The 121755-nt window shown below is 48.7% G+C and overlaps 6 protein-coding genes across 14 annotated transcripts; 5 read left to right on the forward strand and 1 right to left on the reverse strand.

Annotated features, from left to right (window-relative positions):
• Positions 1-15046: 15046 nt before the first annotated feature.
• On the forward strand, positions 15047-25151 carry LOC145503719 (keratin, type II cytoskeletal 75). Its single transcript, XM_081483846.1, has 9 exons — positions 15047-15602; positions 16138-16352; positions 17274-17334; positions 17686-17781; positions 18580-18744; positions 20690-20815; positions 20956-21176; positions 22570-22604; positions 24475-25151. The coding sequence occupies exons 1-9, from the start codon at positions 15117-15119 to the stop codon at positions 24699-24701; spliced, it is 1632 nt and encodes a 543-aa protein (XP_081339972.1). The 5' UTR covers positions 15047-15116; the 3' UTR covers positions 24702-25151.
• Positions 25152-26830: 1679 nt separating this feature from the next.
• On the forward strand, positions 26831-38622 carry LOC145503721 (keratin, type II cytoskeletal 75-like). The gene is made up of 9 exons (XM_081483849.1): positions 26831-27313; positions 29089-29297; positions 31658-31718; positions 32552-32647; positions 34871-35035; positions 35811-35936; positions 36390-36610; positions 37212-37246; positions 38420-38622. The coding sequence occupies exons 1-9, from the start codon at positions 26834-26836 to the stop codon at positions 38620-38622; spliced, it is 1596 nt and encodes a 531-aa protein (XP_081339975.1). The 5' UTR covers positions 26831-26833.
• A 2209-nt stretch (positions 38623-40831) lies between these two features.
• Positions 40832-56202, forward strand: KRT82 (keratin 82). The gene is made up of 10 exons (XM_081483847.1): positions 40832-40860; positions 42923-43357; positions 45013-45221; positions 47792-47852; positions 48435-48530; positions 48897-49061; positions 51581-51706; positions 53487-53707; positions 53917-53948; positions 54895-56202. The coding sequence occupies exons 2-10, from the start codon at positions 42953-42955 to the stop codon at positions 55122-55124; spliced, it is 1545 nt and encodes a 514-aa protein (XP_081339973.1). The 5' UTR covers positions 40832-40860; positions 42923-42952; the 3' UTR covers positions 55125-56202.
• Positions 56203-61905: 5703 nt separating this feature from the next.
• KRT84 (keratin 84) lies at positions 61906-72016 on the forward strand. 5 transcript variants are annotated; one of them, XR_014051683.1, is made up of 11 exons: positions 61906-63055; positions 63762-64363; positions 65561-65769; positions 66373-66433; positions 66900-66995; positions 67919-68083; positions 68192-68317; positions 68818-69038; positions 69466-69497; positions 70850-71269; positions 71473-72016. XR_014051683.1 is itself a non-coding variant. In XM_081483842.1 (10 exons), the coding sequence occupies exons 1-10, from the start codon at positions 62637-62639 to the stop codon at positions 71200-71202; spliced, it is 1911 nt and encodes a 636-aa protein (XP_081339968.1). In that variant the 5' UTR covers positions 61906-62636; the 3' UTR covers positions 71203-72016. The 5 variants fall into 5 exon arrangements, 2 of the variants coding, with proteins under 2 accessions (XP_081339968.1, XP_081339969.1); XR_014051682.1 differs by having other exon boundaries at positions 61906-62682; positions 70850-71300; XR_014051681.1 differs by having other exon boundaries at positions 61906-62682.
• Positions 72017-82447: 10431 nt separating this feature from the next.
• LOC145503715 (keratin, type II microfibrillar, component 5) lies at positions 82448-91741 on the forward strand. 5 transcript variants are annotated; one of them, XM_081483836.1, is made up of 11 exons: positions 82468-82854; positions 83670-83814; positions 84175-84721; positions 86445-86653; positions 87223-87283; positions 87427-87522; positions 88167-88331; positions 88594-88719; positions 89109-89329; positions 90065-90096; positions 90735-91741. In XM_081483836.1, the coding sequence occupies exons 1-11, from the start codon at positions 82764-82766 to the stop codon at positions 90926-90928; spliced, it is 1887 nt and encodes a 628-aa protein (XP_081339962.1). In that variant the 5' UTR covers positions 82468-82763; the 3' UTR covers positions 90929-91741. The 5 variants fall into 5 exon arrangements, with proteins under 5 accessions (XP_081339965.1, XP_081339962.1, XP_081339966.1 ...); XM_081483839.1 differs by lacking the exons at positions 83670-83814; positions 84175-84721 and adding an exon at positions 83292-83344 and having other exon boundaries at positions 82448-82854; XM_081483840.1 differs by lacking the exons at positions 83670-83814; positions 84175-84721 and adding an exon at positions 83316-83344 and having other exon boundaries at positions 82472-82854.
• A 5559-nt stretch (positions 91742-97300) lies between these two features.
• LOC145544403 (keratin, type II cuticular Hb5-like) lies at positions 97301-114225 on the reverse strand. The gene is made up of 9 exons (XM_081587293.1): positions 113803-114225; positions 111124-111332; positions 109396-109456; positions 108361-108456; positions 107281-107445; positions 106921-107046; positions 101096-101316; positions 98162-98193; positions 97301-97452 (listed from the first exon to the last, which is right to left on the reverse strand). The coding sequence occupies exons 1-9, from the start codon at positions 114223-114225 to the stop codon at positions 97301-97303; spliced, it is 1485 nt and encodes a 494-aa protein (XP_081443419.1).
• Between the last annotated feature and the right edge of the window lie 7530 nt (positions 114226-121755).

Consider the following 121755-nt stretch of genomic DNA (forward strand, 5'->3'; position numbering starts at 1 on the left):
AAGTTATGACCAAACTAGACAGCATATGAAAAAGCAGAGACATTACTTTGCCAACAAAGGTCCGTCCAGTCAAGGCTAGGGTTTTTCCAGTGGTCATGTATGGATGTGAGAGTTGGACGATAAAGAAAGCTGAGTGCCGCAGAATTGATGCTTTTGAACTGTGGTGTTGGAGAAGATTCTTGAGAGTCCCTTGGACTGCAAGGAGATCCAACCAGTCCATCCTAAAGGAGATCAATCCTGGGCGTTCATTGGAAGGACTGATGTTGAAGCTGAAACTCCAATACTTTGGCCACTTGATGCGAAGAGCTGACTCATTTGAAAAGACCCTAATGCTGGGAAGGATTGGGGGCAGGAGGAGAAGGGGACGACAGAGGATGAGATGGCCGGATGGCATCACCGACTCGATGGACATGAGTTTGGGTGGACTCAGGGAGTTGGTGATGGACAGGGAAGCCTGGCATGCTGTGGTTCATGGGGTCGCAAAGAGTCAGACACGACTGAGCGACTGAACTGAACTGAACTGTATAGCACAGGGAACTATATTCAATATCCTATGATAAGCCATAATGGCAAAGAATATGAAAAAGAATGTATATGTATACATATAAAGCTGAGTCACTGCTGTATAGCAGTAATTAACATAACATTGTAATTTAACTATACTTCAATAAAAAATAAGTTTTAAAATGGAGTCTTTGAAAATATATTAGGAAAGAAAATGAAGCTCGGTTCCTGGAAACTGGATCAGCATGATCTGATAACTGAGGTGTTTGTTTTTCCATCTCCATCACTTGGTCCCCATATGATCTCTGAGACTCTCTCAGAGATACCCTTCACAGCCCCCACCCACCACTGGGGAACCTCTGCACTGATCCAATAGAACAGAGGATAGTTGGTAGGAAGGTGAAATGTTTGATCCCTCTCTGTGATAACACCAACTTTTGCCATAAAGCTATCACTTTGTTACAACATCTGAGATGTATAAGTCAAGCTGATGGGTACAGAAAAGGAATATTCCAGATCTTGGTGGATGGGCTTAAAACCATGTGGTGCTTAATGAGTTGGAATGGATTTCCTTTTACCCAAAGATATTTGGGATCCACTGAGCTCGATAAAGGACAGAAATGGTATGGACCTAACAGAAGCAGAAGATATTAAGAAGAGGTGACAAGAATACACAGAAGAAATGTACAAAAAAGATCTTCACGACCCAGATAATCACAATGGTGTTATCACTCACCTAGAGCCAGACATCCTAGAATGTGAAGCCAAGTGGGCCTTAGAAAGCATCACTACGAACAAAGCTAGTGGAGGTGATGGAATTCCAGCTGAGCTATTTCAAATCCTCAAAGGTGATGCTGTGAAAGTGCTGCACTCAATATGCCAGCAAATTTGGAAAACTCAGCAGTAGCCACAGGACTGGAAAAGGTCAGTTTTCATTCCAATCCCAAAGAAAGGCAATGCCAAAGAATGCTCAAACTACCGCACAATTGCACTCATCTCACATGCTAGTAAAGTAATGCTCAAAATTCTCACATGCTAGTAAAGTAATGCTCAAAATTCTCCAAGCCAGGCTTCAGCAATACGTGAACCGTGAACTTCCAGATGTTCAAGCTGGTTTTAGAAAAGGCAGAGGAACCACAGATCAAATTGCCAATATCTGCTGGACCATCAAAAAAGCAAGAGAGTTCCAGAAAAACATCTATTTCTGCTTTATGGACTATGCCAAAGCCTTTGACTGTGTGAATCACAATAAACTGTGGAAAATTCTGAAAGAGATGGGAATACCAGACCACCTGACCTGCCTCTTGAGAAACCTGTATAGAGGTCAGGAAGCAATAGTTAGAACTGGACATGGAACAACAGACTGGTTCCAAATAGGAAAAGGAGTACGTCAAGGCTGTATATTGTCACCCTACTTATTTAACTTATATGCAGAGTACATCATGAGAAACGCTGGGCTGGAAGAAACACAAGCTGGAATCAAGATTGCCGGGAGAAGTATCAATAACCTCAGATATGCAGATGACACCACCCTTACAGCAGAAAGTGAAGAAGAACTAAAGAGCCTCTTGATGAAAGTGAAAGAGGAGAGTGAAAAAGTTGGCTTAAAGCTCAACGTTCAGAAAACTAAGATCATGGTATCTGGTCCTATCACTTCATGGGAAATAGATGGGGAAACAGTGGAAACAGTGTCAGATTTTATTTTTTGGGGTTCCAACATCACTGCTGATGGTGATTGCAGCCATGAAATTTAAAGACGCTTACTCCTTGGAAGGAAGGTTATGGCCAACCTAGATAGCACATTTAAAAGCAGAGACATTACTTTGCCAACAAAAGTCCATCTAGTCAAGGCTATGGTTTTTCCAGTGGTCATGTATGGATGTGAGAGTTGGACGGTGAAGAAAGCTGAGCACCGCAGAATTGATGCTTTTGAACTGTGGTGTTGGAGAAGACTCTTGAGAGTCCCTTGGACTGCAAGGAGATCCAACCAGTCCATCCTAAAGGAGATCAGTCCTGGGTGTTCATTGGAAGGACTAATGTTGAAGCTGAAACTCCAATATTTTGGCCACCTCATGCGAAGAGTTGACTCATTGGAAAAGACCCTAATGCTGGGTAGGATTGGGGGCAGGAGGAGAAGGGGATGACAGAGGATGAGATGGTTGAATGGCATCACTGACTCGATGGACATGGGTTTGGGTAGACTCCGGGAGTTGGTGATGGACAGAGAGGCCTGGCATGCTGCAATTCATGGGGTCGCAAAGAGTCGGACATGACTGAGCAACTGAACTGAACTGAACTGAAGAACTTTCAACACATGCTGATTAAAATTCATAAAACTGTACACTTCAAAACGGTGCATTTGATTGTCTATAAATTGTATCTCCATAATGTTGAAATAAAATGATGTTATCAAAAAAGTCAATGAAATAAATTAATAAAACCTCCAAACAGTATCGTTTAGAGACTGCTTTGAAATGCTATTGGCAAAAAAAAAAGAAAAAAGAGATTGAAAAATGGTCCAAGTTGACGTATAACATTCAGATTAGCATGAAGGTGGTTCTGGTTGGGAACGTTTTCCTTTTGTGACAGCATATCCAAAAACTATTTTCACTGTAAAATTCTATACAAGCAAGATTGATGTTAGAGGTTTATTCAAATCTTCCCAGATATCTGTGCCAAGGTTATGATTTTTTACTTTTAGAAACAGACTTTTAGGCCAAGTTTACACAAGCTGCTGCTACTGCTACTGCTAAATCGCTTCAGTCGTGTCCGACTCTGCGCGACCCCATAGACGGCAGCCCACCAGGCTCCGCCGTCTCCAGGATTCTCCAGGCAAGAACACTGGAGTGGGTTGCCATTTCCTTCTCCAGTGCATGAAAGGTGCACACAAGCTAGAATTTGGCTAATCAGGCTTCTCAGCCAGGTCCTATCTGTATGCAAAAGAATGAAAAGTAAAGGAAAATTCCCTAAGAACAACAAGAGCCAATTCTGTTATAATAATTTTGCTACTTTGAAGCCACGGCAGAGACCCTCTGCCCTCGGTCATGGATCGAGCGGCAATCTAGTCTTGTTCTGTGGTTGTCTACAGGTGGGCAAGGGTCTTTCAGCTAAGCAGGTCACTAGGCAGAAACTTTGGAGCTACGGGAGACTTCTTGTCAACTGCAAATTGGCACTTGCCATGGGCACTTGCCATCTACCTCTGCAAGGATTAAGTCGTGTGCTTTTGACCTTCAACACTCCCTGAAAAGAGCTTAGGGTGGAGAGCAGAAACAAGGTACCCTGTGCTTGGGGAGAAACTGGCAGGGCACGTCTTCAGAGAGTTAGATATTTTCAGGAGCTGATTTTATGAGCCCAATTATTGTATCTCCTTATATCTAGAAAAGCACTAAAATCCTTCACAGTGATGACTGTTTCCCATGATGAGCAGAAAGCTTCATGAGACTAGCAGAAAACTTCTGGAAAAATATGTGCTTGATTGCATGTATTATTCCCCCTTGACCAAAATCACATATATACTGACCTTCCACCCTGCTTCTTTGGAACAGTTTCTCAGCTGAGGTGCTGTCTCTCGGGCTGTAGTCCTCATTTTGCCCCCAAATAAAACTTAACTCACAGCTCACATTGTGCAATTTTTTTAAATTGACACTTCTGAGGATTAGTGACCTCTCTATCGTGCCACAATGCAGCTGTAGGGTTTGAGTCAAGGGAGTGATGGAAGCAGAGGATAGGAACTGCCAAGCAGCATAAAATCCCAAAAGCTGGTGGAGAAACTTATTAATGAGCCAGGCACAGACTCTGCTTCCCCTCCCCACGTGGCGCTCTCCATGATAACAGCTAACTTACAGGCCCTCCTCACCACCCTGGAATGAGGGTCAGGTATGTCCCCAGTTCTGTGGAAGCCAGCTACATACTAGCAGCTTGACACTGGGGGTAGGCATCACTATCCCCGTCAGCTGTGAATAGGGCCACTAGACAAAACAGAGGCTGCCTGGTGAAACCTGAATTTCACACAAACAACAAAAATATTTTAGCATAAGTTTGTCCCCAGTGGGGCTTCCCGGATGGCGCTAGTGGTAAAGAACCTGCCTGCCAATGCAGGAGATGTAAGAGACAGGTTCAATCCCTAGGTCAGGGAGATTCCCTGGAGGAGAGTATGGCAATCCACTCCAGTATTCTTGCCTGGAGAATCCCATGGACAGAGGAGACTGGCAGGCTACAGTCCATAGGGTCGCAGAGTCATACACAACTGAAGCAACTTAGCACACACCCACACATGTCCCCAATATTGTAGAGAATTTACCTATACTAAAAAAAATGATTTGCTGTTTCTCTGAGCTTAAAATTGAACTGCATATCTTATATTTTTATTTATTAAATAGGGCAATCCTACCTGTGAACTACAGACATATTGAACCACAGATAAGGGCACAGGTGGTTGAGCTGCTGCTCCAAATTCCCATTGGGAAGGGACAGACAATAGGTAAAGACCAAACTCCCACACAGATCAGTTCAAACAGCCTTGGGCTTTCCTGGGTTTCTCACAGTTATATGTCACCATTGGTGATCCCTAGTATCAGGGCTTCCATTTGTTTCTATAATTGCTCAGACTTGATCCCGGAGGATGGAAACAGCAGTACAGCTGTTTGGCCATTTTAGCCAGAACTTTAGCCATAGAGTTTTCTAAAGGATGTTGTGCTTATTTACTATGTATGTGATTTATTAAATGATGTTAATTCAGATAAAGGGTGAAAGCAAACATGTAAGTCAAACTATTAATAGTGATAGATTCCAATGAGTGGAAATTTGAGTAAATGTTCTTTTCCTTTTTGTACTTTCTTGCTACATTATAATATATAGATATATATATGCTCCTTTACCACATTGAAATACTACTTTTATTACGTGTTGAATTCATACTTTTTCTGTACTGTCCCATTTACCTCTTTGTGCAATCACACCATTGTCATTACTAAGTCTTTCTATTCCACGATGGCTTCTGATACAGCGATTTCTACTCATTGCTTCCTTTCACTGTTCTTCTTGTGATTATTGTGTGTTTTGTTTTGTGGTTGCTGTTGCTAATAAGTTTCCCTAGGGATTTTACAGTTTCTAACAATGCACTTACGTGCGTGCGTGCTTGAATCCAAGTACATGTTGGATTCAACTGAATTATGTGCCTTCTCTTGGAAAAAAAAACCTTTTCACCTGGCAGAGCCAGAACTACACCCATAAACACACACATACACTCACACAACACAGGAATTAAAAGGCAAAGGTTGTGCATACAAAGTATGAATGTACATGAACAATGGCACGTCCAACTTCAGAGAGGCTGCGCGAGTGTCAATTCCTTTCACAGCTGTGAATTAGAACCTCTTCTTTTCTGTAGTGTTTTCTAATCACTGGAAGGTAGTGAATGAGAGTTACTAATTCCTGTACCCAACCACCTTGTTAAACTTTTTCCCAGTTCTAATGATGAAGTGCAAGAAAGAGACAGAGCCAGGATCCAAGAACTGACCTGCCTCTTTTCATAATCTGTGCCCTTCCCCAGTGCTAGGGTGGTGCAGTCTCGCCCATGGACTCTGGCTGCATCAGTCCTCTCTCTGGCCGTGGGGAGAGGTGCAGGTGTGGACCAGGAAGGACCAACTGGTCCTTCCCACAGTTCCAGCCCCTCCTGGCTTTGCTTGCTATCTGGTAGAGATGCCATTGCTTAGTTGGGGTGCTAAGAGCAGACCCAGGATTGGGCTCTTCACCTCAATGGGATGTCTGCTGGATCATGACATCAGCTGGTGACATACCCCGCCCCAACAGCAAAAACCAAGCTGTATTGCCCTTGGGCCTGAGACTGCCAGCCCACACTGGCAAGATGAGGAATGACTGCTTTTGCCCAAGCTGGCACAATGCCCTGCTCTCTCCTCCCCTGGATCTGAACTCCATCCAAGCTTTATTTTGTCTTTCCTTCTCCTGAGAGCCTTACCAGTTTCTGCAGCCTATTTTCTCCACTTTGACTTCTCATTTATTCCTCAGTGATGGGGGAGTGATGAGTGCAGTGTGACTATCTTTAGCCTGTATTACTCTTATTTAAAAACATGTTTTCGAAACCTCATTATTTGCTCATATATGCTCTGTGTCACTCAGCAACCCAGCAAAGTCACTCAGCAATACAGTGTAAGGTTACCTGTGGTCGAGCTAGCTTCTTGACACTGCAGATAATTTAAAGGCAGGAAAGTGCATTGTTAGACTTCTCTAGTGGCTCAGTGGTAAAGAATTCACCTGCAATGCAAGAGCCCCAGGAGAATGGGTTCTATCCCTGGGTTGAGAAGATCCCTGAAGGAGGGCATGGCAACCCCCTCCTGTATTCTCGCCTGGAGAATCCCATGGACAGAGGAGCCTAGTGAGCTACAGTTCATGGGGTTGCAAAGAGTCGGACACAACTGAAGTGACTTAGCACACATATGCAAGTACATTATAAGCACATGTTGGATTCAACTGAATTATGTGCCTACTCTTGAAAAAAACTCTCTCATCTGGCAGAGCCAGAACTATACCCATAAACACACATATCCACTATACAACATGTGAACTAAAAGGCAAAAGTGGTGAATGCAAAATATGAAGGTACATGAACAGTGGCAGGTCCAACTTCAGAGAGGCTGCATAAGTGTCAATTCCTTCAAGTGAAGGGCAAGTTTTTTAAAATATGGGTGAGCTACATTTTAGAACTAAATCCATAAAATGCCACAGTATCTAAACAACCTTATCAAGGTGAAGCATATAGGTGCTAAAGTCAAAGAGACTAATGTCCAGAAAAACAAAATGAGCAAACAAAAAGAGCTCCATTTATTATAGAATCACACCCTCTCAATCATTCCTGAAACAATCTCCAGAAATCTCACGATTTCTCCGGAGAGAGGATTTCTGTGTTTACCATTAGATCACAGAAGCCCTTTGATACTGAGCTGAATTCCTCTTGTTGAGTTGAAGTGTATTCCCTGGTGGCTACAACAAAGTCCAAGAAGCAGACTGGCCTCCTCACATCCTGTGTTTCCCTCTCCTCACACCTCCTATTTCCCAACTCTTTCGTCATGTGCATTAGTCTCTGGGCTCACTCCAGGTTGGCCAACTCTTGCTTAACAAACCAGTGCTCGGGGCAAATGGAAAGCACTTTGAAGCCTTCCTTTAAAAGGAATGAGTGTCTTTCATTGGCCTGATGGGAGCGTGTTCAGAATATCCCCCGGGGAGAATCACAGAGGGTGCCGGGGCATCTGCCAGTGGGGTCACACACCATTTTAGCCCTTTTCCAGGAAGGGAGATGAGAGCGATGTTCTGGCCACTCAGTGAAACTTGTATCACAAATATGGTGCTGGTCTGTTCTGTGAAAACTATTTCATCCCATCATTTTCCAGAAAAACATGTAGTTTTGCAGTGTGCTTTTTCCTAGAAGCCCTCCTGGGTGGTTGCGTATCAACCAATCACACTTCAGGTGTACACAGGGAGAGCCGACCAGTTGGAGGTGTCTTCTGCTGAGTCCTTCGAAAAGAAAACTTGATTTGCAGTACCAAATTACAGGTCTTATATTTCATCCCTTTTGTGTCTGGGCTTTCGGAAATTTACCCTCTTAAGGCAGAGCATGGAGAGCTACCTGTTCCCCTGTTACCTGGAGGCAATCGCTCCTAGCTTAATGGCTCTAGGTTTCCCAATGCCATCCTCATCATCAGCGTGTACTCACTCAGTGCCAGCAAGTCAGTTGGGTATCAGAGAGTCCAGAATGAGGCAGAGACTCCAAGGCTCAGGCTGGATGTCCACGTGCCCAGCCCTCCAGGGGATGATGGAAAACACAGCCCCGCATCCAGAAGCTCCTGCCCATGGAAATACCCAGGTAAATAATGTGACACCGAGATGTCTCAGACAGGAACACAGCTTTACAGATCAGGTGGGTGTGCATTCAGCAGATCGTTGCAATCCCATCTCGAGGATCCACGGATGGATTCACTCTACAATTTCTTAGTGAGAAGTGTTAGGTCAAGCCAGCTCCCCCAGCCTACCCTCCCATGCTTAGGAGGCTCCTCTGCATCCCTCAGCATCCATCCTGTCTTCAATCATGCTGCTCAGAATTTCTTCTTTTTAAATTCTATGTGCCACTTTGTATGATTTTTATTGTTTCATATACATACACCAATTTTATCTTCCTCATAGCCCAGCAAGCACCTGGGGGCAGGAATCATGCAGAACTTCTTATTCAGCTTGGATCAGGGTGGCATGGGCACAAACCCTATGCTAAGGGACAGGGGACAAGAGTGACAGCTCCAGATTTACTCTCAGCTTCCCATGGGATGTTGGGCCCCACTCTCCTCATCCATAAAATAGGGACCTCTGTAACCATACCTTGTGAAGTTTTCTGGATCCCAGGCAAACATCAAGGGCCTGGGGTCTATATCCCAGGGACCTGATTTGGCCTCCTAGACACCTGGCAGGTCTGTCAGAGCTCCCCCAGACATGTCCTGTGCCTACTCCTATCCATATGGTGACACTATAATAATGGTCTGTCCCCTGGATGCAGTGTTAGTGATGAGACCCTCTTCACTCTCATATCCCAGTGCTGAGTACATTGTAAATTCCACAAAAATTTGTTGAATGAATAAATAAATGAACAACTACACCTTGTCTGATGGCTCACTTCAGAATAACTAGGGCTGAGAGGATGAGGCTAGAAAGCAGGAAGGAGGAGAGCGTTTCTGTGATGTTCAAGTTCACAAGACACTGAGGTGGTACTGAACTCAGTGCGGGGGTAAGGCTGACACTTTCTGCTATTGCTTCCCAGCTAGTGACACACACACCCACCCTCGACAGCAAGCCCCAAGCCCAGTAATGACGCAAAGGAGTGGTGTAAAGAGTCTCCCTCGGTGCTCAAGTATTGTCTAGCCCACCCAGCTTGTGCCCACAGGCCATGGCAACGAGCCATGATTCCCTCACCGGAGTTCCTGGGTAGTGTGCTCCTCTCTTCACCGACAGCCCAGGAAAAGCCACAGGGGTTCTTCTCCCCCACTTTCCTCTCACAACAGCGTCCTTGTTTGGCAGCTCCTCCTCAGCACCAACCAGAGAGACTTGGTGAAGGGCCCCCTCCTGGGGACAAGGGCGGACATTAGCGTGGTCGGGGCAGATGGCCAAGACACATTGGAATCCTTCCAGAGGCTTCCTATAGGTTTGCACTGCAAGAGCCCTTGAGACACGGGCATCGTACCACCCCCTTCCTCCAGGAAGAACCCCCACTGTGTGGCCCAGGCAACAGGGAGCTTCTCTCACAGGCACTGTGATATGAAGGAGGCTCAGGCCAAATGTGGCATCAGAAGGGAGCGGGAGCTCTGGCTGGTCTACCAGATGGCTGTGTGACCTTTGATGGTTCCTGCCCTTGGTTTCCTCCTTTCTAAGTCTTCTGCAACTCTAAACGTTGCCTCTGTTGCTTTGCTTCACCTCTTGATCCTGACACACTCAGTATACACTACATTCACGTGTAGATCATTGTTTTGTGGATGTTCTTAAGACGTGAGTGTCTTTGTGTCCATCTGTGCCTTGTACGGGCACATCTGTTGGGTGTGTCTGAAGCACTTGATCATGGAAGGAAGGGGCTGCTCCATCTTACCTCTGTTCAGCACAAGTTTGAATAGGAAGAGCACCTTAATTCGCTGCTAAAATTGGTGAAGGGACCTTGAGGGCCACCTGCTTACTTACACTAGACTCTACCTGCCCATCAAATCTGGGCTTGAGTGAAAGCCTGGTTATGTGGGCAGTGGAGGGGAGCAGATCAGGTGAGGTCTGGCTGTGCACAAGTACATGTTTCAAGCCCTGAATCTTGGTAGTTTCTTGAAGTCAACTGGCAAATTTCATCCTTGCATTGTTTTCACAAAATGTAAGAGCAAAGGTGCCATGCACTGGAGGGTTTGACACCTGTAAAGGGAAGCTGGGTGGTGCCTGTTGGAGATGCCAAAGGCAGAGGAAGTCAGATGCACAGGCAAGGACAGTCAAGGTTGAAGAGTGTTTCCATTGGGATGTCTCAGGTACCATCCAACAGAATTATCTTCCCAACTCTCAGTCCCAGGAGACACTGTGCCCAAGGACCCTGGGCTCTAAGCATCAGGCAGCCTGCTCTAGAGAATAGCCCAGTCCCCTCTGCCCCCTCCAGCCTGCCCTCCTCTGGCTCTGGCCTGGCCGGAAACCCAAGCTCTTTGCCGTGTTCTCTACTCCCATAGCATTGGGAGGCATGCCTCCATGCCTTCCTCCCCTGCTCCACCAACCTCAAGCCCTATTGCCACTACAGGTCAGTCTCCTTGAAATCTACCACAGCCAAGAGTGACAGCGTCCCTCTGAGGATAGGAGAGACCACCCTGAGCAGAGGTGCAGGAATCAGGGAGTAGAGTTTGCCACTCCCAGCCTCAGGCACCAGAGCCCCTACCATATCTTTTGAATCCACCACTCCCCAAACCTCAAGAGAACTCCTCCCAGACAAACCCAACAACACAGGGTTAGAGAGATTCAGAAGTTTCAGAGAACAGAAAGGAATGTGTTCCTTAAAGCTCTTTTTTTAAACTAGACAACCTACATCCAGTGAACTGCAGTCAAAATTCCCTGTAGGGGGCTAGGAGATAGGGCAGGGGAAGCGGACACACCCAGCCCTCTAGAGACCACCAGAAGCCAAAGCAAGTGAAAAACATGCCAACGTGTAAGCCAAGCACAGGCACAGGCCTGCTCTGGGAACAGGTGTGAAGGGGCAGTCCTTGGGCGCAGTTTACTAGGAAGTCTTCTTGGGGGAAGGTTCAAAGCAGAATTATAAAGGAGGTTAAAAATCAAAACAAAAAACCTCATTGGCAGGAAGGAAAGCAGAGGTGTTCGTAGTCTCTAAGTTCTGAAGTTTACACAGGCTGTTGTGGGGCCGGGGTGTCCTAGGCATTCATATAGACATCGTCCATCAGAGTAAAGGTCACAGTGAAGGTCAGAGGTTACAGGAGAGGGAATGAGAAGGGAGAGGGGTAAGACTTATCCATTTCCATTTACTTCACCAAAGTCAGCATCTAAGACAAACTAGCTTTGGAAACAATGGTCCAGGTGGGAGAATTAGAGAGAGAAAGGAGGGAAGGAAGGAAGTGGGCAACCCCAAACAAGAGGTGACGGCCGAGGGAAACAAGATTGGAAATGGGATGAATCGCAACACCTGGAATAGGCTCCCAGGAGAGGGTTTGGCGGGTAAAGGCATGACCCAGGAGGGCAGGCAGCCTGGAGCAGCTTCCAGATGGGAAGCTCAATGGGCAAGGGCTGTGGTGACCCTATTCTCATGGATGGGTCAGTGAGGGCCCTCCCAGCCTTGACCCTTTACCAGCTTTTGTTCCATGGAAAACTCTGAAGAGCTTACTCAGCATGGCTCAGAAAACAAGTATCCCTTCTTTTGGGAGAAAGATTATCATGCCATGAGTACAGAAAACAAAGACAATTTTTCTTTCCACCACAGACACATGCACCACCCCAGCTGGGACCTGGACACTTTGGCAACCAAGCGAGAAAACTCCTGCGCTCCTCCTGGCCTGTATCAACAAAAGCTATGATTCACAGTTTCCCCGTGGAAACTGAGACTCTCAAACACTCTCTCGACAGAGGAGAGGCCCACTCTCTGGCCTCAGCTCCAATAAGGAAATAGCACAGAGAACAGAGAACCACAGCCCCAAGTGCCAAGTTGCCGTTCCAGGCTGGTGAGCATCTGCCAACCCACTGGCTGCACCTCTGAAAGGACCCCTGTGTGGAGAGACCACAGAATGTGGCTCTGCTTCTCTCTAGCTAGACAATGCTGATCTCTTTCATTTACCACATGGGGACTTGGTTTCTCATGCACAAAACACAGACAGAATACATTTCAGCTCCTCTCTCCCTCTCCCATCCTTTAAAGCCACTGCAAGAGGCAAGAAGTCAGCAAGACAAAAGAATATCTAACAATTTCTGTCTGACTCCACCTCCACCGTCCATGGGGATATGAGATGCAGAAGAAAGGGAACCAGGAGACTTCTTATCAATTGAGACTGATGGAGGTTGGAGACACAGTCAATAAGACCAGCGGGGATGCTATAAACTCCCCCCTTCTAACTGCTTTTGCAGTTATAAAACTGAATCACTTTGCTGTACATCTGAAACACTGTAAATCAACTATACTCCAATTTTTAAGGCATGAAAAAAAACTACTTTTACTGCGTCCCATAGGGTTTGAATCACCTTATTTTCATTTTTATTCAACTCTCGGAATTTTTTGATTTCCTCTTTAATTTTTTCCATGATCCATTGATTGCTTATTATTTAGTAGCATATTGTTTAGCCTCCACACGTTTATGTTCATAGCACTATTTCCAAATGCCAAAATATGACAGCAATCTAAGTGCACATCAACAGATTAATGAATAAAGAAGATGTGGAAGATAAAGAACATATATATACAATGGAATACTACTCAGCCATAAAGAAAAACAAAATTCTGCCATTTGCAGCAATGTTTATGGACTTGGAGGACATTATGCTAAAGTGAAATAAGTCAGACAGAGAAAGACAAATACCATATGATACCACTTGTATGTGGAATATAAAAAACACAACAAACTAGTGGCTATAAGAAAGAAGAAACAGACTCACACATATAGAAAACAAACCGGTGATTACCAGTGGGAAGGGGCAATATAGCTGTTGGGAAGTGGGAGGTACAAACTATTGAGTGTAAGATATGCTACAAGGAAGTGTTGTACAACGTGAGAAATATAGCCAATATTTTCTCATAACTGCAAATGCAAGGTAACCTTTTCAGTTCAGTCTCTCAGTCGTGTCCGACTCTTTCTGACCCCATGAATCGCAGCACGCCAGGCCTCCCTCTCCATCACCAACTCCCGGAGTCCACCCAAACCCATGTCCATCGAGTCGGTGATGCCATCCAGCCATCTCATCCTCTGTCGTCCCCTTCTCCTCCTGCCCTCAATCCTTCCCAGCATTAGGGTCTTTTCCAATGAGTCAACTCTTCGTATGAGGTGGCCAAAGTATTGGAGTTTCAGTTTCAACATCAGTCCTTCCTATGAACACCCAGGACTGATCTCCTTTAGGATGGACTGGTTGGATCTCCTTGCAGTCCAAGGGACTCTCAAGAGTCTTCTCCAACACCACAGTTCAAAAGCATCAATTCTTCGGCACTCAGTTTTCTTCACTGTCCAACTCTCACATCCATACATGACTACTGGAAAAGTAACCTTTTAAAATTGTATAAAAGTTTTAAATTTAAAAAAAATGTTAAGACTAACGGGGGAAAATAAACAAGCCCTCTATCTAGTGTAGTCATGGGACTTTCTGATGAAGGACTAAAGGGTCAGGATCCTTGGCCACCAACAGGAGGACTGGCTGGTCAAGGAGACTTCTGGGATAAGACGGCTTCAAACAGAGACAAGAGGCAGTGTTTTATGGAGCATCACAATTTCATAAGTTCCTCAATGTGTCTCGATTTAGTCTTCCCAAAAGGACCATAAGCCTGTTAATAAAGAAAAAAGAATGTGTATTGTGTTGCTTTCAAATCCTGAGTACTTGCCTCATGGGTACCTTGCTGGCATTTCCTTCACACACACATGATTATATCAGGAGAGAAGACTCTGTTGAGTTGGCTCAGCATCTGCATGTCCTTGGCATTGCAAAATCCATTTTCCCGTGAACAGTCATCACAAGCCCCACTTTACAGACACTCAAATTGAGGCCTGGAGATGTTTCATGACTGGCCCCCCGTCTCACCTTTAGGAAGTGGCAGGGCTGGGATTCAAACCCATCTTTCTCGCAGCTTCTCTCCACGTATGCAGAGGACCTGACCTTGATGGTCATGTTACACTGGAGTGGACAGGACATACGTGCTCACACGAACACACACACTCATGCCCCAGAACATCGGTGTGACCTGCACAATACAGATGGCAGCTTCAGAGTAAAACAAAGGGGCCATCAAAATGGGGTGGATGCCTGAGAAAGATGGGTGGAGAGCAGGATTTTCAAGATCTGGAGGGACAGCTTAGGCCAGGGTTGGGGTAGGGAGTAGGGGCTTTGGGGGATAATTGCTGAGAAAGAGTTTAGAAGTAAGATGCACACCTAAGGGGTAGGAAGGAACAGGAAACAGTGAACCACAGTCACTGGAGCTGACACAAGATGTTTGCACAGGAGGGAGTTGGTCCCAGGCCTAAGAGAGCTGTTTGGAAATGAGGCAGTGTTTTCTGAGTCCATTTTAAAATGCATGATTAGGACATGACTGAAGGCAATTAACATGCTTCTCATTCGTCTGCTGATCAAGTTGCAACTGGAAAGGAGTTTCCATGTGGGGGAGGGATGCCAGGGAACAAGCGCGTGGCTTTTACGCCTTTTTCGGAGGGGAGCTGAGTGTGGGCTCAGGGTTGGTGGATGCCGAGAAAATGCCATCAGAGGCCTGCAGGAGCGTGCCCTGCCCCCCTCCCGGAGCCCATAAAAGCCCAAGGGGCCGGGGCACCCCAGACACCCTGTCTTCTCCATCCCCCTCCACACGTACCCACAGCAGGAGCGCTCCTCACCAGCCTCTCCTAGACACCATGTCCAGACAGTCCACTATCACCTTCCAGACCAGCAGCCGCAGGGGTTTCAGCACAGCCTCAGCCACCACCCCAGCCACCGGCCGCTCTCGCTTCAGCTCCGTCTCCGTGACCCACTCCCCAGGGGGCAGTGGAGGACTGGGAAGGATCAGCGGCTTCGGCAGCCGTAGCCTCTACAACCTGGGGGGAACCAAGCGGGTCTCCATCAGTGGGTGTGGCAGCAACTTCCGAAGTGGCTTTGGTGGCAGGGCAAGCAGCGGGTTTGGGGTCAGCAATGGATTCGGCTATGGGGGTGGAATTGGAGGGGGCCACAGGGGCTGCAGCTTCTCCGTCTGTCCCCCTGGAGGCATCCAAGAGGTCACCGTCAACCAGAGTCTCCTGACTCCCCTCAACCTGCAAATCGACCCCAACATCCAACGGGTGCGGAAAGAGGAGAGGGAGCAGATCAAGACCCTCAACAACAAGTTCGCCTCCTTCATTGACAAGGTGAGCTGGGAGCTGCATCTGGTCCACGGGGTTGGGTGCCAGGAACTCTTGGGGAGGCCCCAGTCCAGAGAGCAGCCATTGCCCAACAGCCTCCCTGTGGGAAAGCACATTCACTCAGCAAGCATCCCCCAGGGGCAGAAGTATTTGCAGGTGGGGCCAGCTTGCCCCACAGACTTGTGGGTATTTCCCTTCATTCTCCTTGGGAGCCATGCTGGCTAGTTCAGCCAACACAGAGGGAAATGTGAAGTTCTTAAGTTCCCTGAGAAAACCAACCTAACCCAGAGCAGGGGTGGTAGAGACACTTTTAAGAATGGTGGCTCCCCATCAAGGAGCCACTACCCTAGTTCTGTGGAGCCCCAGAGAATGTCAGGGTAACTTGATGGGCTTTTCCATCTCGACAGGAGTTGTCAGTTACATCATTGGCAGACAGGTATCAGGTGAAAAGTACTTTTCCTCTCTTCTATATTCGTTGGGGTGGTGTCTGGCTCTGCCTCCCCAGTTTCTCCAGAATTTATTCTCTTCTTCTCCCATCCAGGTGCGGTTCTTGGAGCAGCAGAACAAGGTCCTGGAGACCAAATGGAGCCTCCTGCAGGAGCAGGGTACCAAGACTGTGAGGCAGAGCTTGGAGCCCTTCTTCGAAGCCTACATCACTGACCTCCGGCGGCAGCTGGACAGCATCACCACCGAGCGAGGCAGGCTGGATGCTGAACTGAGAACCATGCAGGATGTCGTGGAGGATTTCAAAGTCAGGTGAGAGTGAGAGACCCTTCTGATTACACGCAGTCATCCCCAAACTCCTCTTTATGAGGGCCAGAGGAGAGCAAAGGAGCAGATGCCCGTGTCAGAGACGTTTGGACTTGCAGTCATCATCTCATGAGAAGAAGATAGCAAGGTGTGGGGTAACAAAGGGACTCTCATCTCATGCATCACTACAAACAAGAAGCCTACACTTATCTGTGTCCATGACTGCAAAGGGACATCTGTGTCATCTAACAAAACATTCTAGCTCTGAAAGCAATGTGCTATTTTACAATCAGTTTATTATTTAACTACACTGGACGTGGGCTCTATTATTGAGATGCCTGCATTGCCAAGGTGTACCTTAGAGTATGAACCAGGCAATCCGATCCTCCTGAGGGAGTCAGTTTTGACTTGCCATCACCCAGGCTGCAGTAGGTGAGGTATCCAACAGAAAAGATGGTCCTCACCAACCCTTTAGGTGGCTCACCCTTGGTTTCTGTTTTAAAGGAACACCTACTTACTAAAAAAACACGCTATTTAAATGGCTACCCTGAGGTTCAGTGAAAATACATCAAAATCAACCGAAACAGTGTCCTGAACAAAATTCATCCCACAGTTCCAGCAGGCACTTAAGACAGCAAAAATTTTTTAAAGATTGGAATTGTGCATCTCTAAGAGGATGGAGTTGCATAAATATGTTTTACTATCCCTGTCAGCCCCATGCCTACCTTCCAGTCTTACAAAAGCAAAAAAAGGAAAAAGAAACTGGCAGAAGAAATTATTCTCCTTTTATAGGAGGAGAAATAGAGGTTAAGTGAATCACCTGAAGTCACACAGAGGTCTCTTGCTACACAAGTTGTCCACCTCAGCCTGAGAAGAGTTCAATCAAACCCTTACTCACCGCTCGCCCCCTCTCCTCTGTGCTTACAGGTATGAGGACGAAATTAACAAGCGCACGGCTGCTGAGAATGAGTTTGTGGCTCTAAAGAAGGTGGGTGGAAATGTCTCTCAAAGGAGAAGATTCAAAACCGAATCTGGGAATGTGGGGTGACAGACCCTTGGGCCACCCAAGAAAAGTGACTTCAGCCCTTAGAATATCTAAAGAGCTCAGACCTGCCAAAATTCTCCCTCCGTGTTTATGGCCCCAATGACCTTGCTTGTTTTCTGTTAGCCCAGGAGACTCAAGCCACAATTCACAGCAATTACCCAGCCCCAGCCCCAAACCCCAGATACAGAGTTTGCTAAAATCCAAACTAGAAGGGCCAGGGAGTCTACCCAGCTTCTTGTGGGCTTGTTGCCTGGGGCCAGGGTCTCAGAGGAGCATCTTGTGCTGTTTTTTCAGGATGTGGACGCTGCCTACTTGAACAAGGTGGACCTAGAGGCCAAGGCCAACTCTCTGACTGATGAGATCAACTTCCTCCAGATGCTCTTTGAGGCAGTAAGATCCTACACATGTGTTTGTCCCTCCTATGTCTAAAGCCTGACAAGAAAAGGATGTTGCAGAGTATTATCTATATAGTGTCTCTCCCTGGGATGGAGGGTTGGAGAGGTCATGGAGATTGGGAAGAATTGCTTGAAATCCTGCCGCACTTAACCCCACCCCAGCTCTGAGTCTTCTCCCTGCAATCCCATGGCTGAGCAAGGAGCAAATGTTGATTCCTTAACTCCCATGTCACCAGGTAACATTCCCAAGGAATCAAGACCCATCTCTCTCTTCCCCGTCTCAGAGAAGTTCAGAAGGCAAGCTGCCCCTCAGCCCATTGGTCAGGGTGCTTTCTGGCCCCTAAAGATGCCTCTTTCTGGGCATCTCCACTCTGATGCAGACACCTGGGCCTGTGGAAGGGGACAGAGGGGTAGAGAGCAATGAAGTCACACTGTGTTGGGGGGAAGGGTCCTAAAAATCACCCCATCCTGAAGAAAACTTTAATGCTGGCATGTGAATCACATACGTCATATTCAACATGATCTAATTTGGATTCAGAGAACACTTGCTCATCCTTCATATTCAGGGAAAAAACACAGAGGGGAGCCTTGAGAATGAATGCTGGGGACACACTCCCATTCCACTGATCTATGACCCAGAAACTCCTCAGGGATCAGCTGGCATAGCAAGAGCTGGGCACTCCCTGCTGGAGATGCCAAAGAAGGATTCCTGACTTAGATGGGTGGTCAATTGTGTAATTTCAAGACCCTTTCTTTTTTTGCGGCGGTGACGCTGAGTTAACTGGCTCTGCAGGAATTGTGTCAGATGCAGACGCGGGTCAGCGACACGTCCGTGGTCCTGTCCATGGACAACAACCGCAGACTGGACCTGGATAGCATCATTGCTGAGGTCAAAGCTCAGTACGAGGAGATCGCCAACCGCAGCCGGGCGGAGGCTGAGTCCTGGTATCAGACCAAGGTGAGCATGGGCACCTCCGTGATAGGCTGCGGGTCTAGTGTTCTCTGAAGCCTTAGATCATTGTTTAACTACTTACCACAAGCCTCAGGAGTCATGTGAGCATTCCCGTTTCTTTCAACTTGGCAGAAGTGTCTTGGAGGCTATGAAAACTTAGCTTGAAATGCATGTGGAAATCCCAATACACACATACACTGATAAGTGGTCAGGCAATGCTGGGTGCTCAGAAGGACAGACACAGTCCCCCCACCACTTACCAACTGACAGGGGGCTGGATGAGACTCAAACAACCAAGAAATGCTCATAAAACTGTTTCCAAAGGGCTTGTTTATTTACAGAGCTCCTACTGTATGCCAAGCAGGATTACCAAGTTGTAAATGAACAAACTACAAAAGGAATCCAAGGTCTGGGAGGCCATGAGATGAATGAACAGTCATAGAAGGGGAAAAGCATTAATAAAACACTTCCAAGAAGAGGTGGGCTTTAGTCTGTTTTGGAAGTGGCGAGGGACAAAAGATTGCCAAGGAGCAGGGAGGGCTTGAAAGGCTGAGCAAGCAGTCCTGTGGGGCTGGGAGGCAGAAATGAGCACTTTGCCAAACAAGAGAGCTTGCCTTGGGAAGAGGGAGGTTGGCATGACGGCAGAGAACTATTGTCCAAAGGTGCAGATGGCCAGAAGGTTTGGTTTTGGAGGGATGTAGCACCCTGAATGGTCCAACCCACGAGATTAGTTATCAGCCAAATGCGGATGCTTTACCAGGGCAGCTGCTCTCCTACAAGCTGGCTGTCATCCCTTGCCTTGGTCTTTGCACTGCCTTAGTCCCTGCCGCTGCAAGTGGTAGAAAAGAAGCAGGTGTCAGGTGCCAGGGGTACAAGGGTGGAGGTAGCTCCTTGGTAGTGAGTGGAGGTGGGATGCACTTAACTCCAAGTGGGGTGGTTGCAATGTGTGGTGTTGGCGAAGAATGTTGTTGCCTTTAACCATGTGTATCCAGAAACAAAGAAGCTGAACCATTCAGCGCTTTCTAAATTGCACAGATCTTCGCTCAGGCAGGGGCTCTTCTTCCACTGGGCAAGGTGTGAGTTTCCTCCAGTCTGCTGGAGGACACAGGGTACGTTTATTTCTCCTAAATGATGGTGTCCTAGACCCATATCATTAGACAGAGAGCCACTTGCGATGAAGGATTCTGTTACTAAGTCTTCAGAATGGGGTCCTCTATAGCCTGAGCTCCTTCCAATGGTGTTTCTCTGCAGTGCCTCCATTTCCCCAGCACTGGCATCAGGAGGGCCACCAAACTTCATGGTCACAGTTGGTCTTTGACGTATGCCCCATGACCAAGAACTCCCCAAGGACAGTGCCAAATCATCTCTCACTCCTCGTGCTCTGCATGCTCTGGGGGCTTCATGTACAGGCTGTTTCTCTTGTCTGGAATATTCTCCCCTGAGCTGGTCAAATCCTTCCCAGCCTTCAGTGCCCAGCTTGAATATCTCCATCTCTAGAGGGACTTTCCTGCCCATTCCCCACTCCATCCCTCACTTCTATATCTAAGTCAGATTCCTTTATCACAGCCCCATAGGACTCAGTTTACTTCCTAAGGGACACTCATCTCAATTTGAAGCTATAAATTCAATAATAAGCAGGCTGGTAAGGAAAGGAAAAAACCATCAGCCTTAATGATAACTGCTGGTATCAAATGCCAGGTGGTTCAATTATTTTCCATCTCAAAAAACAAACAAACAAACAACGGTAGGCAGGAGTCTGATGCTCTTCATGATATTCCCAGAGCCCAGGACATGCCTGGTGAGTAGATGTGGTCAAGAAACAAGCAAGGGGATGGGTGAATGATGAGTGCATGGATGGGGTTGCTCAGAGCACCAAGGGCCAGGCTGGGCATGCAGGTAGTGCCCAGGCCAGAGTTTGATGTGTTGACTGACTCTGCTCTGGTTCTGTCAGTATGAGGAGCTCCAGGTCACAGCTGGCCAGCACGGCGATGATCTCCGCAACACCAAACAAGAGATCTCTGAGACGAATCGGATGATCCAGAGGCTGAGAGCCGAGATTGACAACGTCAAGAAGCAGGTACATCTGGCAGGACCCAGAGCTCCCCACACACTTATGTCTTCCGGGTCATTCTGTCTCACTTACAGGACTCCTACCCAAGAAGCACCAGATTTCCAGGGGTTATCAGTAAGGTTCATGGCTTCCTCCTTTCCTTACAGTGTGCCAGCCTGCAAACAGCCATCGCCGATGCAGAACAGCGTGGGGAGCTGGCCCTCAAGGATGCACGGGCCAAGCTGGTGGACCTGGAGGAGGCCCTGCAAAAGTCCAAGCAGGACATGGCCCGGCTGCTGCGTGAGTACCAAGAGCTCATGAACATCAAACTGGCCCTGGACGTGGAGATTGCCACCTACAGGAAGCTGCTGGAGGGCGAGGAGTGCAGGTGAGGGCAGATCACCCATCCCAGCAGCCTGGGCATTCCTAGGGGCTCAGGTTGGACATGACTGAAAGGACTTAGCACGCAGGCATGCACACATGTTGATACAGGCCCTTCCTTGCCTGGAAAAGGGAGCAAAATGTTGGTAGAACTGGACTCTGACAAAGAATACAGGTGCAGTTTCTTTCCAGGGAAATCATAATCAGCAATCCCAAATTTGAGGTGCAACTGCTTTTAGCACCCCGTAGAAATCTAGAAGCTGATTTGATCTAAGTAAAATCAAATCAAAGGAGAAATTTGGGTCTAGATATGCAGTATGAAAGACTCTGAATTGAGAATAAATTGTCCTAGGATTTGGGCCAACAGGTCTACCACTAACTAGCTACATAAGCTTAGGAATTTCAGCATCCTCCTCCCACCAACGCTCCCCACCTCAGCTTTCTATGTCTTTAGTGATGGAATAAAGAGGCCAGGTCACATGATCCCCAAAGCCCAGTGGGGGCTTTGTACTCTGCCAGTTACCAGTTGTGTGACCAGCTGTGATTTCTCCAGTCCTCATCTGTAAAATGGGACAACCAGAGTTTCTATCTTCTATGTTATTAAGAGGGCTAAAGTGAGGGACTACCAGTATAGCTCTCAGAACAATGGATGGGACACAGCAAATGGTTAGCTCCCTCTCATTTTAATGGCCAAAGATGTGGGCTTTGGAGTCAAATTAATCTGACCTCAAATACAGCTTTGTGATCACAAGCAAGTTAGTTAACCTCTCTGATCTTCAATTTCCCCATCTGTAAAACCGAGATTGTAATACCTACTTAGGGGTTGTTGAGAGAATTATGTGGCATAATGTGGGTAATAGGTAGGTAGCCCTTTTCAAGGGCTAGGTCTGCATTTATAATGAATGCCACTTCTGTCCTCAAGATGCTAAAGCAAAACTGCTCTAGTTGCTACAACAAGGGTAGACCGATGATTGCTATTGTTACATTTATGACTCAGACTCCTCTCCACACTTGTAATAACCTCGGTACCTGACAATAGGCCATTGTTGAAAGAGCGATTTTCTTGTTCTATGATAGCCCTGCCTTTCCAGCTGACACTAGCATATGATTCGCTTTAATTTTAATTTTCTTAAGGTGTTTATCTTGTTTACACCAAAAATTCTGAGATTACAGATTTGACTCCTATGAACCCCAAGTCTGCATTATTTCATTCGTCAGATTATTATTATTATTTGTAATACTACTGGTATTTAAATGATTTCAACCTCCATTACTTTTGCAATAAAAATAATTGAAGGCTTTCTCAGTGAATTTAAAACAATTGTACAAATGTCATTTCAAATGACCACAAACTGCTGGATACCACAGTAACCTTCCTTCTCTCCCCTCCTCCCCATCAGGCTGAGTGGAGAGGGCATTTCTCCAGTTAATATCTGTGAGTATGACATCCTCTCTTGTCATCTGAAGTGTATGTGGCTGGGGACTGGGGAGAAGGTGGGCATGCCAGAGGGTGCCAGGGATGTATGGGGCATTGGAGGGGATCCCACCGATGGGAGGTCGATTTTGAGAAGGTTTGAGATTCTGAGTTTCTATTAGGAGAGACCTTAAAGTCACTGACCTTACCTCTTTGCAAGTGAGAGGGCACCACAAGGGGAGTAATGGGAAGTTTGCTCTCATCCTTCTACATGGATTGCAGGATCCTCAGGCCACACCTTCCCCTACTAAAACTGGATCACACTAGAGAGATCCTGTCTGCTCTCAAGCATTGGAGAGAACCTTCATGCTTGGCACTAGGGCATTGCCAGTTAGGCAGCCTCTTCCAGAAGAGTCTGGGCCAGAACAATCTGGGAGAAACCCCACTGCTCGGCTTAACTCTATAGAATATAACACAGAAAGCTATCGAGGGTTTCAAGGCAGTGAGAGTTCCAAGAGACCTGGCAGTTGGGTGCCACTCCCCACAACAAGAGAGGCATTCATTAGCAAGCTTGCACAGCCTGCACCGGTAAGCACAGAAGTCACCATTTACAGAGCTCAGTGCTGGCATCGTGAGGCCAAGAGATGATTCTTAAAACTTACACTCTGCAAGTGAGTTCAGTTTTCTTGACGTGAGAGTCACCTTAACGATTGATGATATTAACCAATGACTCAATAAGGTAGATCCCTCTGAACCACCCAGAGGTCCTCCTTCCCTAAAGTCCTTGTCCAGTGGCTCCAGAGACCCTCAAAGCTAATTTGGGGACTGGATGGCATAAAGTTTCCTTTCTTGAAAGCACCTAAAGTCTGTGCTTATTTCCTAAGGTTGCCATAACATAGTACCACAAACTGGGTGGCGAAAAACAACTGAAATGTGCTATCTCATGGTTCTGGAGGCTAGAGATTACAAACGGAGATGTCAGCAGGACCATGTGTCCCTAAAACCTGTAGGGAGGACCCTCCTTGCCTCTTCCTGGTTTCCGGTGGTGGCTGTCCAGCCTTGGTGTTCCTTGCTTCACTCCAGCCTCTGTCCCTATGATCGTGTGGCCATTTCCCTGTGTGTCTGTCTTCACTTGGACATCTTCCTTCTTCTTAAAAGGACACTAGTCATAATGGACTAGGGCCCACCTTAATGATTTTATCTTAACCTGATTACATCCACAAGGTCCTATTTCCAAGTAAAGACACTTTATAGGTATTCAACACATTTTGGAGAGCATACAATTCATCCCATAACAGAGTCTATATTTTATTTCAGCTTTCCTTCAGAAGAGCCCAAAGTAAGGTACTAGATGTTTAAGATGATGGGTGGTTTGAAAGTTAGGGAGAGAGCAGTTTGGGAGGAGAAAAGGGACAGAGTTAGCCAGCCAATGGGTCATCTGTCACTTGGTCTATCGAGAATACTCCAGCCCTGCCTTGGGATTCAGAGAGTGTGGACTGGAGGACACAAAGGGAAATGTATCCACACCCAGCTGTGAGCTTCCAGAAGGAAGGGAGACACCAGGGCCAGAGGGAGGTGGGGACAGAACAGCAGGGAAATCAAAGGGAAGGCAGGTGGGTACGAGAGCTTCCCAGAGGACGGGCATCCCAGTAAGTTCTGGAAGGAGAAGAGAGGCACCAAGTAGCAGAGGAGAGGCAGGAAGCCATTCGGACTGGGAGGACACCTGATGCTGGGGTGCAGATAAAACTAGACTGAGACACAGGACAGTGACCTCACCTAGTGGGCAGGAGGCAAACTACCCATCCCCACCCCATGGATTTCGAGGTCCATGATGCCCCAGGTGTCTTCTCTCCTGCTCTTGGTTCTGACCACGTCTCCTCTCTTCCGGCAGCTGTGGTCACCTCCACCATCTCCAGTGGTTACGGAGGTAGCAGCGGTATTGGCAGTGGAAGCCTGGGCCTCGGTGGGGGCAGCGGCTACTCCTTCACAACCAGTGGTGGGCACAGCCTGGGCGGCTCCAGCATCAGCAACAGCAGCAGCCGGGGCCTCGGGGGCAGTGGCTCCAGCGTCAAGTTTGTCTCCACCACGTCCTCCAGCCGGAAGAGCTACAAGCACTAAATGCAGTCACCCTGCTCCCTCACCCCTACCCTGAAGCCAGCTCCGCCGGCTCACCTGGCCTGTCTGTGCTTGTCCCTGCTCACCTAAGTGCTTTTCCTTGTCTCCCCTCCTCGAGGTCCACCTGTGCTGCCAGGAGGCCTGGCATCCTGGCTAAACCCCATTCCCCAGCCTAAGCCAGCCTCTGCCCTCCCTCAGTCCCCAGACTTCTCCTAGTACCCTCTCTGTGCCAAATCCCGCTCTCTTTCAAAATTCACTGTCAGATAGTCTTTCAGAGACTCCCCATCAGCTCTGCCTCCCTCCTCCCTTCCTCCAGATGCAGTCTGTATCTCCCAGGCCATCTCAGTGTCAGCCCACCTGTCTCACGGTGCTTACGAGCTGCCTGCTAGACGAGAGGGAAGCCTCTCTCTCTTTCCTCCCAGGATCGTGTCTATTAAATGCATGTATAATGTGTCTGGTGTCCAGCCCTCTGTTTGGAATGGTGATGGAGCACAGAGTGATCCTTCTCCCTGTCCAAACCTCCTCTCAGCATGGGGTCCTGGCACAGGGCGGGCTCAGCACATCTGACCTCCCTCCCTTTCCCTCAGAGCTAAGAAGACTGGGCTGAGAAGATGGGAGGGGCAAGAGGGCCAAGCACTGGCCAGATGCCCTCCCTCCCTCCTTCTGCCCACTTCCCCCCTCCTCCTGTCATGGTGCCTTCTTTGAGAAGCCCAAGCCTCTGGGTGGAAGCTCTGCTCAGACTCCCTACTCTGTATGTCATGCAGGGCGATGCCCTCCCCTCCCGAGACCAGACAGAGTTCCGAGGACACTGACGTAGGGTGGGTGGCCCAGCCCTCTGCCAGCAAAGGGTCGATTGTTTCCTGACAGCTTCCAACTTGCACATGTGAGCAGGAAAATAACAGGCCAGGAGAGGAGTTAAAAGTCAGTCCTGGGGGCAATGCTTTCACCCAACAGAAGGGCCATTTAGGCCCATAATTGCAGGCAGCTCCCACATTCCTGAGTTTACAGCCTCTGGACGCCTCCCATCAGACCTCAGCCCCTGGCATCACCCAGAGGTGGGGCAGCCCAAGTGGGCCTGAAGGGATGGGGTCAGTGCTCAGGACCACACCGGTTCGCTCTGGGAACCAGGGATCTCAAACAGAGCTCTCCAGGGTGAAAGAGCAGGAAGTTAAACGGAAGGGAAGGAAGGGGCCATGAACTAAGATGAGAAAAGATGAGTGTAAAACCAGGGGCTAAAATTTGGAAGGTTTGGAGGGAGAGGATAGAAGGAAGGAGAGAAATGACACTGAGAATATGTTCCTGGTCCTCAGGGTGACCACAGGATGAGACCTTGGGATGAGCGGTAGAGGGCACAGGAATTTGGAATGAAATCCTGAATTTTCTCCTTCCCTCAAACAAGCCACCTTGCCATCAGTATGAGGAACAGTGATGCAGAGCTGGTGACCTGCAGTCAGACCACTGGGTCCTAAGTCTCTGAACTACTCTACACCTCAATTGCTTCATGTGCAAAATAAGAATAATAAGAGCTACCCCCTTCCTGCTGTGTGAAGTTTAAATGAGAAACAGGTGTAAAGCACTACTTATAATTGCTGCTCTATAAATATTGGCAATTATTATTCTTGTCATCCAACCTTACAATGAGAATCAAATAACTTAATGCTTATGACTGACCTGCACATGGTCTGGCACAGATGAAATCCTCAATAAAAAAAATGTTTCCCTTATAAGTGACCATGATGGGAAGGCCGTAATCAAGTGTGTGGTTTCAGAGTCCAAGGCTCAAGAAAAGAGGAGGAGAAGGGAAGCCATGGGAATATCTGCAGCGTGTGGCTGAGAACGTGGGATGATTTGGGGGGGGGGGGGCTTGGGACCCAGGCCTGCCCCAGTTCCCAATTCCCAGGCCTGGTCCTGCCCTGGGTGGGGTGCTGCCTGTGATGATGAGCGGTGCAGGAAGATGGGTCGTGGCCAGACATACCATTGAGATGAACTCAACAGAGTGGTCTTTGATCTTCTCTGGCCAAGCCCAGTTCTCGAAAGGGATAAAAGTCAAGGAGAGTGGTGGAGAGGTAGACTTGGAAGGCTGCTCATCCCTGTGACAGTTTCACTCCTCTGACCCGCTGACACCGGCTCCCACCATGACCCAACGATCCTCTATCACCATCAAGTCAGGGGGCTCTCGGAACTTCAGTGCTTCCTCAGCCAACCTCCTCTCAGGCTGCCGGCCCAGCTTCAGTTCCGTCTCCATGATCCAGAGTGGGAAGAGCTTCGGGGGTGGCTTTGGAGGTGGCTTTGGAACCAGGAGCCTCCACAGTTTGGGGGGTAACAAGAGAATCTCCATCAGCAGTGGCTACCGCTCCAACCGGACCAGCTTCGGGGGTGCTGGCTATGGGCTGGGTCTTGGGGGCATAGGGTACAGAGTGGGAGGAGCTGGCTGTGGCTATGGATTTGGAGGTGGGATGATGCCTGGCGCTGGAGGTATCCATGAGGTCACCGTCAACCAGAGCCTCCTGACCCCCCTTCACCTGGAGATCGATCCATCCCTCCAGCGGGTGCGGAAGGAGGAGAAGGAGCAGATCAAGACCCTTAACAACAAGTTTGCCTCCTTCATCGACAAGGTGAGAGGGCGATGGGGTCCCCACCAGGAAAGCAGGTGGCACCCAGGAGTATCTCAGCTTTCTGTTCTTTTCTGAGGTCCTGGGGGCCAGAGGTGTGGAGGAAGTGATTTCCCACCTTGTCGAGATGAGAAAAATGTCCATCTTTGGACACCAGAGCTGTCTCTGACCCATCGCGAGAATATTGCTCTTTTGATAAATAGCCATGAACTTGGCTTAAAATTAGACAGCAAAAAAGGGATTGGTTCAGAGAGCAGAGGATCAAGGAATGGAAGGTTACAAGTTCAGCTCACAGAAGTGGGCTGAGGTCACTTTTCCCTGCCAGTCAACAAGGGCAAGACCTGTGGCAGCCTCACTATTGATGTGATTGGCAAGTGATGCGCTCAGGGTTTCAGACTTTCCTTTTGGTGAGAAGAAAGCTGTAATGTCAGCCCTGAGTCTCCCCTGCTGTTGGCCTGGAACCCTAGGGGTTTCCCCAGTTCTGGGGAAAGAAACAGTCCAGTGTGCACTACTTCCAGTTCACACGAGAGCTGATTGCTTTCATCTGGGAAGAACCAGCTCAAGAATCTAGATCATTCAGGCTCCAATCCTGGTGTCTGAAAGAAAGAGTGCTAAACTGAAGGGTAACCAGCTCCTATCATCAGCTCTCCTGCTGAGAGAATCCCTAACTTCTCAGGCCTCAGTTGGGTTGAACAGATGGACTCCAAGGTCCTCTTGCAGGTCTAACAGGCTATGAAATGCCTCATCATATGGACTCAGACCTTTGAATGCATAAACCTAACCACAGGGACTGCTGAAGCCTTTATCACTCATGTCCTCCACTTGATGTGATGTTTGCACCAACAGATGTGAGACTTCCAGGAGCCTGGTTCTGAGGGGAAGGATGTGGGCCCTACTTTTCCACAGTTCAACAGGAGAGGTCTTGGGGAATGAGGGGATATGGCTGGGGAGCACTTGGAGCCAGGACAATGGAAGAGAAAGTGGGAGTGGGATGCATTTGTTAAAGACCCTCTGTAGGCACACTGCCAATTCCAAAGTCTTGGAGGCTCTGTTCCTTCATTCTCTGAGGCTGTGTGTCACTCCAACTGCTCCCAACAGAGGGACTGGTTTAGAGAAAAAGGTTTTGCATGTTCCCAAGGCCATCTCCCAGTCTGAGGAGCTGTTGAGTGCAATTCAGGAAAACCAGATTAGTAGCACAAGACCACAGGAACCTGAGGTCTGAGAGAATAGAGACAAGAAGGAGCTTGTCCAAGGCCACACAGCTCATGAGGGACATGGCTAAAATTGTATCCAGATCCCCCTAGGGTGACTCCAGAGTGATCTACTCCAGCATTCCTGGATTGTGGTGGCAACTGAGTCCAGATTCTAGATCTAGAGAAATCATGTTGAAAGCAAAAGGGTGAATTTTCTGCCAAGAACCTCTTGCCCATTTATTGGGAACCAAAGATCTCACTCATGGTGGAGTGTTCTTTTCTTCAGCTACCAAACATCAGCACGGTTTGATGTATTCAGATGGTTTTCTGGCCCTCTGGCCCTCCTGCCTAGTCTCACCTCCAAACCCAGCCACTGCCAGTCTCCCAGCCCCATTGCACCAACATGGGCTTGGCTATTTCCATACCAGGCTCCTGCCAGCCTGACAAGGAGGAGGAGCCTGCTACCTGGACTCTGAGATCTTGCAGGGCTCCCCCTGCACTGTCGGGGGTCCTGTATCCCAGAGCCCTCTGCGAGCCAACGGCTGTAAAGACATACTCATGGATTCTCACCTCTGGCGGTGGCAGGTGCGGTTCCTGGAGCAGCAGAACAAGGTCCTGGAGACCAAATGGAGCCTCCTGCAGGAGCACAAAGCGACCAGGGCCAACCTCGAGCCCATGTTTGAAGGCTACATCAACAACCTGAGGCGGCAGCTGGACAGCCTTGGGGGAGAGCGCTCGAGGCTGGAGGTGGAGCTGAAAAGCATGCAGGAAGTGGTGGAGGACTTCAAGAACAAGTGAGTGGTAGCTCAGCCCTGAGGCTCCGGGGGAGGCCCTGGGCTCTCCTGAAGTGCCCAAGCCAGTGGGGAATAGGGCACACACTCAGGGCACAGAGGTGGACCCAGGAAAAGAACTGGGACTCTTAAGGACTTCCCTAGAGGTCCAGGGGTTAAGACTACATGCTCCCAATGCAGGGGGCAGGGGTTTGATCCCTGACTGGGAAACTAAGATCTTGCATGCCACACATGCGCTGTGCAGCCAAAAAAAAAAAAAAAGAATGTTGAGGTTTGGGGGAGGGGCTGGGCTTATAAACGATAACTCATATGGGCACACAGAGTGTGATACATACAATCCTGAAAACTCTGGAGATGAGGAAAGTGAGGCTCTGAGATAGCAACAGACCCATCCAGGGTTATACAAGTAGAAACGCATTAGTGATGAACTGAACCCATAGAATCTCATGCTCATATTTGTTCAACTCAATCTGATTACTGACTTACACAACATTCATGTGTCCACCCCAACCCTGGCCAAGGCTGGGGTATGAAGAACAAGGAAGTGTATCTACTGCCTTTTCCCTGGAACCAAACACACACACCATGCTAAACATAATGGTATGCTCATATCTAAAGATACAAATAATTTCTTATTTCTACAGTTTTAATTTAGTTTTAATGTTTGTTCTTGGGCCAAACAAATCAGTTTTTGTTACCACTTATATAAGGTAATGAGAGCCCAGATTTTAGAGTTGCTCTAACATGGTAACCACAAGCCACATGAGACAATTTAAATTAAAATCAAATTCTATTTAAAATTCAAGCCCTCAATGACACTAGCCACAATTCAAATGCTCAGTTACCACATATGACTAATGGGTCCCATAATACATGCAGGTATAGAGCATTTCTATCAACGCGAAAATTCTGCTAAACAGTGCTAGAGAACCTAGTCAGATTGACAATAATTTTTCTTTAAGATTTTTAAAAATATTTATTTGGCTACATCAGGTCTTAGTTGAGGCATGTGGGATCTAGTTCCCCAGCTAGGGATTGAACCCGGATCCCTCCACACTGGGAGTGTAGAATATTAGCCACTAGACCACTAGAGAAATCCTCAGATTTACAATCTTGGCTTAATCATTTACTGACTCAATATCTAAAGAAAGCGAAATTCTCTAAGTCCTAGTTCTTTTGTCTGTTAAAGGAGATATTAATAGTACCCACCTCATAGGGAGACTGAGAATATTAAAGCAACACTTGCTTGTAAAGTACTCAATAGGGTAGCCAATGCCTGGTACGTAGTAAGCTGTTAACATGTGTTAGCTATTTTTATTATATTGACAATTAAGTATAATGCATGTAGTGATGCAAACATAGACAAGAGAAGCAAGTGCTGACAGATAATTTATAATATCATGCAAATATGGGATAACAGTATTTCGATCCAAGAAGGCTTCCAGGAGGAAGAGACAAAAAAACTCAAGGTTGCAAAGAAAAGATGCACATTGGAGGGATATGGGAGATCTGTTGGAGAGTGTGCTGCTGGTTGAAGGACAGGAATGTTGCCGTGGTAGGTGTCTAAGAGGCCTGTGCAGGGCCACTTGAGGCTTGCCCTCTGGCAGACGCACTGTGAACTGGGAAACAGAGAAAGACAATTGCGTGGAGTTGGGTGAAGAAAAGATGATGTTTAATGAAAAGACAATTTTAGGAAACAATAAGGAAAATCAGATTTGTTTTCCCAGAGAACTTGGAAGAAGGCACAGTACTGAAGATTCTGTAGATAAAAGGTGCAATAGAAAAGTGGGAGAGAGTCTGGTGGTATCCATCCCGTGGGTTAGTATATAGCATAACAACAAGCTGACTCATGGATGGGAAAGAGCCTCTGAGAGGTTAAGGGACCTGCCCTGGGTTATTCAGCCAAATTCAGGTTATTCAGGAAAAAGGGATGGATCCCCCTCCACAGCCCAGCCATCCTGAGCCTCCGAGAGGGTGGGATTGGCTGATGCTTAAGAGGTGGGCTCCGGTCTAGGCCCAGCCTGCCCCCTTTTACTGTTCTCTGTCCCTCCCCTTGGCTTAGGCAAGACCGTGGGGTAAAAGGAAGGATCACACCCCTTCATGGGACCTCTGAGAATACAGCTGTGAGAAAGACCTCAGAAAGAATGAGGGGCAGTTCTGTTTTGTGTCGTTTCAGCTTGGGTTTTGTTTGGACAGGGGTGGTTGTGTGATGGATTTGGGGTTGGGTAGCATGTGTAGTAGGAGAGCAACACTTCAACAGTGCTCTTTCCAAGTCTGCTCTGGATTCCCACCTACACCCCCCAACTGGACCTCACTCCTAGAAGCCCTGCTCTGAACATCCATCCACTTCCTTCTCCCCGCAGGTACGAAGAGGAAATCAACAGGCGTACAGCAGCTGAGAACGAGTTCGTGGTGCTCAAGAAGGTGAGGAGACAGGGGTGCTCTGACCTGACTCCAGGCCCAGGGAGCCCCTCTCAGGAGTGACAGCTGCCACATAAGCCTGTGTGGCCCTGTATATGAGGCTTTATTTAATTTGCACAACCAATCTTGGAAGCATGTTTTACTTTAGAAGTGAGAAAACTCAGGTTCGTGGAGGTTAAATAAGTTGCCCCAGGTTACCCAGATAACCAGAAGCGAGTCAAGATCCAGGACACCCAAGTCTGAGTTGTAAATCTTAACACCAGCCCCCTCTCCAACGTGGATCTTATGCAGGGAAAGTAGAAGCAAAATGGGCCCTGTGCTGAGCTGAGTCTGTGAATCCTCAAGTCAGGCTCAGGAATGGGCATAGGACAGGGACCAGCCCCAGAAACTGTGGACCTTTCTGCTCAGCGTGGATGGGCAGAAGGAGGGGGAGATCCAGCCCTGGAGCTAATTTGGAGAGGGAGGAAGAACGGGAACAGCAATGTGGAAAGGGGAGGAAGGGACAGAGTACGAGGATCAGGGAAGCCTCAGGCAGAAGGAGAGGCCACAGGCAGTGGAGTCCCAAGGGCCCAGGATAATTCAGGTTGTCCTCACCTCATGGAGGTGACATGAGAGGTTTTTCTACGTAGCACCAGCTGATGAGCAGATGGGCGATCCCCAAGAACCTGGTCCACACACAGTTTGGATCCCCCTGTAAGTTCCACTCTATCCATAGCCTGGGAGAGGGAAATGCTCTCATCCCCGGGAGCTGAAGTTCTCCAACCTAACTCACAGACAGAGGGGACAGCTAACCCAAGATGGGTGGGATTCAGAGTGACTGCATGTTCTGTGCCCAGGACGTGGATGCTGCCTACATGAACAAAGTGGAACTGGAGGCCAAGGTGGAAGCCTTAATGGACGAGATCAACTTCCTGAGGTCTTTCTATGAAGCGGTAAGTAGGGCCAGGGGCTCCCCCCAGAAGGGCTGGAGGCTGGAGGCTGGAGGCTGCGGCTGAGCACAGAGGCTGCTGGCCCCTTCCCTGGTCTCCCCTCTGCTCCTCACTCCATGGCTGAGTTGGAATTGATGGAGTAGATGTTGCTTCCCCTACCAAGGGAGAATGTGAGTTTTCCCAGGGCAGCTGGTGGGTCAGATAAGGTGAGAAATTTGAGAATGTTCTGTTGGTCAGACAAAAGAGCTGCCTGCCAGCGAATTACTTGCAGTTTCCATAGAATGATCTGAGAAACCCAGCTCACCCAGCCCAGTTCAGATTTACCTGTTACATTTCCTATGGCAACTGCAGGATGATGCAATTATGCAGATCAAGTGGCAACTAGTGAGCCCTCAGGTGCTTCTAGAAGCACACAAAATAATTAACTGGCTCCACTGAAGAGCCATTTCGCTGTGTGCCTCTATAAGCCCAACGCTGAGCTCAAGGCTGCAAGATACAGTGCTGGGCAAATGCAATCAAGGCCCTAATTTCTTGGAGCTTCTGGGAGATGGGTAGCATGGAGAGAATCAAATAACTACCCCATTTCAGGGGTGATGGAGAAATAGACAACAGGGAGTAGTGGCAGGCAGATGGTGGGTGATAACCTGAAGGAACTGAGGATCCAGAAATGCCAGAAGGAGGCCCATGTGGCCAGTGTAGAATGAGTGAGTGGGGAGCAGCCGAGATGAGGTTAGTGATATGGAGGTAGGGATGCAGGGTGCAGGGTGCATCGCAGGTAGGCCTGGTAACAACAGGTGATCCACTCACGGGGTTGCACGTGTGTGATGCCCAACACAATCTGGTCATGTTCCAGGAGCAGGAACATGGACTCTGGGTCTTCAGGTGGCTTCAATGACCACCCACTTGGGGACAAAAAAAAACCCATCATTTTCTCTGCTTATTCACTTCAATGCTGAAAACCAGGGTGATGTTGGCTCCCAATGCTGAGCAGCAATCCTGTGGGCTGAGACTCCCCCAGCTAGGTCAGCTATCAGGAAAAACTATTTTGGAAACGCAAATTGCAACCTAACAGCAACAAAAGAATAACTTCTTGAAGCAGGAAATGCATGAACCAATTGTTAATAAAGAAAGGAATTAACAATTGATATTGTTGCTTAAAGAATTGGGCTTTGGATCAGTGATGCTTAGATTTTACAGCTCATTAGAATCTCCTAAAGATCTTGTGAGAACACCACTTCTGATTCAGCATGGTGATACTGCTAGTTTGAGGATCACATTTTGGGAACCACTGTTTTAGATGATTCTATAAAGTCATCATTAACAAATTACTTGTGGATTTTCTGCTTCAAAACCCATTTTATACAGGTGTTAGGTGTTCTGTCGTGTCTGACTTTTTGCGACTCCATAGCCATAGCCCACCAGGCTCCTCTGTCCATGGAATTCTCCAGGCAAGAATACTGGAGTGGGTGGCCATTCCCTTCTCCACAGGATATTCCCGACCCAGGGATCGAACCCAGGTCTCCTGCCTTGCAGGGGGATTCTTTACCATCTGAGTCACCAGGGAAGCCCCATACAAACAAACGTGAATGTATTTAATGCTCACAGAAATCATGGGAGGCAGTAGTAGGACTAGTCTCTCTGAGGTTCAAAGGTGCCATCTAACCTGCTTGGCAGATCCTCGGCTTGAATTTTTTAGGTCTTTCTGCTGTTTCCAGGCGGTTTCCATTTCCCTTCCCCGAGGAGCAGGGAGGAGCAAGGTTAGGAAATGGGGCTGGGACAGAACAGCTTTCCGGCTCTTTCTGACTCAGCTTTCTTTCCCAAGATAATTACTTTATTTGGAATGAAAGGTTGCATTTTCTCAGAACATGAGACATTGTGGAACTGACAGGTTATAACAAGGTGTGTGCCCTTGACAGTGGGAGTGACTTCTAGAGAATCTTGGCTACAGTTACCTGAGCTGCTGCTCCTTCTGTGCAGATGGAGAACAGGTGTTAACCCAGTGACCTGTCTACTGTCCCCCCAGCCCTTTCAGACTTCAATAGACTGTTCCATCCTGTGGCGCAAGGGAGGCCCTCAGTGCCAGGGTCTGTTCTGGGGTGCTGGGCACAGTCTCCCAACACACACGCACAAGTGCACACATGCACACACAACACACATGCAGATACACACACACACAAGCACACAAACACACCCAACTTCAGCTTTCCCATGTGGGCCTCCTCGCAGGAGCTGGCTCAGCTTCATGCCCAGATCTCTGAGACTTCCGTAGTCCTGTCCATGGACAACAACCGCAAGCTGGACCTGGACAGCATCATCTCCGAGGTCAAGGCCCAATACGAGGACATCGCCAACCGCAGCCGGGCCGAGGCTGAGTCCTGGTACCAGATCAAGGTGAGGTGTTAAGGTCAATTTCATGAAACAGTCTCAGAGAACTGAGATTTCAAAGGCAGATTTGATAAGAGCCTTGTCCTCCCAGTCTGATGGGCTTGGAGGGATCTAAATTCAGCTTGGGGCTCACTCTGTCAGAGCACTCCTCAGGCAGCATCGTCAGGACCCAGGGGAATAGCCAGGCAAAGGCAAGAGGTGGTCAGTCCTGCCCCAAGGAGGATGGACACCCCTCTGATGCCTTGTAGAGGAGAGACAAGGGACAGCTGGACAGTACCGGCCACTAGTACCAGTAGGTGCAAGAGAGGGAAGGTAGGAACAAGAGGTAGGTTTAGCTTCCTGCATCCAGAAATGAGAGGTAGAAACAGCTGGGGCTGAGAGGCTGAGCAAAGGCTGGTTAGGGGTTACCCAATGACATTTTCCGGATTAGAACGGAGGAGTCCCTGGGGATACAAGACCTGGTGCCAGGAAAAACATATGAATGAGCTTTAAAATTAGAAAGTGGCAAGCACCCCCGAACGATGCTGAGTTTGTGGGGGTGAGGCACCTGAACATGAAGATGAAGGACCAAAGCTGGGACATAGGAAGGTCCACCTGTGAAGTGGTGACGTTGGATATGGGGAGTGAAGGGCAGAGCCAAGAGACAGTGCGATGGATTTGATGGAGAGAGCTGAGTGCAAAGAGAGGTGACTCTAAGGTTTGCCTCAGAAGCCCTGTTGGGCCCTGGGAAGCCACCACCTTCTGGCCTCACTGCCCTTCCCCTCCTTCTCCTTACCCCCAGTACGAGGAGCTGCAGCGGTCTGCCGGCCAGCACGGGGAAGACCTCCGCTCCACCAGGATGGAGATCTCTGAGTTGAACCGGGTGATACAGAGGCTGCGCTCTGAGATTGAAAACGCGAAGAAGCAGGTGGGGCTGAGCAACCATTGGCCATCTTATCCATTCCCCTGCCTCAGCCCATGCAGAGAGTTCTCCCCAGATGAGTGATCGTCCAGTAATATAAACTTGTAGTCTTCTGCCCCCACAGAGAGGCCAGGAGCTTCTTTCTGAGATCTGTCCAACATCACTTCCTCTTGGAAAGATGCTGTCCTCTGGAGGCATACATGGCAAAACTGATTCACTTTACTTACCCATAATTCAGAGAAGTTCATATTGAACGGGACCCCGAAAACCATTTCTCCATCCTAAGTTGCAAAGTATCCAAGGAGAACATAGATTAATCTCATTTTTAAAGACGATGATACTCCAACCTCCTTTGCATGAAATCCGTTTCAGGAAATTCTTCCGTATTTTTAACCTAAAGCCCATATCTTCCATCCTTCCTTGTGGACAATTTCATAAATTCCTGTGTCCTCCTGGCAGTGTGCCACGCTCCAGGCTGCCATCGCTGACGCTGAGCAGCGTGGGGAGCTGGCCCTTAAGGATGCCAAGCACAAGCTGGCCGAGCTGGAGGAGGCCCTGCAGAAGGCCAAGCAGGACATGGCGCGGCAGTTGCGTGAATACCAGGAGCTGATGAATGTCAAGCTGGCCCTGGACATCGAGATCGCCACCTACAGGAAGCTGCTGGAGGGCGAGGAGTGCAGGTAGGCAAGCTCCTCCTCTCGTGGTTCAGACAGATGCCACCAGAGCACTGTAGCAATGCCACAGTGGCCAAGATCCCCACAGTGTCAGGCCCCAAATAGAAATGCTCAGAATAGAAACGGACTTAAAACTCAGATGATCTCCTGAGGCGTCCTGAAGTCATTCCCAGAGCTCTGTTGGGACCCAGAGCAGGGGCCAGGATAGAAGGTGTCAGGCGGAGGTGGTCCATGACTACCTGGAAGGCCATCGGCAGGGTCGTTTCTGCCCAGGCCTTGTGATCAATGAGGCCACACTCAGGATGAGGCGAGGCTCAGTCACTCTGTGTTTGCCCAGAAAGACCTACCATCTGACTGTCCCTCCCAATATAGTCAGTACAAGTCTGTCTCCCTATTTCGCCATATATTTGGATTTGATCTCTCTTCTAATGTCCCCTCCCAGAGTCACACCAGCTTCCTACAACTAAAAGGATGATTAAAAGGTTTGTTCAGCACAGTGCCTAGAGCACAGCCAGCCCTCTGTGCTGATAGCTTTAAATACAAAGAACCCAGGGTTCTCTAACTTCTCAGCAAATGAAATATGTCTTTCTCTCCCCTCCTGCAACAGACTCACTGGAGAAGGTGTCGGGCCCGTGAATATCTGTGAGTAAATGTCTTGGGATGACAGAAAAGTGGGAGACAAAACAGAAGCTAACAGCATCATTTTTGGTGAACAGATAGTGAATGAGCAGGGGCAGGGATATCATTAAGACCCTCTGAGGGGCTCTGTGGAGACACCTCTCTTCTTTGGCCCTTCCTCCTAGTGGGGTCAAGAGAGGTTCGTCGTGGGGTCACAAATCCAACTCCACCCAAATCCCTGAGGACCTCAGTTATGGGACAGGACTACTCACAAAGCAACAGATCCCTCATTTGAACACCTGATTTCTCAGCTAGTTCTGGCAGAAATTCAAACTAACAAGAGGCTATTAAAGACCTGAAGACCTGTGTTGAGAATTGAAGCAAATTAACTGAACAAGAAAGCAGAGAGGCTTGCCCTCAGGTCCCAGGAAGGAAGCCAGCAGGATTCATTCTGCAGAAGGACCCAGCAGGCTCCAGCAGCAGCCATGGAGTGTGGAGTCCCAGGCATGGGATGTAGAGTTCCCTGGGGCCCCTGTGGGTCCGGCCATGGGAGGGAGGCTGGAAACCCAGGATGAGAGAGGGCTGGAAACTAGTGAGTTAAAGAAACAGGGATGCCTCGCCTGGAGAATCAGACCCTGAGAGGGGAGATTGAAGAAGCATCTTCAAATGTTCCACAGGATGTGGCAAGCTGCATTTTCCATTGCAGAAGGGATTTGAGCAGAAACAAAAGGATCACCTCTCAAGGAGGCAGTAGAGGGGATTCCAGTTTGGAGGAAGTTCACCTGGATCGCCTTCGGGCCCTACCCATCTGGGAAGCTGTGATGCCCGCACAATATCTGGGGCCTCCTGTCTCACCCAGTGGGAAAGCCCCGGGTAGAGAGGAGGGACGAACACAGCTCAGGGGCCGCAAGCCTTGCTTTCTGGCAGGTGTGACCTTGGGCCTGCCACTTGGTGTCTTTGCACCTGTCTCTTCCCCTGAAAAATAGAGGTATCATAGTAAGGGCATCCTCTCAGGCCTGTCGAGGAGACCTCTGTGGTCACAGCTGGGCAGGCTATGAAAATTGCCATGTCCTGTGTTCGTTGAGGCAGCAGGTGATGGGGACCATGAGGCTCCCTGGGGAGCCTGTGGGAGGGAGGCGTCTGGACACAAGACCCTGGGAGGAGGCTGCCAGTGTGACCTGTGCCTTCTCTCCACAGCCGTGGTCTCCTCCTCCGGGGGCTCGGGCTACAGCGGGGGCGGCGGCCTCTGCATGACCGGGGGCGGCTATGGCTTTGGCAGCAGTGGCTTCGGCAGCAGCGGCTGTAGCTTCAGCTCCACCAGCGGCCGCGGCATGAGCGGCACGAGCTCCAGCGTGCGTATCATCTCCAAGACTTCGTCCAGCAAGAGTTACAGGAGCTAAAGGGCCCCGGCCCCACTGCCTCCCCTCTAAGGCCCCTGGCCCCCAGGCCTAAGACCCGCCGCTTTGCTGACCCCCATGCACTGAATCACCAGAGGCACCGGGAGCAGGAAAGTAGCCTGTGAGTCCCCAGCTCGCCTGTTCATCCCTCTGCCTCCAAACAGGTCCCTGCAAAGGTACCCCACTTGCTCCTCATCCCAGAGCCCTCCAGGGCCCAGAGCATCCATTCCAGTGGCCATATGCCAAGATCTGGGCTGGGGCATTCCTTCAGGAACTTGCTCCTGTCTGACCCAGATCTTCGGCAGCCACAGTCCTTTCTGGGGTTGCTTAGAGCTGACCTTGGTGCCCCCAGAGACGCTGAGTGCAGTCCAGGCCTGCGTTTCCCACCGTAAACAGAACACTTCTCCTGCTTCCGGTGCCTGCCTATCCCCTCAAATTGCTTCAATAAAAATGTCACTGAGCTCTCTAGGTCTCGACTGAATCTGTGTCCTATCCCACACTCAGAGGACAATCTCAGAAATGAAGTTCTCTGGGAGCAGGTTCTATCCACCCGCAGGGCTTACCCAGGGCAGAATGAGAGTCCCCTCCCCCGGATATCATGCAACAGGACCTCCACCTACCTCTGCCTCTTGCCGTTGCCCAGACTCTCTTGTTACACCCCTTACCTCCCCAAGCCCCAGGTTTCCCTCACCAGCACTCCAGGACCCAAGCCAAGACAATGCAAAAGGCGCCAGTGTGAAGTGTCACAGTTAGACTAAGAATTGCCAAGCACAAGAATATTTGAGTTCAGTCTCCTAATCCAGAGGTGAGGAAGCCAAGAAACAGAGAGGATACAATGCATATTAACAGTAGATCCCTGAGTCCTAACCCAGGCTCCTCCCCACCAGAGCAGTAGAGCACAGTGACATCAGAAATGATGGGACTGGATCCCCTCCCATTCCAGACAAGCTGTGTGGCTCAGGAATTTTACTCCACCACTCTCCTCCTCACTTTCTTTGTCCATAAAATATAAACTATATTATGGTTATCATTAGAATTCAATGAGATAATGGTTGTAGAGCTCAGTGTGGTTCCAACACATAGTAGGCACCCAGTAAATGTTACTATTATTATTGTTGACTTGATTTTAACCTAGCAAAAGGTCACAGTGTGGAAGGGAAAGACCAGTTGGCTACAGTGGCTTCACTGATGGGACTGATGGAAAGAAGGCAGCATTTCAGGCATTGGCAAAGAGCTGTGTCTTAGGTGCTAGGAAGAAAGCCTGTAAACTGCTTCCACCTGAACAATTACTGAGGGCAACGACCCTTCCCAGAAATGTCCTCAGGTCAGAGCATCTATCCTCTGGGAGGCTCAGGATAGGGAGGGCAGAGACAGGGAAAGGAGCCCTGACCTAATGACTGACATCAGTACATATTTGGGGGGCCTGTTGGAGGATGGAGGGAACAAAACATGCCCACCTAACTGAGAAGGTATCTTGAAGCCAAAAACAAAAAAAATAAAAAAAAGCAAGCAGCTCCATATAATCAATGGATCAGTTTATTACAGGTTTACTTACTCACACGGTGAGATCTGGCTGACAACGATACGGAAGTTTTCACAACTGCTCTACACCACCAAGTAGCCCAGGGACAATGTTATATTTAACTCGAGGTTCAGAAGTAGGTGCTTGAAACAGGAAATAGCTCCTGTAATACTAAGTCAAGGTTTATGAATGGATAACTAGTCTTGTGGGCCCCAGAATATCTCAGGGAAGGTTGTCATCACTGCTTGAGGATCAACAGAGCATAGGGTCCACCTGGCCTTAATGATTATTAAGCAATATCTATTAACCACAAAGCCCTTGATGGCAAAGACGTGATTTACCACACAGTACGGTCCTAGGTCAGGTCAGGGAAAGGACAGGAGGAACTGTAAGGATCAAGATGCCATCAGTTATGCCAACAGCCATCTGGGGCCCAAAGAGTCTTAGGGAGACCATCCATTCCTCTCCCCTCCTCAAGCATAAGGCACCTTCTCTTGAGTCCCCTGCAGCCTTCTTTGGACTAATCAGGCCCCTGGAGACAAGAGTCTGTGTCTAGAGCCTTCTATCTCAGGAGACCTAGAGGAATGAGAATCCTCAAGCACATCTAATTTGGCCTCTAATCCCAGGGCAGTGAAAGTGAAAGTGGCTCAGTCATGTCCAACTCTTTGTGACCTCATGGACTCTACAGTCCATGGAATTCTCCAGGCCAAAATACTGAAGTAGGTAGCCTTTTCCTTCTCCAAGGGGTCTTCCCGACCCAGGAATTGAACTGAAGTCTCCTGCATTGCAGGCAGATTCTTTACCAACTGAGCCACCAGGAAAATCCATCCCAGAGCAGCCAGGCAGATAATTCACACCCCCTGCCCCAACCCCACAAAAGGGCATAAAGTCCCAACTCTAACTTTCCTTGAGGCCAAGCAACTGAATAAACCAACATATAGGGCTGGCCAAAAAGTTCCTTTGGTTTTTAAGTAAAAGTATTAATAAAGGACACATTTTCCATTTTCACCAAGAACTTTACTGAACAATATATTCACCATTTTGTTCCACTACCTTCTGCAATTTTTCAGGCAACTTCATAATTCCATCTTCCCAAAACTTATTATCTTTTTAAGCAAAGAACTGTTCCAGATGTCTTTTACATTCTTCCAGGGAATTGACATTTTTTTCCATTAAGAGAAGTCTGTAAAGATTGACATAAACGGAAATCTGAAGGTGTAATGGCTGGTGAATACAACAGATGAATCAGAACTTCCTGTGCAAGCTGTAACAGTCTTTGCCTGGTCATTAAAGAAACATAGTCTTGCACTATCCTGATGGAAGATTTTGTGTTCTCTCTGGACTGACTCTGGATGCTCCTCATTGATTGCTAGCTTCAGCTGGTCTAACTGGGAACGGTACATGTTGAAATTAATCATTTGGTTTTCCAGAGGGAGCTCATAACAGAGGATTCCTGTCCAATCCCACCATATATACATCATCATTATCTTCGATGAAATTGGCCTTCGGGATGGTTAGTGGTGGTTCATTTTGCTTGGCCCACAATCTCTTCCATTTCACATTATTGTGCAGTGTCCACTTTTCATCACCCATCACAATTTGTTTTAAAAAGGAACAATTTTATTACATTTCAGTAGAGAATTATATGCAGAAATATGGTCAAAAAGCTTTTTCACTTAACTTGCATGGTATCCAAACATCAAAGCAACGAACATAACCAAGCAGGTACAAATGATTTTCAACACTTGATTTGGTTATTTTGAGTATGTCAGCTATCTCCTACATGATGTAACGTTGATTTTTCTCAATTAATGTCTCAATTTGATCACTGTCGACTTCAACTGGTCTACCTGGCCATGGAGCACCATCCAGTGAGAAGCCTCCAGAACGAAACTTCACAAACCACTTTTGACATGTTCAGTCAGTCACGGCACCTTCTCTATACACTGCTGCTGCTGCTAAGTCACCTCAATCGTGTCCAACTCTGTGCAACCCCATAGACGGTAGCCCACCAGGCTCCGCCATCCCTGGGATTCTCCAGGCAAGAATACTGGAGTGGGTTGCCATTTCCTTCTCCAGTGCATGAAAGGGAAAAGTGAAAGTGAAGTCGCTCAGACGTGTCGTCCGACTCTTAGCGACCCCATGGACTGTAGCCCACCAGGCTCCTCTGTCCATGGGATTTTCCAGGCAAGAGTACTGGAGTGGGGTGCCATTGCCTTCTCCGTACACTACACAAGTCTTTTCATGCATTTCAGTTGTTAATTTACCTTTCTTGAAATAATAAAGAGTAATTTGCAGAAAATGCTGCTTTTTCCTTCCATCTTCAATATTAAAATGGCTACACAAAAATTCACTAGTTTTGGTAAGTTTTTTTAATGCAGGCTGATATGACAGCTGTCACAATACAATCAAACAAGATTGTTTCAAATGAAGTTAAAGACAACTAAGCGCTACCAGAGCCATCTTACAGAAAAAAACCAAGCAAACTTTTTGGCCAACCCCGTATCTGTCTGGTTGGCCCCTTTCATCACCCCTGTAAGCAAGGAAGAGGACAAATAGGATTTTTATGGGTCCGACCCCCATGGACAATTGGCTCCTACTCTTTGCTCTCTGCTACCCTAATTATCCACCTCGGTACTTAGCAGCTGCCAATACGCCAAGCTCATAAACCTGATTTCACAGTGATTTGGGGTTCGGCCCAGCTCAGCCCTCCATCCTTGACCAGATAAAAGGGTGGAGGCTGAGCTCACCCAATAACTCTGGTCTCTGTCCTCCCTCCAGGGCGCCGTCTCTCTGCCTCTCACATCCACCATGTCGTGCCGCTCCTTCCAGCAGGGCTTCAGAAGTGGCAGCCGGAGCTTCAGCTCCTGCTCAGCCATCCTCCCCCGGGTGGTCACCCACTGTGCAGTGAGCCAGGCGCCATGCCGGACTGGGGGCAGTGGGAGCTTCCGTGCCCTGGGCTGCCTCGGCTCCCGGAGCCTGTGCAACGTGGGCTTCGGGCGGCCCCGGGTCGCCTCCAGGTGTGGCCTGCCTGGCTTCGGGTACCGAGCAGGAGCCACTTTCGGGTCTTCTGCCTGTATCGCCCCTGTGACCATCAATGAGAGCCTGCTGGTCCCACTCGAGCTGGAGGTTGATCCAACTGTCCAGAGGGTGAAGAGGGATGAGAAGGAGCAGATCAAGTGCCTCAATAACCGCTTTGCATCCTTCATCAACAAGGTAGGAGGTGGGTGCCGGGGTCCAGGGCTATGGGAGACAGACAGTACCTTGTGGCTGCCCCAGGAGCCACAACTTGGGGCTGCTGGTGTGGCTGCTCCATGACCCCTAGTCACTGAAAGCTGGTTAGATCAGGCTCAGCAGTAGACATTTCTGCTTGTCTGTCTTTTTTATAATATGTTGTCTTTCTTTCTGGGTATCATCTGATAAACTCACTAAGAGGGCCTGAGGTCAGACTATATGAGGAACTCCCAAAGCCATGATAGATACTGAACGGGACAATCAGAGGCAGAGACCTGCCCTTTCATGAGGCTTTAATGAAAGACCTTCCTTCCGATGACAAGAACTGGGGCGAGACCCAGTGAACCCATGAACTGGGGCACTGTGACCCTGGAATTTGCCATCAGCTTAGGTCTGTGATGAGGAGAAGGCGGAGCAGTCAGAGCTAGGGACACAAAGTGGCCATGACCAAATCTCACATCTTTCAACCCGCAAGTCACGGCTCTGAAAGCCTTGAGAGAAGGGTGATGTGCTGTCTTTGGAAGACGCTGAACTGACCTGTCACCTCGGCTGCTTCTGGGCCTGTCCCTGTATCCCAGGGAAGCTCTTAGGATCAGGATACACACCGAGGGCTAAGCTGGTGTTCCTGATGATCCCAAGTTTAGGGCAGAGTCCTGGGCTGGCAATCAGGAGAACTGGACCCTGACTCCCAGCCCCAGGAAAGCGGGCAGAGATGGAGGGAGAATTAAAGGAGGAAATACTCACAAAAGTGCTCCCCAAAGGAACTTGTTTTAGCAAATGGAAAATGTAAAACTTACAGTTTTATTTTGAAAGCTCATTAAGTTCTGCTTGTAAACTCATTCCAACACTGTGAGCCCCGATCGTCAGCTGCATCCCATCTCCATCTGTGAGGCTGGGGGCCTTCTGGTGACCAGGCCTTTGACCAGAAGGAAGATGACGTGACTTCCTCTATCATTTTCTTGAGAGATGGTGCACAAGGTGCAAAATCCCAGGGTGAGGACTGGAGACAGTGTGTGCCCTGCCAGTGACTGGCTTAGCTGGGTGACCATGGCCAGCTCACTCAGTGTCTCTTAACCTCGATCTCCAAGCCATGGAAATGAAGGGTAGGCCAGCAGCTCTCCACATTACTGTGACAGGGACATGGTTTGGACTTGGCCATGTAGGATGAGGATGAGGCAGAGTAGCAATGAGTGCTAAGACCGAACTTTGAGCTTTATTCCCTGAGTACCCCTGGGCTGTAATTAAAGAAACCCCAATTTCCAGTATCCTCACCAGCTTCCATTAGCATGAAGATGTACAAAGTGCTCCCTATGCAATCCTAAGTAGGATTTGAAGGCAGCAAAACAAGCTTGAGGGGCTGGGTGGCTCAGCCCAGGTTACAAGGCTGGTGGCAGGCAGGCAGGGCTGGAAGGAGGAACCACCCCAGGCCTCTTGGGGCAGCCCTGTTTCCACTACAACAACCCCTGGTGGAAGCTGGGGGTCCCCTAAGCTGCCCCAGGCAGGAGAGACAGAGACACAGCAGCAATGTGATGCAGTTGAAGCACAGACGGATTCCACTGCCTGCACCAGCACTTAATCTCGCCAGCTGTGGTCCCCAGGGTCCTCGCCACCCCGTGACATCCTATTCTTGGCTGCAGGTCCGGTTCCTGGAACAGAAAAACAAGCTGCTGGAGACCAAGTGGAACTTCATGCAGCAGCAGAGGTGCTGCTCGAGCAACATCGAGCCCCTTTTCGAGGGCTACATCTCCACCCTTCGGAGGCAGCTGGACTTCTTGACCGGGGACCGAGACCGGCTGGAGTCAGAGTTCCACTGCCTCCAAGACACGCTGGAGGGCTACAAGAAAAAGTGAGTCTGCCCCACTGCTACCCAGCCAGGCACCTAGGGCAAGTGACATAAACAATCCTGGCATTGGGTTTCCCCATCTATAAAGTGGGAAGTTGAAAACGTAGACCTTTAGGTGGTTACACAGCCAGGTGGGATAATGTAGGCAGAGCATCCTTACTACCCATTAGGCACATCGTACAAGCTCTGAGATTTTAGATGTGTATGCATCCCCCTTCCCACCACACTCTACCTCTCTTCATGTAAAACAAGTTTTCTCCTGCTGTTCCCAGTGCTCCAAGGCTCTGCCCTCATACTTGTTGTGCCTCATCTTCCATCAGTCCCTTGACAGATCTTGAACACTTCTTAGCCTCCAAACAGATTCCCAAGCCCTCCTTCCTCCCAGCTTGGACTCCTGCTGTTCCTTCTTCCTGATAAGTCCTACCTTGGCATTTCTTTGTAACATCCGGGCTAATATATTCTACTCCACATCTTCCTGGTCCAACTCTAAATCATCATCTGCAAGAACTCACAGATCCAGTGCTTCTTTCAAGAAGCTGAGGCCCAGATAAATTGCCTCGTGGTCCTGGGTGAGCCTCTCATGTTGGTGGGAGAGGGCTGAGAGAGACACGTCTCCAAAGGCAGTGTGAATATGCTAAGAAAGAGGGTTCAGTGGAGTGGAGCCATGTTGGGGACACACACGCTGCAGGTGTCACCCACGTGTCTAGTCCAAGCCAGATGCTGTGCTGGGCAGTTTGGGTTTGATAAAGTTGGGGAAGTCTGGCTCTTTCCCGAAAGATGTCCTGGTAGCGTCAGCAAGATGCGCCGGTCTGCACACCAACGGCTACAGCATGGTACAAGGCAGAACGGAAGAGGAAGCCCAAGAGAGTGAGAGGGCAGAAGCAGCCCAGGAAGGCTTCCCAGGGGAGGTGTCAGTTTGCTCAAGGCCTTGAAGGATATGTTTCATTCCAGTTGCTTCTTCTAAAAGAGGAGTTCAGAATAGACCACAGAAAAGGAGGTGAGGCAGAAGCAGGTGACAAGGAAGGACCAGAGTGTGCAAGTGAGAGAGGACGACTCAAGCAGACTGGTAGGCGACATGTGGCAAGGTTGTGGGTGCGGCGAGAGCAGCCCTCTCAGCAGGAGTGATGCCTTTCTTCACGGATACAAGGTGGTCAGGAGACATATTTCGCAGCTCAAGATTAGGACTTTGAATTTTAAAAGTGGGGCTGTTGGAGAAGGATGAGGCCAAATGGTATTTTAACACCAATAGCAAACACACAGTACCCTGTTCCAGGTACTGACCTGGTGTTCTGCAGACATGAACTTGTGTGATGTTTGTAATTATGAGACAGGACCAGTGATATTGTCATTCTACAGATGATGAAACTGAGGCCAAGAAAGGCCAAGCCACTTACCCAAAGTCATATGACAAGTGCAGGACAGAGTGGGATTGAAACCCAGGCGGCAGGCTCAGCATCCAGTGCCTGTGCAGCAGCTGAGTTCTGCAGGAAAACGGAAGCTCAGGCGTCAGGAAGCACAGAGAAGCTTTTAATGGATTGATGTCGCTCATCAAACTGAGTCATTCTGGCCAGACTAAACCCGTGACCCTGATTCCGTTGCCTTGGGGTGCAGTGAGTGGGCGAAGGGCTCCCTGGGGCCTAGAGGAAATAGGCCGGCTCTCTCTGAGGATCTGGTAAAGTGGGTAATTGCTACCTCTGCAAGTGAGCTGCAGGTAGAGGCCAGGCTTAGCGCTCTCCTGGCAAGGAGGGGCACGGGGTCAGCTGGGCTTGCAGTGACTGCAGCCAACTCTCAGAACAACTCAGAAAAGACAGTTGTGGGACTTCCCTGGTGGCCCAGTGCCTAGGACTCCATTCTCCCAGAGCAGGGGGCCTAGATTCAATCCCTGGTTGGGAAACTAGATTCCACATGCTGCAACTAAAAGATACCACCACATGCTGCCACTAAAACCTGGCACAGCCAAATAAATAAATAAATATTTTTTCAAAAAGAAAAGACAGGTGTGCCAGCAACAGCCAGCCAACTCTTCACCATTTTCCCAGAGGAAATGACTGGATGAAGTAAGCTTCCTCAGCAGCAAGATAGAATAAAGGTAGCTTTAAGAAGAACTTCCCAGGGATTTCCCTGGTGATCTAGTGGCTAAGACTCCATGCCCCAATGCAGGGGGCTTGGGTTTGATCTCTGGTCGGGGAACTAAATCCCCATATGATGTAACTAAGGACCCACATACCGCAATTAAGACCCAGCACAGCCAGTAAATAATTTTTTTTAATTAAAAAAAAAAAAAAGGACTTTCTAGAGAATGATTCATTATAGGAAAAGGCTACCAGGCATTGAGGTGGAACATAAACTTACAAAGTGGCTCATAAGAGGCTATAATAAAAAATCATCTGTGTTGAGTGGCTGAAGGGGCCGGAGGTGACTAGAGACAGGGCCAGACCTGGTGCCTCCCTAGGGCATTCAGTCTGTGAGAGACAGACTTGTTCCCAGAAGCTCCTACTCTCAGACCCCATGCCCACATCCTTCCAAATCCCACCACCGTGACTAAAACATTTTCCCTCTGCCCCTTCCACCAGATATGAAGAGGAGCTCTCCCTGCGGCCCAGTGCTGAGAATGAGTTTGTTGCCTTGAAGAAGGTGAGGGAGGGTAGCCCATGAAGGGAGAAGGCACTCTGAGCGGGCCTAGTGGGCCTGGAGACACTCAACCCCTGGACCGGGCCTGCAGCCAGCCCACCTTGCTGACCCGGGTGCCAGCCCCACTGACCTCAAGGGAGAGGAAGGCCAGCCTCCTGCCCCAGGAGGGCAGTGACTGATGCCTCTACCACCCAACTCGTGTTAAGTGTTGTATTTACATCTGTCCAAGAAGCTGGAGATGTGGCAATGCCAAATCAAAAGACAAAAGCTCTGACTCAAATCCCCAGAGATGAAAACCATCCTGACGGTCCCTCACATACACAGCTACGTGTTTGTTGCCCAGGGTCCATGAGCTCTGAGGAATGGACTCCCATCTCCTTTAATCCCATTCCCTTCAGATCCTTCCCCGTTGGGATGCCAGGCCCAGGCATGAAGTCCTTGTCTTTGTCACCCCCTTCACTTCCACGTGGGCTTAAGTAAGGAAAGTGGGTCCCACACCTGTCACCTGCCACCAGCTTGCCTGGGAGGTGGCCCAGCTGGCAGAGGGGTGGCCTCAGGTTATGACTGTCACTTTCCTGGCTGCAGGATGTGGACACTGCCTTCCTGATAAATTCTGACTTGGAGATCAATGTGGAAGTTCTGATCCACGAGATCGACTTCCTGAAAACCCTGTATACCGAGGTACCTGCAGCCATGCTGCCCACAGGTGGTCGGCCAGGGGCCAGTTCTGGAGGGATGATGGGCGGGGAAAGCTCCTGCCCTGTGGGTACATTTGTGGCTTAAAAGTGGGCAAGTGAAGAAGTCAATGTGGAACAGCTGGTTCTCAGGCAGAGAGACTCCCAGAAGTCAGAGGGCCCACGCCTTGGCTCTTAGATCTTGGTGCAACTGAAGGGTGGGGACTGGAGCAGGTTGGTGATTGAGGGCCGGGACAGCTAGGCAAATCTGCCATGGGAATGTCAGAGCTGGGTCTCCTCATTTCTTCCCCTCTCCCTCACCAACTTGATCCTCAAAGAGCTCACCCATTCTCACCTGGGGCCCCCACCCCAGGAGACGAACCTGCTCCAGTCTCAGATCTCAGAGACCTCAGTCACTGTGAAGATGGACAATAGTCGGGAGCTGGACACAGATGGCATCATTGCCCAGATCAAGGCCCAGTATGACGAAATTGCCAACCGCAGCAAAGCCGAAGCAGAGGCCTGGTACCAGAGCCGGGTGAGTCTTGGGCAGGGCCTCGGAGACCCCAGAACCACTCTCTTCCAGGAATCAGGAGAGAAAATGTGAGCCATGCCACGCCAGCCTCTGTTGTTTCGACCAAGCCTCAGGCCAGGTCCCCATGAGTGTGGGAGAGACCCCACAGACAGCCCAGACCTGTTCATCAGAGGTCCCCAGCTTTATACACTCATAGACTCATAGGAAGTGCTTCCCTAAGTAGCATTCAAGGAATACTAATTGGAGGTGATGGCAAAGAGGGCTCAGAGTTTCCGGGTGTGGGAGGAGGCTAATGGCATGGAATGGTTACTAATGGTGGAACAGAAACTGGAATTAAGGTGGCCCCAGACTTAGGTAATTAGGCGCTTGCTGGGAGGGCAGTTGTGCCCCCAAGGGCAATCTGACTTAACAGATACTATCATCTCAGTCTCATCTACACCATCTATGAAAGGTACCATTCATTCATTCATTCACTCACTCATTTATTCATTCATTTATTGCACATTCATCATGTGCCAAGCAGCATTCTAGATGCTGGAGATCCAACAGGAAACAGAACAAACAATAATCCCTGCCTCTATGTCACTTTCATTTTCCAGAGGCAGGGCAGGACAGGCAAACAGGACATATAAGTACAGCGGATGTATATTAGATGGACATGTGCTATGGAAAAAAATAAATCAGGGTGAAGCATAGGGTATGTGGCAGGAATTCGGTTAACAGGGTGGCCAGGGAAGGAGGGCCTTACTGGGGTGTGTGGAACCATGAGTATACAAAGAGTCAGACCATCCCCATCCTCGAGGAAGTTACAGTCCATGGGAGAGAGAGATGTAAACAGCCAGAAGGATATACGAGGTAGCATGAAGTGACCACAAAGGTCGAGCCATAGGCTAAGGGTATAGTATGATGATGCTGGAAGTAACAAATTGTGTATGGAAACTCAGGAGCACTGGCATTTGATCTGGATCTTGGAAGCCAAGTATGATTTCCATAATCAGAGCATGGGGGAAGGGTGTCTGGCTGAGAGCCAGCAGGAGCAGGCCAAAGAAGCATGAAAGGGAGGTGTCCCCAGTGTGAAGCACCATGAAGGATATGGGGCTGGAAACACAGCTAGATCACAGCAATCTGCAGAGCTGCCCTGAATGCTTTAGACATTTTTCTGAAGGCCGTGGATACCAATTTTCAGGAAATGTCCCAAGAAATATTCTGTCCTTTTCCTGCAAATCCATGGTGATCAAAGTATCAAACCCCACCTTGGGGTCAGCTCCCTGTAAGTCAGTCTGTGGCCCATCCATGGCCAGGTCTTGTTCTGGCGGGCTCCTCCTCTGATTGCTTCCTGGGCCACCCATCAGGCCTTAAGGAAAACAATCTTAATTACCCATCCTTCTAAGTTAGAACCAGAATGGTAACTCTATTATTCATCAACTGTACTTAGCTGTGAAGATCAGAAATTTTAAATAATAATAGTTAAAACAAATTTGATTTTTTATTTTTTTCTCAAATAACTTGAAGTACAGAAATAGACTGCCACAGATGACCCCAAGTTACCATCAGAAACACAGGCTCCTTCGAGCTTGCTATTCTGCCATTCTTAACACATTGCTTTAATCCTCATGGTATCCTCATGCCCTAAGATGGCTGCAATACACCAATCTCACATGTCCATTCCAAGCAGAAGGAAGAAGAGAGGGCAAAAGGAACACGCCGGCTGAATCATCCCTGACTTTAAACAGCTTTCCTAGAAGCCCTACCCTGCAACAGTCTACACCTCATTGAAGAGAAAGCTGAGAAATATTCTTTTATCTGGGCTTCTGTCTGAGGAAAAGAAGTATGGATAGTGATTAGGCAACTACCGTTTTTTTCACAAAAACCAAGGAGAGTGACTTATGTTGGTCTAGTTTTGCATTTTCTCTGCAAAACACTCCTATCCATTATATGCAGAAAACATACAATTGGCTAATTTTTTAAAATCTATTGATGTAATCTATAATACACTAGTAAGAAATTAGATTTTATGTGCAGTGGTTAAAAAAAAAAGTGTTAAGCCAAAATAGGAAGTAACGTTGAATTTTGTTTTCAATTGTTTTGAGGGAGAACATATAAATATGTCTACCCTGAGGGGGCAGATGTTCTGTGTTCCCAGTCCTTGGCCTGTTAGGTGCCCCAAGGTGAGGGCAGAAACCCCTTCCAAGGTCCAGAGCACAGATGGAGCAAAAGGGAGGGAAATTCCAGGGCAGAGAGAAAAGGATGAGACACAGAATCACAAGACAGAGAGGAATGGTGCTTGGAGCTTAGGGGAGAATTTAATAAGCTTGAAGGTTCAGGGCTGGGAGGTGAGAAGGGAATAAGAAGCAGCCCAGAAAAGGACCAGAATTGGAAAGGGGCTGGGGAAACATAACAAGTATAAGAATCCAGAGCACCCAACGCAGGAAGTCAGGAAAGAAGAGCCTGGGGACAGTGGGAATGAGGGCGGAGAAGGACCACAGCGTGGGTGCCCAGGTTCTGACCTCCCTGTCCGGCAGTATGAGGAGCTTCAGCTGACGGCCGGGAATCACTGTGACAACCTCCGCAACCGCAAGAACGAGATCCTGGAAATAAACAAGTTGATCCAGCGGCTGCAGCAAGACATTGAGAATGTCAAAGCCCAGGTGAGGCCATCACAGGCTGACCTGCCATCTGGTCCTGGCTGTGCAGGGCAGGTTCATCCTCCCTGGGGGACCTGAGGAGGAGGGAATAAATTTGCACTGTTTCCCACGAGAGGGAGCGAGCCCTTTCTTCAGAAGAGCTGATCCACAGCAGGATAAGCAGGGTCAGGAAACAGTGAGGCCCCCAACAGAGACCAGGCAGCCTATATTCATCAAGATGAAATAGCAAGAATGCTTCACGGGGTGGGAGTGTAGAAAAGGTGTCCTCCATGCCCCCTTCCAACCAAAGACTCTAATTCTATGATCCTGAAATTCAAGGTGACACTGCAGAGTCCACAAAATCAGACCCACCCTTTCCTCCCAGGCTAGTGAAGACCAGGCAGATGCTGAAAGTCTATTAGCCATGAAGTAATTGCTTGGCATAACTAAGAGGAAACTCTCAGATCTCTTTGAGGTGTCATAGACAGGAGAACTGGCCTCCATCCCCTGGGGGAACCAGACATCACAATTCTAGGCTGATACTCACAGCAGATATGAACCTGGCACATAACCATGACTGTAGGAAGAACTCACTCTTCCTTCTGTGTCCCTCCTTCACTCTCACACAAGTCACACTCACAACACTTCTGACACCAGATGTCGGGGAAGAGTGTTTCCACACCAATCAGCTCTGCAACACCAGTTGGGTGTTCCACAATTGAATTCACTTCTGACACTACCTACCTGGCGATAGCTTCAGATCCCATAGGTTAAGGGCTGCCCCCCGAGTCCCACAAGACTGCCCCCAGCTCAGATGCCAATCACACGTCCAGGTTGTGCTCCTGACCAGTTGGCTGTACATTGGAGGTCTCCATGACCATCCTCCTTGGATTCAATTAATTTGCTGGAGTCTCTCACTAAACTCAGGAAAATAGTTTACTTTTTTGGTTTATTATGGGCTTCCCAGCTGGCACAGTGGCAAAGAATCCATCTGCCAAGCAGGAGATGCAGGAGATGTGGGTTCAATCCCTGAGTCTTGAAGATACCTTGGAGGAGGAAATGGCAGCCCACTCCAGTATTCTTGCCTAGAAAATCCCCATGGATAGAGGAGCCTGGCAGGATACAGTCCATGGGGTCACAAAGAGTCAGATACAGCTGAGCACCCATGCACGCCCTGGTTTATTATAAAAGGATATGATAAGGAATACAAATGAATACCCAGGTGGAAGGGATGAATAAAGTAAAGTGTGTGGGAGGGGCACGAAGCTCCCATGCCCACTCGAGGCATGCTATTCTCCCCATACCTCCACCTGTTCAACAACCTGGAGGCTCTCTGAATCCTCTACTATTGAGATTTTATGGAGGCTTCCTCACATCAGCATCATCATTTATCACCTCCATTCCCAGCTGCTCTCCCCTCTTGGGAGAATGGTGGAATGGGCTGAAAATTCCCAGCTTCCAATCAAGGCTTGGTTTTTCTGGTGACCAGCCCCCACCCAGGAGCCCACCTAGAGTCACCTTACTTAAACAAAAGACATTGTCAATACTCAGGAAATTCTAAGGGGTTTAGGGACTCTGTGTCAGACAGAGGGTCAGAGACCAAAGGTTAGGACAAAGGATGATCCTGGTGTGCTCGCCACTTAAGAAACTACAAGGTTTGGAGGAGTTCTGTGCCAGGAACTGGGGGAAGAGACCAATATATGTTATTTTCAATTATCTCACAATGACCATGTTCTCTGTTCTTCTGAGAGTCAGCCCAGGGTCCCAGGGCCCCTGTAATACTTTTCTGTGTCCTCTCCCCCAGCGCTGCAAGCTGGAGGCCGCAGTGACCCAGGCGGAGCAGCAGGGCGAGGCAGCCCTCAATGATGCCAAGTGCAAGCTGGCCGGGCTGGAGGAGGCCCTGCAGAAGGCCAAGCAGGACATGGCCTGCCTGCTCAAGGAATACCAGGAGGTGATGAACTCCAAGCTGGGCCTGGACATCGAGATCGCCACCTACAGGCGCCTGCTGGAAGGAGAGGAGCAAAGGTGGGTCAGGGATGTCTGTCCTCCTGCCCTCCGATTGCTGCTGCAGCCATTGCCCACCCCTCAGCCCATCCATGGAAAATCTGAGACAGCATGCATCTGCAGTCCCTCCTCATTGACAGGGTCCATGGCGTGCGCAGGAGGAGGGGCTGCTGTGTTTTTCTCATTCTCTGATGCAGTTCTCTTGTATCTCCTTTCCCTCTCACCTCCAGGCTGTGTGAAGGTGTTGGACCCGTGAATATCTGTGAGTACTGAGCACTCTGCAGGGGCTCTGGGATCTTGGGAACTGATCCACCCAAACATAAACCACACTGCCCCTGCCCAAACCTCAGCCTGCCTCCCTCACCCTAAAGGAAAGAGCTCCTGGTGGATGGAGAGGCTCTCCCTCAGGGCTGCCCAGGTCTATGGGAGTCAGAATCAGGGGCAGACACCCAGCGTTGTCTGCCAGGCACCATATAGACAAGAGGATGTTTTCCTGGAGAAACAAGACTTGAAGCAGGCAAATAGGGAGCTTCCCAGGTGGTGATAGGGGTAAAGAGCCCACCTGCCAGGGCAAGAGACACCTGAGACAAAGTTTCGATCCCTGGGTCAGGAAGATCCCCTGGGGGAGGACATGGCAACCTACTCCAGTATTCTTGACTGGAGAATTCCACAGACAGAGGAGCCTGGTGGGCTACAGTCCACAGGGTCACAAAGAGTCAGACACGACTGAAGCAACTTAGCATGCACACACACATGCAGACAAATAAAAAGAGAGGGTAAAGCAGAAGACAGAGCTCTGGGGTAATAGGAAGGACATGTGGGGAACTGCTAAGCATTTTATGTGACTGGAATGGGAGACTTGGGCTTCCCTGGTGGCTCAGTGGTAAAGTATCTGCTTGCCAATGCAGGAGACACAAGTGACTCCTCACACAAGGTTTGATCACTGGGTCAGGAAGATTCCCTGGAGAAGGAAATGGCAACCCACTCCAGTACTCTTGCCTGGAAAATCCCATGGACAGAGGAGCCTAGCAGGCTATAGCCATGGGCTCACAGAAGAGTTGGACACGACTGAGCAACCAAACAACAATGGGAGACTTGGAAGTTGGTAACTGAGATGGGGGTGTCCTTAGACATGATGACAGCAGGTGTGGGGAGGAGTGTGGGGCTTGGCCTGGCAGGGCCCTGAACATCCCTTCCTGTTCCCACAGCCGTGAGCAGCTCCAAAGGTGCCGTCCTCTACGAGCCATGTGTGGTCAGCACACCTGTGTACTGTCCAGGGAGCACCAGTGTCCTCAAGAGCAGTGGGGGCTGCGGCGTCGTGGGCCCTAGTGAAATCTACATCCCCTGTGAGCCCCAGGGGCTCCTCGTCTGTGGGAGCAGGCGGAGCTCCAGTGTGAAGCTAGGGGCTGGGGGCAGCTCCTCCTGCCACAAGTGTTAGTACAGTCCCCAGAGGCCAGTAGCCCAGGGGACAGGGCACAAGCTCCAGGCTGGGATGTTGTCCCCCACAACCAGGGTTCAAGACAAGGCTGTTCCAAGTTCCCACCTTTCTCTACTGATCGAAGATTCCCCTTGAGTTTTCACTGGGAGCTGCCCCTCAGGTATCTTTGAGAGTCTCTTTTCACTTAGCTGTGTGCAGATCCTGAGCGAGGCCCTCGGGTGAGGGTAGCGTACAAAGGAAGAAAACACATCTCCCATCTCCCTTGACTGCTGACAGTCAGGCTCTAGTGTGGCCAAGAAAATGGCAATAGCCCCCTAACACTTCTCTTCCCCAGGATGTCAAAGGGGCACATCACAGTTCTGCTTTGTGGATCATCCCATGGAAATAGCCGCACAAATTCTGCCTCCCCTCACCCCCAGACGTTCTCCTCCTCTCTTACTTTGGACTCTCATGAACCTGAGAAAAGCGAACTCCTTCTAGCACCCACCTAATACACGCGCTATTGCAAATATCAAAAGGAGACACCCCAAAATCCCATCCCGAATTCCCAAGCCAAATGCCAGGATTTCAGGATCACTCGAAATCTGTTGATGCTGCTCTCAGCACACAGAATCAAGAGGTGGTCTTTGGGCAATAGATTTACCTGCTCAGCTGTGTTGAACTGGCATTATAAAAATACATCTCTTTCCTGAGCTGATATTGGCAGCTGACGGCAAAGAAATGCCTAAAACAAAGGGACAATCAAGAGCTGACATTATTCGTTTAATGGAATCAGTCGTGCCCACACCTTTTGTACATAGCCACCCCCTGCCAGCTCCCTCTCCCTTGAGTTCCTCTTGCTTTGGGTCTGATGTGAACATGTTTTCCTGGCTACAGTGATAAGGGGCTGCATCAGCAGACTTGGAGGCTCTGCCTCAGGGGCTGTGAGGGAGGAGAAGGTACTGAACTGACCTCACCTCCCCAGAGCACACCCCTTCCTAATAGTGCTGCCTCCTGCCCACCCAGGGATCCACGTTTCTGCCATGAGCCTCTGGGCTTGTCTATTCCCAATAAACTGTTCCCAGGCTACAGGAATCAGGATTGTCTACCCTGCTCTGAGGACAATGAGGTTGAAGGGAAACTGATGAACAGCCTTGGGGACCTGGGGGCCAGTTGGGGGCATTGGGAGTGGAAACAGAGGTTATTATACAAACGGGAAAACTACATGTGAATGATTGGCAAGTGGCCTATGGAGTAAATGTGGAGCCATACAAATTACACTTAAAAGCTGCACATCATACCACAAGAGTTTACAAGTCACTTGCTATGTTAAAAACCACGGTCTTATTCTGCACAGGGCTCCTCACCACATGGTCCCCTGCATATGTCCTAGAGAAAGTCCGTGGGGCCCCTTATATCATGTCTGTACTCAGCAGCCTCCAGGCCTGGACTCTGCCTCCCCAGCCTGGACTATGTGTACCACATCTGCCTTCGGTGCAGGACAGATTCAGGCCTGGCGCTGGCAGGGAAGATAGGTAGCAGTCAGGCCAGTGAGGGGCATCCTCGAGGCTCCTCTCCCTCTCCGCAGCCCCAAGACCAGGAGTTCAGACTTGCTGGCAGCAGTTCTACCCTCAGAGGGGCCCTAATACCCTCCATGTTGCCTCACTGACCCCCTGTAACAATCCCCCCACCATAGATGCCCCCTGTGCTCCCTTCTCCTGAGCACTCCCTTACCCCACAGCCCTGCCTCACCGGGCATCTCTTCTGTGCCAAGCCCTGCATTAGGAGCTGGTGATTAGGGAGGTGACTATAACACCCTCAGAACCCTGAAGGGACTCAGCCTCAGAGACAAGTCATAAGTAGTGACAGCCAAAGAGGATGGAAGTGACAAGAAAAAGCAACTGATTATTATGCCGGGCAAGGGGGTCAGAGAGAGGTTCCCAGAGAAGACTGCAAGGACAGGGTTTGAAGAGACAAGGGTTACTGATTTATGGGCATCTTATTCCAAAGGACCCATCCACTCAGTTTTCATTCACTCAATGTATTTATCAAGCACCTGCTATGGGTCAGGCCACCCAGCAGCTGGTGTCACAGTGATGAACAAGGCAGCCACAGTAGGGACAATAGACATGGTACCTACCAGTAGGGACAGTAGACATGGTACCTAGAGCCCACAGTAGGGACTGTAAACTATGGAAAACAGTCTGGCAATTCCTCAAAATGTTAAACATTAGAGTAACCACGTGATCCAGCAATTCCACTCCTAGGTAGATACCCAAGAGAAGTGAAAACACGTACAGGACAAATGTATGGACACCAAGGGAAGAGAGGGGAGTCAGGATGAATTGGGAGATTGGGATTGACATACACACACTACAGATACTATGTATAAAACATAACTAATGAGAACCTACTGTGTACAAGGAACTCTACTCAATGCTCTGTGGTGACCTAAATGGGAATGAAATTCAAAAGAGAGTAGATATATGTATACATATAGCTGATTTCTTTGCTGTACAGTAGGAACTAACACAACACTGCAAAGCAACTATACTCCAATAAAAATTAAAAAAAAAAAAGACATGTCCACATAAAAACTCATACGTGAATGTTCACAGCAGCACTATTCACAATCCCTAAGAGGTGAAAACAACCTAAATGGCCATCAATGGACTAATGGATGATCAAAATTTGATCTGTCCATACAATGGAATATTATTTGGCCATAAAAAGGAGTGAAGTATTAATACGTGCTACAACATGGATGAACCTTGAAAACATAAGGTAGATAAAGAAGCCAGACCCAGAAACCACATAGTCTGATTTCGTTCATATGAAATTCCAGATTAGGAAAACCTATAGAGACAGAAGGCGGATTAGTGGTTGCCTAGGCCTGGAGGAAGAAGAAGATGGGGTAAGGGTGACAGACAAAGGTTTCTTTGGAGGTGATGAAAATATTCTAAAATGGACTATGGTGTTGGTTGCATTTATCTGGAACATACTAAAACCATTGACTTGTACATTTTAAATGAGTGAATTATACAATCCATGAATTACATCTTAAAAAAACTGTCTTTGTAAAATGGGGCCCTGGCTCCAATCCATGCCTCTGGGGCTTACAACCTATCTGAGGGTACAGACATAGACATGAAATTACAGATGTCAGGCTTGTTGTGAAAGAGGACAGAACCGAGGGTCCCATCCTAGTCACAGGCCTCAGGTAGGTCCCCTGAGGAGGGGCAGGTAAGCTGGACCCCAAAAGCCAGCAAGACTGAGAGGAAGCAAGGAAGCCCGTGGCGGCAGGGTTGTGGTGGAGGGGCGGGGGTTCAAGGCTGAGGGATCAGCAACCGCGAGTCAGGGCACATGCGGAGTCAGACAGGTGAGAGCTGGTGACTTCAGGGACGCACACCCACACCCAGTGGGACAACGAGGGCCTCATGGCCTCCATTCCTGCTTGAAGCCCTGTCACCCTGGACCTGCCCTAGAGCCAGTAAGGTGCTTGCTGATTAAAAACCCAAAACTACAGACACACCCCGGCCTGGAGTCAGCAAAAACAGAGATTACAATAGGCCACCTCTGTCCTACAGACAACTATACACGGCCCAGGAAACACCCCAGTGGAGTAAAGGAGGAGAAAGGAAGATTCCTCCACCTTCACAGAGAGGTGGGCACCGGCCTGGTGACCACCCCTGTGGGAATTCGCATCCCAGGGTGGCCCTGTCCTGGACATAAGCCAGAGACCCCGGCATGCCCCTTCAGAGCTTCCCCAGGAGATCCCCCTCAGGGCTGTGCAGTTGTGCCCTCACTCTCTTCTCCCCAGAGAGGAGGTGACACTAGGCAGGCGGGATGAAAGTGCCTCCTGGTGGTGCCCCAGCATTTCACTCCGTCAGCTGGGCAAACACCTTCCAAGCTTCTCCCAGGACCCACCCTGCGCCAGGTGCAGGGATACAGGGAGGGTTAGGTCCCCGCCCTGCCCTCCGGAGGAAGGGAGAGATATCTGCTGAAGCCAGAGCCTCCCTGTGTTCCACTCCGTCTCCAAGACGCAGCCCTTCCCAGAGCGCCCCCGCAAGGACAGGTGGGGAACAGCCCAAAGAGGCCTGGGTGGAGGACCCGGACTGAGGTGCCTTGTTTCTGTTTGTCTCCCCAGAATGTCTCCCATTTTCTTGTTCCTCTCACCCCCGGGAGGCCCTTTCTTGCCCCACCGCCCTCTCCCTCAGGTGAGCTCTGCCCCACACTCCAGGTCCCCTGGGATCCCTCCCTCATCCTGGTCCCATCAGGGGTTCCAGGGAGACTCACTACTGCCACTCTCCTCCTGGGGCTCGGATTGGGGGAAATGGCCACAGAAATGGAGCTGTAAGTGGAGGAGGGGACCTAGGATCACTGCGTCTGGTAGAAGGAAGAGGGTTGCACCCAGCTGGCCGGCATCCCCACACCTAGCTCGATGCCAGGCTCACATCAGCATCCAGTGAAGGTTTTTTGACGTGAACTGACTTGCATGCCTGCGAAGAGCATCATTTCACCCTGAAACTGTGTGGGCAAGTGAGGAATTTAGGCTAAACCTGAAAAAAAAAAAGAAAAATGATCCTGCTTGAAAAGGTGGGGATGGGCTCAAGTAAGAGGGGTGCTTTGTCTCTCCCAAGAGGTGTTTAGATTCTATCTCAGCATCATTAACCTGACAGGACATAGGGCTAGAGGGCCTGCCTCTTTCCCATGGCCCCCTCCTTCTGCAGGGAGATTCCTGAGTCTCCCTTCCCACTGGGGCAGGTCTCAGCATGAACACGTCCCAGTGAGTGCCTCTCTCCAGTGCAGACTTGTCCCCAGGCAGAATGGAAACACTCTGAAGGAGGCGGTGGCTTTAGAAAGTCGTCTCATCCTCTGGGATTTCCCTGTCACCTTCCTCCCCACCCACAGGCACGCGCGCACACACACACACACAGAGCAGCCAGGGTTCCCAGGCTCCGCCCAGCCAACCAGCCTGGCCCCCTCCCTCATCAGCAGTTCCCCCTCCTCCCAGGGCAATTAGCATCAAGATGAGCCAGCAATCCATCTACACTAGCTCAGCCAGCAGATCTCAGGATTACATCCAGACCGACTCTCAACAGAAAGAAGAAACTGTCAGAGCAGCAAAAGCCCCAGCCCAGAGTTTCCAGGGCGACTCCTCCCCTCTCCCCACCTGCCACCCTTTAAAAATGGCTGAGGACTGTATTTTGCATCGTCTGGCGAAATAATTCCTCAGAACTATAAACTGCTAATGGTGACAGCTCATCTCAGAACAGGGGTCATGCTTGACTAGTCTCAATTACCCCCATCCCGCCCTGGCTGTTAGGGTTGAAGGAAGCTGAGACACAGGTCAGCCCCAGGAATGGCTGGTGGGGTAATGATGCCATAACCATTGGAGCGGGAATGAGGTGGGGTGCTGGACCACAACAGGAATGACAGCTTACAGGTGAAGGGAGGCAAAGGAGGGGGAAAGAGGAAAAGATGAAAAGAAGGGGATGAGGAGAGGAGAGAAATGGATAACCACACGAGGCTCCACACAACGTACACCCCACCCAAACATTTCCACATGTAACCTTCACATACTATGCGATAGGTATAATTCCATGTTACAGATGAGGAAACTGAGGCTAGAGAGGTTAGACAATTTTCCCAGGTCATTTATGTGCCAAGGAGGGTGAGTGTTTGCACAGTGATAATAAAATTTTACCCCCTGTCCTCTCTCCCTTTTCCTCCTGCTTTTAATCTTTGCAGTGTCTCCATTCACTCAACAAAAACACACAGCCTGCCTACCACATGCCTCCACTCTCCTAAGCAGGGATGAAGAGGAGAAAAACACACACACATACACAACAGTGCCTGCCTCCTGGAGCTTATGTTACAGCCTGGGATGATAATGTTAAACAGGCAAATCCTTGCAGGCAAGGACCTCAGATGGTGAGAACTCCTAAGGAGAGGAGGAAGCAGGGAGAGGGAATGGAGAGTACGTGGGGGAGGGGAACTTAAAGAGAGGGGACCTACGAGCAAAGACCTGGAAGAGTTGAGGGACCCAGCCATGTGGCCATTTGAGGAAAAAAGATTTCCCAGCACAAATAAAAAGCAGTAAATGCGGAAAGTGTCTAAGCAGGAGCTTTCCTACCTGTCTGATGGACATACAGGCAGAGTGGCTGCAGCAGAGTGAGTAAAGAACAGATAGAGGGAAGGGAGGTCAGTGAAAGAGGAGGGCAGACTATGTAGAGTCTGCATTTACTCTGGATGTTTGAACTTAGAAATGGCATGATCTGACATGTTTTGTTTTTAAAGAACCACTCTGAGAACGGTGTTAAGGAAAGACAGAGGGGGCAGAGGAGGAAGCAGTATGACTAGCTGGAAGGATACTTCAACACACCCTGTGAGGAGTGGTGAACTTGGACCAATACGGGAACAATGGTGTGGTGAGCAGTAGTAAGGGTCCAGGTATATTTTGAAGGTAGGACTTGCCAACGGACTGAATGTGGGATATGGGAAAAAGTTGATGAACAAAGAATGGCCCCCAGGTTTTTGGCCTGAGCCAGTACAGAGATAGCAAGACTGGCAAGTAGAATGTATTTCACAGGAACAAGCAATTGGGAGAACAGTTTTGGAGAGATTAAATTTGAGATACGTGGTTGATATCCAAATAGAGATGTTGATCAAAATACATGCGTGGGGCACAGAAGGGACATTCAAAGGGATGCTCAGAATAGAGATACACTTTGGCAGCCATCAACAGACAGATAGTATTTAAAGTCATGAGGCTGTATGATGTCACAAAGGGGGCAAGTGTAGATAAAGACATGAACAGGTACAAGAGCTGAGCCCAAGGATTCCATGGTGTGTGCGGATCGGGATATGAAGATAAACTGGTTGAGAAAAGAAAAGAAGCAGTCAATAATATGTAAAGAAAATCAAGAGAATGTGGTGTCTGGAAACCAAAAAAGGAAATTATTTCAAGGAAAAGAGAATGATCAACTATGTCAAATTCTGCTAAATTAAATGATAGCTGAGAATGGACCACTGAATTTAGCAACATGGAGGTTGCTGGCAATCTTTACAAGAACTACTGTGTTATTATTATTTTCTACTTCTCCCTTTAGACACGCACCTGGTACCTGGATCTATGGAGTACAGTGGTAAACTAGAAACAGACGGAAACGTCCTCAACTTGATAAAAAAAATTTTATATGCAGAAAACCTACAACTGACATTGTACTTAGCTGTGAGAAACTTGAAGCTTTTCCACCAAAAATCAGGAATAAGGCAAAGATGTCCTCTCTCACCACTGCTTTTCAACATCATACTGGATATCCTAGCTAATACAGTAAGACAAGAAAAAGAATTAAAACGTATAGAGACCAGAAGGAAGGAACTAGTGAAGACCTGAGATGGATGGCTCTAGTCAAAAGCTCATATTCCCTTCCAAAGTATTGACAGAATCCGAAGTAAGCATCCAATCAAGCACAAGTTCCCCTAAGCACAGACAAGTAGGACAAATCATGCCACTTTCTAGAACAGAAAATGTCAACATTTGTCTCTCCATCTATAATGCAAGGAATCTGCATAGGTAAGACTACAGATATCCCTAATGTGTATTTTAGGGGTTCAAAATCACGTGGTTAACTTTCCACACAGATACATGGCCAAATCATTGGCATGTTTTGGCCTCAAATTATGTCACAAAAGTATTGGTTGGTGGGAGTCTTCAAGATAATCTCCCCACACCAGCAGGAATACAGAGACCATCTTTTTATCTCTGTACCCTCAGCACCAAGCACATTACCTGAGATAGAGTATTTGGTAATTGCTGAATGAATGAATGAATGTCCTTTGAGAGTTTCAAATCAGACAGAAGAAGTGAAATCGCTCAGTCGTGTCCAACTCTTTGCAACCCCATGGACTGTAGCCTAACAGGATCCTCCGTCCATGGGATTTTTCAGGCAAGTGTACTGGAGTGGGTTGCCATTTCCTTCTCCAGGGGATCTTCCCGACTCAGGGATCGACCCTGGGTCTCCCACACTGTAGGCAGCTGCTTTACCATCTGAGCCACCAGGGAAGTCAAATCAGACATGTATTACACTAACCCAAATGAGCTTCACTGATGATTCAATTCTCATGTGAACAGTCAAATCAGATTACAGAGGATAGATGAAACACTGCAATAGGTTTTTGGACTGTTTAATCCATCTACAGGGATGCAGTAAACTGTGTTCTCACTATATCATTTCTTACTTGGAGCTATGAAGACCCTGCCTCTCTTCTATACACTCCTCATCTATTTAGAGGTTATCTGTATAGCTGCATTCCTTGCAAGCCTCTTGCTGGAGTTGTTACCATTCTAACTTTCTGGTGGTTAGCCACACTTGCAATGGAAAGTCTACTGGATTTGAGACCAAAGAAAATTAATGTCCCCATAATGGCAATTATGGTGGACCTGCGGGAAAAATAGGACAATAATGTTTATGTGTTTATGTGTTTTTAATGTTTATAGGTTTGATGTTATAGCTCTGATTCTGAGGGGAATAGGTGTGTCTGAGATTAGTTCACTGTGAAGGAGGTTACAGGCATGGAGAGTTTCTGCTAACTACCCAAGCTCATAAATGCTTCCAAATGGCTTTTTTTCACTTTTATGGGACCAATCCTCAGATCCCCACACACATAAAAGGGGTGAGAGTGATCCACTAGCCCCAGAGGACTTCCAGCTCCAGCTCTCCCCGCTCTGCAGTCGCCACTCTGCTCTTGCCCAGGACACCATCATGTCTTGCCGCTCCTACAGAGTCAGCTCTGGTCGATGTGTGGGCAACTTCAGCTCTTGCTCAGCAGTGACCCCTCAGAACCTGAACCGCTTCCGGGCCAGCTCTGTCTCCTGCAGGAGTGGGCCCAGCTTCCGGGGTCTTAGCAGCTTTGGCAGTCGGAGCGTCATCAGCTTTGGATCGTGCTCACCCCGGATAGCAGCTGTGTGCCCTCGACCCACCTGCTATGGAGTTGGCTTCGGTGATGGGAGTGGTGTTGGCCTGGGGTTTGGAGCCAGAAGTGGCCTCGGCTATGGCTTCTGCAGCCCTGGCTTTGGCTACCGAGTTGGAGGAATTGGAGGGCCAGCAGCCCCATCCATCACAGCCGTGACTGTTAACCAGAGCCTGCTGACCCCGCTCAACCTGGAGATTGACCCCAACGCCCAGAGAGTGAAGAGGGATGAGAAAGAGCAAATCAAGACCCTCAACAACAAATTTGCCTCCTTCATCGACAAGGTATTTGAGACAGCTCAGCCTCTGGGTCTAGGATGATGAGAGCTAAATGCACTGGGGTGTACTTTCCCTCAGGAAGAACTGATCTAGACCCAGGACACAGATCTTGACCCCACATCCTTTGGGATCAACCAAAGGCATGCAGTATGATTTCTGGGTCAATCTGCTGCAGAGCAAGGGTGAGCCTGAGGAAGCACTACATGGAGGGATAGTTTGACAGTGGTGGTGGAACATCCAGCCACTGACTGGATGTCTAAAGGGATCTGAACAACCTAGTCATTTAGAAATATCTTCCAAACAGGTTAGAAACACGAACACCTCCACCAGGTGTTGGCTGGGACAGGTTTAAAAGATTTTGTCCTTTGATAGCCTCATGCTCTCTTTGAAGTTTTCATGGTTTCTGAGGATGAGTGGCCACATCTGTTCAGGCCTAAAGAAATGGAGAGTGGCTTTGAGTAATTTTTGTACAAAACAAGGGATTCATACTCCTCCCCCAAGAGGGATATCCAGATTCAGCCAAGTCACCTAGATTGAGGGAAACAGTAGGGGATGATCACTGGTGGTCATTGATCTTCAGGTTGATGAGAGGAGCAAAGAGGTGGAACTGACATCCCAGAAGCAGGGACTCATGTCTCCATGAAGTGGGGATTCTCTGATTGTGCCTGTGATTGTAAACTCGATCTCTGTGAGCTTCATTGCATGTGAAATGACGGGTTGAAGCAAATGGTCTCTACATTCTCCTCCAGCTGATAGAATATCTGGAGTGATGGGTATGACCTACGACCTGAGAGTTCCCACCTCCTAAAGCCACATCACAGCCCAAATGTACTTTACTCTGTTCTTCATTCCCTGCCAGAGGTAACTGACATTGGTTTTCAGATGTAGGCCAACCTCGGCTCAGGTAGAATCGATTTCTGAATTCCCAGTGAGCTGGCCCTCCCCATTCTCAGAGTGTTAAAGGGGAAAAGGTTGAAGATTTTGGTTTCAAAGCTTCTGTTTGTAGCTCAGCCTGGCTGAGTGTGAGGAGGAGTCCCAGGCCTGCTCTGCCAGATTCTTCTGAGTTAGAAGACTGAAAGTCAAACAAAAAAGGGAACAATGGTCACCATGAGGTTGTCACCTCTGACCATCTGAGCAACTAGTCGATACGTAGCTGATCATATTGAGCTCTCAATTGCCATGTCTTTGCCTCTGTGGATTTAGGTGCGGTTCCTGGAACAGCAGAATAAGCTCCTAGAGACGAAGTGGAACTTCCTCCAAGAGCAGAAATGTGCCAAGAGCAACCTGGAGCCTCTCTTCGAGAACTACATCACCAACTTACGCAGGCAGCTGGATGTAGTGAACAGTGACCGGGCACGGTTGGAGGCTGAGAGGAACCACATGCAGGATGCCCTTGAGGGTTTCAAGAAGAAGTGAGTGGCATCTGGACCTTATGGACCAAGGACGGGCATAGGGCTGGTCCCTAATGCAGCAGCCAAGCTCAGATGGGAGCCACTGGAAGGATCAGAGTTGAATGCTGGTTTCAATTCCTAGTCTGGAGACAGGGGCAGGGCAGTGATATGTATGGGAGGGTGAGGTCCCCTGTAGGTCCTGAGGAATAAAGAGACCTGGGATTGGGCACAATTTGTCCCTAATCCTGCCTGTGCACATGGGTGAGTTGACCCCAGAAAAAGGAAACCCTGGTTCTGAAAACAGTGCCCAGGTCCAGCTACAAGCAGGATGCTACTTCCTCTAAGGTCAAGTGCAATGACCCTAAGGCATTTCTAGCAGAGAACCACAGCCAAGGTTCAGATTTTCAGACCCTGCACCCAATTTGAGAAAGTAAAAGGGATTTGGAGAAATCAAGGGTCTAAAAGGTCTTAAAGATGGGACAGAGTGGAGAACATGAGGATGACAACAAGGAGCCAGGCTCCTGGCTGGGGCAAGAGAGGTCATAAAAGGTGATAACTGGGGAGCTGGGAGTATCAGCTCTTAGTTCAGGGGGAGAACGCACCCTCTTCATCTTTATCATTCAGGTTTGAAGAGGAAGTGGGTCTTCGGGCCAGTGCTGAGAATGAGTTCGTGGCTCTGAAGAAGGTAAGGAGAACAACAGGCCCAGGCAGACTTCCCCTCCAGACAGACAAATGTTTTCCACATCCCAGGACGCTGCCTGGGCAGCCCTGTGAATACTCACACACAGTGGACTCCCTAAGGTCACAACTGCTTCCCTTTGAAGTTCTGATTTGGTCTCCAATGACTTAGGGTCTTCATGAGAGGAGAGGTTTAAAGAGATGACATTTTAGGAGTCTTGGATTATCCAGATTCTTCTTGCCTCTAAATGAGCATCGAGAAAGTTCCAGCATCCCTGGGGGTTTTATGTTGTCCAAGGGAGAACAAGAGTCATTAAGCTGTATTTCCACCCCATGACCCTCCCACCTGTCCTACTTGGCCTGCCCCTGTGGAGATTGGTCTGATCTTCCCACCCATCTCCAGACCCTGCCAAGGTGGGGAGGTTAAACAGTACACAGATAATGAGCATTTTATCCTTCTCTCTTTGATGCAGGATGTGGATACAGCATTCTTAAGTAAGGCTGATCTAGAGGCCAATGTGGATACCCTAACTCAGGACATCGACTTCCTGAAAACCCTATACATGGCGGTAAGGGCTCATCCCCTCTGAGCCATCCAAGGAGATCACTGTGTGGCCTGGGCTCCCTGGGGGATTCATTGGACTAGTGTATTTTCTAAAATTTGGTATCATACATCTTTCTTCCCATCAAATCTATATTCTCTAAATGTTGATAAATGTACAAGTGGAGAAGGTAAGGGGAGCCTGACTCAGGTCTATGAATCAACTCCTTGTTGGCCAATCTACTGATGGCCAGGAAAGTTTTAAGTCTAAGAATGTCACTTCCTATCTTCTGAAGAGAAGACTCTGGAAAACTGACTTGCTCAGAGATGTAAGGTGTGTTACCTAATTAGTCAAATGAACTAGCTATCTTTTGCTTCATAAGGTCTTTTTGGTCTGGGATAGGCCTAATTTCAGAACTGAATGTCTGGCTCTGAGTGGAAAGGCTGAAGAAATCTCCCTCTGAGGCCCTCGCCTTGCAGACCAGTTCTCAGCCCTCTCCCATCCTCACTGCCAAGTCTCTTCAGGACTTGGGATATAGGAACTCTTAGATCATCATGTTCTAAAATGTTGTCAGCTCTCAACGATCCACGACTGGCACAGTCATGGTGTGGCTAAACCAAAGAAAAGTTTAAGCTTTAGCATGGTTCTTACTCCCCTCCACAAATCCCTAGGCTCCCTCAGTTTCACTAGTTACCTAAACAAGTTAGGGTGTTGAAGGGATGTCTCCTAGTATACAACAAGGGTTTAAAGTCAAGCTGAAATGGTTTGGGGTCACCTCCTCTTCTTTGCCCTCAGTTTGCATGATCTGCTCTGTTGCTTTGCCCTGAAGAAATAAGCAATGCTCTGTCTCCTGACTCCAAGTCCTGGGGACCCTGTGACAAAGCCTCAGGCCATTGATGGGACCCATTGATGGGACTCAGTCCATCTGTCTCACTGATCTTCCAACACAGGAAATCCAGTTACTACAGTCACACATCTCAGAGACATCAGTCATTGTGAAGATGGACAACAGCCGGAACCTGGACGTTGATGGGATCATCACCGATATCAAAGCCCAGTACGAAGAGATCGCCAGGCGCAGTCGGGCTGATGCGGAGGCTTGGTACCAGACCAAGGTGGGCAGGAGGGTGCTGGGGAAGGGGTGCAGGCAGCCCTGGGATGACAAAGTGGATTGTGAACTTGACCCAATCTTTGAATCATCCCTTTCTCCCATCAACCCCTAGTATGAGGAGATGCGAGTGACAGCTGGCCAGCACTGTGACAACCTGCGCAACACTCGGGATGAGATCAATGAGCTGAACCGGCTGATCCAGAGGCTGAAGGCAGAGATCGAGCATGCCAAGGCTCAGGTGGGCAAAGGAAAAAGAAAGCCCCATAAGGAAGACAGGCAGAGCCCCAAGCTTTGGGGAGCCTGAGTTGGATGATGTGGGGGAGGCCACTGGGACCCAGCAATAGAGGGATGGATGAATTAGTCCAGGAAGACTTCCTGGAGGAGGAAAATGTGGAAGGAAAGGAGAGATTCTCTTAAACTCCAAAAACGTAGAAGGAAAGCTCTTGGGCTCATTTAAAGGGGTAGGTGAGGCAGAAAGAATGGTTTTATTCTCTGGACCTCCTGGGTCTTAAAGCAACAGAAATCAGTAAGTGCAAAATCAGTGAGGATGAAAACGGAAGAAAAGCAATGTTCCACTCCCAGGCAACATCAAACTACAGGATGACAAGCCCCTCCATGGGCTCCATCCCTTGCTTGGCACCAGGCTGTGTCCCCACAGACAGGGGACAGTGTTTCTAGCCCAACCTGAGGATACCCTAGTCCCTGCCAGAGCCCATCTGCAAACTGCCCTCCCCACAGCGCAGCAAGCTGGAGGCGGCCGTGGCTGAGGCTGAGCAGCAGGGAGAAGCTGCCCTCAATGATGCCAAATGCAAGCTGGCGGAGCTGGAAGGTGCTCTGCAGCAAGCCAAGCAGGATATGGCGCGGCAGCTGAAGGAGTACCAGGAGCTCATGAACGTCAAGCTGGCCCTGGATATCGAGATCGCCACCTATAGGCGCCTGCTAGAAGGCGAGGAGATCCGGTGAGTGCTCTCATTGCATCGACTGGATGAGGTCAGACTTCTGGCTTCTTAGAAAGTCTAAGTGGGGGAAGGAACCAGGAACAATTTTTCCTGCAAACCTTGTTGGATTGCCCTTGGCAGGAGTTTAGAAGATGGCTCTAGTTCTGTGCCTCTAAATGCAAGCTTGTAGACAGAATGTATCAAATCGTAGAGAGTTCTGCCTGATTGATCAGCTTGTTTAAAAAAAGAAAAAGAAGACATTCTCTCAAATATTTTGCTTCAATAGTTTTAGAGAATTTAGGGACATGTAAGTTTTGAAAACTCCCCAGATGCTTATGCAGACATGGGTGAGAACCACTGTCCACATAGCCAAAAAAGCCCTCTGATAGCAGGGAGGTTTTCAAAGAACAACATGGTTGTGAACTGACTTGCTTCTTTCTCTTTCCAGGATATGTGAAGGTGTTGGACCAGTAGACATAGGTAAGAACCTTCAGTCTCTTCTTCTTCACACATGTCTCTCCTAGGACCCTTCAAATTTCCTTTGAACTCAAGCCCACATTGAGGTCAGTAGCCCATGGCTGGACTGACCATGACAGCCAGGGGAGCAGGGACCATCTGGCCCTTGGACTGAGAACATCCTTAGCCTACTTAGGTCTTAGACATCCACAGAGTCTTCATCCCCAGAGCTAAGCAATCACAAAGGTTTGTAGGGCCTGCTAGGTGGGAGAGGGCTCAGGAAGTCAGCCTTTTTGAAAACAGTGGCCTTGTCCTTCAAGGGCAAAGACCAAGGAAGGAATGAAAAGGCCTGTGCCAAGAAGTTCCCTCCTCTACTGATGGCAGGGAATGGGACAAGGCTGAACGCAAGTCCCCTTGCTGCTGCCGCCAAAGTACTGGTTGTGCCCAAAGCACACAGGACCTGTGCTGGATGCTGCAGGGGAGGGACACAAAGAAGACAAGACCCAGACCCAGCACTCCAGATTTATAATATTCTTGAGATGAGTCCTATCCACTGTCAACCTAATCCTCAAAGCCCCAGGGGGAGAATGGCCTGGAAAACTCCCTTTTACTCAAACAGAAAAAAATACATGACTTGCCAGCAGTCACAAAGATAGTCAGGGGCACAGCTGGAATTCAAACCAAGACTTCTGATCCAAGAGTGCAAATATACACAGCTGTATATGCTAAACTGAGTGGGTCACTGATGGCAGAAAGGATTCCGGTGAGAGGAGAAGGAAGAAAGGGGGGCCCTCCAACAATGGGGGGTTGAGCTAAGTAAGGCTTAATCAGACTAGAGTCCTGGATCATGGAGGTGTGTCCAGTGGAGACTAGAGGGCTAGACAGCACAGCCATTTAGTGAGTCAGGAGGAACTGACAACAGACCCTCTTTAGGGGTGGGCAATGTGGGGATTTCCAAGGGGCAAGATGTAACTGGAAGAAGCCCTGTGGCTTTATTATGGAGGCTACTGGCTGAAGGCTGCTGGATAATCCAGCTCAGGAGCACCCTCACACAACCCAACCAGACTTTGGCCATATATAAATAACAGTGGACCTATGGCTGTATGCCAACACCTGGGGAACTGGCTGAACTCTTCCATTTTAGGCCAAACGTTCCATTTTAGCCACTTGAGTAACTGCACTAAAGTCAAAGTCCATTTGGACTTTAGTGAAGTCACAGCCTTTGAGTCATCCAGGCAAAAGGACAGAAAAGTGGGTATTGACTGTGCAGATGGTAGGAACCCCTGAGACCCAGGCCGCTTCTGCCTGTCCTCTCCCCTCCGCAAAGGGAGCGTGGAGGGTGAGGCAGCCTCGCTGAGGGTTTCTTCCTCCTGCAGCGGTGAGTAGCTCCCGGGGCGGCCTGGTGTGCCGGCCCGAGTCCCTGTTCAGCAGCTCCAGCCTCTGCCGTGGCGGGGTCACCATCTCCGGAAGCAGCAGCAGCAGCAGCAACATCCGGTCCAGCGGCTTCTGCAGCTCCAGCGTGGGCGGGGCCCGGGTCGTGGGCGGCGGGGACCTGCTGGGTTCCGGCTCCCGAGGGGGCTCGGTGCTGGTGGGCGAAGCCTGCGCTCCCAGCGTCCCCTGCCCGCTGCCCACCGAAGGCGGCTTCAGCAGCTGCAGCGGCGGCCGCAGCAGCCACAGTTCCACCGTCCGCTTCGTGTCCACCACCACCTCCCACCGGACCAAACACTGAGAGCAACAGCTGGCCAGCCACCGCCCTCAGAAGAACCATCTCCACGCCTTCTGCTTCTGTCCCCAAGGTGCCCAGAGTCAGGCTGGAGGGCGCTCTAGGTACCCCTCCTGCCGAGAAGCCAGGGGCTGCTCTGCTTGATCTCTGTCCTCTGGAGGGGGGGTGGGGGGCGGATTTTTTTCACCTCTTAGACGCTCCATCCACAGGCCCCAGAGGACTGGCTTTCTCCCTGACTCCCCGTTTCCTAACTTTGAGTCACTCCTTACCACCCAGCCCAACAGCCTAAAGAAAGCACAAAAACCAATGTGCTGGGGGAGAAATGGACCAGTTCAACGCCAGAAAGAATGTGTCTGGGCACCATCACCATCCTAGCTTTGGATTAACTTCAAGAATGGAGAGCTGGCTGTCCACAGAGCAGGGGTCCTCAGCCCACCAGCCTCTGCTTCCCTCCTAACTTTCCCTGGCAGAAGGTTCTTTCCTCCTCTTCCTGACGCAGAAGGAGCCACCATCTTCAGTGGCCCAAGGGATCCCTGAGTCCCCAGAGATGGTTCTTCTCCAAGTGGCATAGGTCCTGGCTGCTTCTCTTCCTGGGGTGTTGATTTAACCCCAGCATGCGAGTCCACGAGGTGGATGGGTGCTGGTGGAGAGGCGGGCCCTGCAACACTCCATGCCCCTGCTGGTGATGTGAGGGAAGTCCAGCCTTCCACTGCAAGAGGATTTATGTCTGCAAGCTCCAAGGAGGGCTGGGCTGGGATGGGTGCCTGTTTGTACTGCTCTTTGTGATGCTGGAATTTCAATAAACTTGCAAGCTAACATCTCTAGGACTCTGGCCTCTCTTTACCAGTCATGCTGGGGGTGGAGGATCTTGCCTCCTAGATTCCACTAGCCCACTCCCCTGGGGACTTGCTAAGGGCAGAGGCTGGTATCCTGGGACAGAGAATGTACTAAGAAAAGAGCCCTCAGGCAGTTCAGCAAGGGAGATGAGACATACAGCAAAAGCTCTGAAAAAGAATGCCAAGCAGCCCACTTCTCTCCATGTGTTGCCCTCCACCCTCCTCCCACCAAGGCAAAACCTTCCATTTGTTCCCCAGGTCTCACCCCACCCCCAGTTCCTCTGGGATCATTGTAGGGGCCAAGAGACTCAGCCATGTGGTTAGAGGGTTGGAACTTTCAATCCACCCTCCCTGACCTCCAGGGAAGGGAGCGGGGTTGGAGATTGAGTCAATCAATCATGATTTATGTAATGAAGCCTCCATAAAAACTCCAAAAGGACTAGGGGTTCCGAGAGTTTCCAGGTTGGTGAACATGTGGAGATATAGGGGGGAGTGGTGTTCCTGGAGAGAACATGGAAGCCCCCAGACCCTTTCCCCACACCTTGCCCTATACATCTCTCCCATCTGACTGTTCTTGAGTTTTATCCTTTCATAATAAACTGGCAATCTATTAAGTAAAATGTTTCTCTGAGTTCTGTGAGCCACTCTAGCAAAGTAATCAAACCCAAGGAGAGGTTTTGAAACTTTCAATCTATAACCAGTTGGTCAGAAGTCTGGGTGATAACCTGGGTTTGTGACTAGCATCTAAAGCAGAGTTGGGGTGGGCAGTTGGGGTGGGCAGTCTTACATGTGGAATCTGATGCTGTCTCCAAGTAGACAGTGTCAGAACTGAGTTGAACTGTGGGACACCCAGCTGCTTATTGGTACAAGAAATCCCGTGTGCATGTGTGTGTGTGCGCGCACGCATGCACACACATTGGAACTGTGATCAGAACTCTTGGTGTGTGTCTTGTGCAACAGCAGAGGATCCCACAACATAGTAAGCCCCCACACTTGGTTTAATGACTATTCTCATCATCATTAAATTCTTAATAGTTTTAACAAGGGGTTCTGCATTTTTGTTTTACATTAAGTCCCATAAACTGTATAGCCAGTCCTACCTGAATAGCTGTATTTCTACTAAGGGAATAGAATGTGCAGTTTAAAATCTTCCTACAAAGAAAACTTCAGGCCCAAATACCTTCACTGTTGCATTTTACCAAACATTTAAGGAAAAATTCAGAGTCTTCCAGAAAAAATAAGAGGAGGGAAATTTTCCCAACTCCTTTCATGAGACCAGCATTACCCTAATACCGAAAACAGCCAAAGACAATAAGAAAAAAAAAACTACAAATCAATACATGTTATGAAATTTAATGTAAAACAAAATATTAGTAAATTGAACACAGCAACAAAGAAGAGGAATAACACATCATGACAAGTAGAGTTTATCCTAGGAATGCTGGTTCAACTTTCAAAAGCCTAATGTAATTTATGATATCAACAGACTGAAAAATGGGACTTCCCTGGTGCTCTAGTGATTAGGGATCCATCTGCCAGTGCAGGGGATGTGGCTTCAATCCTTGGCCCAGGAACCAGGACCCCACATGCCACAGGGCAACTAAGCCCATGCGCTGCAACTACTGAAGACTGCACACTAGAGACCATGCTCATGCACCAAAACGAGAAGCTCACACACTGCTACTAGACTGTAGCCCACGCTTGCCACAACTAGAGAAAGCCCACACAGCAACAAAGACCCAGTGCAGCGAAAAATAAATAAAACCCCACTCAGACTGAAAAGGAAGAATCATGATTACCTTAATAGATACACCAAACAATTTGACAAAATTCAACATCTAGTCGCAATTAAAAACAAAAAACTCACAGCAAACTAGGAATAGATGAGAACTTCAGTAATCTACATAGGATCTACTAAATTAATTCATCAACAAAGTAACATCCCATAGCTAACAAGCTACTTAATGGTGAAAGTCTGAATGATGTCTTCCCTAAGACTGGGAAAAGTTAAGGGTATCTGTTCACATCATGTTTAGTCAGTATGACACAAGCTGGCCTAGCCAATTAACTAAGGCAAGAAGAAGAAATAAAAGACATATAAAAAAAGGCAGAGGGAGTCAAATGGGTTGGGTAGGAAGAAATAAAACTCTTTCTATTTTTGGAAGACATAATTTTCTGCATAGAGAATCCCAAGGAATTTCTCTTTTTAAAAAACCTGCTAGAACTAATAAGTGAGTTTAGTAAGATTAAGGGATGTGAGGTCAATATACAAAAACTAACTGCATTTCTATATTCTAGCAAAAACAGTTAGAAATTAAACATTTTAAGTATCACTTATAATAGCATCCAAACAGAGAAATACCTAAGCATAAGCCTTTAAAAAGGATCAGTGTGCTAAAAACTACAAAACAATAGTGAAAGAAATCAGAGAAGACAAGTAAATGGAGATATATACTATGTTCCTGAATCGGAAGACTCAATATTGTTAAGACATTGATTCTCCCACAAAGATGGCACAAGGTTCAGTCAAACTTGTGAACACTGGTTTGTGCAAGTTCAGTTCAGTTCAGTTCAGTTGCTCAATCGTGTCCAACTCTTTGCGACCCCATGAATCGCAGCACGCCAGGCCTCCCTGTCCATCACCAACTCCCGGAGTTTACCCAAACTCATGTCCATCGAGTCGGTGATGCCATCCAGCCATCTCATCCTCTGTCATCCCCTTCTCCTCCTGCCCCCAATCCTTCCCAGCATCAGGGTCTTTTCCAATGAGTCGATTCTTCGCATCAGGTGGCCAAAGTATTTGGAGTTTCAGCTTCAACATCAGTCCTTCCAATGAACACCCAGGATTGATTTCCTTTAGGATGGACTGGTTGGATCTCCTTGCAGTCCAAGGGACTCTCAAGAGTCTTCTCCAACACCTCAGTTCAAAAGCATCAGTTATTCGGTGCTCAGCTTTCTTCACAGTCCAACTCTCACATCCATACATGACTACTGGAAAAACCACAGCCTTGACTAGACGAACCTTTGTTGACAAAGTAATGTCTCTGCTTTATAATATGCTATCTAGGTTGGTCATAACTTTCCTTCCAAGGAGTAAGCGTCTTTTAATTTCATGGCTGCAGTCACCATCAGCAGTGATTCTGGAGCCCAAAAAAGTAAAGTCTGACACTGTTTCCACTGTTTCCCCATCTATTTCCCATGGAGTGATGGGACCAGATGCCATGATCTTAGTTTTCTGAACGTTGAGCTTTAAGCCAACTTTTTCACTCTCCTCTTTCACTTTCATCAAGAGGCTTTTTAGTTCCTCTTCACTTTCTGCCATAAGGGTGGTATCATCTGCATATCTGAGGTTATTGATATTTCACCTGGCAATCTTGATTCCAGCGTGTGCTTCATCCAGCCCAGCGTTTCTCACGATGTACTCTGCATATAAGTTAAATAAGCAGGGTGACAATATACAACCTTGACGTACTCCTTTTCCTATTTGGAACCAGTCTGTTGTTCCATGTCCTGTTCTAACTATTGCTTCCCGACCTGTATACAGGTTTCTCAAGAGGCAGGTCAGGTGGCCTGGTATTCCCATCTCTTTCAGAATTTTCCACAGTTTGTTGTGATCCACACAGTCAAAGGCTTTGGCATAGTCAATAAAGCAGAAATAGATGTTTTTCTGGAACCCTCTTGCTTTTTCTATGATCCAGTGGTTGTTGGCAATTTGATCTCTGGTTCCTCTGCCTTTTCTAAAACAAGCTTGAACATCTGGAAGTTCACAGTTCACGTATTGCTGAAGCCTGGCTTGGAGAATTTTGAGCATTACTTTACTAGCATGTGAGATGAGTGCAATTGTGCAGTAGTTTGAGCATTCTTTGGCATTGCCTTTCTTTGGGATTGGAATAAAAACTGACCTTTTCCAGTCCTGTGGCCACTGCTGAGATTTCCAAATTTGCTGGCATATTGAGTGCAGCACTTTCACAGCATCATCTTTCAAACCCCAGTTCAAATCCCAGGTTCTCTACTTAATAGCTGTGTGACCAAAAGTAATAACAGGCAAGAATGATACTTAACATAGATTGAATTGAGCAGGGTTTCTAGTGTGTTTTGTGTTTTAACTTACTTGATTCTTTCCACAATCTTATGCAGTAGGCACCTTAATAACTGCACTTTTGACAGATTACAAAATCAAGGCCCAGTGGTCAAAGGAAAGGCATTCTGAGTGCAGAACCCACACTCATCACCACCATGCTGTTCGATCTGTCATTTATTCTGTCTCTTGCCTCATCTATAAAATAGGAAAATAGCTTCTATATCAAAAAGTTGTTGTGGAGATTACACACAATGGCATAACTACAGTGCTTAGCACATAGCCTGGTACACAGTGGTGCACAATAAATTGTTTTGATGGTGATGATGGTGGTAGGTCTAGTTCTACTGCTAATGGAGAAGAGCTGTGTTCAGCAGATCAGTCACCCCATTACCAAACACGGGTGGATGCCCAAGTGTCAGCAGACTGTTGCCAGTGTTTGCATGCAAAGCCCTCACCCCTGATCTGCAGGCAAGCAGGCAGCTCCCTAGCCTTTCCTGCTCCTGCAACCTGGACTGAGCTTCTGCCTGGCTACCTGTGGGGCATTGCTGCCCTCTGCTGGCCACCAGCTTCCCTGGAGACACCGCGCAGGGCCTTTTCAAAGCATTCCCAGGGCAGGATATTGTTGAAAGAGAAGGAAGTCTTTTGTTTTCTTCCTTTTGTTATTAATTTCCTTACGCTTATTTTTTTAATTAAAGTATAGTTGGTTTACAATATCATCTTGGTTTCAGGTATGCTGCTGCTGCTGCTGCTAAGTCACTTCACGTTGTGTCCGACTCTGTGCGACCCCATAGTCGGTAGCCCACCAGGCTCCTCTGTCCCTGGGATTCTCCAGGCAAGAATACTGGAGTGGGTTGCCATTTCCTTCTCCAATGGTTTCAGGTATACAGCAACTTGTTTATGTGTATGTATGTGTATATATATATATGCATATATATGGCTTCCCTGGTAGCTCAGCTGGTAAAGAGTCTGCCTGAAATACAGGAGACCCAGATTCAATTCCTGGGTCAGGAAAATCCTCTGGAGAAGGGAATGGAAACTCCAGTATTCTTGCCTGCAGAATTCCATGGACAGAAGAGCCTGGTAGGCAACAAGTCTATGGGGTTGCAGAGTCGGACACAACTAAGCACGCACACACACGCACACACACACACACACACACACCACAATATAGATAGATAGATTCTTTTTCATAGTCTTTTCCTTTATCAGTTCAGTTCAGTTCAGTCGCTCAGTCATGTCCAACTCTTTGCAACCCCATGGACTGTAGCACACCAGGCTTCCCTGTCCATCACCAACTCCCAGAGCTTGCTCAAACTCATGCTCATCGAGTCAGTGATGCCATCCATCTCATCCTCTGTCGTCCTCTTCTCCTCCTGCTTTCACTCCTCCCCAGCATCAGGGTCTTTTCAAATGAGTCAGTTTTTCACATCAAGTGGACAAAGTATTGGAGCTTCAGCTTCAGCATCAGTCCTTCCAACGGATAGTCAGGATTGATTTCCTTTAGGATTGATTGGTTTGATCTCCTTGCAGTCCAAGGGACTCTCAAGAGTCTTCTCCAACACCACAGTTCAAAAGCATCAATTATTCGGCACTCAGATTTCTTTATGGTCCAACTCTCACATCCATACATGATTACTGGAAAAACCATAGCTTTGACTATACAGACCTTCATCAGCAAAGTAATGTCTCCGCTTTTTAATATGCTGTCTAGGTTGGTCATAGCTTTTCTTCCAAGAGCAAGCGTCTTTTAACTTCAAGGCTGCAGTCACCATCTGCAGTGACTTTGGAGCCCAAGAAAATAAAGTCTGTCATTGTTTCCGTTGTTTCCCCCATCTAAATGTTGAGTGTAGTTCCCTGTGTTATGAGAGGGAAGTCTTTTAAAAACAAATTTTTTCCTCCAAAATTGTGTTTAGGACACAAACACTGCAACACTGAATAGCAACTTTAAGAAAAGGCATCCGTCCCTCATTCACCAGCCCACCACAGTGCTGTTTTCACTATTCTGTGTCTCTTTCGGTCTTGGTTCTCACAGATGCTCAGAAAACCACAACCTTGAAGCAGAAAAGAGCCATGGAGGGCTCTGAGTTCCATGCTTTCCATACCAAGGATGTTCCTTGGGGCTCAAGGGCCAGAGCTTCCCATCTGTGGCATTTTCTGCCAAGCATAAAATATTTAAAGTATCCAAAACACCTATTCATTTGCACATTCATTCAGTCCACAAATATTTATTGGGCACCTACTACATTCCCAACACTGTTCTAAGTGCTTGGGAAGCATCAATGAACAAAAAGAGTCAAAATTCCTGCTTCCATAGAGTTTATTTTGGAGTGAGAGGAAACTGACAATAATCAAGAAATAGAATAAACAAGTCAATTGCAGTATGTTACAAGGTGTTAAGTGCTACGGAAAAAAGGGATTAGAGCCAGGTAAGCTGGGTGGAGAATGCTCTAAGAGAGAAAGGCAACCTGCCATTTTTAAAAGAAATGCCAGAGAAACCTCTTTGAGAAGATGTATCTGTGCAAAGACCCACAATGCAGGTGGCAACAGGGCAAGCCATGCGGCAGAGGGAAGAGCATTCAAGGAAGAAGGGCCAGTCAGAAGGACAAAGGCTCTGAGTCAGGAGTAGGCAGTGTGTGTGTCTGAGGAGCAGAGGGAGGCCAGAGTGGATGCCCAAAACAAGGGGATGAGTTGAGAACTGTAATAACAAGGACAGGCAGTGCAGCATTAGGACTTTTTCTTTTTCTTTTTTTTTTTTTTACTTTGAGTGAAATGGAGAATTATCTGGGCATTTGAGCAGAGGAGTGACACAACTCAATGTCTTAAGGGGATAATTGAAGTAGAGGGGGCCAAAGCAAGCAAAGAGACCAGCATGTCCATCTTACCTGTTTTTATAACCTAATAGATATATATGGTGGAGAAGGAAATGGCAACCCACTCCAGTGTTCTTGCCTGGAGAATCCCAGGGACGGCGGAGCCTCCTGGGCTGCCACCTATGGGGTCGCACAGAGTCGGACACGACCGAGGTGACTTAGCAGATATATATGGAGAGAGATTTATATAGCTGCTTTCCTCCTAAGATTTGGAGAAATGATTCTACTGCTAAAGAAGCAGAGGAGAAGGAGGACGAGGAAGAGAAGAAGAGGGGAAAGGGATGGGGAGGAGGTAGAAGAGGACTAGGAGGAGGAGAGGAAGAAAACTTCAAAACCGTTAATATGGTCCAGTTTTGAAATTCGAGGCTCTGTATTTACTGAGCATCTGCTCTGACCCAAAGTAGCCATCAGGAAACAGTAAAGCCACCAGAGAAAGCTGCCTGCAGGAAGGCATGTGGACAGGATTTGGGACAAAAGTCTAGAGTTCCTAGCAGGGAAGCCCAAGAGAGGAAAGATGGGGCAGTGCAAGCAGCAGCTTTGCCAGCTGGATGAAGGACCCAGCCCCGGATGCAATGGGAAGGGTCAGGCATTCATCCAATGCCTCCCTGTTGCTCTGGCCTCACTCATCTCACAGAGGGTCTCTGAGTCACACCCAGGTCTTGCAAAAGCCAGAGAAGCTGTCCTAGGGCTAAAAGACCCTCCCAGAACTGTGTCCCACCACCAGGAGGTGGCATAGATCTGGACACATAATAAAAGTGTGGAGAAGACCAGCAGAGATGATGGGCAATGCCCAGGGTAGATGATCTGAGTGGGAAACTATCAAGGCCCTGCTCTCATCACAGGCCTGTAGGGAGCCATCAGGATAAATCCCAGAGAATCCCTCTATCCAAGAAGAACAGTGAGATGGTCTCTGAGAACCCCGGCAGATACATATATGAAACTATAAAGGTCATACATATATGAAACTAAACAGGCAGCTCTAGGACAAACAGGGTAAGATGAGAGAGTATCAGCACTTCCCTATCTTTGGATAAGTCCAGGAAGCCCACCTAGAAGCAAGGGAATTGTAAGCACAAGAAAGAGAGCAGAAGGGAAGGGAAATCATGACTCCTTATATGGAGAACAGCACGTGTGTCTCCGGCAAGCATCCCAGCTTAGGTAATATGTGGGAGGAAGATGGAGCATCTGTGGCGGGTGTGAGTTTGAGCAGTGACGCCTCTGGGGAAAGCCCAGTAGATGGACTTCAAGAGTCGAGGAAGCTGCCAAGGACTCCAGGGTGGAGTAGAAAACTTCTCACCCAATTAGCTCTTGAAGACTTCCTGGAAGAAGTGGCCTCTCAGGAGCATTTTAAATTATGGGAGGGCCACGAATTCTCAAATGGACATTCCTGATATTGGGTGTGGCCTTCACAAGGCGTGAGTGCAGGAGGGGACAGAACCAAAGGGGTGATGAAAGCCAGCACCCAGGACAAAAGGAGAGTAACTGGAGTTACATGGGGAGCCCTGGGAAGGGTATTGGTGCACTGCTGTTGAGACAGAGGAGGAGAAATCACAGCCTCCCTCTGACTAGTCCCCAAAGGCTTCCTGGAGGAAGTGGCCAGCTGTTCTGGGACATTTCGGGCAAAGGTGTGACAGGGGAGAAGGCTTGGAGATAGGGAAAGGGGTGTAGGAAAACTATAGGGCACATGTGGGCAGTAAGGCAGGAGAAGGGCCAGTAAAAGGAGGTCTGGCTCCCACCCCAGCACCCAGACAAGGATCTGGTCTCACTAAGCCAACTGCTTGGGGGGACGGGTAGAGATGGGTGTGGTTCTATGGATTCTCTGCTCTCCCTGGGATAGAACCAGATGGCAAAGGCCATCATCCAACATTCGATCAGTTCAGTTCAGTCGCTCAGTCGTGTCCGACTCTTTGCAACCCCATGGACTGCAGCACGCCAGGCCTCCTTGTCCATCACCAACTCCCGGAGTTTACCCAAACTCATCTCCATTGAGTCGGTGATACCATCCAAACATCTCATCCTCCATCCTCCCCTTCTCCTACCGCCTTCAATCTTTCCCAGCATCAGGGTTTTTTCCAATGAGTCAGTTCTTCGCATCAGGTGGCCAAAGTATTGGAGTTTCAGCTTCAGCATCAGTCCTGCCAATGAACACTCAGGATTGATCTCCTTTAGGATGGATTTGCTGGGTCTCCTTGAAATCCAAGGGACTCTCAAGAGTCTCCTCCAATACCACAGTACAAAAGCATCAATTCTTTGGCACTCAGCTTTCTTTATAGTCCAACTCTCACATCTATACATGACTACTGGAAAAAGTATAGCCTTGACTAGACGGACCTTTGTTGGCAAAGTAATGTCTCTGCTTTTTAATGTGTTGTCTATGTTGGTCATAGCTTTTCTTCCAAGGAGCAAGCCTCTTTTAATTTCATGGCTGCAGTCACCATCTGCAGTGATTTTGGAGCCCAAAACAATAAAGTCTGCCACTGTTTCCATTGTTTCCCCATAGGTCTACACAAACTCCCCAGGGTGTTGTGCCAGACTGACCTGATCTGTGAGTTTCTCACTTGCCTGAGATGACCCTGAAACAGCCCCATAAGGACCCAGCCTCTCCCTCCAGCCCAGTCCCTTCCATCTAAAGCACCATGTGGATGGACTTCCTCAGCAGACCCCACCCGCCCTGGGCTCTGCTGCCACCTCCAGTAATGCTAACTTCACCCAGCACCCACAGGCACATCCCTGTACCTGGTGGGCCTGCCCTCACTCCCAGCACACCCGCCCAGGGGCTCTCACCCTTGTTCTAAGTTGTCCTGCTGGTCCTGGATGGGTTTCTTACTTCTGAAGGCAATGCGGCATTCCCAGGTCCCCTGAATCCCTGGTTCCCCTTTTCCATCCTCAGTGCCCAGGCCCAATTTGAGGTGGAGGCATGTGTGTGTGTGTGTGCTGGGAGCATGGGGTACAGCTGACACAGGCATCTCCCTCTGGACCAAATCCTCCACTCCCTCCTGCTGCCAAGAGCCAGAAATGGGTCTTCCATCCCCTTCAATAAGCTGAAGGAGAGCTGAGCTTACAGGAGTGGAGAAGCAGGTGGGGTTTAATGGGCTTTCCAGGCTGACAGAGCAGAGGACCCACCCATCCTCCATCTCCCATGCTCGGCTCTGACCCTCCTCCCCTTCAAAAGGCCCAAAACCCTCTTGGCCCCACCACGCCACTCCAGGTCTACACCACCATCTGGCCAAGGCACAAAAATACATCCCTGGATCCAGGCCAGCAGCACCCCCATTTAAGGGGTGGGGGCTGGGAAACCATCCTCTCCTTGATCCCCAGTATAGCCTCCTTTACCCACCCCAGACTCCACCCCAAATTTTTACACTAGTGAAATCAGGTTAAAGAAAGCATTAAAAGCAGGCTTGAAAGGATTATGAAATCATAAATGTGCAGAGGAAGTGAAGCCGGTGGGTGGGGCAAGGAGCAGGCCCACTCTCTGCTAAGTGAGAGGGGGCAGGGGAGGGGGGGCCAGCGGCATTTCTGATAGGAAGCAAGAGTCCCTTTCCCTTAAACAGACCCTTTTGGTCCCCAAAGTACATTCTTGTGTATTATCCATTTAATCCCCCCAACAACCCTGGAAGACAAGAATGAATCCTACATTACAGCCAAGGAAACAGAAGTTCAGAGAGGTTAAGAACATCCCCAGAGCCACACAGCTAGGAAGTGTCCAAGCTGGCACTTAAACCAGGTCCTCTGATTTGGACTCCACTGCCCAGGTTGCTAAATGCCCGCTGCTTCACCATGGGTGACTATGATCTGAAGATTACTTGGTGTCAGCTGAGGCCACCTGCTCCTCCCTTCCCCAAGGCCTCTGCCCTACTCGGAAAGACAGGTGTGGGATGTGGAGATAGAAATCAGCCAGCCTGGTGCTGGGCAAAGACCTGCAGTGGGCCTGGCTGGGAAGACAAGGGCAGACCCAATATAGAGTGTGGGGTGTCTAGGGAGGATTCAGGAACAGCAGCACAGGGAAGCATTCGGTTCTGGCAGGCTCCCTAGAGTTGTCACCCTCAGAGGAAGTTCCTCTGCCCTTCTTCCTGAAGTTCCTAAGCCCTCAGGGGCCTGGTGAGCCTCCCTGGGGGCAGAGACGACCTCCCCAGGTCTATACTCAGTGAACATTAAAGAATAGCCATCATTATGTTAATAAGTAGCCCCAGGACACATAGGGAAGTGGGGACTTTGGAAAGAATCAAGATTCCAGAGCCTGTGGGAGCCAGAAATCACAGTGTCCTTGGACAAGAAAAGCCACCTTCCTCCCCCATCTCTGTGCAGGGCAGTCTCTGAATGTTCTTCCAGGAGTGACAATTCCAAGGCTGGCAAACAGGGTGAGCCCCTCTCCTGGCTGGTGGTCTTGGAAGGAACTGGGACTCACAGGACCTGTTTATTCTTAAAGAGCCAAGAGATAGTGTCCAGAGCAAGTTCGAAGCAGCAGGGCTTTCCCGGAACTGGGTTCTCCCATCCTTTCAGTCAAGCGGGAGAAAGTGTCTAAAGGGATGCTTCCCATTATCCACAAGAGGCCATTATTGTGGCCACTGAGAGTTAAGTGGTTTGCAGTTTTGTGGGTGAGAAATGAAGGCCCTGGAACAGAACCTTTCAGGCTGGAATCCAGAAGGTTCTAGGAGACTATGGGCTCAACCCTCTGCCCTGCAGGGAGCATGATCAAAATGGCCTCTCTGGACCTGAACCACCTCCAAGCCACGCTGCTTGAGTGGATTTGGGCTCTCTTGATCCATCTGCCCCTGAAACACAACGATATACCCGAGAATGTATCCTGTATGGAGCCCGGAGGACAGAGGTGATGACCTCTGGTGGTCTCCCCCAATCTGGAGCCCTAGAACTTCTCCCTGGAGATGGTGGCCCCAGCCCCTACCCCACACTCAGCCACTCCAGACTGTTGTGTTCAAACCCGTCTCCAGGTGTGGGTTGAGGCCATCTCACAAGGAGACTGCAAGAAAATTAATTACCCTAATGTATGTAAACGAGCTTTGAAGATGAAAAGTGCAAACGCACAGTGTCCCTAATAACATCTTCAGTACTTTTACGGAGGCCGGGAGTCACCGCTGAGCTCACCTTTAAGACGAGTCCTTGGAGAGTTGTTGGCAAACTCCCCAAGCCAATAAACAACATAAAATGACTTTTCACTGCTTTTATGCAGCCAACCCCAGCTCTCCCCACCAATAAAAGGACCGAGGAGGATCAGAGGGTCCAGAAGCATCGTACGCAGCGCACCCGCCGCCCTCAACACTCCCTTGCTCAAACCTCCATCCGCTCAGACCCACATCATGTCGTGCCGTTCCTACAGGATCAGTCCAGGATATTCCGTCACCAGGACCTTCAGTTCCTGCTCGGCTGTGGCCCCCAAAACGGGCAGCCGCTGCTGCATCACCGCCGCCCCTTACCGAGGGGTGTCCTGCTACCGGGGGCTGACGGGCTTTGGCAGCCGCAGCGTCTCGGCCCTGGGCTCCTGTGGGCCCCGCATAGCGGTGGGCGGCTTCCGAGCTGGCTCCTGCAGCCGCAGCTTCGGGTACCGCTCCGGCGGCGTGGGCGGCCTCAGCCCTCCCTGCATCACCACGGTGTCAGTTAATGAGAGCCTCCTCACGCCCCTCAACCTGGAGATCGACCCCAGTGCGCAGTGCGTGAAGCATGAGGAGAAGGAGCAGATCAAGAACCTCAACAGCAGGTTCGCTGCCTTCATCGACAAGGTCAGTGAGGCCTGGGATGGTCCAGAGATGGCCCCGGCCCTGCCTTCCTCTCGGGAAGGTGTCAGTCTGTAGGGGAGCCAGCGTATGGCCGCCAGCCACGGGAGAGAAATGCAGGCCGATCTGCGCAGAAGGATCTATTTTTTTCGTGTAATTCCAGCAAAGTGTATCTATATCCACGGCCTAGCGTGGTGCAGAAATTGAGTCTGTGCTGTAAAGGGTTTGTGCTTCCGGAGACAAGACAACATGGGAATATCCGAGCTGCCGCTGAAACATTGGGCACTGGGTGCCGGAAGAGCAGAGGGGCAGTGGGGAGAAAAGAAGCCTGTGGTGGGGCAGCTTGGGAAGCAGTTGGGGCTCTGCTCAGAGCCCTGCCGCCTCCCCACCTCCCCGCCCCTGCTCCCTCACAGTGCAAATCTTCAGGCCTGTTGCTTGTCCCTTTAATAGAACTGGCTTTATACATTTGCTTTGAAGATTAACTGGGTTCCTGTGCAGTCGGTGCTGGCACATAGAAAGTGGCTGAAAATGTTAGCTGTTAGCACTCTTCCAGGGACAGGAGTGGGCAAGGAGATGTGATAGGCAGTCAACCAGGCTTGCCAGGCTGCTTCATGGGTGCAGAGCTGGGAATGGAGGAGGGGAGGCCACTAGACTGTCGAGAAGAGACCCACCGGTGCAGAGGGTGAGAAATCCCCAACTGCCCTCTGGCTGCCTCCCAGAAAGGTCACCGCTGACCTCCCTTCGTGTGGGCCCCTCCTCTGTCCACGGGGCCTGACTCCAGCAGAGAAGATGGGACCAGACTCAGGTCTGGGATCCGGGGTGACGGGACAGTAGGGGGGACCTTCTTATTATCACTTTCTTTAGTGATCTCAGTTAATCCTCGAAATGACTCACTGGAGTAGATATTATCATCTCTATTTTTTTAATAACAAATTGAAGCTGAGAGCTTAGGGAGCTGCTTAGACAGACTGTTCATAGGATTCTCACGACTGAGCGACTGAACTGAACTAGATAGATCATGGTGACAGGCAGGTGAAGGAGACTCAAGGAACATAGGATCCTGACTCCTGACTAATTATGAGGTGATAAGTTAGTCATTTCATACCTTGGGGTCTCCTTTTCCCCTCCTGTATTATAGGGGAAATAAGATCTCCCCCCCATAGGGTTGTGAGAATTGAATAAAATTGATTGGTAGGTACAGTCATAGATAAAGATGTGTGTGTGTGTGTGTGTGTGTGTGTGTGTGTGTATCTTAGCACAAGCTCTGGGACCACACAGTAAATATTCAATAAATGTTTGTTGCATAAATGAAGAACTTGTAATTAAAATCATAGTTAAATTGGTTGAGCACTTCCTGTGTGTTAGAAACTCTTCTAAGCACTTTACATGTAGCAACTTGTTCAATCTTTACAACTTTAAGGAAAGTACTATTATCATCTCTGTTTTGAAATGAGAAAACCCAGTACCCAGAGGTGAGACAAGCTGCTGTTACAGTGGCAGATCTGGGATGTGAATCTGACCTTTGCCCTCAAGCCTGGGGCACTCTCACCCACAGCGCCTCCCTGGGAGGCTGGGAGCAAGACCCCCTGAGTCGCAGGGATTCCGCAGCTCAACTTCCACCTGGCCACGGCTGTTCAGCGGGCACCAGGGCAGGGGAAGAGAGAGCTCTAGGGAAACAGACACCTCCCGGGGCACCTCCTGAGTCTCTTTCTCCCACTCTGGGTGGCAGGTGCGCTTCCTGGAGCAGCAGAACAAGCTGCTGGAGACCAAGTGGCAATTCTACCAGAACCAGCGCTGCTGCGAGAGCAACCTGGAGCCCCTGTTCAATGGCTACATCGAGACACTGAGGCGGGAGGCTGAGCATGTGGAGGCTGACAGCGGGAGGCTGGCCTCAGAGCTCAACCACGTGCAGGAGGTGCTGGAGGGCTACAAGAAGAAGTGAGTGTGGCACCACCTGGAATAACAGGGTTAAGGGGGAAGGCTCTGCCCACAACCCTCTTGAAGCAGCTTCATTAAGATTCCTGCCTGTCTGCCAAGAAGGGCTGCCCGCTACCCAAGAGGATGGGCAGTAGGGGCCTAGGTTTCTTCAGATTCTTTGGCTCCACCTCAACTCCTTGGAGGCCCATGAGTCTTAGAGCTGGTTTCAGGGGAGTAAGGAAGCCCAATGGGGTTCCACAGCTTTGTTGCTCCTCTCGCTCCCCTTCTTGACCTGGGCTCCATGACCTCCCTGCCCATGCCACCAGCTCTCTTTGGATCTAGGATGGAAAGATGATTGTAGGCTTGGGCATGGAGTGTGCATTCTCTGATCTCATCCCAGAGGCAGCAGGACTCAGGTGGAATAGCCAGGCTGGGACAGGGTTAGCCCACAAACAATGCACAAAATAGAGTGGGGAGAGAACGGGATGACGTTTGCAGAGTTCACCCCATTTGACCCCCAGAAGAGCTTGCCCAGGATGGCGGCCAAACCCTGACTCCTCAGCTCCAGCCTCTGTCTCTCTCACACCCAGGTATGAAGAGGAGGTGGCTTTGAGGGCCACAGCGGAGAACGAGTTCGTGGTTCTAAAGAAGGTAAGGAGGCTGGGCTCTGGGAGGTTGGGAGCGGCACCTCTGTGCACACAACCTCCAGTGGGATGGGTCGCCACACCCACCCCGAGCACCTTCCCGGGGCCTCCTCCCACACGCTTGCCCCCTCCTCTCCACCCCACCACCAGGATGTGGACTGTGCCTACCTGCGAAAGTCAGACCTGGAGGCCAACGTGGAGGCCCTGGTGGAGGAGTCTAATTTCCTGAAGCGCCTCTATGACGAGGTGAGGGGGCCCCTGCCAACCAGCCTGGAAGGGGGGAGGGAAGGTGTGGGGACTCAGAGCAGAGATTATGTGCACATTCATCCCCTGAGGGTGATAGCATGTAAAGAACATGCACACACATGCAAGTGGGCATATTGTGAGGCTGTCACAGGCACGTGCACGTAAGCATCGAAGACTGTGGAGCACGTGTGTGCTTGGGCTTCTCTGCTTGTGGTCTCTGTATATTGCAGTGTGTGTGCCTGTGCGCTGGTTTGAGTGCATGTAGGTCTCTACATGGATATGTGGGAGGGGAGTGCAGGGGGTGGCTAGGGTGGGTTTCCAGTGAGAGAGGGGTCTTAATTCCTAGACAGATCACTAGTCCTGGCATTCATACCCCAGCTTCCCTGCTGAATGACTTTAAGTCAGGCCTTTTTCACACACTGGGATTCAGTTTCCCCTTTTGTTAAGTCACAGGCTGTCCCCAGCTGACCTCTAGAGCCCCTTCCAGCTTCACTGATGATGTACCTGTGTGTGAATGAAGGCGAGTGGGAGTCATGTATCATGTGTGACCAGTGGGTCCTCCAGGGAGTGGACAGCCCCCAGGGGTACAGCATGTGACCCAGACCAGACACTAGAACCAAATGCATTGGCTCTTGGCCCCCCAGGAGATCCAGATCCTCAACGCCCACATCTCAGACACCTCGGTCATCGTGAAGATGGACAACAGCCGAGACCTGAACATGGACTGTGTCGTCGCTGAGATCAAGGCTCAGTACGACGACATTGCCAGTCGCAGCCGGGCTGAAGCTGAGTCCTGGTACCGCAACAAGGTGAGTGGTCCAGAACACCTGCCTCCTAGACATGGCACTGAAAAGGATATGAAATGTGTATTAGAAAAGGCTTCTTCTGTCTGGGGACTTTGATCTATAGGGATGGTGAGAAAGAGACAGATCTCAGTTTGGGTGTCAGGGCAAGGTGGCAGTGTATAGTTGCACAGGCCGAACACTGTACAACCTGCACAATTATCCAAGTTGTCCTGAATGGATGAAGTGTCCCATCCTGAGCCTCAGGAGCCTCTCTGTTTCCTCCCAGTGTGAGGAGATGAAGGCCACAGTGATCCGGCATGGGGAGACCCTTCGCCGCACCAAGGAGGAGATCAACGAGCTGAACCGCATTATCCAGAGGCTGACAGCTGAGATTGAAAATGCCAAGTGCCAGGTATGGGTTCTTGGAAGGCTTGAATACCCAGCACAGGAAGACTAGCACCAGGCCCTTTGCCTGCGGAAGTGCAAAGGTCTAGCCCTAATCAGGCCTCAGAGTGTGCCCATGAGGAAGCAGGGGCCCAGAGAGGGGGCCGGGGCCCTGGCACTTCACACAGCACAAGAGCGGAGATGAGCCAGATCACTGATATCCCCCTCCTGGCCACCCTGCAGCACCATCAAGAAGAAATGATGAAAAGTGTCCATCACCTCCCTTGTGTTCATAGTCCCATTAACTACCTGCTCATAGAAGGTTAACCTAACTTTTCTCTGGGACCCTTGCCCCAGCTCCCTCAGCTCAGGTGAGCCTAGCTGCACCTTCCCATCCTCACATCTCCTTCCCCACAGCGGACCAAGCTGGAGGCCGCGGTCGCTGAGGCTGAGCAACAGGGTGAGGCGGCCCTTAACGATGCCCGCTGCAAGCTGGCCGGGTTGGAGGAGGCCCTGCAGAAAGCCAAGCAGGACATGGCCTGCCTGCTCAAGGAGTACCAGGAGGTGATGAACTCCAAGCTGGGCCTGGACATCGAGATCGCCACCTACAGGCGCCTGCTGGAGGGCGAGGAGCAGAGGTGAGGCTGAGGAAGTCCTTCTAGACCTGAGGATCTAGGAGGAGGCTGTGGTCCTCTAGGGGTGAATTTCCCTGAACCCAAGTGTGAACTGCATCTTTGCCCACTGCTAGTACAGTTCAGGCTTCAATAATAATAATAATTTATGAATGCTTTATTAGGCCTGTGCTCAGTGTTCATTTTAATCCTCACAATCCAGGTATCATTTTTTCCATCCAAAGATAAGGAAATAAGGCCCAGTGTTCAGTGACTTTCTTGGGGCCACACAATTAATAATAAGAAGAGCCAGGACCCTCATTCAAGACTTGTGGCTCTGAAATCCACTCTCTTCCAATAGCTTCCTACAGGAGGCTGCCACTTGGCCTGCCCCGGAGGTGGGTACATTATAAGGTCGATGCAGTCTATGCTGTAGCTCTTCATTGGCACCAGGCCCTTTCACACGCTTTCTGTGAGCGTGATCGGCACTATCCAGGGTGGGCCAAGTCATTCTGATTGGAAGCAGTGCGTGGAGTTCGTAGCCTCACTCACCTCTGCTGAAAAGCAGAAGGCCTTGTCTCTGTGGTCAGTGAATAGTTAAAGAAGCGTGAGCATTTAAGGCAGACTCTGAGGGAGCACTTCCTACCTCTGGGGAATTGGATCTGTACACAGGAGGGCCCTCTCTGTGCCCAAGCTTCAAGGAATGTGCCTCAAGGAATCCCACTCAGTGCTTGGAATTAAACAGACTTTTCTTTCCCGTAGGCTGTGCGAAGGAGTGGGCTCTGTGAATGTCTGTAAGTATCTGCTTGAAACCCCCCTAGAAAACTGGCTTTATTGATGGGCAGATCTGAGCCTGACAGCCTAACCTACTGGACCTGGAAAGTTCAGACCCGCGCCCCGCCCCACCCCTTCTCCCTGGAGACAATAAGCAAAGGCATCGTTGGGCGCCCTCCACTGGTGGATATGTGAACTGCATGCCAGGGAAATAAGGGTGCTGCAGTTTTGCCACTGGGCTGCCCTGGTGGTTCAGATGGTAAAGCGTCTGCCCGCAATGCGGCAGTCCTGGTTTCGATCCCTGGGTTGGGAAGATCCCCTGGAGAAGGAAATGACAACCCACTCCAGTACCCTTGCCTGGAAAATCCCATGGACAGAGGAGCCTGGTAGGCTACAGTCCATGGGGTCGCAAAGAGTCAGACACGACTGAGCGACTTCACTTCACTTCAGCTTTGCCACTGAGTCTGGGGGTCCTAGCTTCCTTCTCACCTGGGTGCCCGAGAAGGCTGAAATGCTGAGAACAGGATCTGAGTTATGAACCACTAAACTCATCGGGGAGGAGGAAGCTCATGCGTGCAGAAGCCCCTTTGGGCCTGTCCTGGGGTTGGCGACATCACTGTGGTCCACTCAGCCTTCCCTGTCCCCTCTCTTCCCACAGGTGTCAGCAGCTCCCGCGGTGGAGTCACCTGTGGGGGCCTCACGTATAGCACCACCGCAGGCCGCCAGATCTCCTCGGGCCCCGTGGCCACCGGGGGCAGCATCACAGTGCTGGCGCCCGACTCCTGTGTCCCCTGTCAGCCCCGTGCCTCCAGCTTCAGCTGCGGGAGCAGCCGGTCGGTCCGTTTTGCATAGAGTCGGAGGCCCTGCCTGCATACCCCCCCAGCACGGAAGGATGTGTGAATGGGAAAAAAAAATGTGTGCTTGCTTCCAGAATCTTCCATGTGTTCCTACAAGGGAAAGGCCCTCCGCCACTCTCCGCGCCACCTTCTCGTTTTAGGGAGTTGTTTTCCTGGTTCTCCAACAGGCTTCAGTTAGAAAGAGCCATTCCCAGCCCTTTCACTCAACTGCGATTTGACTCCTAGATTCCCGCAGCCAGCTTGTGTTATTCACTAAGCTCTCTGGGACCCTACCAGTCACCCAGGGCAGCTGGGCATCATGAAAACTCAGCCTTCCTCTGGCACAAGGAATAAGACTAACCATCCAGTCAGGTCTCCCTCAACCTGAGAATCGGAGAGGAAGCCGCCCCTACTCCAGCAGGCCCCTTCTCCTGGCTGGGAAGTTCTCTGCAGGAAGGAATTGCCCCTTGGTCATTTGGGTTTGGGTTTTGCTTGTCTCTCTAACTGATTGCCTTCTTCTGGGTTAACCTGCTTCAGCCAAACTCCTCCTGTGACCTCCCAGTTGAGAGGCCTATTGTGGGGGGAATTCTTTTGACTTTGGACAGGTCTTGCTATTCAATACACCTTAACAGATTTCAAAGAAAACGCCATGGTTGCTCCAGATCGCCCCCTGCCGGTGCAGGGGGAACCTGTCCAATCCAGAGCAGGTGGGATGGAGAAGGGGAGGCCACTTTCTGGGTCTCCCCCGTATTATGACTGTCTGTGGGTGCCGTGCCTTCTGGGTTGTCTCAATCTGTGTTTCAATAAATGCTGCTGCGATGCAAAGACATGTGATCTTGTGAACGACAATGTCTCAGTCTGTTGCCCTAATGGTCCGGGAGTGAGTGATGAGAATGAAGACAGAACACGATATCTGGTGCAATGGGTCAGAGGACCTGCAGCCTCTGTTGGACTGAGGTGCAGAGTCCACTCTGAGTCCAGCTTTTATTTCTAATGGCAGACTACAAAGCTTTCTTTGATCTTTCTTCCCCAAGACACTACCCTGACATAGTCCAGATCTCCTTGTTTTTACCCCAGGCTGTTCCCTTCTGGGAAAGTCTCAGGAACAATCAGCAAGTGCATAGGCAGTGCTCATACCTGATGCTGACCTGGTGTTCCAAAGTCCATGCTTTCATGATCCCAGTCATACTCCTTTCTGGGTCTGGCCTTGGGGTTTGTAACAAGGCTATTATTCTAAGAAAAACGTGAAGAATAATCATAACACAGTTTCTTAACATATGCTGTTTTTCTAAGTGCTATTTCTGTGAAATTTCTCTTGGGAAAGCACATTTTTAGGAATTCCCACTACATCTGACCGTCCAACATATCTGACACTCAGCTCCCACTTGTTCCATCTCTAGCTGACCAGTCCTTTCCAGCCTCAGTCCCCCAGTGGTTCTGCCTCTTCCTCTCCACTTCCATAGTCTGATTCCAGCTCAGACCCCTCAGTCCTTGACCACAGCTCCAGATTCCCACATGACCACTTTCTCCCCATTACTCACACACACCTCCCCCCAGCAGCCAGAATCCCAAACTCATGGCTCTTATCCCCTACCACCTGGTTCAAACAATTTCCCAGCATATGCATGTGCTCCTTATGCCAGACACAGTCTCCTCTAGCTTGTCTTTTCGCACTCGCTCGCTCCTCAATTCTGTACCACCCCTCCACCTGGATGCTCAATTTCTCAGATGCAGGCTCTACTTGGAGAGTCTGCTCTCTGAGGCCTCCAGGGACCATCCCACCTGGACATATAGGTGGACATATACTCCTCACCCTTCTTCCTACTTGCCTTTGCTCAGTGCTCCCTCTGCCCACCTTCCCTCCTGCTTCATGTACACACACACACACACACACACACACACACACACGTCTCCCTTTCCTGCCCAACAGTGTCTCAAACCCTGAGGACTTCTGATTCTTTGTGGCTCAGACCAGGGTTGTCACTGGGTGTGTCTGGACACTAAATCAAGCTGGAAGTTTCTGGAAGAACTTCCAGGAAATTTCTCTTCTTGGCTTTGCCCCCAACTAAGCCCCAGATGGGACTCCAGAACATGTCAGGCCTGGGATGGTTGGGTGAACACAGGCTGGTTGAGCAGAAGTGTAGACATCAGCCTTCTTGGACTCATCATCTCTCCATTAGAGAACAGATTAGCCATCACTATACCACCTGCTGGCCTCCTCTGCCGCCCCATCCCCTAGCCTGTCCCTGGAAGGAAAGTTAAGGTCCCCTGCATTCTGATGAATCCTCACTTCAGGCCCAAAGGGCTGCAAATCCAGGGAGACTGCTGGCCCTTCCTGAGTGCCGAGACAGCTGCTGTTTAAGGTTTGCTGGCTGATACCAGACAGGCCTCCTCCAAGTTTCTGGCCCCCTCCCCTTATTTCTCCCACCTCTGTGGGTTTTTAAGGGCATGGTCATAGTCACAGTAGGCCAACATTCATTTTAGGGCACATCATTCATCTACAAGAAAGGTTAAGTCACCAGGGCTGAAACGTCAGGAGATCAAAATTTGAGCATCAGCTCTGCCATGTCTCAGTAAGATGCTGTGCAAGAAGTGGCCTCCATGCTCTGGGAATCAGCTTGGGGGTGAGTGAGATAAGTATTTTCCAGCCTTGCCACTTCCTGTGCTCCTTGGTCTCTGCAGTAGCCTGTGCTTGGGGAAAACGCTTTGATGTTACCATGGGTCTGGGCCAAGTATAACTAAAAAGTTAAATCTGATAAACAAAAATATAACACCATGCATTGAAAAGTCAAACAACCAGAAGCTGGGAGTTAGCAGCTATTTAATAAGTTTCCATGTTCTGTGCATAGCAGCCCAAGATGCCATCAGCTTATGAAGATGAAACTTCCCCTCCCCTGCCCTTGCATTCAACAGCAAAAATGCAGAGCTATCTCTTCTCTTTTCAAAGGAAAGGAGCTATTCCTTGCAGAAAGTCAAGGATACACTCCAAGAGTAACTGAGGATTAAAGTTTCATTACAAAAAAAAAAAAATTTAAGGAAAAGTCAAGTGATCTAAATCTCTTGATTAAGAAAAAGCCAGAAGAGCAAGGGGCCCAGACAATAAAGCAAGCCCATGTGGGTGGTTCCAGGGCTTTCCTGGAATCTCCCCTTTTGTTTTAAGCTCCACAAAAGCTAAGAATTCCCTCAAGAGAAAATCAGATCTTCTGTCCATTTTCTACTCTTATTCAAACATTCAATGCCCTTCCCTCAAATATACAGGCTCTCCAAAGGATGAGAATGTATGGGTTATAGTGTTTTCAAAAAAATCAGGTATGCTTAGACTTCAGGGTCTTCTCTCTTCCTTCTGGAGGCCACAAGCACTCTTTCACCAAGTCGCAAATCCTCTCTGCTTTGGGTCATCCTCACAAACACCCACGCCCAGGCCTCAGTGTCACCAACTGCTCTCTGCCTCAGTCCTTGGGATCTTGGGAAACAGAAACTGAAGCCATTACTCACCTGAGCCAAGCATGGTGAGAAAAGCAGATTAACCACATGACCAAGGAAATCACAAAGTATAACCCTCTTTGGAACGGACATGGACATTAAAAATGACCATTTCTGGGAAGCACCCCTTGTCTGGATGCCCCGCTCTTATTCCCTTAGTGGGCAGTGGACAGTAGTGGTGAGAGGTCAGTTGCCAGGGAAGGGAGCGGGTCAAGGCAGCACTCAGAGGATGAGCTGTTGCATTGAAAATGAAGGAAACACTGGAGGCACAAATCTGCATATACACACCCTCCACCATCACCATCAGAAAAGAAAGGCAGACCTTCCCCCATTTCTGCCACCTCCCCCTCCCCATTCTGGGGCAGAAGGAGCCTGGTACAACTCCTTTCCCTCCACAGAGGCGATCTAGTGGCTCCCTGAGCCCAGTTTTCTCCCCTGCTCAGACTTGGTGGAATCTAGACCAAGGAAGTGCCCAAGATGAAGCCCCTGTAAGACCCTCTAAGCCCAGGAGGAGAGACCAGGAGCCACCACACTAAAAAGGATCTAGGTCCTCCCAGGTTCCCCAGGGACCAGTGAGTCTCGTGGGGACACATTTTGAAAGGCATCAGGAGGGCACTGCCAGGGAGAACTACTCAAAGGTGTTTCTATGTCTTGAGATCAAATATGTATTCTTGGGGCAAGATATCTTCCATCCCATCAGGTCTTTTTTTTTTTAATCCTTTTTTAAAAAAAAAGTCCCAAATACCATAAGGTGGGAGAAATAAGTGTTCTTCCTGTAAAACAAGTGAAAGAAAGTCATCCACTGAAACCCCTCTCTCCATCTCATCACATCCAGGGAGGACACCCTCGCATCTGAGGGGACTCTGAACCAACTTCCCCGGGGGCACTTCTTGGGGATTGTCAGTGCAGGAATCGGCGGGGGGAGAGAGTCCCAGGTGGCTCAGCAGTAAAGAATCACCTGGCCAATGCAGGAGACATGGGTTCAATCCCCAGTTGGAAAGATCCCCTGGAGAAGGAAATGGCAACCCACTCCAGTATTCTTGCTTGGAGAATCCCATGGACAGAGGAGCCTGGCGGGCTACAGTTCATGAGGTCGCAAAGAATCAGACATGACTTGGTGACTAAACAACAGCAACACCAGAGGTCCCCACAGAGTCCACTGTCCCTGTCCAGGCCATCGAGGCAAATGTCCTCTGACCAGAGGTCTGAGTTTTCATTCTGGATCCCCATGTAAGAGGCCTGGGTTAACTGCCCCATACTAAGGTCTGTCCAAGATTCTTAGAGAACAGAAGCTGTGAGATGTTTCTACAAACACTTCCAGGAGGCTCATTTATGTCACCTTCCTTCTCTTTTCTCTGGAGCATCAGTAAGGTAGGATCAGTTAGAACAGCATGGGCCATGATTTTATTCTTCAGGAAAAACCAAGACAAGAGAGCAGAAAGTGTATGAGCATTGACATTCCCTATTGGGGCTTCTCTGGTGGCTCAGATGGTAAAGAATTTGCCTTTAATGCCAGAGACCCCAGTTGTATCCCTGGGTTTGGAAGATCCCCTGGAGAAGGGAATGGCAACCCACTCTAGTATTCTTGCCTGGAGAATTCCATGGACAGACCATGGGGTTGCAAAGAGTCGGGCACATCTTAGTGACTAACCTACACAGCCCTCAGTTTGGATCCTGGGCTAGCTGTATGAGAAGTTACCCAACTTCTCACAGCCTTAATTTCCATATCAGTATAATACTGTTGCTGTAAGCAATGAATGAAATACATATATGATGTTCCAGACATCTAACCAGTGCTCGTCAACACAAGCTCCCCTCTCCTCCTCTTTTCTACCTTTGCCCCCACCCCACCGACCGTGGGTGGCCCAGACTGGCTCTGATCTTTTGACAAAATCAGAGGAGAAAGGCAAAGAGTTGAATCTGATCCTGTGAAAATCAGAGGGAAAGTCACCTCCACAGCCAGAATGATCTGAGCCACCCATACAAACCAGTGACTCTTGATCTTTAATTGTTATGGGAATCACCTGGGAGCTTGCTTAAATTCAGATTCTTGGGCTCATCTCCAGAACTTTTGATTCAGTGGTTCTGGATGGAGCCCAACATCTGCATATTTAACAATCCCCTCATCCCCTGCTCCTTAGAGATCCTGATGTAGATGGTGGTCCATGGACCACACTTGGAGAAGCACTGAAACAATTGGAGAAAACAAGGAAGGGTACAGGCGTTGACTTGGTTATAGGAGAAAACGTTTACCTTGACATTTAATCATGCACACCAAAAGAGAAGAAGCCATACAGGAATCACCCCCAACACAACAAAATTACAAACCACCGATAATAAAAACCTGGGAGGCTTAGCCTCAGTCTTTCCATCCTGACTGCTACATGGTTGAGGGATGCTCTGGGAACATACAATCTCTCAGAGCAAGTGAGGGGACTCCTAGAGCCCCAGCCCCACTCCCTCTGCTGCCCCCTCAGTGCTGATGGGCCACAAACTGTCCCTTGTCCAAGGGCAAAGCACAAGGAGGCATCCATGCCCTGCCACCTGCTACCTGGGCCCCTGCTCAGAGGGCCTGGCACATGGTCAGTTCTTAGTAAATGTCTACTAATCTAAAGTTAGGGAAGAAAATGACTAAGCAGTTTATATCAAAAAGTCTTTACATCTTTTCTTGGACCGCAGGGAGGGGGAAGAATCAATGGAGGTGGCAAGAATGCCAAACCCAGAGTTGACACACAAACAGTAAACCATAACTCCAGTGAGAAGGAACCTGGAGAGTTAGTTCTGGCTCCCCAGTAAGGGACAATCACTAAACTAACATTTGGGCCAGAGAGAGGAAAGCTTTCCCTGTTCCCCACTTTCCACCCTGGTCCCCTCAGACACCATCTGTCCAGAGTCCTAACCCCTACTATGCAAACCTCACAGATCTCACACTGGAACAGACTCTCCCTACAGAGGGGGAGCAATGAGCACCACTGCTGATGGCCATGCCACCCAGACCACGAGGGATGGTGGAACCGAGGTCCTCGCAGATCACACCAGCCTGGGAACGGTTCACACCTGTAAGGAGATGCCAACTAAGAATTCTCTCCATTTCAGACATGGCATGACCCAGAATTTTTCTAGAACCAATGATTAACTCTCTTTACACACTGAGGGACTAGTGACATGAATCCTTTTAAACTACAGGGAAATCTAAACCCATTGCCATCTTCCTGAAGGGGTATGGTTAGCAAGCTGGACACTAAACTCTACTTGACTACATTGCACTGTTGAAATCTTTAGGCAAAAACTGATTGAGAACAGAATCATCTAGAAACAACACTGCTGGAAAGGTGAGGGGAACAGATGACATCTAGGCTGGAGGCAGCATACACATCGAATTGTTAAAGATACAGATTTAAGAGATGTTTTCAGTAGCCCCAAGTGATCAGAATATACGCTCATGGTTTGTTTGTTTGTTTTCTCATAAAACATTGTACCACCTGAGGAGTATTCTGTGTGGCTGAAAGACTCGGGTGATTTTTAAAGAACCAATTAGCATGTCTGAATTTTCCACATGTGTAAGCTTAGGCTTCATGGATGCTCCTGATATTTTGGGTCCATATTTTGGGTGGTGGTCAGATGTTTGGGGCTATCCATTTCTCTCAGCTCCCATCTCCCTCACTCAGTGTCCTGTGGACAGAGGTTCAGTCCCCTATCACAAGCAACCTAATATGAAGACCATAGATACCCAAAGAAGCATGCCCATCCACACCCTCAAACTTACGGATGTTGATAGAGCCCACGCCTTCACACAACCTGCAGGGGAGAGGAGAGGAGGCAGTTAGACCCTGGTTCCTCTGCTCTTGCGGCATGCCTGTTCTCCATCCTGAAGGCAGGGAGGAGAGATGAGGGGTGGGGCCTTCTGCAGAGGCATCAGTGCTAGCACTGTTTCCTAGGATCCCTAAAGGACAGGGGGAGGTTAGTTTGCAGGATCCAAAAGGCCACTTTATTCCCTGTTTGCTTCAGGCTATGGAAACTTGGGATACTGAAGAGTAGGGGTGGGATGACCTTTCTTGTCCTGCTGCTAAAATTTCAGCAAAGCCAAAAAATAGGTGATGGGAGCAGCTACTGCCTAACTGGACACCTCCGCGTGGGAAGAAGCTTGCCTAGCATCCAAATGGATCCATTTTTATCTCACATTCTTAAATGCTACCCCAGACACGCACCTGACTTGATAAATTCAGAGGGAGGCTGGAGAGTATGGTAGTTAAGAGCCTGGACCGTAGAGCCGGCTGAACCAGTTACTAGCTGGATGACCTTGAGCAAGTCACCTAACCTTTCCAAGCCTCAGTTTCCTCAGCTTTAACTAGATTGTTTTAAGTTCTCTGTGTAAAGTGCCTGCAGACAGAGCCTGGCACTCAGTAAACCTGATGTAAGGGTTTTCGGTACACTTTGCTGAACACTATAAAAAAGTCGTTATGATGAGTCATTATACCAGGACCTTGCATGCTTCTTAGACACCTGTGCTTTCTGTTCTGTGTCTCCCTCATTTTTTTTAACCTCCCAACTTCAAAACTTTTCCTCCAGGAATGCTCTACTCTGATTCATTCTGCCTGACTCAGAACCCTTCTCCACTCCTCGTCTTCTCAGGGGATATATGCTTCCAGCTCACCTTCTCGCTATATGAACCTGGCTTTGCTACAGTCTCAGAACTGTGCCCTTCCAGAAGATGCTAGCCAGTGCCCACCAGCAGCTATCTTCAAGTTGAGTGATTAGGCCTGCTTTTATTTTCTTGTTTTCTGTGCTTTCTGCAATGAATGAGCATATAATCTAATTACATATGTTATATGTAAGAGGAAAGTGAAAGTGTTAGTTGCTCAGTAGTGTCTCACTCTTTGCAACCCCATGGACTGTACCTCGCCAGGCCCCTCTGTCCTTGGAATTCTCCAGGCAAGAATACTGGAGAGGGTTGCCATTCCCTTCTTCAGAGGATCTTCCCAACCCAGGGATCAAACCTGGGTCTCTCATATTGCAGGTGGATTCTTTACTGTCTGAACTATCAAGGAAGCCCCATATGTAAGAGAAGAAGGTCTATCAAAGAGGCAATGGCCACCATATGCAAATATACTAAGCAACCTTTTAAAAGCTCATGTGTAGGGAACAGTGCATCATTTATTATATGACTGAGTTATCAACACACTAATGATGATTGATGATTACTACAACGAAAGTAAGGTTCACATTGCACACTGAGTGCTAGCAAGCGGGTTAGGGATTTACAGATGCAATAGCACAGTTGGCTTCACCCAAAGGCCTGAGAAATGGACAGGAAATTCACCGGCTTTGGTCAGGTGTGGCCACTCTTGTCAGATTTCTAACACTAACAGGGTTAATAAGGAGTCTCTCTGTGGGTGCAGCCCTGTTGGGCCACCCCACCGCAGAATTATTCTAATTCTGATGATAACCTCTTCCTGTATGAACTTACTACGTTCCGTTACCTGTTGAATCTTTGTGATACCCTGAAGCAGTGGATTTTATGATTATCTGTTTTACAGGTTAGGACATTACTTTGAAGCTAGTACGTGTAGCGCTGGGATCCAAACCCGGGTGATCTGGCTCACAGCCTGTTATCGTAACCTCTACACTCTATTCCCCAGCCTGGCCTGCTCCCCACAATGGGACCCAGCTCAGAGGCAATGGTGACGTGGCCATCTCAAGGCTAGAGACCCTTGTACCACCTGAGAAGTAAATCTGCATTGCTCCCTCCCATGCTGACATCCCGTGGCCCCAATTCTTGGCTCAAACTGTCAGCACTGCCTGAGGTGACCTATCCCTTTCCCGCCCCCCTCAGCTCCTCTACCTCCTCCCCTGAGAAGCCTCTGACAGTCTTCCTGGGGCACTAAGCCCAGTCACCTAGAGGATGGGTGGATCCATGCCTGCCCCTGTCTTCTCTGCTGGGCAAGGATGCAGTGCTACTTCTGTTTATTCACTGTTTCTGAACACCAGACTCTCTGGGCTGAGAGAATTCCTTGCATTCTGTGCATCCCAAGTTGAATAGAATGGCCTTTAACAAACCTTCTGAATGATTCCAGCTTTCACAACCCACTGAGATATGACTGCAAAAACACCCTTTCAGCCAACAGGGTAAAGTAGTTGCCTGGGAATGAGCTGTAGGTGCACTGGAGGGACAGCACAGGAAGGGAGAGAGATCACTGGACTGCTAGCCAGGAGGCTGGTGTAGTTCTAGCTTAGCCATTAACTAGCTGCAATCTGATGCTGAAGCTGAAGCTCCAATACTTTGGCCACTTGATGCAAAGAGCCAAGTCATTAGAGAAAACCCTGATGCCGGGAAAGATTGAAGGCAGGAGAAGGGGATGACAGAGGATGAGATGGTTGGATGACGTCACTGACTCAATGGACGTGAGTTTGAGCAAACTCCAGGAGATGGTAAAGGACAGGGAAGCCTGGCGTACTGCAGTCCATGGGGTCGCAAAGAATCAGACACGAATAAGTGACTCAACAACAACAAGCTGTGGTCTTGGACAAGCCTTTCTCCTCTCTGAGCTTCAGTTTCCCTATCTGGGAATAGGGCAATGGCTGGCCTCTCTAGGTCTCTAGAGACTTGGCCAGTTTGAATGCTCTCTGTCAGGAGGTGAGTCAGTGAGACACTCTTCTAGCCCCACGTGGGGATATGAAGTGGCCCTGGGCCCGTCCTCACCGGCTTTCCTCGCCCTCCAGCAGTTTGCGATAAGTGGCAATCTCCACGTCCAGGCCCAGCTTGGAGTTCATCACCTCCTGGTACTCCTTGAGCAGGCAGGCCATGTCCTGCTTGGCCTTCTGCAGGGCCTCCTCTAGCCCCACCAGCTTGCACTTGGCATCGTTAAGGGCCGCCTCACCCTGCTGCTCCGCCTCGGCCAGGGCGGCCTCCAGCTTGCAGCGCTGTGGGGAGGAAAGGAGAAAAGGAGCTTAAGAAGAGTGCAGGCTGTGGGGACTCTGGGTCTCTGTGGGAACTAAGGCTCCCATGGCCTTGGTCATCCTAGTTTACCTCAATTCAAAATGGTCAATTTTTAAATTAACTAGGCAGGGAAATCACATCCATTTGGAGCTTTCTCCCTTCATTTTTTAAAACTACCTTGTAAAGACTCAAGTCCATGGTGAGCTGTTAGGGGAAGGAAATGTTAGCACTAGAATCAGACTAATGCTAATATTAGATAATTATCTCACATTACTGTTGTTAGTTTACAAGTCACTTTCACAGATGGTATCTAATTTGACCTTGAAGTTACTCCTGAGCTTGTCAGAACAGGCATGGTTATTTCCATCATTCAGATGAAGACACTGAATCTCAGTTGGAGAGGTTGTCACTTGCTCTGAGCTACCTGATTAGTGAGGGCCAAGCCCAGATTTTCAGAGGCTGCTGTATGGGATCTCATTCTTTGGCCCACTGAGATCAGCATGCTGGAAGAAGCTCCCGTTCCAATGCTTTTGTCCACTAACTGTAGCGCCTTCCTTTTGTCCAACTTAAGAAAGTATAAGGAACTTCTACAACTCAATAGCAGAAAAGAAAATTAACCCAATTTTTTAGATGGGCTAAAGACCTAAATAGACATCTCTCCAGACAAGACAAATAAATGACTAATAGATACATGAAAAAAGACGTTCAACATCACCCATCATCAAGGAAATGCAAACCAATCCACAGTGAGAATCACCTCACACCTGTCAGTTTGGCTATTATCAGAAAAGCAAGACAAGTGTTAATGAGGATGTGAACAAATTGAACCTCTGGTACACTGTTGGTGGGAATCCAAGTAGTGCAGCTGTTCTGAAAAACAATTTAAAGATTCCTCAAAAACTTAAAAATAGGATTATCATATGATCCAGCAATTTCGCTTCTGGGTATTTTATCCCAAAGAATCTAAAGCAGGATCTCAAAGAGATATTAGCTCTCCCATGTTCATATTATTCACAATAGCCAAGAATGAAAACAATGTAATGTCCATCAACAGGTGAATGGATGAAGAAATCGTGGTATATACATACAATGGAATATTATTGAGCCTTTCAAAAGAAGGAAATTCTCCAATGTGTGACAATGCGGATGAACCCTGAGGACATTATGCTAAGTAAGTGTAATAAGCCAGACGCAGAAAGACAAACACTGCACAATTCAGCTTATAGGACGTATCTAAATTAAGTCAAAATCGTAGAATTAGAGTGGAGTGGGGATTTCCCTGGTGGTCTAGCGGTTAAGATCCACCTCGCGAAACCAGAATTGAAAGAGACGCATGTAACCCAATGTTCATCGCAGCACTGTTTACAATAGCCAGGACATGGAAGCAACCTAGATGTCCATCAGCATACGAATGGATAAGGAAGCTGTGGTACATATACACAACGGAATATTACTCAGCCATTAAAAAAATACATTTGAATCGGTTCTACTGAGATGGATGAAACTGGAGCCCATTATACAGAGTGAAGTAAGCCAGAAAGAAAAACAACAATACAGTGTACTAATGCATATATATGGAATTTGAAAGATGGCAACGATAACCCTATATGCGAGACAGAATAAGAGACACAGATGCATAGAACAATTTTATGGACTCTGAGGGAGAAGGTGAGGGTGGGACGTTCTGGGAGAATAGCATTGAAACATCTATATTATCATATGTGAAACAGAACACCATTCCATGTTCGATGCATGAGACAAGGGCTCAGGGCCGGGGCAATGGGAAGACCCAGAGGGATAGGATGGGGAGGGAGGTGGGTGGGGGGTCCAGGAAGGGGAACACATGTAAACCCATGGCTGATTCATGTCAATGTATGGCAAAAACTATTACAATATTGTAAAGTAATTAGCCCCCAACTAAAATAAATAAATTTATAAAAAGAAAAAGAAAAAAAAGATACCTATTATACATCGCTTGTGAAGTCAACCAAAATTCACTGGCATATTACACAACTCTCCATTTAGTGTTGGCTAGATAGGTGGACTTTGACATTATTAAGAGTTATTTTTTCCACTGCCTGGAAACATAGAAGGAATAAATGATCTCTTGAAGTCCCTTAAAAAAAAATAAAATAAAATAAAATCTCTAAAATGAAAAAAAAAAAAAAGAATCCACCTCGCAGTGCAGGGGTGAGAGTTCAATCCCTGGGCGGGGAACTAAGATCCCATATGTCACGAGCAGCTAAGCCTGCAAAACATACGCGAGAGTCCGTGCGGCGCAAGTCAAGACTCTGAATGAGGCAACGAAGATTCCACGTGTGGCAACCAAGACCTGAAGCATCCAAATAAACACATATTTAAAAACAAATAAAAGAGTGGAGTGATGGTTGCCAGGGGCTGGGAGGAGGAGGAGGAAATAGGGAGTTACAAATCAGTGGGCATAAAGCAGGACATTAAGCTCTAGAAATCCACCATAGAACATTGTACCTAGAGTTAACAATAATGTATTGTACACTTTAAAATTTTGTTAAGAGAGTATATCTCATGTTAAGTGTTCTTGTTGTTAGTCGCTCAGCCATGTTCAATTCTTATGACCCCATGGACTGTAGCCCACTAGGCTCCTCTGTCCATGGAACTCTCCAGGCAGGAATACTGGAGAGGGTTGCCATGCCCTTCTCCAGGGGATGTTCCCCACCCAGGAATCAAGATAGGATCTCCCGAATATCAGGTGGATTCTTTACCTTCTGAGCTTTCAGGAAACCTTTAAGTTTTCATTCTAACCACATTAAAGTAGATATTTTTCTAAAAGCATATCAGAATGCAAGTGAGGAAGACTTCTAACTTTCTCTAACCTCACTTTGGGAAAGTAAATCATTCTCATATTCCATTATTTGGCTACTAATAGTAACAAATTACTTCTGATACGTCTTACACAGTGGCTGAGAACAGCTAAACCGAGGGGAGAGGACAGAATTTAAACCAGGTATATGCAGGAACTCAGTATTATGATACTGGTGGTATCACAAACCAGTGAGTAAAGAAATGGATTACATAACACATTTTCTTACTATATGTAGAGAAATTTCATTAAAAACCTACTCCTTGTATATACCAAAAATAAAGGTCAGATGGATTAAAGACCTAAATCTGAGAGGTAAAAGTATAAAACCAGTAGAAGACAAAATCGTAACGGGAGATCTCTATGACCTCAAACCTTTGTAAGTATTAACCGTTAAAGCAAAAAGTGATGGATTTGACCACATACAGTTTAAATATTTCTATTCAGTGAAGGAAATCAGAGCAAAACAGACAAGTGACAGATTGAGAGAAGATTAACTGCAAAATGTATAAATATAAAGGGTTAATGTCTGCATAGAATGGACAAGGAAATACTGGAAATCACTGAGAAAAAAGACAGAATCACAATAAAAAAAAATGGGCAGATGATCTGAACAGGCAGCACTTAGAAAGGAAAATGCAAATGAGTAGTAAGTGAATGAAGAAACAGTCATTCTAGTTAACGACAGAAAAGAAAATTATAGTAACAGCTAGATGCCATTTACACTCCACAAGAATTCCGAAGTCTATTAATAGCAAATTCTGAAACAGAAGTCCTCGCTTGCCCATACTGGGAGCACACTCTGGCCCAGAACTCCGAGGGCACTTATGGAAAGTAAATTAGTGAATATCTTACAGCTCAACAATTCCATTTCTTGGAAACCTCCTTTATACCTTTAAAACATCCCTCATGTGGTTACACATGGAAACCTATAGATATATGTATTAAATGTTCATGATACAACTGATTGTAACAGCAAAGTCTTGGAGGCAAACTAAGCAAGCATCCATCAATAAGGGAATGGATAGGAAACCATGGTTTATAAATAGGACAGAAATAATGAAACAAACAATTTATAGTGATGTGCGTGGCTTTCAAAGACTTCCAACTGGCAAGGGGCAGAATTTGAATGAGATTTATGGTATGATAACATTTTGTAAACTTAAAGCACTAAGAGGTTTAAATAAATCTAATATACATATGAAATATATAGATGAAAGAGAGACTAGAAAGAACTATATTAAATGCATGAGAGTGAGTGCTGGGAGAAGGAGAATGGAACTTAAGATGAAGGATGGACAGTTTTAAATGAGAGAAATGCACAGAGGGTGGTAGTGCTCCGTTTGAACAAAGTGATGTGTCACTAGTTCAGGCCTATGCACCCCAAGTCCAACAAGAGAAGTGGGGAGAGAGAGAGAAAGCAGGAGACAAGCCCAGCACTAGACTATGTTGTCTAAGGTGTGTTTAAAGGAGAGAAACTGTGAAGGGATATAGAGGGCAATGAGAACAGAATTCAGAGGAGGTAGACCAAGCATCCTCTCTTTGAATGTGTTGTGCACTCTTGGTCATTCAGATGCAGGTTGTTAAAACACAAGCCTCTTCAAAAGGGAACCCTCCTACACTGTTGGTGGGAATGTAAGTTGGTGCAGCCATTATGGAAAACAGTATGGAAAGTGAAAGTTGCTCAGCTGTGTCCAACTCTTTTCGACCCATGGACTAAACAGTCCATGGAATTCTCCTGGCCAGAATACTGGAGTGGATAGCCATTCCCTTCTCCAGGGAATCTTCCCAACCCAGGGATCAAACCCAGGTCTCCTGCATTGCAGGCAGATTCTTTACCAGCTGAGCTATTAGGCAAGCCCCAAATAGTATGCAGATTCCTTTAAAAAACTAAACATAGAGTTACTGTATGCTCCAGCAACCCCAGTCCTGGGTGTATATCTGGAGAAAACCCTAATTTGAAAAGATACATGCACCCCAATGTTCATTGCAGCACTATTTACAATTGCCAAGACATGGAAGCAACCTCAATGTCTGTCGACAGATGAGTGGATAAAGATGTGGCATACAGAGAGAGAGAGAGAGGAATATTACTCAGCCATAAAAAAAGAGTGAAATAATACCATCTGTAGCAACATGAACAGACTTAGAGGCTATGTACTGAGTGAAGTCAGTCAGACAAAGACAAATATCATATGATATCACTTACATGTGGAACCAAAGATATGACACAAGTGAACTTATCTACAAAAGAGTCACAGACATAGAGACTATGGTTACCAAAAAGGGAAGAGGATGAGGAAGGGGATAGATTAGGAGTTTGGGATTAGCAGATATAAACAACTATATATAAAATAGATAAACACCAAGGTCCTAATGTATAGTGCAGGAAGTTATACTCACTATTCTTTAATAAACTATAATGGAAATGAAATATATATGCTTGTGCACATGAGCTGAATTGCTTCAGTTGTGTTCAACTCTTTTGCGACCCTATGGACTATAGCCTGCCAGGCTCCTCTGTCCATGGGATTCTTCAGGCAAGGATACTGGAGTGGGTTTCCATGCCCTCCTCCAGGGGATCTTACCAACCTAGGGATCGAGCCCATATCTTTTATGTCTTCTGCTTTGGCAGGTGAATTCTTTACCGCTAGCGCCACCTGGAAAGCCTGCATATATATGCTTATGTCCCTCCAAAGTTAGCAGCAGCGGGAGGAAAGCAGAGAGCAGACCCCAGCAGACCACCAACCTGCTGCTTGGCATTCTCCATCTCAGCTGTCAGCCTCTGGATCATGCGGTTCAGCTCATTGATCTCCTCCTTTGTTCTGCGGAGGTTCTCACCCTGCTGTGTTACTATGACCTTCATCTCCTCGCACTGCAAGTTGGGAGACAGACATGAGGAAAGAACCAATGACTGCAAGGTGGCTGCAGGTACTGAGATGTTGTCATGCAGAGTCAACCCACACTTCTTCTAGGATTGTCCCACCTCCTGCCCTGCTCTGCATGGACCTCCACCATAGCCTCTCTGAGTGCATGGGTGCATTTTCCAGGGAAGCTCCAGCTCCATTGGTCCTTTCTGCCCAGTGGGGCAGTCTGCCCTCCAGCTCACCTTGGTTTGGTACCAGGACTCAACCTCGGCCCGGCTGCGGCTGGCGATGCCATCATACTGAGCTTTGATCTCAGCCACAACCGAGTCCATGTTGAGCTCCCGGCTGTTGTCCATCTTGACCACCACCGAGGTGTCAGAGATTTGCGACTGAAGGAGGTAGATTTCCTGTAGGAGACAACAACCAGTGCCCTCATCTCCAAAGCCCTCTCTGATTCTCCTCTCTGCAGGTAATTCAAAACACAAACCCCAACTCTGAAATTTTAGAAAATTAATTAGAAAACTTCTGACAAGTCAGGAAATTTTTTTTTAAGTGCTGCTTTAAGAATAAAAGGCTAGAATTTGGATCATAATATCAAGGCAGTGAGTAAGGTGGAATTTCATTAATGCTTGGATCAACAGAGGTAGATTTCTGTGGATAGAGTTAAATTGGGTCACTCCATTTGGAGCCTCAACTACCCAGATCATCTGTGACTGTCTGTATAAACCTAATCCATCAGATAACATATAGGTTCAGAGTCCTGAATTTTCTAATTGGGCTTTCACACTGTTTGAATTAATAAGATATGATTATTATATTCATATACCTAAACTTACAGTGTCAAATCTCCCTGTTATCCTGTGTAGATAGGCAATGAATCAGTCTTTCAAATTACTTTTTGTTCCTTGTCTTTTTTAATTGCAGTATAGTTCATCTACAATGTTATGATCACTTCAGATGTATAGCAAACTGATTCAGTTATACATACATATATATCTTTTTTCAGATTTTTTTTCTTATAGGTTATTACAAAATGTTGAGTTTAGTTCCCTGTGCTCCATGGTAGGTCTTTGTTGGTTATCTATTTTAGATATAGTAGTGTATATCTGTTAACTCCAAAAAGGAAGGGCATTACTCATTTCTATTTTGAAAGATCTGAGCAAGAGAAAAATCTCTTGTCATAAAAGGAAAGTATGTTGAGGCCCTAGAAGAATAAGGAATGCATAACTTCCTAGAACTAAGGACCCATGACAGAAAACCTAGAAAACCTTCCTCTACCCTCTCCTTCACTTGCCCTTCTCGCGAGATGGGAAGAGGCTCACCTCATCATACAGGGACTGCAGGAAGCTCATCTCCTCCTTCAGGGCCTCCACGTTGGCCTCCAGGTCAGCCTTGCGCAGATAGGCACAGTCGATGTCCTGGTGGAGACACATAGGAAGGTGGGACAGGAGAGTGGGCGAGGGGAGCCTTCAGCGCCCCTGGACCTCTGCACTCTGTGGAGGCCCTGAGGCCATCTCCCAGCCCACCCCTTTCCCATCACATAAACATCAGTGGGACCCCCTGGGATAGAAGTGGGGAGGAGTTGGACTCCTACAGACTTCTTTCTGCTTCCTCCGGAACTAGGGATCCCGCAGAAGCAGGTAGCCTAAGATGACAACCCAAAATGTCAGGCTGCAGCCGCCAAGCCAAACTGGTCCACAGAGCATGGCCGTGAGGTGACCACAGAGCCAGGGGTGGTCCTTGGCGCCCAGGTCAGGCACCACTCAACACCCAAGCAGCTGGCTCTCCCATCTGAAACCAAGGCCACACCTGTCCTGGCGGATTTTCTACCAGCCCTCTCTCCATTCCGTTATTACTGACAAATGAGGTGTGTCTGGTAAGCACAGTATTTATGAAGAGCATTAACATACACTTCAACTCACCAACTTGAAATCAAAGAGAAATCATTAGTAGTTTTCTCCCCTGGTTTTTCCACCGTCTCTACTTGCACCGAATAAGGACCACAGCTCCCATAGTCACTAGCAAGCTGAGAACCAATGCCTCCCAATCTGGGAAGCAAACGCCATAGGAGAGTGAAACTGATTTGAAAGCGGCCATTTCAGCTTTCGAGAAGTTTACAAAAAGCCAAACAGCAGCATGATGAGGTCTCTTTTAAAGACGCTTCCATCCACACAGTCTGGATTTCTGCACCGCAGCCAAGACGGCTTTGGCAGCCTGACCCATTGACAAGCCTCCGTTTGCCGGGGAACCTGGTCTGACCATGGCAATGGGACTGACTCGAAATTAGCAAGACGCCCAGTTTCCAAGCATGCAGCATCCAAGATTTAATTCCTCTCCATATGCAACGAGTCACTCACCTTCTTCAGCACCACAAACTCATTCTCGGCCGTAGTCTTGAGAGCCACCTCTTCTTCATACCTGAGGAGAGGCAGCACAGTTGGAGGGGCCCCACCCAAGGGGTGAGGGCCCCGGGCTAGCCAGCTGAGGCCTAGGTTACCAAAACTCCCTGGTCCTGCCCTGGACTTTCTGTGTCTTAGGAGAAGTGTCTTGGCCTCTCTAGACTTCTGTTTCTCAGCCACAAAGAACCCACCAAAGGAGTCCAGATACCTGATTTCTGGTCCAAGTTTGGGCTGAAGTCACTGCAAAACCTCAGGCAAGTCACTGAATCTCTCTGCGTCTTGGGTTAAATTGCCCAGTATGTGATCAGGTACTCAGTAATTATTTGTTCATTTCAAATGAATGAAAGATACTCCAGGGGGCCTCTCAACCCTAAAACTGTACAAAATGTAGCGACCCAGGAGGCCATTCTCTCCCCCTCCCCCAACATCCAAGACCTTGAAATCAGAGAAGACACCTATGGTGCCCAGATTGCTGGGAGCGTTTCCACAGCCCTCTTCTGCCAGCCTGGTCCATTCTCTCTCTCTTGCCTGTGAGAGAGAGCAGTCCTCCTCTGGAGCAGTCCTGCCCCAACCTGACGAGGAGCACCAGAGTTCCCAGAACACGGTTTTCACAACTTTTTAATGACAGGGTAATTAGGACTGCTGTAAACTCTGAGCTCTATAATTACCGGCCCTCATATCCCCAGAGTGGGAGACAGACCCTGACACCTGCAAACAAAATTGCATCTGCATTTGCATCCCCCCAGGCAAAGTTTAAAAACCCATTGCTGGATCCATCTGGATGGTAGAGCCTGATCTTCCAAGACCAGAATTTCAATTACTTCCCAGTGAAATTATCAGCACCAATTATGTCCAAATCACCCATCACTCTGTCCATATCTACCAAGTAAAGAAGAGTAAGTTGACAGTGACCCAGTAAGTTTAAACAAGGTAATGGCCAGACTAAATAAATCAAATTAAAACAAAAGATTTACATGGACCTTTGAATTGTGGAGCCTGGCAGAACAAGAGCCTGATAACTTATCTGCGGAGTAAATAGAAGAATGATCCAAGACACTTGAATGGTATCTGCCAAATCATCTTCAAGGTAACTCCCCAGAGACCTCTCCTTTCCTCCCGCCCTAGGGCTGACTGCTCCCGAGTGTCTGTTCTCCATCCTCCTGCTGCCTTTGTTCCTCACTCTCCATCTCTCTTGGGCTTCCCTGGTGGCTCAGATGGTAAGGAATCTGCCTGCAATGCAGAAGGCCTGGGTTCAATCCCTGAGTCAGGAAGATCCCCTGGAGAAAGAAATAGCTACCCAGTCCAGGATTCTTGCTTGAAGAATTCAACGGACAGAGAATCCTGGCAGGCTACAGCCCAGGGGTCACACAGAGTTGGACACGACTGAGTGACTAACACTTTCACTGTCACTGTCTCCATCACTGGGTCAGTCTGCGCTCTGGATGTGTGCCCACCTCTCCCAGGCTGGGAGCTCTTCTTCCCTACAAAGCTTTCCCCAGTTACCAGAATGGGGCTGCAAGTGTTGAGAGCCGATTCAAGACAGAGCAGACTAATAAAGCAGAACCAACTTGGTAAGTAGGCTGGGATGACCCTAATCTTCAGCCACCTCCATCTCCAGGAAGGTTGTATGAACTCAGTCAAGACCCACTCCACACCTATAACCACTCCCAGCCCAGCCACACTCACTTCTTCTTGTAGCCCTCCAGAACTTCCTCCACGTAGTTGAGCTCTGAGGCCAGCCTCCCGCTATCAGCCTCCACGCACTCGGCCTCCCGCCTCAGCGTCTCGATGTAGCCGTTGAACAGGGGTTCCAGGTTGCTCTCGCAGCACTGGCGATTCTGGTAGAACTGTAGCTTGGTCTGCAGCAGCTTGTTCTGCTGCTCCAGGAAGCGCACCTGCCATCCAGAGTGGTAGAAAGAGACTCAGGGGGAGCCCCATGAGGTGACTGGTCCCCTAGCACTCCCTCTGCCCTTGGGGATGATCCCTGACCTGCAGCAGCCCATGACCTTCCCCCAGAGGCCAAATGATCTGGCCAAGTCAGAAAATGCAAGACACAATTTTTCCCCCAAAAAACTTCCCCTCACTCCATCCCTCCTTCCAGAAAGAATACACAATTTATTTGTGACTTATTTATTCTGCACAGAATGAAATAACTTCTCATCCTACAAAAATATCCCAGACCTCATGTGGCAAGCCAAAAATGGTCCCTCAAAGATGTTTATGTCCCAATCCTCAGAACCTGTGAATAGGTCACATTACACGCAAGAAAACCTTGTGGGTGGAATTAAGGTTATGAAACTGAAGATTAAGAGATTAACCTGAATTATCCAGGTGGCCCCAAGATAGTCACAAGGGCCTTTTAAACTGGAAGGGAAGGCAGAAAAGTAAAAGAGATCCTCAAAAGAAGGAAGCAGAGAAGAGATTTGAACCATGAGAAGCTCCGGACCACTATCATCTTTGAAGATAGAGATCAGGCCTTGAGTCAAGGAATATGGCAGCCCCTAGACACCGAGACCAACCTCTGGCAGTCAGCCAGCAAGGGACAGGGACTCCAGTCCTCCAGTCACAAACCTCAATTCTGTACAACGCCTGCATGGCCCTGAACGTAAGTTTTCCCAGGACCTCCAGAGGAAGTACAACCCTACTGACACCTTGATTTTGGCCTCACTAGGTAATAGGTTTGTGTTCTTTTAAGCTGCTAAGTTTGGGGGCATTTTTATGGCAGTGATTCAGAAATGCACCCATCATGACTCTCCTTCACTCTGACCCCAAGGCAAGGGGTCCAGAGGGACTGGACCAGGAATTTGAAGATTTCTCATTGCCTAATTCTGCCACTCATCATGTCATTGTGCCTCATTTTTTTCTGAGCCTCAATTTATTTATTTTTATTTTTATTTATTTATTTGTGGCTGCCTTCAGTCTTTGCTGCTGTTTGAGGACTTTCTCTAGTTGTGGTGAGCAGAGGCTATTCTCTAGTTGTGGTGCATGTGTTTCCCCTTGCGGTGGCTTCTCTTGTTGCAAAGCCTGAGCTCAGTAGTTGTGGCGCATTGGCTTAATTGTGCCAAGGCATGTGAAATCTTCCTGGACCAGGGATCGAACCTGTGTTCCCAGGATTGGCAGGCGGGTTCTTAAACCACTGGATCACCAGGGAAATCCTCTGAGCCTCATAAACTGAGGCAGTGAGAACACATCAGCAATGGCACACTGGCAGCCCCCAGGTGCTATCTGGCCCAGAGGCATGTTTTATTTGGCCTGCACATTGTTTTATAAAAATCCGATTCATCACCAGCATTTAATAAGTGAGTGATTTGGGGCAAGAATCTGGCTTTCCCTCACCTTAACAAACCTGAAACTTGGACGATGCTGGGTATGAGCTGGATTTTAACCTCGCCCAACCCCTGGTGGGTGGCCTTGGGCAAGGAGTGATCTGCATGATCCAACGTCACCTTCATTTTGCCGATGTGAGGGGAAGAATGGTTTGGACAGCCAACAGCATGTTAAGAATGGGTGTCCAGCACCTTTGCTAGCAGGCATGACTATTCCTGATGAGGATATTTGTCTGAGAACAAAGTTTCCACCCCTCTTGCTCCCATCCCCTTGAATGCACCTTACTACAAAGTCCAAGATGCAGACGTGCACATGAAAACCCTGGAAGGGGAGGCTTTCCTCCAATGGACAAGGGTGGCTGTCCTTCCCAGAGCCATCAGACTCACAGAGGGAGCTTCAGTGGGACAAGGGAAACCAGAGCGATATATCCAACCAGAAGGCTGGCTTGGAGACTGCAACATCAGAACAGCACCGTGCTACACCCCCCAACCCGGCCCCCATGGATCTCCTGTTTCTCACCTCACTGTCTTTAATCTGTGTATGTGTTGAGCGGGGGAGTGCATGAGGGCCTGAAGTCCTAGAAATTCCCAGCCTTCCCACAAGGTGCCCACCAGACAGGAGCAGGACAGGAGCTTCTGGCCTCTCTCTCTGTCCTGGCTCCCCTGTCCACAAGGGAGATGGCAGCATCTCCTCTAGGAGAGGGTGAGACACCAGCCTCAGTAGAGAGGCCCACCCCACCCAACCCCCTTGATGGCTGAGATCCAGAAGATGGGGCCCCAGACACACAGTCAGCTCCTGCTGGGCAAGGTGAGCAGCAGTGATAAACCTTCCTTTTCTGTCTGGTGGTTTCACATCCATGATTACATTGGAATCTTGTGGCAACATTTGAAAACTGAGACCCTGATTCAGTCATGTTCTCAGGGCCATGTGCTAATTTGGAACAGGGCAGTCCTCAGGTATTTGAAGCCAGTCTGTCACCAGGTTCCAAGTACCCTTCCCTTCCTAAGCCACAGCCCAGGGGACAACCCAGACACCCACCTTGTCGATGAAGGCAGCGAACTTGTTGTTGAGACATTTGATCTGCTCCTTCTCCTCGTGCTTCACGCACTGTGCCTTGGGGTCAATCTCCAGGTTGAGGGGTGTGAGGAGGCTCTCATTGACTGACACGGTGGTGATACAGGGTGGGGTAGGCCCGCAGAGGCCCCCTGCCCGGTAGCCAAAGCTTCCCCCTCCTCGGAGGGGCCACGCACAACTCACTGCGATTCGCGGGGACCCCACTGCACACAGGCTCCGGCTGCCGAAGCCCCCGAGACGCCGGTAGCCAGGGCCCCCTGGACTGCCCCTGCGGAAAGCCAGGCCATTGGCAAAGCCATGCACCCCAGGCTTGGGCACAACGGCTGAGCAGGAGCTGAAGTCCCTGACCCTGTAGCTGGAGCTGTTGCGGTAGGAACGGCTCGCCATGCCTCTGCTCGCCAGGCCAGAGCCAGGACGGAGAGGTGGGGAGAATCCAAGGACGCCAGGACCCGCTAGCCCTCCCACCTTTTATCGGGCAGACAGCAGGCCTCCGGACAACATAAAAGTCAGGAGAAAGTTATTAACACCATTTACGAGCGTGGGAATCTCCCGCTAGGCAGGCTGAGAGGGGAGCTGAAACTTGCCTCCCTTAATAGATGTATCAAGGAGACCCTACATCACAATAAACCTGCCCCTGCCTTTTCAGCCCCACAGGCCTAGACACATCCATGAAGCCCCTAATTCCCCTGGAGCCCTGGGAGCAGACCTGACATCATGATCCCAAATGGGCGAGTGGAGGCCTGTACTAGTGCATTCTTGAGACTCAAAGGGTCCCACATCCCACTCAGGTCCCTGGGCCCGTCCTTCTCAGAAGAGCACGTGATGCCTGGAGCATCCTTCTGGGTGAGCATGAGTGAGGGGTCATCTTCTAGCCTTTCCCTGGCATGGATGAAAGTGAAATCTCTCAGTTGTATCTGAATCTTTGTGACCCCATGGACTATACAGTCCATGGAATTCTCCAGGCCAGAATACTGGAGTGAGTAGCCATTCCCTTCTCCAGATCTTCCCAACCTAGAGATCGAACCCAGGTCTCCTGCATTGCAGGTGGATTCTTTACCAGCTGGGCCACCAGGGAAGCCTGGCATGGATAAAGGTGCTGGCATCTCTTCTTACATGCTTTTGGCTGGCCAGCCACTAATCCCTTCCACTGGCACAAGGAAGACAACTGCAGGGTCATGCAGGTCATTCCATGCACAGCAACATCCCTTCTTATAGTAGAGTTACTGAAGCTAGTGGCCTCTCAATTTAGAAATCATGCCTTACCCACTTATATAGCCCTCATGGCAACAAGCACATACTAGCTCCTCAGGAAAGATTGCTTGAATAGTGTGGACACAGGAGGGAAGGGCCAATGTGTGGAGAGCTCCTCCATCTAGTCCACAGACACTAGTTGACCCTCCACTGTGTGCCAAGCCTGGGAGCCAGCCTGGAGGAGGTGCCTTCATTCTTGGGGTGAGGGCTGATGTCCCACCAGAGCAAGACCCTGGTCTAGATGCTGTGGGAAGTAAGGAGAATAGACAGAATTTGCCTTGAGGAACCTGGTTCTCATGGGAAGACCAAACAGAGGCAGGAAAGACCAATGGCAAGGAGGGAAAGAGGACCGATCAGGTAAAGGGGGTGCTCCTGGACTTCTGATGAGGGCCATTCACTTGTGGTAGGCTGGGGTGAGGTGGGGGGATCACAAAGGAGGTGGGAGCCAAGGCAGGTCCAGACAGTAAGATTTGGCAGAGAGAACAGAGGCAGGGGTGCCAGGCAGAGGCACTGGGCAAGCCAGACACCCAGAGAAATTGCACAGTGCTTGAGGCCCCTCGACAAACCAAGGCCCTCAGCCCTGGCCTCCACCCCCACCTCATAAGATGCCACTTCCCAGAAGAACGGGGGGGAAATGGGCCCAGTGGGGAAGGGCCTGCCTCTTGGATCAAGTGCCATTCGCTGCCCCGACTGCTATGAGGCCAAAGCCCTCAGCTCGCCAGGGTCTTGAGTAAAACACTCATTACAAGAATCTCTGCACAAAGCCAAGAACAAGGACTAATCTTCCAGAACTCCCTCTTCAGGAAGTAGGCTTGGGGAAGGGACATAAGAGAAACAGGACAAGGAGAATAAGGTTGGGGGGGAGGGTCGTCTCTGCTCTCCGTCTGTCTATCTCTCTCTCTCTCTCACACACACACACACACACACACACACCAGGAAGCACAGAGTCCTACTCTATGTGGGGAACACAGGGATATATCCAGAGGGAGCAGTTCGTGCCCCAGGAGCAAAGGTGCAGAGTCCCCAGGGTGAACCCGGTCAGTGATGGGATAAGGAGACCCTACAAACTGAATTCCTACAGAAACAACCAACTCCAGTCTTTTGCTCTTGTGGCCACAAGACTGCCTCCCCCTCCTCACTTGCTGGCACAGCTCCCACACCAACCCTGACTGGTGGGAGGAGACTTGCCTGGGCCAGAAGGCCAGGCTGCTCCTCCACGTGGACTTGCTGATTAAGGGAAGCAAATAGAAACTGCAATACAATATGGATGCTCTGGAAGGGTCTCATGTTGCTCTCTGTATGTTTCTTACATTCAACAAGAATTTATTGAGCACCAGTGCCAGTCACCATTCTTTGAACTTGGGATACACCTGTGAATAAAGCACACAACGACGTGTATTTTTTTTAAGTTTCCATTCCGTGGAAAGAGATTGACAATAAAGTTGGTGGCTCAGATGGTAAAGAATCTGCCTGCAATGTGAGGGACCCGGGTTGACTCCCTGGGTCAGAAAGATACCCTGGAGAAGGGAATAGCAACCCATTCCAGTATTCTTGCCTGAAGAATTCCATGAACAGAGGAGCCTGGTGGAGTACAGTTCATAGGGTTGCAAAGAGTCGGACACGACTGAGTGACTACCCTAGATGATGATAAGTCTTATGGAAAGAATAAACAGAACAAGACAAGAGGAATCAGGAGAGTAGGGAGAAAGATAGGGCCATTCGTAGCAGGGTGGTCTGAGTGGGCTGCACTGAGAAGGTTTTGAGGAGGTAAGAGGATGAGCCACGAGGACAGAGGAAGAGCCAGGGCAGCTGCTCAAGGTGTAAACAGGCCTGGCTGGTTCCCTCCAGGAACAAGGAGGTCAGTGTGGTTTGTGGGGCAGGAGCAAGTTTTGGGTGTGGGCAAGTCTAGGAGATACAGGGAGCGGAGAGTTCCACCCCAATCATGGAGCCAAGGGGCTCCCATTGAGGGCAGTGTGGAGCCGGGGGGCTTTGTGCAGAGGATGGACATGAGCTGAAGTGTTAGATGACCTCCATGACATGACGGCAGCCTGGAAAACAGACTGCAGAGGGAGGCAACAGAGGAAGGAGGGGGAAGGGTCAGTGGGAACCCTAGGAGATAACAGAGCCTCATGCCAGGGAGGAGGCCCCGGAGGGTGTGCAAGCGACCAGCTTTGGATGGAATCTGAAGAAAGAGCCAACCAGATTTCTTGACAGATTGGATTCAGGATGTGAGAGAAAGGGAAGAGTCAAGGATGTCTCCGTGTTTTCGGGTGGGGTAAACCTGTCTCTGGGCTTCCCCAGTGGTTCAGCAGTAAAGAATCTGCCTATAGTGCAGGAGACGTGGACTTGATTCCTCGGTCAGGAAGATCCTCTGGAGGAGGGCATGGCATCCCACTCCTATATTCTTGCCTGGAGAAGAGGGCAGAGGAACCGGGTGAGCTACAGTCTATAGGTTCGCAAAGAGTCGGACACGACTGAGCTCACGTGCACGCAAAGCCGTCTCCACAACAAAGAAAAGCAGTGAAGCAGTGAGAAAAATGCCAAGATCAGTGCCCCAAACACTCATCCTGGCTCTGCTGACTCTATACCCTGGCACAAGTCTCCCACCCTATCTCGTCCCCCATGTTCCCAACAGAGCATGCCAGGGTCAGACTGGATGGACTTCAACACTTCCTAGGGAAGCCATGGGATCTCAGTTTTGTCAGGAATCCATTAGAGTTCATCATTCCACAGGGCCCGTGCTAAGTACACTGGGTAGGTGATAGATAAAGAGATAGATAATGAATACTTAGAGATAGATAGATGATAGATTGATAGATAGATAGATAGATAGATAGATAGGCAGATGCTGAACTCTTCTCCAGCCATCAGGCCTATTTCTCACTGTGTCCCATCACTTACCTGTGTGCACCTGAGCTGCTTCTGGTCGCAAGCATTGCTTGGGGGAATCAAGAGCAAACCAACTTTGTTGTCTTTGGAATTGAAATAATGTGACCTGCCCTCAAACTCCTGTGAAGCTGATCTTTTAAAACTTGAGTTTCACCTGAAATTATCATAATATTGTTTGTTAATCGGCTATACCCCAATACAAAATAAAAAGTGTTTTTTTGAAAAACAGCCGATCTCATGCACAATATAAATAAAAACAAGGAAAAAAATCTGAGTTAAAATACCTCTCTCTTTAGTGACACTGATTTCTTTGAATGCCTAGTTCTGTCTCTTTCCATTAAAATTATTCGTGACAGTATTGTCAGAATTTCATTTTCTATTCCTTCTTAGGGCTCTGAGTATGTATTCATACCAATAATTTCTTGAAATTTAATTTTACAATATACTTTTCTAGAGCCTTGTTAAATGATGAGTGTGTTTAAAAAAAAATGTCCTTCCATTGCTATCATGGACTGGCAAGGGACAAGATCTCTTCCTGCTAGCTTTGTTCACACACCAACCAGGGCTTCCTGGACCAAGAAAACTAAGCCTTATGGTTTCCTCTACCCTCAGGAGACAGAACTGTTGAGGAGGGACCCCAAAAATCACAGACACTCTGATCTGAGCGTCTGTGTTCATGTACCTGGCAGGTGTCCAACACATGAAATTCTTCACTCAACAATATTCAAGTCTTACCATCTGTGTTTGTAAAGCATCATCTCCACCATCTGATGAGATGGCTGGTTCCATCCAACTTTGCTTCTTCTCCTCTTTCCTTTTCACTGAAATACATCCTTCCTTAACGCCAAGGAGTTTTTTAGTGCCTTATGCACAGTGTGACTTCCTCCCTTTACATTAAAGCTGTTTCTTCCATATAAAGTCAACTGCCCTTTAAGTCCTGAGTTCCATCTCAACAATTGGTGAATTCACAATTATCTCCTTTTGTTAACATTTGTCTAGGTTAATTCCCTGTATCTGTTGTGCTTGTTCAGGATTTAAGGAAGATGCGTGTCCCAGCAGTCTGGGCCATGGTGGCTTCCTAGGAGGACGTTAGAGGGGGACAGGCTGCATCTCAGCAGTGGCACCGAGTCTCTCCGGGGCTTGCAGGGACTCGGGGCAGAAGTCTTCCCACTGTTTAGGACCAGTGGTGACCCAGGCATGGCGGCTTCTCAGAAGTAGTCCCTGCTGCCTTCTCTCAGGGGGCCTCACGTGTTTACTCTTAAGGGTAGAGAAGATTAGGCTAGTTCATCAGCATCTCACATGGAGCATCCCTTGGATGGAGTTTCTCGTGGAGCCTGGCTTGCTCCCTGATATATGATACCTTTGGCCCAATTACAAATTCTGACCTAATCTTGTTAATCTTGCAGCCGAAGTCACAGGACACAGAGATGAGCCTTCTTGCCCCAGAAGGACCTAAGGGCAGGGAAGGCAGAACTTCCAGGATTACTGGGTGCATTCCTATATTCCTGTATTGTAAAGAAGGTTAGCTTCCAGAGCTGAAGGGAAATGTGGATAATCACACCAGTGATGTATCCCCAAGGTGGGGGGAGGCGGTGAGTGGCAGCAGTGTACTCTGGTGGGGAATAGTATTTTGGCACTGACATTGTTTAGAATTGCTTGTGCTTGGTGATAATAAGAACAAACTGATTTTTAGTCAGTTTTACTGTTGGTTTTTAAATTCCTTACCAAAAAATACACCTCTATGGCCTACACCCAGGGGAGATCAGTCTCACTGTATCCTTCACTCCACCCCATACATCACCAAGTGACTGAAATACAGTAAGAGTTGATTCCTTGATCGCTTAACACCATTGAGGGTGTAAACCGGTCAGTAGGATAGCCATCTACACAGGAATTCAGAGACCCAGGCTCTGATCAGTGTTGTAGTTCTCACCTGGCTGAGACGTGGGTGTTGGATGCTGGATCAACCACCAAGGAATACAGTCACTAGTCACTCCTGCTGCCAGATGTGAAATGAGGTGGCCTGACCTCACAGCCAGGAGGGGGCTGGCATTTCCGATTCCATCTTGGCCTTGGGCTGGGTCAACCTCACATCACCTTAGATACATGTTAATGTAACAGACCAGACTTAGAAATCCTTCCATACATGCAGAAGCTTTGGGTCAACCCTCAAGTATTTAGAGTTTTTCTAAGTGTAACACCTCCTTCCCTCACAATTCCAGATCAGCAGAAGGTTCCTGCCTGCAGATTAGATCCCTGTTTCTAAGATGCTTTCAAGCTAAGTGAGACGTGCTGAGATGGGGAGAGGACAGGCAGACAGGCATAGAAAAAGAGCCTGGAACTGGGACAAGAAGGGCAGGGGCCCGCTTGTGTCCTAGGCAGGTGGAAGGCAGGAGCAGGGTTTCTGAGGTGTGGGGTTATCAGAAGAACATCATATCACTGGGGAAAACAGAAGGGGACCTGGGGGAACAGCTTTGAGTCTCCTGTATCTGATGCCAGAGGGAGAAACAGGCTGTTCTGATTTCTGGGGCGAAATAGCTGCTAAAAAGCTATGATTCAGATGTACAAAAAACTAAGTTATCCATTATGGTTTTGCATGAGGAATGGAGATCCAGGGGATTTTTCCTGAGACCCCAAAATGGCAGCCAAGTCCCAAAGCTCAGCACAAAAGGATGTTAGTCCCCAAGGTCTGACAGAGCTGCATATTGGACCTGGCCATTACTCCTCATGGTCACAGGCCCCAGAGATGTTCTAGGAGGAAGCTGAGGTGGAAGGGCTACAGTCTTGCCAGTGCCCAGCAGCATGGAAGGCAAAGTGTGGCCAAATGTTTTCAGGCAGCAGCAGTATTGGGGGACCTCACAGGAATCAACCCTCAAACGAGCTTGTGGGACCACTACTCAACTGTAGGCAACCATGGAACCTACACCCTTACCAGCTGTCACCTAGGCAGAGGCCTGCTCAACAATGCTTCCCTTGATGCAACACACACTGAAAATCTCCTCAAAGAAGGAGATGGAGGTGTGTTATGAGAAACCTGCCCCACCCAGCCAAGCCTTTATAGCTGTAAGCAGACTGGCTGGGCCCTGGGGAGGTGGTTTAAAAGTGGGGTGAGAGAATAGGTTTGAGCAGAGCTTAAAACTGAAATCTTAAAATGAATTTAAAATGTCTTAAATTCTGAAATGAGATGATTCTAATCATGAAGAGTGGTTGCAAATTACGGAATCCAGCCAGTGTAGTAAATCACCCCAAAACATAGCAGCTTTTTAAAAACCTTTTATTTTCTATTGAGGTATATATAAACAAGCAATGTTGTGATAGTTTCAGTTGAACAGCAAAGGGATTCAGTCATACTTATATTAATACCTATATCCATTCTCCCCAAAACTCCCCTCCCATCTAGGGTGCCACTTAACGTCGAGCAAAGTTCACGTGCTATACAGTAGGTCCCTGTTGGTTATCCATTTTAAATATAGCAGTGTGTACATGTCCATCCCAAACTCCCTACCTCTCCCTTCCTCCATCCTCCCCACCCCCAGCAACCATAAGCTTGTTCACAAAGTCTGTGGGTCTAACACACAGCAGTTTTAAAAGCCAACATTTGTTTTACTTATGAATCTGTGGTCTGGGCAGTAATCAGCGGGGTCAGCTCACGTTCTGTCTCAAGGAGCTCCTGAATTCTCAGGCAGCACCCATGGATGCTCTGTGCCCAAAGTGGCAGCCATCCTTTCCCTCTGCTGCTCAGACCACACAGGAAGAAGAGTGCCCAGTCTCAGCCCC

This window comes from Giraffa tippelskirchi, chromosome 4 (assembly GCF_054371585.1).
Source record: "Giraffa tippelskirchi isolate mGirTip1 chromosome 4, T2T-mGirTip1v1.2.pri, whole genome shotgun sequence".
Lineage (NCBI taxonomy): Eukaryota > Metazoa > Chordata > Mammalia > Artiodactyla > Giraffidae > Giraffa > Giraffa tippelskirchi.

Bases quoted from the DNA above. Each gene is read 5' to 3' on its own strand.
- KRT84 (XM_081483843.1), top strand. From the start codon at position 62,504: ATGGATGGCTCTAGTCAAAAGCTCATATTCCCTTCCAAAGTATTGACA. The intron at 66,996-67,918 runs GTAAGGGCTCAT...CTTCCAACACAG, and splicing joins TGAAAACCCTATACATGGCG to GAAATCCAGTTACTACAGTC. The intron at 68,084-68,191 runs GTGGGCAGGAGG...ATCAACCCCTAG, and splicing joins AGGCTTGGTACCAGACCAAG to TATGAGGAGATGCGAGTGAC.
- LOC145503719 (XM_081483846.1), top strand. From the start codon at position 15,117: ATGTCCAGACAGTCCACTATCACCTTCCAGACCAGCAGCCGCAGGGGT. The intron at 16,353-17,273 runs GTGAGAGTGAGA...CTGTGCTTACAG, and splicing joins GTGGAGGATTTCAAAGTCAG to GTATGAGGACGAAATTAACA. The intron at 22,605-24,474 runs GTGAGTATGACA...CTCTTCCGGCAG, and splicing joins CATTTCTCCAGTTAATATCT to CTGTGGTCACCTCCACCATC.
- LOC145503715 (XM_081483836.1), top strand. From the start codon at position 82,764: ATGGGTGACTATGATCTGAAGATTACTTGGTGTCAGCTGAGGCCACCT. The intron at 83,815-84,174 runs GTGATGACCTCT...GCTTTTATGCAG, and splicing joins ATGGAGCCCGGAGGACAGAG to CCAACCCCAGCTCTCCCCAC. The intron at 86,654-87,222 runs GTGAGTGTGGCA...TCTCACACCCAG, and splicing joins CTGGAGGGCTACAAGAAGAA to GTATGAAGAGGAGGTGGCTT.
- LOC145544403 (XM_081587293.1), bottom strand. From the start codon at position 114,225: ATGGCGAGCCGTTCCTACCGCAACAGCTCCAGCTACAGGGTCAGGGAC. The intron at 108,457-109,395 runs GTGAGTGACTCG...TGTCTCCACCAG, and splicing joins AGTTTGTGGTGCTGAAGAAG to GACATCGACTGTGCCTATCT. The intron at 107,446-108,360 runs GTGAGCCTCTTC...TGTCTCCTACAG, and splicing joins TGCAGTCCCTGTATGATGAG to GAAATCTACCTCCTTCAGTC.
- KRT82 (XM_081483847.1), top strand. From the start codon at position 42,953: ATGTCGTGCCGCTCCTTCCAGCAGGGCTTCAGAAGTGGCAGCCGGAGC. The intron at 48,531-48,896 runs GTACCTGCAGCC...CCCCCACCCCAG, and splicing joins TGAAAACCCTGTATACCGAG to GAGACGAACCTGCTCCAGTC. The intron at 53,708-53,916 runs GTGGGTCAGGGA...TCTCACCTCCAG, and splicing joins CTGGAAGGAGAGGAGCAAAG to GCTGTGTGAAGGTGTTGGAC.
- LOC145503721 (XM_081483849.1), top strand. From the start codon at position 26,834: ATGACCCAACGATCCTCTATCACCATCAAGTCAGGGGGCTCTCGGAAC. The intron at 31,719-32,551 runs GTGAGGAGACAG...TTCTGTGCCCAG, and splicing joins AGTTCGTGGTGCTCAAGAAG to GACGTGGATGCTGCCTACAT. The intron at 32,648-34,870 runs GTAAGTAGGGCC...GCCTCCTCGCAG, and splicing joins TGAGGTCTTTCTATGAAGCG to GAGCTGGCTCAGCTTCATGC.